The sequence below is a fragment of the Hyperolius riggenbachi genome, chromosome 1 (assembly GCF_040937935.1).
Source record: "Hyperolius riggenbachi isolate aHypRig1 chromosome 1, aHypRig1.pri, whole genome shotgun sequence".
NCBI classification, from domain to species: Eukaryota; Metazoa; Chordata; class Amphibia; order Anura; family Hyperoliidae; genus Hyperolius; species Hyperolius riggenbachi.
This window is the reverse complement of record NC_090646.1, coordinates 464,251,133-464,391,341: the sequence shown is the minus strand read 5'-3', so window position 1 is coordinate 464,391,341 and position 140,209 is coordinate 464,251,133. Positions and strand designations below refer to the sequence as shown.

Genomic DNA, 140,209 nt, shown 5'->3' with positions numbered 1-140,209 from the left:
CCACCATTATGCATCAGTAAGGGCCTAGTCTCAAAGGGAGAGGTTAAGATTTGTCATATGTTAGGGGCTAATGTTAAAGGACACCCTAAATAAGAAGGCTATGGAGGTTGCCATACATCCTTTAACCACTTAAGTCTATCTGGACGGATATATCCGTCCAGATAGACTGTGCAGCTGCCGCTGCCTGAGGCCCGCGCGCTCCCGCTGCCTGCCGTTACCCCTCCCCCCCCCCCCCCCATCAGTGAATGGGAATATAATTATCATTCACCGATCTAAGTTCCCCGCAAAAAAAACGACTCTTTCTAATCAGAGAGAGTGGTATTTCTGAAAAAAAAATTACAGCCTCCTTATAGTTCCTGGTAGCGTGATCGTACACTCCAGGACTTTTTTGACTGTGGCCATCTTGTGGCCAAATAGTAAACTACACCCACATACATTTTTTTACATTACAATACATTATTTTACATTTAAAATTATCTGTTTCCCTCCCACACCAAAAATTACCCAAATACATTTTTTAATAAAAAATAAATAAATCAAAAAAATTACAATAAAAAAAACAAACATAAATAGTTACCTAAGGGTCTGAACTTTTTAAATATACATGTCAAGAGAGTATCTTATTATATTTTTTAAAATTATAAGCTTGTAAATAGTGATGGACGCAAATTGAAAAAATGCACCTTTATTTCTAAATAAAATATCGGCGCCATAAATTGTGATAGGGACATAATTTAAACGGTGTAATAACCGGGACCAATGGGCAAATAAAATATATCAGTTTTAATTATGGTAACATATTAATTTTAAACTATAATGGCCAAAAACTGAGAAATAATGAATTTTTTTCCATTACTCAAAATGGATTTAGAAAAAAATAATTCTTAGCAAAATGTACCACCCAAAGAAAGCTTAAAGGAGTCATCAGGGAAAATGAATAAAATAAGTGCTACTTACCGGGGGCTTCCTCCAGCCCGAAGCTCCCAGCATGTCCCTCGCTGCAGCTCTCCCCGCAGCCATTCACCGCAGCTCGCTCCCGGTCCCCGGCGATGACTCCTTTAATTAGTGACGGAAAAAACAAGATATAGGTCAATTAATTGTGATAAGTTATTGGCGAATGAATGGGAGGTGAACTTTGCTTGGATGCATACGATTTGATTCGACACTGTAGGCTGAAGTGGTTAAAGAGGAACTCCCGCGAAAATTAAAAAATTTAAAACACATACAAATAAGAAGTACGTTTCTTCCTGAGTAAAATGAGCCATAAATTACTTATCTCCTATGTTGCTGGCATTTACAGTAAGTAGTAGAAATCTGACATTACCGACAGGTTTTGGGCTAGTCCATCTCTCCATAGGGGATTCTCCGCATGGCCTTTATTCTTTATAAAGACACTCCCTTAAAAATATTTATACAAAGAAACTGACCAGTCTCCCTGGTCACCGTACACTTTTTTGGCAGTTGGATGGAGCAACTGCCATTCACTAAGTGCATTTTGAAAATAAAGAAATCCCTGTGAACCCCCCATGAGGAGATGGGCTAGTCCAAAACCTGTCAGTTCTGTCAGATTTCTACTACCTACTGTAAGTGACAGCAACATAGGAGAAACGTAATTTATGGCTAATTTTACTCTGGAAGAAACTCACTTCTTAATTGTATATGTTTACATATATTACATATATATGTTTACATATATTTTAAGATTTTCGCAATGGGTGTGGCTGCGGCGGCAGCCCCAGGACCGCCTAACGCCAATTGGTGTCAAGTCCTGGGGCCGGCTACTGCAGGAAATCGTGCACAGGCTGCGCGCATATCCTGCTTGAGAGGCGGAGCTCCGCCTCGCCTTAAGCCGATCGCCAGGATTGCTCCACCCAAGTAACTACTTATTGACAGTATGACATGTAAATTAGGATATCAGCCGCATTGTTGGTCAGTGTGTACAGGACATTTGAACGACTTGTTGTTTGCACTTCAAGTCGTTCAAACGACCAGTTTAAATGACATTCAGGCATAAAGTTGGACATGCGTATGCACCATTAATCTTCCCTCTTAAAGAACATCTGAAGTGAGAGAAATATGGAGGCTGACATATTTATTTTCTAGTTAAACAATGCAAATTGCCTGGCTGTCCTGCTGATCCTCTGCCTCTAATGGTAGGCATACATCTAGCGATGATGGGCAGGTTCAACCAAGAGACAAATCTCTCTCTTATCAAATTTGATAAGAGAGAGATCTGTCAGCTGCCCATACGCCACAGGCCAATTCCCGATCGACGTGTAAAGTGTATAGATTACCTCTCCGCAGCCTCGATTGTCCCATGCTGGCTTCTAGGATTCTATCTCTCCACACACGCACGCCAAACATGGTTTCCTAGTAAGGACGCGCATGTGTGATGTTACACGCGCACCCTTACTAGGAAACCACGTGGGGTGTGCGTGTGGAGAGGAGAATGCGCCCGGAGCAGCGGAGGGACAAACAGATAAAGATCAGGGAGGTCCTTGGAGCCAACATTAAAAGCGGATCTGAGATGAAAAACTAACTAAATGAGAGCATGTATTTGTGTAATTGCATTCAATCACTGTTTGACATCTGATGAAGGAGTTTATCCGTAACATGTAATGTCTTGTTCCTTGAATACAGCAATTTAAATTGCAGCCAGTGGAGTGCCGTCTCTTTTTTCTGTTTCTCTATTGCCAAAAGTGCAGGTAAGCACCGGGAGGGAGGAACGGGAGGGAGGCCGCGGAAAGGTAACGTATACACTTTGCACAGGGGGAGGACATTGATATTACGGGAGACATCATCAGGGATTTCGGCACACCATTACTGCCACGCACCCAATCGAGCAACATCTTGCAGCATGCGCGATCGAGAATGTGACCAATTTTCGTCCCGAAATTGGTTGCATTGTCGGTTGGGCATGCACTTCATGGCACTGATTTTCATCCAATTCGATTATAATATTCGATTTGGATGATCAATCAGCCGCCAAGTTGCCTGATCTATGGCCACCTTAACACTTTTGGCAATAGAGAAACAGAAAAAAGAGACGGCACTCCACTGGCTGCAATTTAAATTGCTGTATTCAAGGAACAAGACATTACATGTTACGGATAAACTCCTTCATCAGATGTCAAACAGTGATTGAATGCAATTACACAAATACATGCTCTCATTTAGTTAGTATTTCATCTCGGATCTGCTTTAAATGTTGGCTCCAAGGACCTCCCTGATCTTTATCTGTCAGTCTTCTTGGTGCCTGACAAAAACCGGGTCACAAAACGGAAAACCAGTGTGAAGAAACGGACCACCAATCCAGAGTTCAATGAGAAGTAAGAGTGGGGGATTTCTCTAGAGGAAGCTGCCAAGAGGAAACTAGAAATATCTGTGAAAAACAGCGTCTTTCATGTCCTCTGGTTGAACTCGATGGACGTATGTCTTTTTTCAACCCAAATAACTAGGTATACTGCACACTTCCCCACCTCTTGTCCCCCCCCCCCCCCCCATTCCTTTAGATTGTAAGCTCACAAGGGCAGGGCTCTCTCACCCTTTTGTGTCTTGGAATTTGTTGTTCATTTCATAGCTTGCACTATGTTATACATTTTATTCATCATGTTACATCTGTCATTGTAATCACCAGTTCCGTATTTGATGTATATTATTATTATTATTATTTAGTATTTATATAGCACCGACATATTACGCAGCGCTGTACAGTGTATATATATATATCTTGTCACTAACTGTCCCTCAAAGGAGCTCACAATCTAATCCCTACCATTGCCATATGTCTATATTATGTAGTGTAAGTACTGTAGTCTAGGGCCAATTTTAGGGGGAGCTAATTAACTTATCCGTATGTTTTTGGAATGTGGGAGGAAACCGGAGTGCCCGGAGGAAACCCACGCAGACACGGAGAGAACATACAAACTCTTTGCAGATAGTGCCCTGGCTGGGATTCGAACCGGGAGCCAGCGCTGCAAGGCGAGAGAGCTAACCACTACGCCACCGTGCTGCCCGTATATCATTATGTATCCCTTGTTTGTTTTTCCTACTTTGGAGAGCGCCACCGAATATGTTGGCGCTTTATAAATCAATAATTATAATAATATACATCATCTGTGTAAGCAGACGTATGGTCTGTTTCCGCAGTTTTTATTTATAAATGCAGAAGAGATCAGCTCAGTGCAAATAATGTCATCAATGGGTCATCATGTTCGGAAAAGCTTTGTTTTCGGGTATCATTTGTAATTGCATATTCCTTTTATGTTTGCTGTTTAAATAGATGCATGTGGGGGCTGACTAAATAACAGTTCCGCTTCAAAACAGCACCTAATTGTCCCTCTCTCACTGCTTTTCTCATCTCATCACCAAAACATGTCTGTGTTCTGCCTGTAGCGTCTAATAATGTAAAGGGCTGGCTGTGCATAAATGTACTGAGAAGTTATAGATTGCTAACAGTGCCTTTTATTAAAAGAGAATTCCAGGATGTACTGGTTCCATAGTTCCACAGTTTTGTATTACAGCCAGCAGCACAAAGCTTGCGGCTGTAGTAGGTAGAGAAATATTAGAGATCTCTGCTGAGATATGATCTCATATTTATTGGGGAACTGTGGCAAGGTGGTCAGTACTGCCCATACAATTCTATGGGCCTGTTCACAGTACTGTGTTGTAACTGATAGCGTTATTCTAACTCGCTGCATGTAGGTTTTGTATTAAAGTTTATGTCCGGTCTCTTTTGCAGTTCACACTCATTATAATGCGTGCATTATGCAACTGACCACTGTGAATCCAGCCTAAGGCTACTTTCACACGGGGAGTGTTGCATTCTCTGGAAAAACAGGATCCCAATGCAACGGAGGGCAAATGTTATGCTTGCGGTGCGACACATACAGTGAAGCTTAAAGTACACAGAAGGTGTAGCAAAAGAGTGTTAGGCAGCACCCAACCATCCAAGAGCGTCCCAGGAACAGCAGTAAGGATTTGAAGAGAAGAGACCCAGCACCGTCTTCAGTAATTCAAGCTCTTTTATCTTTTATTTAGACATCAGGATACAGCAAATAGGGCAAGTAGCGATAACTTTTCGATAGGAGCTCCTCTCTTTATCAAGTCAATATGAGGATTGACGCTTCTGGGTTCTTTACGAGTATATTTTTACGTGTTTACGCATACTGTTTGCCGCATGCCTAATTTTTCTACATATTTACACGTATGTCATGCGTCTGACGTTTTTGACATTGGGCTGTCCCACTATTGCCATTTGTCGGTGTTTTGGCTACTGCTCGATGGGGATTGGAGCATCTTAGCAGGTGCAGTTCCCCATCAGGTCCTCTCTGCAAGGGGAGTGATCTTGAGACAGATTTTAAAGGGATTGGTCGGCAGCAGTGTGCCCTGATCATTTTTGATTGGCTCCTTTGTGGAGCTAACATTATATAAGGCTGCTTTGATTGTATTCAAAGGGCATGTTGGCTTGATAAAGAGAGGAGCTCCTCTCGAAACGTCATCTCTGCTTGCCCTATTAGCTGTATCCTGATGCCTTAATAAAAGAGCTTAAATTACTGAAGATGGTTCTGGGTCTCTTCTCTTCAAATCAGTACACAGAAAGTGTTAACGCGCATGTTATGTGGTAAGGCACTGCATGCATTGCGTTTTCAACAGATCAGTCACACTGCACTGCTAACACACCACTGTGTACATACCATTACAATATTATTGCACTGCATTAGCAATGCGTTTATGTTGTCTGACTCAACACACCAGTATGCAAGTAGCCTAAAGGTGCGTAATACACGCACTACAGCTGCCAACGACGGGTCCGTCAGACCCTCCCGCTGGGCGGACTTTCAGGCGACAGTACACACACGAAAGTCCGCGCAGCGGGAGGGTCTGACGGACCCGTCGTTGGCGGCCGTAGTGTGTGTGTACGCACCGTAACACTAACTGCTGTACTGTACACAGAAGGAGGTGTAGGGCAGCCTCCATGTAAATCCTCTACTAGCTTCTGCAAAAAGCCTATCAGAGTTATCCCTGGTAATGGAGTGCTCTGGTTTGCTGGCTATCATAAAAAAAGGCACATTGTATAATACGCTGTTTTGCCACAAATCCATCTTTTTCTTATCACTCTATCTCTGAGCAGGAGGAGGCAGAGCAGTGGGCAAAAATGAAAAAAACAAACAAAACATAGTTTAAAATATATGTGAATGAAAACACACAAACATCTGTTTAAAAATATCTGTCATTAAATCAGTAATCATTAAAGGAATACTGTAGGGGGGTCGGGGGAAAATGAGTTGAACTTACCCAGGACTTCTAATGGTCCCCCGCAGACGTCCTGTGCCAACACAGCCACTCACCGATGCTCTGACCCCGCCTCCGGTTCACTTCGGGAATTTCAGACTGCGCAGGCCCAGTATGGTCTGCGCCTGCGCAGTATGCTCTCGGTGACATCAGCGGGAGCGTGGACACGGCAACGCAGGCGCAGGGGTTTTAAGACTTTAAAGTCTAAAATTCCAGAAGTGAACCAGAGGCGGGGACGGAGCATCAGTGAGTGGCTGTGTTGGCACAGGATGTCTGCGGGGGACCATTAGAAGCCCTGGGTAAGTTCAACTCATTTTCCCCCGACCCCCCTACAGTATCCCTTTAAATAGATGTAGGTATGCACACCTTCAAAAAAAGGGCAAGTGAAACAAAACAAGAGGGTGCTTCAGTCGGTAAACCAGACCTGCTCAAGGTCTTACAAAATACATTATATACAAAGAATGACCGGCACACCAAGCTGTTGCGTTGCTTAAACGTTTTGTATTGAAACAAGAAAAGAATCAAATGTCACAAAAAATACAAACAATGGGCTATATACAGCGAAGTGAAGTCCAATGTGGTCACAATTTATGTACAGAACTGAACAACAAAGACATATACAACAGGTGGATCATCTACATCAAAATACAATCACTTCAGTTTGCTGGCAGCTGCCAGTAAAGGTAGCCATACACTGGTCGATGTGCCATTAGATCGACCAGCTGACAGATCCCTATCTGATCGAATCTGATCAGAGAGGGATCGTATGGCTGCCTTTACTGCAAACAGATTGTGAATCGATTTCAGCCTGAAACCGATTCACCATCTGCTGAGCTGCTCCTGCCGCCTGTCCCCCCCCCCCCCCCCCCCCCCGTATACATTACCTGATGCTGGCTCCCGGGCATCTTCTCTGCATTGCACGGCTCTGTTCCGGATCCATTACGGCGCTTCCTGTGTTACTCCGTGACCAGGAAGTTCAAATAGAGCGCCCTCTATTAGAACTTCCTGGTCACTGCAGTGACACAGGAAGCGCCGGGATGGATGGAGCCGGAACAGAGCTGTGCAGCACAGAGAAGACGCCCGGGAGCCAGCCTCAGGTAATGTATACCTGATCGGATCGGCCGCCACTAGCGACGCGCACTTTACTGGCGGGCGATCGAGGGTAATTTCCTGCACGGCGCGATCGACGGACCGATCCGATTCCGGGAGGGAATCGGATCGGCGGCTGCGTTTACCGCGAACGATTGGCAGCAGATTCGATCCCAGGATCGAATCTGCTGTCGAAACGGCCGGGAATCGAGCCAGTGTATGGCTACCTTAAGGATCAATGAGCAAACACCAGGTAGTTGCTAGGCAGGGTATACTACAGGATCTTCTCAAAAAATTAGCATATTGTGATAAAGTTCATTATTTTCTGTAATGTACTGATAAACATTAGACTTTCATATATTTTAGATTTATTACACACAACTGAAGTAGTTCAAGCCTTTTATTGTTTTAATATTGATGATTTTGGCATACAGCTCATAAAAACCCAAATTTCCTATCTCAAAAAAATTGCATATTTCATCTGACCAATAAAAGAAAAGTGTTTTTAAAACAAAAAAAGGCAACCTTCAAATAATTATGTTCAGTTATGCACTCAATACTTGGTTGGGAATCCTTTTGCAGAAATGACTGCTTCAATGCGGCGTGGCATGGAGGCAATCAGCCTGTGGCACTGCTCAGGTGTTATGGAGGCCCAGGATGCTTTGATAGCGGCCTTAAGCTCATCCAGAGTGTTGGGTCTTGCGTCTCTCAACTTTCTCTTCACAATATCCCACAGATTCTCTATGGGGTTCAGGTCAGGAGAGTTGGCAGGCCAATTGAGCACAGTAATACCATGGTCAGCAAACCATTTACCAGTGGTTTTGGCACTGTGAGCAGGTGCCAGCTTGTGCTGAAAAATGAAATCTTCATCTACATAAAGCTTTTCAGCAGATGGAAGCATGAAGTGCTCCAAAATTTCCTGATAGCTAGCTGCATTGACCCTGCCCTTGATAAAACACAGTGGACCAACACCAGCAGCTGACATGGTCCCCCAGACCATCACTGACTGTGGGTACTTGACACTGGACTTCAGGCATTTTGGCATTTCCCTCTCCCCAGTCTTCCTCCAGACTCTGGCACCTTGATTTCCGAATGACATGTAAAAGTTGCTTTCATCCGAAAAAAGTACTTTGGACCACTGAGCAACAGTCCAGTGCTGCTTCTCTGTAGCCCAGGTCAGACGCTTCTGCCGCTGTTTGTGGTTCAAAAGTGGGTTCATGCTTCCATCTGCTGAAAAGCTTTATGGAGATGAAGATTTCATTTTTCAGCATGACCAGGCACCTGCTCACAGTGCCAAAACCACTGGTAAATGGTTTACTGACCATGGTATTACTGTGCTCAATTGGCCTGCCAACTCTCCTGACCGGAACCCCATAGAGAATCTGTGGGATATTGTGAAGAGAAAGTTGAGAGACCAAGACCCAACACTCTGGATGAGCCTAAGGCCGCTATCGAAGCATCCTGGGCCTCCATAACACCTGAGCAGTGCCATAGGCTGATTGCCTCCATGCCACGCCGCATTAAAGCAGTCATTTCTGCAAAAGGATTCCCGACCAAGTATTGAGTGCATAACTGAACATAATTATTTGAAGGTTGACTTTTTTTGTTTTAAAAACACTTTTCTTTTATTGGTCGGATGAAATATGCTAATTTTTTGAGATAGGAAATTTGGGTTTTCATGAGCTGTATGCCAAAATCATCAATATTAAAACAATAAAAGGCTTGAACTACTTCAGTTGTGTGTATTTGAATCTAAAATATATGAAAGTCTAATGTTTATTAGTACATTACCGAAAATATTGAACTTTATCACAATATGCTAATTTTTTGAGAAGATCCTGTATAACTTGCTCTGGCAGCGTAATGCAATAGCAGAGTGAATGTAAGAAGCAATGTCCATAGTTACTCTGACAGCGCTGTTTCGTTATCTCTATCAAAGGGTAAGGAGAGAGTCCCCAGGTAGTGCGGCACAGTATATAAATTAAATCAGTAATGTACAGCACATACAGTATCCAACTATACTGTATCTATCTGTACTGTATACATACAACTCTGGAAAAAAATAAGAGATCAATGCAATTTATTTTTAAATCAGTATTTCAATGATTAAAGGTTGCCATAGACTCATTGATTTTTCTCATTTGATTCCTTGCAAATTTGATTCATCTGCTGGGAATCAATTACCCAAAATGCCAGAGCGATTGATTTTTGACTAAAAATCGATTGATCTGGCATTTTGGGTTATCCATTCCCAGCAGAGGTATAATCTGGACATGATTAAAAATTAAAACAGTAGGGGTCGGGGCAAGAACATTGGCAGATCTATGGCCTATAGCTTCGCACTGCGTCAAACAGTGCAACTCTGCAGTTCGATCAATTTCCAATAGATTCCCTGCTGGAATCTATTGGAAATTGATGTGGAGTGTATGGTAGGAATCGATTCCTTCTGATTCAATTATTTTCAGAAAGGACTTGATTGTTTTGGAACATTGGGTGGAAATCTATACGTGTATGGCCAGCTTAAGACAACCATTCCATGCATTGTGCATTAAATTCCTCTACAAGCACACCTCATTCTGCTCTATAAGGCACTGATTAGGCAACCATCCAGATCAAATCTTATCTAATGAGGAAAATTATAAAAATAAACCACTGCTGTAATCAACCCTCTCCTCTTGCAATGTGACTTGTTGGATGGCAAAATATAATAAATAGTGCTAGGAGTAGGTTTAAGGTAATTAGGAACTTGAAAAAGGACTATGGACCATGACAAAACCGGTGAAAAGAAAGGTTTTGAGTGAGGAAAAGAAAAGTGCAATCCTTGCTTTACTGGCACAAGGATACAGTGAGCATCAGGTTGCTTCTATCCTTACAGTTTTGAAGACAGCAGGCACTGGGGGTAACAAAGCTACAATCTAACAGAGGGCACAAAATAATCAGCACTGAGAGAAATGACAGCAAACTCATTCAAACGTCACTTGAGTACCATAGGACCTTCAAACACAGAAGCAAACTGAGATTGGGGTAAAGTGCACAGCAAGAACAGGTCGGAACAGTCTCCTACAGGCAGGACTCTAGTCATGCAAAACTAGGAAATGCCCTTCATTAGAAAGAAGAAAGGAAGAGTCAGGCTTAGGCTATGTTCACAGTGGGGCATTACAATGTAACAGAGGCAATATAACACGCAGTAACACGCTGCAATTGTAAGTCATTCAGAGTGCATCCGATGCTTTCCAACATACGCATAACTCGTGATGCGACTTTTCACCTCTGTTTCGCTGCAATGCAGCTCCCCAGTGTGAACACCTACGGTTTACTAGAGATCGCAAGATTTGGACCATAGGGTATTACAAGAAGGACATTACCCGATGAGTTCAGTCTTTAGCTTTGTCCAACATTTGGTCATCTTATGGTTAGGCAGAGACCTGAAAAAACCTACAACTGACAGTGTCTTGCACCAACTGTAAATTATGAGGGAGGGTCAGGAATGATCTGGGAGTGCTTCAGCAAGGCTAGAATCAAGCAGATGTGTCTTTTTGAAGGACGCATGACTCAAGCAAATCACATGCAAGGTTATCCTAGAAAAAAATCTGCTTCCTTCTACCACTCGCCTAACTACAATCCATGGGGCCCACAAGCAGAACTTTGATAGAGGCCCAATGTTTAGACCCCTATCCTTGCCTCCCTTTGGTGCCCTTCACAGCCTGGGGGCCCATCTTACAACGGTCATCAAACAAGTGTGGCCATCATGATATTCACACAAGTGCAGCCACAAAACCGCTTGATCTGCAGCATAGTCCCCTGTACCAGAGGAAGAGAAGGTTAGTAGTTGGGGCCCCTAAATGCTCTGGGCCCACCTGTGATCACAGGGGCTGCTCCCCTATTATTCAGCCTCTGCCTTCTGCTAGCCCTAGGTTCCTCAACTCAGAGGATTTGTTCTGTGTCAGGTGGAGGGGATACATTGGCCTTGATTCACAAAGCTGTGCTAACTGTTTAGCCCGGGAGTGCTAAACAGTTAGCACGTGAAGTGCCGCTCGTGGACTTTTGTGCGCGCAAAGTGCTGCGTTCAAGCGATCGCGGACATTTGCGCGCGATAACGCGGACTTTGCATGCACGCGATCACGCGGACTTTTGCACGCGATCGGCCGCAGATCGCGTTCAAAAATCCACGTGATCACGTGCATGCAAAGTGCGCGTTATCGCACGCAAATGTCCGCGATCGCAGCACTTTGCGCGCGCAAAGTCCGCGAGCGGCACTTCACGTGCTAACTGTTTAGCACGCCCGGGCTAAACAGTTAGCACGGCTTTGTGAATCAAGGCCCTTGTCTCCTTCTTGGGTTTATTGAAAATAAAACAAACCTAGCAATAAACAGATAATATTTAATGAACACCTAAAAGAAAGCTTGTTATGTTGACATAAGCAGAATGAAAGCAGAAGAGAGAATGTGGCAGCAGTAAACCCCAGCAATGCATTAGACAGCCATATTAGAAGCCTTCAGCCTAACACTATGCAAAAGTCTGCAATTCCAATACAAAATAAAGTGTACACAAGCTGAAGCTCAGGTACAAGATCACATACATACCTAAGAAGAGGGAAGACTCTGGATCCTATAGAGCAGTGATGGCTAACCTTGGCACTCCAGCAGTGGTGGAACTACAAGTCCCATGAGGCATTGCAATACTCTGACAGCTCTAAGCATAACACAGGGAGGTAAAGGTATGATGGGATTTGTAGTTTTGTCACAGCTGGAGTGCCAAGGTTAGCCATCACTGCTATAGAGGCTTCCCAGTGCATCCTCCGGTACCCCGTTGCCACTCGCAGATTCTCCAAAGGTTAGCAAAAAGGACTTGTATGTAATCTGATCAGGGATGCACTTCTCTTCAAGCATAAGCACGGCCATAATGCACTTGCACGAGTATGACACGCCTGCACACTAAGCTCAGCTGTGGCTGCACTCATGTCAGAAGAGGAGCGTGGTCAGCAGGAGGGTCCCATGCAGTGGCGGAGGACCAGAGGACAACGTGGGAAGTCTCTCCTAAGAAGGATTCAGAGGCTTCCCTCTAATTCCGTAAGGTGTGTGATTCTGAACATGACCTTCAGCTTGGGTTCTCTGTATAGGAAACCTGAGATGGGGCCACAACAAACGCCCATACATACCTGGGTCTTCCTTCAGCCCCTCTGCCTTATTGCTCCCATGCCGTCCTCTTCTGACTCCCCATTCACCGCAATTGGCCCCAGAAAGTTCACTGGTCCGGGACCAACTGCGGCCTGGCCATGCACGCTCCCATCACGTTCACATTGCCGGGAGCATTATGCACCTGCACAGTAGTACTGCACAGGTGCAGAATGCTTCCAGCGACGGGAGCAAGGCGGGGGAGCACGTCTGGCTGGACTGCAGCGACTGGCCCCAACTGGAGGATTTTCTGGGGCCAGCTGCGGGTAGTTGGGGAGTCAGAAGAGGACAGTGTGGGAGCAATCATGCCAGAGGGAGCTGAAGGAATCCCCTGTAATGTATGTTTTTTTGTTGTGGCTCCCTCTCAGGTACACTTTAAGAGGAAATACCAGCCACCACGGTGAGATTAGATAGACTGTAAAAGCAGCTGCAGAATGGACATTTGGATTTCTGTAAATTCAGCTTTTAGGTACACATTAATGCCGGGTGCACTACTTGCCTCACCATTCACATTAAAGCATAACTGTTTTTTTATGGTTTATAAAGCAACTATGTGACTAGTTGCTACAGGCAGCAACCTTTGTGTCTACTGTGGTAAATATTTATTTTATAGTGTTTTATGTGTACATGAAATTGTAGACTGAATTGCATCTCTCCAAAGAAATGTAACACTATGGGCATTGTGTGCGCACAGCCCAGAGCAAGAGCATTGTTCATGTTCATTGCAGGACTGGAATGCCACACTTAGAACAGTTAAGCAGTTGTTAATATAGCATGGTGTTTTGAAAGAACTTCTAATCTGGAAAATCACCTTCAGCTGTAGGTAAGGAAAGCATACAGGCTTGACGATTAATGTCTTCTTTCTGATATTTGTGAGAATTATTTTATCAATGTACATCTATACAGATCTTTGGAAGTTCTAGTCCAATGAGAAATATTCCCATTTTGCATGGCCCCAGTGAAGACGTAGGCAGTAGGCATATCTACTCTTATGGTATCTCAGGGATAGTGATGGTCAATTAGATGCAAATAATTCTGAGCTGATGCAGAATTATGCAAAGTTTTTATGCAAATTTATGCAACTTAAAAATAGACCAAAAGAATTCTGCAAATGATTTTCTCACCTCGAGTTGGCCAGTTTATAGTTTTACATTTCTAATTTTTTTGTTTGATTTTTTTGTTTACAAATATTTTGCTCTTTGATAGCCTGTTACTAACCTGCCCTAATTGTCTATTTTTGGTCAACATCATAACTTATGGTATTTTTATAAACTCCTAGGGGAAAATTAGTAAAATTAGTATTGGAATAGGTTAAGAAACAGAGAGATTAAAAGCAGTTTTGTTGATCATCCACTACAATCTGACACTATAAGTTAGTTAATGATGTGTATTCTGTTTCCCATAACTTCATATCTTGCTTTCAACTTGACTTCAAGATCCTGTTAAATGTCAAGTGAATTTAAATGGCAACACATTACGTTCAAGTTGTTTCTTGTATTGATTCAAAATATTACATTTACTAGAACAGAAGAGAGTGAACCATGAAAGGACTTACCCCTTTTAGAATGAGACACTGCCCAACCTTTGCGTTTAGAAGAAGTGGAGTTTTCAAAAGCTTTCTTGGCATCTGCCACTGACAAAATTTTCTCCTCTTCTAGTTCCCCCTGTCTGGATTTACTGCCTTGGGGAGAGAAGACAGCCTGAGTGCTTGGTCTCACTGAGAAAACCCCTTTATTCCTGTCTGAAGGGGAACTGGGAGTAGGTGTGTCTTGAGGTGGTTTTCCACCATCTGGGGGTCCAGCGTCCCACAGAGAAGCCTCCTCTCCAACATCATCATGGCTATATACAGTAGATTCGTCTGTGATGTCGCTGCTGGTAGAACTGATGCTGTCCTTGAACAAGGGATCAAGCTGATATATGCGCTTTGGGGGTGCACGACTCCCAGGAGTATTCTCCTTTTCATATACACGGTGGTTGAACTTGTGAGAGTTACTGAGTCTCTGGCAGCTGACCGGTGTCAGCTGAATACTAGTGCACACCATGCCATGCCTATAATAAGGACTGTTTAGTGCATCGTCTTGGCTGCTCAGCAGGTGGTCTGTACTTAGAGATTTCCCTAGATTTCCATGTAGAGACAGCCTGGTGACTTGCCTCTGCCCCTCACTGCTCTCTGAAGCTGAGCGGGTCAGTCTTCTGATGCTGCCCTGTAGGTAGGAGATGAGATTCTCACTCTCTGCCCTCCTGTACAGCTTCACTTTTCTCATTCGGTGTTCTCCTGTGTCGGATTTCTCAATATCTCTATGGAGTTTTGTAGACCTCTCACTGTTGGTCTGCTCCAGGCACCTGGGGAGGTCGTGACCTTCACTCCACAACGTGGACTCGTCTTCTTCCATCTTACACAGAATCACATTAAGATTTCTACCATGGTTGCCTACTGCCACTTTCTTACCCATCTTTACATCCATTGCTCCACCTTCTCGTTTAGCTACCGAGTCTCCAGGAAAGCCCCCGTTGTCCAGCACATCCCAACTGACACTCCTGTCCTCCACCTTCCATTTCCTTCTCTGGATGAACTCCTTGCTGGACATGTCCAGCGGTCTGGGTCCTGTCACTCTGGCATTCACAGTGTTGCCGCTCCTGTTGATCACACCTCTCCCCTCTATACAATGCTCTGACGGATCAAAGTCTTCCAAAGTTCCTCTGTCTGTCAGCTGACTGCAGGAGAGCAGCTGAAGTTCTCCCTCTTGGGATGCTGCTTGCGAGCGCCCAGGCAGAAGAGATGGTCCTCCTAAGTTTTTACTGTTGAAAACTTTTTCCGTTGCTCTTGATGCTGTCACAGGAACCCCTCTGAAATCCACCTCCTGCATTAGCATGCTCATGTCTGAGCAGTTATCAGCAGAGGATGATCGAATCGCATCCGCGCTACTGCTGTATATACAGAAGTCCTGATCTATCGCGTTTCCACTTGCCCAGAACACGAATATTCCTCTCTCCTCTTATTACAAGGAGCGTGTCTTCTTTTCCATTAAGATGTCACATACACTCTGCCTCTTGTTATTTATTTATGTCTGCGCAGAGTAGCCAGAAAGAGGGAGGCTTCTCTGTTTAAAAGTTGTAGAGTTCAGAGGTCTCGTTGAAACCTTTTTCTTTATTTCTTTGCTATCAGATTTATTTTCTTTACATTTTTTTTACGTTTACTTAATAAACATTACACTTTGGCAAGAAAAATTATTTACTAATAAAGAGGTCTCAGCAGTTGGAGGACCAGTGCCACCTAATATGGGGACATGAATCTGTAATGAGGATCTTCAGGTTTCCACCAGCTTTGGTTGAGTTCTAGCTGCTGTGTGAGTTCTGACGTGATATGTGAAGCATCAATGAGCACCGCTGTATTATAAGAGCTAAAAATATACTCCTGGCCTGGGCTAAACAAAAGGAAAGGACAACCCTGCCAGGACTGCCTCTTCCCTTATAACTTTTATTCACTTGCAAGAAGTCCCCTAATGCAAAGGATTGGGAGGGCTAGGGCAGTACAAATGGCCTTCCAAAAGTGGTTGTTTGCATGTCATCATCTCTAGCTCAAGTATGAAAAAATGCTTTTTGGGGGGGTCAATATAGATCTGTATGTTAGGGTGTGAGGCCGTGTGTTATAAAAAAAAATGCACATAAACAAATCAGAAAAAAGTATGTCTTGGAGTTCAGAAAATGTTTTCTTTGTCCTTTCTGATATCCTTGTATATTGCACACGGACATGTGTTGCAGAAATCAGCAACACAAGGCCCTAATGCCTGGTACACACCATGCAATTTCCCACCAGATCGACAGGTCAAATTGATAATTTGCGATAGGTCTGATCCAGTGGCATAGCTTAAGGTGCTCTGGGCTCCAGTGTGAGTTTAATGCTGGGGATACACGGTACGTTTCTGTACCATGTATCGACCAGCTGATCCGGCCAGCTGATAATATTCAGCTGGCCCGATCACGCAGCTCGACCTCCGCCCGCTCGATCCCCGCCGGCGGACAATGGCAGGGAATCGAGCGCTGATAAGGAAGCGCCGGCAGGGACAAGCGGCAATCGATCCGCGCGGACGAGCGGTGACGCGGCTGGGGTCGATCCGGCGGGATCCGTGTATTCCCACCTTTACATTGGAGACGCCCAAGCACTCTATACATAACAATTGATACAGCGCACCAAAACCTGCCAAGCAAGTTGGGGATGGGGAACAGCTTGTTGAAGGATTCGTCAATTTTGTACAGCAGGAGAAAATCGGCAGTGCTTTCAGACAGAGGCTGTACCCAAATTAGCTATATGCAAAGATGTGCAGAGCTCCACAATATGGACAATATTACACAACATGCATTCCAAACAGGTACAGAAAAGGAGGGTGTTAGCTTCAGTATAAATAATATGTGCACAAATTATTCCCTAGACTTACCCACGGCGATGACGGGCCCTCAGGGGGAAGACCTTCCGCAGGCCTAAAAAAAAAAACGTAATTTTATTAGTGCTGCTAATCATAAATGGTATACACATTTCTTCAAACAGACATCAAATAAGTGACAGAGCTCCAGGCTGCAAACTGAAATGTAAGCCAACAGGGGCACGCAGAGCCCCACAGGGGTTAAATACATGCCTTGAATGCAAATCAAATGCAAATTATGTACGAGTTGAATGCAGGTTGAACCACATGAATGCAGCGCAGAAGAAGCCAACCCGGAACCTAACCTGGTGAGGTCGGCATCTGTAGCGGAGGAGACCGGGAGCCACCGGAGCTGCAGCAAGGGCACAAGATGGCTGCCAGGGGCTGGAGGAAACCCCAGGTAAGTGAATTTTTTTTATTTGCCTGAATGTATCCTTTAATAATTACTATCATTCAAAGCATCTATAGAAGTGATCATTACAAGCACAAGACCAAGAAAGAGCTAAAACTGCAGTTGAGGGAGGGCCCAGGGGCCTAACAATAGACCCTGCAAGGGATGCAACCGCAGGGGGTCCCAGAAGCAGCAGGGGGCCCTGTGGGGGGAGAAGTTTATTTTCCCAGTCTTGAGAGACTGACAACTAAGGACACAGAGCAAAAGAACTTTCTGTTGTCTGTGCAATTGTTCTAATGAGTGCATCTGCTCAGTCATTAGAACATCATTCCCGATAAGGAATCATACAAAGTTTTGCAGACAAATACAGATCCTTCTCAAAAAATTAACATATTGTGATAAAGTTTATTATTTTCTGTAATGTACTGATAAACATTAGACTTTCATATATTTTAGATTCATTACACACAACTGAAGTAGTTCAAGCCTTTTATTGTTTTAATATTGATGATTTTTGCATACAGCTCATGAAAACCCAAAATTCCTATCTCAAAAAATTAGCATATCATGAAAAGGTTCTCTAAACGAGCTATTAACCTAATCATCTGAATCAACTAATTAACTCTAAACACCTGCAAAAGATTCCTGAGGCTTTTAAAACTCCCAGCCTGGTTCATTACTCAAAACCGCAATCATGGGTAAAACTGCCGACCTGACTGTGGTCCACAGCCATCATTGACACCCTCAAGCAAGAGGGTAAGACACAAAAAGAAATTTCTGAACGAATAGGCTGTTCCCAGAGTGCTGTATCAAGGCACTTCAGTGGGAAGTCTGTGGGAAGGAAAAAGTGTTTCAGAAAACGCTGCACAACGAGCTCATAAAAAAACCCAAAATTCCTATCTCAAAAAATTAGCATATTTCATCCGACCAATAAAAGAAAAGTGTTTTTAAAACAAAAAAAGTCAACCTTCAAATAATTATGTTCAGTTATGCACTCAATACTTGGTCGGGAATCCTTTTGCAGAAATGACTGCTCCAATGCAGCGTGGCATGGAGGCCCAGGATGATTCGATAGCGGCCTTAAGCTCATCCAGAGTGTTGGGTCTTGCGTCTCTCAACTTTCTCTTCACAATATCCCACAGATTCTCTATGGGGTTCAGGTCAGGAGAGTTGGCAGGCCAATTGAGCACAGTAATACCATGGTCAGTAAACCATTTACCAGTAGTTTTGGCACTGTGAGCAGGTGCCAGGTCACGCTGAAAAAATGAAATCTTCATCTCCATAAAGCTTTTCAGCAGATGGAAGCATGAAGTGCTCCAAAATCTCCTGATTGCTGGCTGCATTGACCTTGCCCTTGATAAAACACAGTGGACCAACACCAGCAGCTGACATGGCACCCTAGACCATCACTGACTGTGGGTACTTGACACTGGACTTCAGGCATTTTGGCATTTCCCTCTCCCCAGTCTTCCTCCAGACTCTGGCACCTCAATGTCCAAATGACATACAAAAGTTGCTTTCATCCGAAAAAAGTACTTTGGACCAATGAGCAACAGTCCAGTGCTGCTTCTCTGTACCCAGGTCAGGCGCTTCTGCCGCTGTTTCTGGTTCAAAAGTGGCTTGACCTGGGGAATGTGGCACCTGTAGCCCATTTCCTGCACACGCCTCTACACGGTGGCTCTGGATGTTTCTACCCCAGACTCAGTTCACTGCTTCCACAGGTCCCCCAAGGTCTGAAATTGGTCCTTCTCCACAATCTTCCTCAGGGTCCAGTCACCTCTTCTCGTTGTGCAGCGTTTTCTGCCACACTTTTTCCTTCCCACTGAGGTGCCTTGATACAGCACTCTGGGAACAGCCTATTCGTTCAGAAATTTCTTTTTGTGTCTTACCCTCTTGCTTGAGGGTGTCAATGATGGCTTCTGGACCGCAGTCAGGTCGGCAGTTTTACCCATGATTGCGGTTTTGAGTAATGAACCAGGCTGGGAGTTTTAAAAGCCTCAGGAATCTTTTGCAGGTGTTTAGAGTTAATTAGTTGATTCAGATGATTAGGTTAATAGCTCGTTTAGAGAACCTTTTCATGATATGCTAATTTTTTGAGATAGGAATTTTGGGTTTTCATGAGCTGTATGCAAAAATCATCAATATTAAAACAATAAAAGGCTTGAACTACTTCAGTTGTGTGTAATGAATCTAAAATATATGAAAGTCTAATGTTTATCAGTACATTACAGAAAATAATAAACTTTATCACAATATGCTAATTTTTTGAGAAGGACCTGAATTTGTAGACAGTCCCTAATCAGTGTAGCAGTCTGTTGTGTACAGCGCCCAGCCTCTCCACCCCCACCCCAAGTGCTGTGCACTGTAGTGATGCTAGTGGAGTCTGCAGAGCCAGTTCTGCTCCATCAGTGATGGACAGAGTGCGTGCAATATGCTGATGCTGGGAGCACACTCGTCTGTTGATTTTCTTTATGCGTTTTATGCACACCACGTGTTTCAATATGTGTAAAAATATGCACGTTTTATCACAGAAGCTAATGTTATCGATAGAGAAAATGCATGCAGTGCTTCACTGTCGTCAGTTTTTATCTGCATGTGGAAAACACATTCAAGTGTGCACTAGCCAATTGATTAATATTGGTTCTCAGTTTACCTGTGCATATAACGAAGGGGTGGGGGAGGGGCCCCATCCAAAGGTTTGCAGGGGGCCCAGTGATTTTTATTTACGCCCCTGGGAGGGCCCTATGGCCCAATGGCCCTGGTGCGATCGAGACCTCTGCAACCCCTATTGCTATTGGCTATTTTTCTGATCAATTTTCTGATCACTTCTGTACAAAATCAATCAGAAAAATGATTGGAAATCAGATCGGACCTGTCAGAGATAATCAATTTAGCCTGCCAATCTGATGGGAAATTGCATAGTATGTATGAGGCATTGGGCCTATGTTTCACTGTACGCTGAAAAACTGATGTGTTTTAACTGATCGGTGAAAGAGGTCATGGGGAAATTACCTTGCACATCAGTTGTCCGTTCAGTTCTGTAAGCAAATAACGCAGTGTAAAAGAAGCCTCCTTTCGCAATTTAACAGTTGCTGTCCATTATAACTGAACAGCCAACTGATGTGCAGCTCAGGCTTTTTATAATGCAGTGCTATGCAACCACTAATCAGTTAAAATGCATCATTTTTTCACAGTGTGAAAGAGGCCTTAGGCATGGGTCACACTTGTCTTTCAGTTTTCTATGCGCATTTTTCTGCACACCATATGCGTTTTTATGCTAAAAAAGCGCATGCATATTTTTACAGCAGCTACTGTAATTGATAGGGAAAACTGACAAAATGTGCAGAAATATTCGGCAGGATTTTCTGTTCTGCATGCAGAATCCACATTCAAGTGTGACCTGGCTGCATTGATTAACAATTAAGTTCTCAGTTTAAATTAGTTTTTGTGTGTGCAGAAACAGCACATGAAAATAGACAAGTGTGAGCGCAGTCTGGAGTTAAAAAGCATACCAGACCAAGATGTAGGAGCAGAGGACAGATTCAATCGTGGCAGTGTAGAAGCTCGTCAGAAGTTCCTGGGCCATGCTGAACTTCTTCAGTTGGCGGAGAAAAAATAGACTCTGCTGGCCCTTTTCTGGGTGGAGGTCATGTTGGCTTTCCAAGTCAGGTCTTTGGAAATTGTAGTGCCTAGGAGGCGTGCACAGGGGACGCTTACAACTTCCGTGCCATCAATACAGATTGGAGGTGAGCTGGGAGCGTGCCTTCTAAAGTCAACAATCAGCTCAACTTTTTTACAGTGTTGAGGACTAGGCCATTCTCCCTACACCACTGGCAAATTCTGTCAACCTGGTGGCGGTACTCCTGCTCATCATTCCCAGAGATTAAGCCCACTATTGTGGTATCATCAGCGAACTTGATAACTTTGACAGAGTTCGCCGAGGACCTGCAGTTGTTTGTATAAAGGTAGAACAGGAACGGCGACAGCACACATCCTTGAGGGGCCCCTGTGTTGGTGGTCCTTGGTTGCGAGGTGATAAGTGTCCAGCTTGACGGCCTGGGATCTGTTACTTAGGAAGTCCATGATCCACAGGCGTAGGGTGGGGTGGACCTTGAGGGTAGCAAGATTTCTTGAAGAATTTGGGGGCTGATGGTGTTAAACGCCAAACTAAAGTCAAGTAGGAGGATCCTAGCGTATGAGCCTGACCTATCTAGGTGATCATTGACAAGTACCAGGCAGATGTTTATGGCATCATCAGTGGATCTGTTCGTTCTGTATGCGAACTGAAATGGGTCCAGCAGGACCTCAGTGGATAGTTTCAGGAGTGGCAGGACCATGCTTTCAAAGGTCTTCACGATGACAGATGTGCGAGCCACTGGCCTGAAGTTGTTGAGGTCGGATACTCCCTGTTTTTTAGGGTCAGGGATGATAGTGGACCTCTTAAAGTCTTCTGTAGGTGGGCATCAGGTGGATGACCCAGTGGTCAGATGAGCTTAGCGCTGCCCACAGGGTGGCTTTGAATGCATCTTTAAGTACTATATAGCAATGGTCCAGAGCGTTAGCGTTCCTGGTTGGACAGGTGACGTGCTTATGGAAGCGCAGCAGTTCTTGACGGAGGTTGGCCCTGTTGAAGTCACCCAGTATGATGAACAGTGAGTCTGGGAGGGATGTCTCCCACTGCGTGATGGTATCGCTGAGCTCACACAGGGCCATTTTGATATCAGTGTCAGGTGGGATGTACACTCCAACAAGGACAAAGGAGGAAAATTCCCTGGGCGAATATGTCGGTCTGCAGCTTACAAGAAGTATTTCCCGTTCCAGGGAACATTTCTTGGCAAGTACGGAGGTGTTGGAGCACCAGGCGGAGCTGATGTACAAACAGATGCAACCCCCTTTACTTTTCCCGGAGAAGATGCTGTCACGGTCTGCACGGATGATATTGGTACCATTATTTGCTTTGAGGTTCCTTGTTTAGATCTCAGGGAGATTTCCAAATGCGCTGCTGCTGAGGAACCATGTCATAGAAGCTCTCCAGGCAGTGGAGGACTGCTCGGGTGCATCTGCAATGCCTGCTGCTGCTTATGTGCCTTCCAACTAATGCCATTGTAAACAATATGATTTTTACTTCGGAAGATATATTTCACAGGGCAACTGAAGGCAGTAAATCCACCACGTCAGCAACTCCAGTGCACCCGCCAGATGCTGTGGAGGTACAGGTATTTGGCAGGTGTCTGTCTCATACACATAGGAGTGTGGCCGCCACTCAGACAAGACATGAGATGGTTCTTTGCTGCCTTGTAACGGTACCACATGTCAAAGACTGGCATTTAGCTGCATAAAATCACAACCAAAAGATCCTCAGTGGACAGCAGATAGGAGGCTCAACTTTAATTTATCTGTGTGAAAGACCACTTACTACTAGGACTTTACTATATGCCGTGCTCTGCATTGCTAGTCCAGGATCTTCAGAAACTGGAATATTAGTTTTGGTTGAACTGATCTTTTAAAAATAAACCGGTATCTAAAGCTCAATAATATATTTACTATTAAAGCAAATCTGCAGCAATAAAAAAAAAAGGCAGATACGTATGGAGAGAAAAGGCTGTTGATTCTATTGAGGCTTCCTTGTGCTCTATCGGTGTTCTCATTCCCCGCTGTCCCCTGTGAAGTTACACCACCTGTGGGAGTCCTCAAAGGACTGAGAGAGCATTCATGTCCCCGAGTGCTTCCCAGAAAACAGGTCGCTCCATATTGCACACAGTACGGAGCAACCCGTCTTTAGGAGCACTTGGAAACACGAGTGCTCCTGAAGCCTTCCGGAGGTCCCTGCAGACGTATCCTACCAGTTGGTCAAATACATACAACAGGATTGACAGTGCTGGAACAAGGGGACCAAGCGGAGACATGAAAGGCTGAGTAGGATCCAGAACCTTCCCTCACCATAGCTTAGATGCTTCCCTTGCTTCAGTTTTACTTTAACCACTTGAGGACCCACCCTTTACCCCCCCCTTAAGGACCAGCGCTGTTTTAGGTGATCTGTGCTGGGTGGGCTCTGCAGCCCCCAGCACAGATCAAAGGGCACTCAGAGCGATCAGATCGCCCCCCTTTTTTCCCCACTAGGGGGATGATGTGCAGGGGGGGTCTGATCGCTCCTCCTGGCTGGCATTTTGCGGGGGGGGCACCTCAAAGCCCCCCTCCGCGGCGAAATCCTCCCCCTCCCTCTCCTACCTGCCACCCCCGGGAGATCTGGGCTGCACAGGACGCTATCCGTCCTGTGCAGCCAGTGACAGGACGTCCCCTGTCGCATGGCGGCGATCCCCGGCCGCTGATTGGCCGGGGATCGTCGGTCTGCCTTACGGCGCTGCTGCGCAGCAGCGCCGTACAAATGTAAACAAAGCGGATTATTTCCGCTTGTGTTTACATTTAGCCTGCGAGCCGCCATCGGCGGCCCGCAGGCTATTCACGGAGCCCCCCGCCGTGAATTGACAGGAAGCAGCCGCTCGTACGAGCGGCTGCTTCCTGATTAATTAGGCTGCAGCTGGCGACGCAATACTGCGTCGCTGGTCCTGCAGCTGCCACTTTGCCGACGCACGGTATAAGCGTGCGGTCGGCAAGTGGTTAAAGATGACATTCATTGTGCACTGAGGTGAAGCTTTATCCACATCACGCTTCTAATCGTGCAGATGAGTTAAATAAAGAAACCCTCAGCTTCACTTAACTGTTCTGCTGTCTAACCAACCGCCATCTGTTTAAAATCTGACTCATCAAATCTAGAGTCTGATGAAGAAGGGGTTACACTTGCTCATGAAAACCTTCCTTGCAGCCTTTCCTGGCACAGATAAATATTGACGCTGAAGCTTTAAAGTAGTTTTTAGCGTTCCACTGTCCCTCTTGTTAGAAGGGAGTGTGTTACCAGGAAAGTTCAGGGGCAGAAATCCCTCGCCTTACATGGTGAACTTATTCTTCTCTCTTCATTGTTTATTATTAATGGATTGAAAACTACAAAAGATTCTCAATTAAACCCTAACGTCCAAATCCCTGAAGAAACAGGGAAAGATGTAGTTCATACTTAACACATTTAATTATTATTTATAATTAGGAGAACTTGGTAAAAAGTATATTCGGTGCCGTGGTAGCTTTAAGCATCCTGAATAGAGTTGGGCCGAACCTCAGATTTTAGGTTCGCGAACCGGGTTCGCGAACTTTCGCGAAAGGTTCGGTTCGCGTTAAAGTTCGCGAACCGCAATAGACTTCAATGGGGATGCGAACTTTGAAAAAAAAATAAAATTATGCTGGCCACAAAAGTGATGGAAAAGATGTTTCAAGGGGTCTAACACCTGGAGGGGGGCATGGCGGAGTGGGATACACGCCAAAAGTCCCCGGGAAAAATCTGGATTTGACGCAAAGCAGCGTTTTAAGGGCAGAAATCATATTGAATGCTAAATGACAGGCCTAAAGTGCTTTAAAACATCTTGCATGTGTATACATCAATCAGGTAGTGTAATAAAGGTACTGCTTCACACTGACACACCAAACTGTTCACTGAACAGAACAGGTATACAGTGGCGGGTTCACTGAACAGAACAGGTATGCAGTGGCGGGTTCACAGTACAGGTATGCAGTGGTGGGTTCACAGAACAGGTATGCAGTGGTGGGTTCACAGAACAGGTATGCAGTGGTGGGTTCACAGAACAGGTATGCAGTGGTGGGTTCATAGAACAGGTATGCAGTGGTGGGTTTACAGTACAGGTATGCAGTGGTGGGTTCACAGAACAGGTATGCAGTGGTGGGTTCACAGAACAGGTATGCAGTGGTGGGTTCACAGTACAGGTATGCAGTGGTGGGTTCACAGTACAGGTATGCAGTGGTGGGTTCACAGTACAGGTATGCAGTGGTGGGTTCACAGAACAGGTATGCAGTGGTGGGTTCACAGAACAGGTATGCAGTGGTGGGTTCACAGAACAGGTATGCAGTGGTGGGTTCACAGTACAGGTATGCAGTGGTGGGTTCACAGAACAGGTATGCAGTGGTGGGTTCACAGAACAGGTATGCAGTGGTGGGTTCACAGAACAGGTATGCAGTGGTGGGTTCACAGTACAGGTATGCAGTGGTGGGTTCACAGAACAGGTATGCAGTGGTGGGTTCACAGAACAGGTATGCAGTGGTGGGTTCACAGTACAGGTATGCAGTGGTGGGTTCACAGAACAGGTATGCAGCCAGGGACAAGCTAAGCCTAACTAATCTTTCCCTATGAGAGAGAGTGTGCAGCAGCTCGCCCTACTCTCACTAATGCAGGCACACGAGTGACCGTAATGGTCGCCGCTGCCTGCCTTTTAGTAGGGGGGAGTGGCTCCAGGGGCTAGTGTAGCCTAATTGGCTACACTGGGCCTGCTGACTGTGATGTAGAGGGTCAAAGTTGACCCTCATGGTGCATTATGGGGCGAACCGAACTTCCGCAAAAGTTCGCCTGCGGGACGCGAACGCGAACCACGGAAGTTCGCATGGAACCGTTCGCAGGCGAACTGTTCGGCCCAACTCTAATCCTGAAATGTGGATAATTGAAAAGCAAATGTCCCTTTATACCTGCATATGGTTTATATGTCACGGAGTAAGGCCCAGTTTACACTAAGGGCCTGTTTCCACTACACGCAGATTCTGCATGCAGAAAACTGACTCCAATGAATGTCTACGGGCCTGTTTCCACTGAACGTGATTTTTCTGATGCAGTCTTCCCATAGGCATTCATTGGAGTCAGTTTTCTTCATGCAGAATCTGTGTGTAGTGGAAACAGGCCCTTAATCAGTTGCTCTCAGTTATAACTGAAAGAAAACAAATTTTCAAAGTAATGCCCATGTTTTCCAAATTCCAATGTCAAGTGTCTGTACCATTCAGGGCCGCCATCAGAAATTTTGGGGTCCCTCACACATCATCAGGCCTGGACCCCCCCCCCCCCCTCCCTGGGCTCACCCACTGGTTGCCGTGCCTGCCCACTAGCCACCCCACCCCGTGTCAGTGCGCTGCAGAGAAAAATGTGCATGGCTCCAACATTGAAGAAAACGGCATGCACAGTGTGATGCGGCAAAAAGTGGGCGTGACCATGGCATGTTGTGGGTGGAGCCAAATACTAGCAAAATACAGGTAGTCCCCGGTTAACAAATGAGATAGGGACTTGTAGGTCCGTTCTTATCCTTTATCCGTTCTCTTTTGTCCCCCTCTTTTCTTCCTGTGTCTCTTTTGTTCCCCCTCTGTCTCACCCCAGTTTGTGCCTCTTTTGTATCCCTCTGTGTGACCTCATGCTCCCGTCTCATCTCGTTTCTCCCTGTGCATCTTTTGTCCGCCTGTTACCCCTGTGCCTCTTGTATCCCCCTGTGTTACCTCTTGTCCCCTTCTGTCTCAGCTCGTCCCCCTGCCCTAGCCAGGTATAGGTGCCCCCAGTATAGGTATCCAGGCATAGGTGCCCCCAGTACAGGTAGCCCGGTATAGGTTCCCCCAGTATAAGTAGCCAACTATAGGTGGTGCCCCGGTATAGATAGCCTGGTATAGTTGCCCCCAGTATAGGTAGCCTGGTATGGGTGGTGCACCAGTATAGGTTAGCCAGGTACAGGTGCCCCCAGTATAGGTAGCAAGTTATAGGCGCCCCAATATAAGTAGTCAAGTAAAGGTGGTGCCCCAGTATAGGTAGCCAGGTACAGGTGGTGCCCTCAGTAATGGTAGCCAAGTATAGATGATGGCCCAGTATATGTAGCCTGTAGCCAGATATAGGTGGTGCCCCAGTATAGAAAGTCCGCTGTAGCGGGCTCACTCATTTGCTCCCCCCGTTCAAGCGCTGATGTCACTCTTCTCTCAGTGCTGTAATGTGGTGTGCTGGTTAGTGAGCCACAGGCCAGCAGCCAGCACATGCGGCCCTTCCAGCACTTTGGGGGGCCCGGTGCCCCCAGAAGCCCTGGGCCCCTCAATTGTACCCCCCTGATGGCTGCCCACCATTTATCATTTTTAGAGCGACAATGGGCTGAATGGAAGAAGACTCAGGAGGACTTTACTGTTAAAAAAGCAGGTGAGGTGAGAAGGAGAACCATGTCCTCAGATGAAAAACAATCCACCACTTAGATCACTCACCACCACTGTATATGCACTAGATTCTTAGCACCTTGACCAGGAACCAGCTAGCATGTGTACAATGCTTTACATGGCTGGAGCTGTTTGCTGAGGACAAGTGAACCACTAAAGTCAGAACTGCAAAGCAACAGAGCCTAGAGATGTTTACACTAGAGCCATATCCAGGTTTACAAGTGAGTAAAGCTGTTCATGCTACACAGCTTTTCACACAGACACACAGTGGCCCATATGCAATTATATTTTTCTCTTAAAGAGAACCCGAGGTGTGTTTAAAGAATGTTATCTGCATACAGAGGCTGGATCTGCCTATACAGCCCAGCCTCTGTTGCTATCCCAAACCCCACTAAGCTGCACTCTGCAATCCCTCATAAATCACAGCCGTGCTGTGCGGCTGTGTTTACATCTGTAGTGTCAGTCTCAGCTGCTCCCCCGCCTCCTGCATAGCTCCGGTCCCTGCCCCCGTCCCTTCCCTCCAATCAGCAGGGAGGGAAGGGATGCAGGCGGGGACTGGAGTTCTGCAGGAGGCGGGGAGAGCAGCAGACTGACACTATAGAGATAAACACAGCCAGCTCTGACAAGCTGTTTGTCAGCAGCGTGGCTGTGATTTATGAGGGATTGCAGAGTGCAGGGGGACCTTAGGGGGGTTTGGGATAGCAACAGAGGCTGGGCTGTATAGGCAGATCCAGCCTCTGTATGCAGATAATATTCTTCAAACCCACCTCGGGTTCTCTTTAAGTGATATTTTCAAACTTTTTAATAAAATGCAGTTTAAATCACCAGAAAACAAGAAAATACTGAAAATAGTTTTGATAGTACTTTTTCACCTACCTTTTTAATTGAAAAGTGTTGAAAAGTTATTCTAAATAAAAGATGAAAAATTATCTTCTAGGAGAAAACTCAGGAGAAAAGTGAATTGCATACGGGCCACAGTGTGGAAAAGGATAAGCAGCTCCTGAAAACGGCATTTGCAAACAAAAGGTTTGTGTGAAATGTTTTTGGTAATGAACTAATGCCTAGTTTTAGTTTGCAAAAGTGTTCAGACACAAGTTTTATGTTATCTACACAACACCATGCATTTTCCCATTGGATTGATGGGTCGAACATGTAATTTCTATCAACAGGATCGATTTCTCAGATCACTACTGCATAAAATTGATCCAGTTATTCATCGGGAGCAGATCTGACATGTGGGAAATTATCGATTCGACTAATCGATCTGACAGGAAATTGCATGGTGTGTACCTAGCATTACAGTCATTTCAGGAGTTTGCTATATGTATTCTATTTATATTTAGGAGTTCCGGATTCCGTCTCTCTTTTGTATACATTGGCTATCATTCATAAAGCATTTCCGCATACGGAAATGCTTAAAACAGCTGACTTTACCGACCACTCGGCAAGTTTGGCATTCATAAAGCCTCTTTCCGCATGAAAAGCTGACACTATCGAGCAGAGCGATAAATCACCGCCTTGTGCGGTGATTTTCGTAACAAATGTAACAAAATGTTAAGTCATAAAGATCACCGCAAGCGGTATGAGGTCGGGAAGTACCGCTCCCTCTGATGTGGCGATAACAATGTAAGTGAATGGAGACACAGACCTCCCAGGCAGCTGCAGTAGAGCAGAACACGGAGAAATGTATCAACTCCGCAGCTTCCTTTGCTTCCGCAAGCCTACCGCCTGCCTACCGCCAGCCTAGTTCGGGGAATCTCCACACTGCTATCACAACTGGATACATTTTTATGAATGAGCAGCCAGAAGTCTAAAATTCCGCCAGCTGTGTTTTCCCGCATAGATTTACTTTACCGACAACAGTTTTATGAATGATAGCCAATGTATTCTATTTATAAACTGCTCAAAAAAATAAAGGGAACAAAAAAAATTAAACATCCTAGATCTGAATGAATGAAATTGTACTGCTGGGGGGTCATACTTTCTGACCACCCAGCACAACAAGGCTAAGAGCTGGATAATGGAAGAGGTTACACAGGCTGCTCAGAGCAACTACAGCTCTGGGTTTCCGAAATCGCTACAAATAAGACGCAATGGCAGCGCAGTGCGATGTTGAGCTGCTCTTGCGATAGCAAGCATTCAGACAGATACAAAACAGGACTAAAGATTGGAGAGTAACTAGCAGCAACCGCAGCTCACAGTCACGTCCACAGAAGCAGAGCACACAGGCTAACAAAAGTCACCAGTAAGCATCCACCCAGGCAAGACTACAGGAAAGAACGTAACTGATAGAAACACAACTATGCTAGCTAAACACAGGATATCAACAGTTCGAGTACGTATATATCAGCGGCACTGATATATCACCGTAGCACGAATACAAGGAAAATAACAAACGCTGACTAGAATATGTATATATTGGGGATGAACCAATATATAACATAAGCAAGGGAGACTAGCTAGATCTGGAGCAATACAGCGAACTAAGCTAGGCAATACAAACAATACAAAATCTCTGCACTAGAAGGAGTACGTACAGTATATATGTCCCCATGGGAAATATATAATCGTAGCTCCACAAGATAACAACTAGAAAGTAGCAAGACAAGGAAATATTATTCACAGTATCAAAGGACCCAGTAACAGTTTAGACAGAGCTGAAACTATGACGAGCGAGGTCTAAAAGGGGAGGCAGACTTTTATGCTGGCATCAGCCAATGGATGCAAGCATGCAAATCTCCACACAGCTGAATGGTAATCATTCAATCCTGAGCCGGCTTGATTACCATCTGCTAGCTGAAAGACTATCATAACAAATGCATGCAGTATTATGCAAGAACATGCATGCAGGAAACCCAGGGCTATCTGGCTGCAGCTCAGCTGTAGTAAGCCATTGGTGGAAAGATGACAGCATCCCGAGCTGCCCAGACCTTCAGAGCAATTGCAAATGACAATTATGTGACTCGTTGCGAATGCACAACCGAATGCAGGCTGACAAGCCAGAACTGTCCGTTTGCGGCTCCACCGCAATGGACAGAACACGCCACAGGAGGAATCCTTACAGAAATATTATTATTCCCGGTAAATACACTGTTCTTTACATAGTTGAATGTGCTGACAACAAAATCACACAAAAAATTTCAATCGAAATCAAATTTATCAACCCATGGAGGTCTGGATTTGGAGTCACACTCAAAATTAAAGTGGGAAAAAAAACCTACAGGCTGATCCAACTTTGATGTAATGTCCTTACAAGACAAAATTAGGCTCAGTAGTGTGTGTGGCCTCCATATGCATGTATAACCTCCATACAATGCCTGGGCATGCTCCTGATGTGGTTGCAGATGGTCTCCTGAGGGATCTCCTCTGAGACCTGGACTAAAGCATCCACTGAATCCTGGACAGTCTGTGGTGCAACGTTGCGTTGGTAGATGGAGCGAGACATGATGTCCCAGATGTGCTCAATTAGATTCAGGTCTGGGGAACGGACAGGCTAGTCCATAACATCAATGCCTTCATCTTGCAGGAACTGCTGACACATTGAAGCCACATGAAGTCTAGCATTGACTTGCATTAAGAGGAACCCAGGGCCAACCACACCAGCATATGGTCTCACAAGGGGTCTGAGGATCTCATATCGTTACCTAGTGGCAGTCAGGCTTCCTCTAGATAGCACATGGAGGGCTGTGGAGCCCCCAAAAGAAATGCCACCCCACACCATTAATGACCCACTGCCAAACGGGTCATACAGGAGGATGTTGCAGCCAACAGAATGTTCTCCACGGCGTCTCCAGACTCCATCATTTCTGTCACATGTGCTCAGTGTGAACCTCTTTCATCTGTGAAGAGCGCAGGGCACCAGTGGCAAAATTGCCAATCTTGGTGTTCTCTGGGAACTGCCAAACGTCCTGCACTGTGTTGGGTTGTATGCACAACCCCCACTTGCGGACGTCAGGTCCTCATACCACCCTCACGGAGTGTGTTCCTGATCGTTTGATCAGACACATGCACATTTGTGGCTTGCTTGAGGTAATTTTGCAGGGCTCTGGCATTGCTCCTCCTGTTCCTCTTTGCACAAAGGTGGAGGTAACGGTCCTGCTGCTGGGTGGCTTCCCTTCTACGGTCTCCTTCATGTCTCCTGATGTACTGGCCTGTCTCCTGGTAGCGCCTCCATGCTCTGGATACTACACTGACAGACACAGCAAACCTTCTTGCCACAGCTAGCACTGATGTGCCATGCTGGATGAGCTGCACTACCTGAGCCACTGTGTAGGTTGTAGACTCCGTCTCATGCTACCACTAGAGTGAAAGCACCACTAGCATTCACAAGTGACCAAAACATCAGCCAGAAAACATAGGAACTGAGAAGTGGTCTGTGGTTGCCCCCTGCAGAACCACTCCTTTATTGGGGGAAGTCTTGCTAATTGTCTACTATTTCCACCTGTTGTCTATTCCATTTGAACAACAGCATGTGAATTTGATTGTCAATCATTGTTGCTACCTAAGTGGACAGTGATTACACAGAAGTGTGATTGACTTGGAGTTACATTGTGTTTAAGGCTCTTTCACAGACAACACGTGCAGGAGCCGGTTCCTGCACGCGTTGAATAGGCTGCGGTGTGTCGTCAGGAATCTGTGATGCGACGCTGAGTAGCGACAGTAGTAATTAATTAACCCGACAGAAAAATGCCAATTCCCGTCGATAAAATGCTCCTAGATGTGTCGTACCACAATGCATCGAAATGCAGCGTCGGGTGTGAAAGGTAAAATGAAAGTCTATGGACTTTGTACCTTGGTCAACGCAAAGTTTCGACTTTCTGTTGAAACGCTTAAAAAGAGCTCTAGTGTGAAAGAGCCTTAATGGCCCCTTTTCCATGAGCAGTTGATAGGCAGTGAAAAGCCTCTCAAACTCTCACAACTGCTTTCTGCTGCCTGGTAACTGCTTGCTAAGCACACAAGTGTTCCCTTTATTTTTTTGAGCAGTGTATTAATGAAACATGCTTAATTGCGAACATCAGTTTACTCAGGTGTTCTTTTCAGGCAATATCTGAAGGTACCTTGCAGGGTAGGTTATTAGATCCTGCTCTATTTCTAATGCAGACTTTGGGTGCCTTACTTGTTTCCGTCTGAAAATAATTTCAGAATGACTCAGTGATGTTGAAATCAGGAATCTGCGGAGGCCATACCATCTGTTGTTCATCTTTCTGGTACAAATAGTTCTTTATGATTTTGGCTGTGTTTGGTGTCATTGTCATGCTGCAGAATAAAGCTATGACCGATCAGACTTCATCATCTGTAATAATTGGGTCTAGTAAGATGTCATGGATGGGCCCAAACTCTGCCCCCACCAAAGCAGCATCTTCCCAATGATTGATAGTCACTAAGGAGGCCTGTCCTACGTGGGGGATGACAGATTGACCAGTCCCACCAATGTTCCTCATTGCTGTCCAGGACAGGTGAGGGACAACACAGCGGAGGGGGTAATGTAAAGGAGAAGCAGGCTGTCAGTGGTGCAGATTTCATTCTAATTCCTTTATTGCAAACATGAAGCATTATTGCAACAGGATTTTAGGCATTTCTTTATATCTGCATTTCTATGAAACTGTAATTATAAATAAAAATGTTTTCTAGTTTCCTTTACGAGTCCCTTTAATGGCAAAGGAATATGGTGAAACAAAAACACCTATAATCATCCACGGCAGGCAGAAGTAGTTTTGTACTAGAACGCCTTTAGATGCCCATGGTGTATGAATGTGGAAACACAAATACCTATAGACATCCACGGCAGCTTAAGAGTTAACAAAAAATATTAAAAAAACAATTCATAGCATTTTATTGTAAAACAGAGCTACTTCACAGTTTTGAAAAAAAAAAAGTCATACCTTGCATCTTTAATTGGTGGATGTTATCCAAAAGTTAAAGTGGCCATTCATCAGGCGACTTGGCGGCCGATCGACCGCCCAATTCGATTATTGTAATCGAATTGTATGAAAATCGGAGCCACCAAGTGCATCCCCGACCGACAAAGCGACCACTTTTGTAACGAAATTGGTTGCATGGTCGATCGCGCACGCTGCAAGATGTTGGGCCGGAGTTGGTTGGTCGGGTGCGCGGCGGTACGGTGGACGATTTTGGAACGAGCCACGAAACCGCCAGCCGCAATGTATAAATGTGCCCTCCAATGTGTGCATTTATACATTACCTGTCCAGTGTCCATCCATCTCGCCAGGTTCCGCATACACGCTAGCGGCGCATAGCATCTAACGTCAGGCACTTAGAGCCCAGCGAGATAGATGGACACTGTGTGGAGGCTGCTACAGGACAGGCAATGTATAAATGCACACACTGTGGGGGGCATTTATACATTGGGGGCAGCGGCGGTGTGAACACGGCGGGCTCAGCCATTTTCCTGAAGATTACATGCTGAAATCGGATGAGAATCACCTCTAGTATATGGGCAGCTTCTATAAGAGACAAAATAATCTCTAATCACATTCTAGGTCGAATCTGCCCATAATGGTCAGGTCTATGTGCACCTTTACACTGCTTGTACATCACGGAATACTTTTTGGAGCACAAACAATGCAAGGCTTTACATTCACCATATTCTGCAAATCTTCAGAAGTACATTCATATGCACAGAACAGTTGAGAAAAAAAAGCAGTAAATATATCTAGATGCATAGATCATTAAATTAGTTTGAGGCTGCAGACACTTTGCACACGCCTGAAAACTCAGTGACTGGAGTAATACACTGAGAAATGTTTGCTTACTTTTGGCCCCAGACTTGAGATGTGCATAGTAAACTCCAGCAAGCATTATGAATGTTGGGCACATAAGTGTGTGCTCTTTGCTTGGCTCATGCATGCTCATTCCTGTGGAGAAGGGCGGGAGCAGAGATGTAGGAAGTTCCTACTACAAGGTAATATAATGGTGATCAGCTGAAAAAGATGCATAAGGGGTGAGGCAGCCAATCAACACAGACTGATCACAGGAACGCTGCTGGTGCGGTGCAGTGCAGTGCAGTGGATTTTGTCTGAATGACCCCAACTACATGCATGAATATGCTTGCAGTAAAGCACACTTCTATGTACTGTATCATGCACAATGCAACTTTGCAACACTGTTGTGATCCCATTTTTCAAGATGTGCAACTACCCTAAAATATAGTACTTCATCAGCAAAAATGTTTGTCAACACCCAGACTCCCCTTCACATCATTAAAAGACCACTATCCCCTTGCGACCCGGAAGCAAATAAAATTAAAGGGACAGCTCATATCACCTCACTTACCACTTTTCTCCTTTCTGGGACATCCTTACTTCCTGCCCTGCTTGCAGAACCCTTCTGCATTTAATTGGTGGCGACAGAATAACCTTAACACAATATATAACCTAGTTACTGATAAGTCAGTCAAAACTTTTTCTGGTACTTATCCGTTAGCCGGGCGCATCCGGCAGGTGGCGCCAGTGCAGTTTCTAGGCTAAAATGCACCCAGGGCGAGGGTGTAAAAACTGCCCCCCCCCCCCCCGAGCAAGGTATGGGTGCCCGCAGTATAAGTTAGCCAGGTCTAGTTGCACTTAGTATAGGTCCCCCCAGTATAGGTAGCCAAGAATAGGTACCCCAGTATAGGTAGCCAGGCATAAGTGAGCCAGTATAGTTGCCCCCACTATAGGTTAGCCAGGTAGGTGCCTCCAGTATAGGTAGCCAGTATAGTTGCCCCCAGTATAGGTTAGATAGGCAGGCGCCCCCGGCATAAGTTAGATAGGTAGGTGTTAATGGGGTTTTAGAGAAACCTCAGCCTTGGCAATCCAATAGACAGCCAAGTGTTACCTCTCATCTAGTGTGTTTTTCAGGAGGCACAGCCCCTTATCTTGCACATTAAACGTGACTAAGTTGGCAAAGCCAGTGAGCACTGAACCTGCAAAATAAGATGTGCACAGTGTTGGCACTCTGCGCACTTTCAAGGATGATTGCTGCTTGTCCACTGTCACCCTCTAACAGATTTTATACATGAGCAATGATAAAGAGATGATAAACACTGCAGAAGCGGTTTACAATTTATAATGGTTATTGCAGCAAGACAGATAACCAGCATGGGCAACTTCCATATGGATCTTATCATTCAAGCTCAGTAAAAATTAAAAGATCGTGCTAAATAGAGGCTTTGTTGAAACCAGCTTATTTACAATACACTACAGCAATTTTTAACAATGGATTCAATTCCTCACCAACATCTCATCTCTAGCTACAGCCTAGAGTGGTGCTGTCCAACTTCATGGGCAGGGTGTGTGTCTAGCACCGGATTTTACAGCTGGAGGGGGCAGAGCATCAATGTCCTGGCTTCCAGGGCAGAGCCAAGTGCAAACAAAAGGTGGGCCTGCCAGAGCAGAGGGCCTGACACAGAAATAGTCCGGGCAAGTGAGTACGGCCCACCAGTTGGACTGCCCTGGCTTAGAGTAATGGCCCATACTCACGGGCTACTTTTCTTGCCTGTCGCTAGCACACGGGAGCGCGTGCGCGACAGTTCGGCGACAGCTCGTCGCCAAGTCCCCCTGCATACACACGCGGAAGTGGGACTAGGGATGCGACGGAAGCTGTCGCCGACGTTCCTACCCCTGCCGGAAACTCAATGCTCCGGCTATTAGGTTGCTGTCGCTAGTCCGCATACACACGTGGACTAGCGACAGTTGCGGCGGCAACTGTCGCCATGCAATTGACCACCGCCAATCGCCTGGCGACAGCAGCGACGGTTCAGGGTGCGCGCCTCATTCTCACGGGCGACCTGTCGCCGCAACACGCGCGCGCCACGTGGTTGCGGCGACAATTGTAGCCCGTGAGTATGGGCCATGAGGTACACATGAGAGGATGGCCAGGTGTCTTACCATGATTGACTGTCCTCTGTGCATTGTGTAGCCCAGCAGCTTTACAAACAGGAGCATTTGGCTGAAAACCTAATGACACCGTTTTTTGCTCTGTAGAGAGTGGATGGCTAATGAGCAATAAGCAGACACAGCTCATGGAAAAGACACTGAATTGAAGCAGCAGGCACTGTTCTATCTGGAGGGTTGTTTAAACATGACACCATTGTCCAACCTGACTATTAGTGAGCGGTTAGAGTCCTATAAGTGGGATATGAGACAATATAAGATTTCTTGCCATTCACGTAAATAATTCAATCAAGGTCAACACACTGAATAAAGAAGCCATATGTATTAGATATTTAATTATATTCAATATACTTTTATTGAATACACAATATTGATACCATGGGCTTGTAGTAGCTTTGAAAATAGGAATGTAGAAGCAATATAGAAGATTCTGTGATCTTTAGGCTTCAGAGCGGCGTATTGGAGTGTTATCGTAAAGTATTCCACTAAAGCTATAAGAGGTAGGCTATAATAAAAGTGATGTGTTCATATGTTTAGATACGGTTAGCCCTTTTTTCTTTTCTTTTTTTCTACAAAATGTAACAAAAATGTAACTGCACCTGAACTTAAATACAAAAAAAAAATGAGTACATTTGTTGGCAGCAACAATAAAAACAACCAATACAAAATCGCCTAACAAAATACACATTACTTGTTTTTCCCCAATTGTGAAAATTGCCATGGGCTTAAAAGTAACATTTAACCAGTCTTTTGAGAAGCCTTAAATCAAATTCTTTACTTCTGATGTGCAATAAAAGTAACGATGGCTAACTAAAGAAAACCAATAAAAGAATTCATCATGTTGTATTCGTCTCAGTCATGGATGAGTTAGTGGAATCCATCTGAGCTGATGTAGTTTCAGTTGTCCCTGATGATGACAGTGTGTCTGCGCACACACTGCGGTCTCTAAATGGGGAGTACTTATAGTCAGTCTTTGGGAAATTGTCTGGATCACACGACAAGTCATCACATGAAAAATTTAAACTTCCCAGTTTGGCCAGAGAGTGAGATCTCTTCAGTGGGGAAGAAAGCGTGAGACCTGCTAAACGCATGCGTGTTTCAATCTCCTGAGTCCTCTGTTTGACAAGTCCTGGCTTTCCACGCACACTGTGGATGCTGTCACTGCTGGAACTTCTGGTGAGATTGGAACTCATGGAAGAGGAGGTTGGTGTATAGCAAATTGTTTTCAGGAAGTCTTTTGTATAGCTACTCATCAGATCCATTTTGGAATAGGTAGGAGTAGATGTTTTCATAAAAACATCCTCCGATACTTCAGGCACTTCTAGTTTTTCCATGCTATCTTTTGGCGTTTCATCAGGCTTAGCAGAATCTGATTTTCTGTCGCCATCTTCATAACCAGAAAAATCTGTCTTGTCTACAGGGCTTTCTTTGATCACTGAAGAGCTGTCAGTCTTCAGACGTTCCAGTTCTTTGGTATGCTTCCTGACCAATCCAGCTTTCTGAAGCTGAATAATGGACTCTTGGTGCTGCATTAAATAGCTATGCATGCTAGCTTTTTCCAAGTCTTTGCTGCTAAATGAATACTTAAGGTCTTTAGCCAGCTTGGCATCTTTTTGACACACTGAGTCTTCACAAGACTCCACTGAATGATCAAAATGACCATCAGTTTTAGAATCCGCTTGTAAACTTGCGTCTTTACAAAATCTGTGGCCGTGCATCCTGTTCAGCACTGCTGAAGTCATGTGCTGCAGAAGAGCTGGCTGACTGCACACAGTGGGAGTCTCAGCGGAACTCAGCTGCTGGGGTTCCTCAAACGTATCAGATGTCATGGCAGGCGATGGGTACATACAGTCTGTGCATGATGGGTATGGCGGCTTCACTTTACTCAGGATTCCAAAAATGGCATCCTCCTGTAAAATTAAAGACTTTGATTAGAAACATGATTTTTAGATGTTTGGAAGTAGAAATTGAGACACAAAAGGAGGAAGATGTAACAAAAACAGAAGCATAAGAATTAAACACTATCAGGAATTTTGAGTCTAATATTGGTAAAGCATTTTCTTCCTGTAGGACTCAAATCATGAATAACCAACATGAGCTGCAACCACTTACAGTGTAGTCATTAAGCGTGTGCCAGCACATATGCACCACTATCTACGCTTGCCATTGTCTAGGGTTAATTGCTCTACCAGTGTTTTTTGGATGTGGGAAAAAACTGAAGTGCCTGAAGGAAACACATGTAAAAAGAACATACAAAGATCATACAGATAATGTCAAACTCAAGAATTTAAAGGGAACTTTATGGAGGCAGCCATATTTGTTTCCTTTTAAACAGTACAGGTAGCCATACACTGGTCGATTTGCCAGCAGATTCGACCAACAGATAGATCCCTCTCTGATCAAATCTGATCAGAGAGGGATCGTATGGCTGCCTTTACTGCAAACAGATTGTGAACCGATTTCAGCCTGAAACCGTTCACAATCTGTTGTGGTGGTGGTGCTGCCGCCGCTCCCCCCACCACCGCATACATTACCTGCTCCGCCGGCAAGACTGCCCCCGGTCACCGCTGCTCCGTCTTCGCTCTGGTCTCCAGGTCCGGCATGCTTTACTTCTTCCTGCCCGACAGGAAGTTTAAACAGTAGAGCGCCCTCTACTGTTTAAACTTCCTGCCGGGCAGGAGGAAGTAAAGCATGCCGGACCTGGAGACCAGAGCGGAGACGGAGCAGCGGTGAGCGCCGGCGGAGCAGGTAATGTATGCGGGCTCTTTTGCGTCGGTCGTCGGGCACTCGAACGCCGCTAGCGACGCGCTCCCTACCCGCGGGCGATCGACGGTAATTTTCCGCACGGAGCGATCGAAGGGATCGGACGAAATGGATCAAAATTCGGCGTGTAGCCGGAACGATGTGACAGCAGATTCGATCCCAGTGATCGAATCTGCTGTCGATCTGGCGGGAATCGGCCTAGTGTATGGCCAGCTTACCAGTTGGCTGGCAGCCCTGCTGATATATTTGACTGCATTAGTAACTAAATCACATACCTGAAACTAGCATGCAGCTAATCTTTAGATTTTTGTCAGAAACATCTAATCTGCATGCTTGTTTAGGGTCTATGGCTAAAAGTATTAGAATCAGAGGATCAGCAGGACAGTCAAGCAACTGGTATGGTTTAAAAGGAAATAAATATGGCATATACTGCTTATAAATATGCCAAACACCTCCATATACCGCTTACTCCAGGTTCCCTTTACCTGGAATACCAGTGCTGTGAGTCAACAGTGCTATTCACTATGTCCCTGTGCTGACTGTGAATACCAGATATATCCATGTTTTGGGGAAGAGAGCAAGCTGCTTCATTAAATCGTTATTCCACAATCTTACAAAAAATGTTTTGACCCACAAATATGGATCTCTGCTGTTACAGGTATGGCTTATGCAAGGATTAATATGGTAAATGCCAGTTTATGGTTTATGTCATAAATACATAGCTGGGCTTACAGGTTAAGACTGTAAAGTAAAACATACAAGTTTAGAAAGAATAAGAGTATAATAAAATATTATACACACTTATCTCACGTCCATAAAACTGCATGCGAAAACACGTAATTCTCACAACTAAGCGGGGCATGTTGGGTAGATTTTATTTTCTGGCTAGCACAGATCTTTGTGTTTTTTTGTTTGTTTTTTCTTTAACAAATATAGCAGAGACAAGTGATGCTTTCTCCTTAATTGGGCAGGTACAAAGCAAAAAAACAGAAAAGCATGAAGATGTGAAGTTATGACCAGAGGATTGTTCCACACAGAAACAAAGAAGATAGAGTCCAATACTAGTTTAACTCTAACGTAAAGGGGATTTCTACCTTTGCACAATATAATCCTAAATCATTTTCTGCTCCTGACTTTCATAGGTGATCAAGAAACCACAGATGCAGGTAGCCTGGGTGAACTGTTCCTGGAAAGTCAGTGCCAAAGTCTCATGCTGGATCCACACGGTGCGTTCGCGCACTCGATTTCCCACTCGATTCCCGTCGATTCGTTTATTTCCAACATGTCCGATTTTGAATTCGATGGATCGTTAGGTCGATTCGGATGCAAAGTATGCCAAATCGACCTAACGATCCATTGAAATCCAAATCGGACATTATTATTATTATTTAGTATTTACATAGCGCCAACATATTACGCAGCGCTGTACAGTGTGTATATATATATATATATATATATATATATATATCTCTATCTTGTCACTCACTAACTGTCCCTCAAAGGAGCTCACAATCTAATTCCTACCATTGCCATATGTCTATATTATGTAGTGTAAGAACTGTAGTCTAGGGCCAATTTTAGTGGGAGCCAATTAACTTATCTGTATGTTTTTGGAATGTGGGAGGAAACCGGAGTGCCCGGAGGAAACCCACGCAGACACGGAGAGAACATACAAACTCTTTGCAGATGTTGCCCTGGCTGGGATACGAACCAGGGACCCAGCACTGCAAGGCGAGAGAGCTAACCACTACGCCACCGTGCTGCCCACGGACATGTTGGAAATAAACGAATCGACGGGAATCGAGCGGGAAATCGAGTGCGCGAACGCACCGTGTGGATCCAGCATTAGTCAGGTCACCCGTTTCATTCATATCGCTAAGCAGCAAACAAATAAGAGGCGGCACACCACTGGCTTATGTTAATCTTGTATTGCAAAACAGAGCACATGTGTGTATACAAGATTAACACTGTAAGCCAGTGGTATGACCCCACTTGTTTATTCATTTGCTCCTGGCTTTGCCTGTTAATATGCATTGTGATACTAACCTTAGTCTGAGCAGCCCGTTTCATATTTCAGTATTTCCTGATCTACAGCTGCTAATTTACTGACCTGGGTCTACATAAAAATCACCCTAAGCACTTAGGCCCATATGTCTGATCACCTCTCCTTAAGGATTCTGATTAGTTTGAAATATGCACTGCAAAAGAGGGTGGTCGTCAACCTCAGCATACGACTTACCTATCCAGTCTTGGAAAAGAGAAGAAAGGAAATCCAAACGAGAACTGACAACACAATGCATAATTTCCATGAAAAACTGACACAAATCTGTGGGTTAAAGGTTAGACAGCTAACTGGACACCCAAACGTATTGCCACAACATTGTTGAAAGATGGAAATTCCGCTTAAAAAAACACCCTGAAATTAGAGCAATTTTTGAGTAAGCTACTGCTTCTTCCTGGTTCTATGGCCTGGTACAAATGAGAGGATCGAAGATCTCCTTTTGGCAAATGATCTTTCAGAATAATTTTCTGAACAGTAAGTCGGAAAGGAATGCCAACTAATGTATGCACACACATGCAAGATGATTTTGCTGTATGACCTTTAGTTCCCTTGAGGTTTGTTCAGTTTTTGGTTATATCATCCAGTCGTTTGCAGGAACGCGCCATGTTTTGTGCAACAACACTCAATATTGACAGACATCCAGTCATTTAACAGCCAAAATGTGTTGCCTTCGATTGGTTGATAGAAAAATGAATTCCAGATCAACGATCAATCTGATCATTGTAATTGGACCATGTATTGACTAGAGTGTACCAGTCCTAAGGCTGATCCTGTAACTAATACTTTTTGACTAAGAATTATTATTTAGTACTAGCTGAGGATCCGTCATTGCTTGGGTCTGTATTTGGCTCTTGTTAGGTCCAGCCACTTTTTCTAACCTTGACACACAGCCAGTCAATGACCAAGTTTGTGAGCTTTGGGTCCTTGGCATGGATAATGTGAGAACGGAAGCAGTGAAAATTTTAAATAAATCATACAAATCTAATAGGCCGTTTTTGGATCCGCCCCCTCTGAATTTGAAGCTCAGTCACCCAATTACCGACTGTACCAGGTTTGAGACCTCTGATATTAACAGTTTAACATTGGGAGCAATTGAAATATTCCCCTTAAAAATCAATAGGTGAATTTTGATTGACTGTTGTAGGCTCCACCCCCTTTACCAAATATTAATGGGAGTCCCCCAGTGACCAACCGTGCCAAGTTTTAGAACCCTGCCATTTCAAATTTTCCCATTTATATTTGTTGGTTGGCTCCGCCCACTTTTTTGTAACCGTGACACACAGTCACTCAATGACCATGTTAGTGAGCTTCGGGGTCCTTGGCCTCAATAATGTGAGAATCGAAGCAGTTTATCAATCAAACAAATGTCATCTGCTGTTTGTGGCTTAACCCCTTTTCTGAATTTGCACCCCAGTCATGCAATGACCGACTGTAGCAGGGTTGAGGATTCTGCCATTAACAGTGTAGGAATGGCAGCAGTTGAAATATTCCTCTTGAAAATCAATAGGTGAATTTTGATTAAATGTTGTCGGCTCCACCCCAGTGACCAACTGTGCCAAGTTTGAGAAATCTGCATTTAACAGTCTAAAGGTGGCCACACACGATACGATACAATAAAATTATTAACGATCTGATTTTCCGACAATTGGAAAGCTTTTTTTTTTTTTTATTCGAGCAAGAAATCCGATCAGATTTCCCGTTTTTATTCCATAAAAGTCAATTGGGAGTGGTGATCAATTTTTATGAAAAGTGAATGGTGGATGGTGGATAGATTCACCCAAGCAATTTTCTCAGAGTTTTCAATTATTTTTTTCCATAACTGGTGAAAAATTGAACATACTGTATGTGTGTGGTACATAAAAAATCTGACCAATCAGAATCAACCAAGTAAGAAACATTGATTGTAATTCTTGAATTGGAAAGATATTTAAACATTTGTATAGTGTGTGTCCACCTTAAAAATGGCTGCAGTTTACATTTTCTCCATTTAAAATGAATTGCTGAAATGTGATTGGCTGTTTTATGCTCTGTCCACTTTTCCAGAATTTCTTAACCCTGGTCACCAAGTGACCAACTGTGCCAAGTTTGGGGACTGACAGGCTGTTTTAGGTTCTGCCCAGGTAATCCCGTCAGAATCCCGGTCAGGAGCCACCCCGTGATTGCTGTGAGCCAGTCACAATGCAAGATAGGGAAAGGATGGCTCTGGTCTTAAAGGTGCCAGAGCCCTCCAGTCCAGAAATTAATAAGAGCTAAGATAAGCGTTAAACCTTAAACAGGTTTGGCTTCATGGAGGATGCAAAGCTCTAGCTGAAACAATATGAATGCTTGTAAAAAAAACTAACAAAAAAAACAAGACTCTTGCAAGGTTGCACATAAAACTTGGGTAATAATTTAAGTCCAGAAACAAACTGAAAGCCTTCAGAAGATGGTATTTCTGTATAAAATTTAAGCCACCAGCAAGAAAGTTACAGGTAGTTTTTGCAATTTTTTCTTGCCCATCTCCTTTGGGCACCATGCCATCTCTCCCCCCCCCCCCCCACAATAGTAACAAAACAAGTCTTTAGCTTACAGCAGGGGTATTTACCTGGGGGGCCGCAAGAGGCAGTCAGGATGAGGCTGGGCCGCATAAGGAATTTCACAATCGCGGCGCATCGCCGCCTCTGTCCGCCCCTCTCACTCTTCCTTCACAGAGGGGCGGGGAGAGGCAGCGATTGACGTCAGGAGGGGCAGAGCTGAAGCTGAAAGCTCTGCCCCTTCCAGGAAATGCCAGCGGATTGCCCCCCGGGCGATTTGGGGGCTCTGCAGCCCTCGTTTAGTGGCGGATTACTTGGGAGCACTGAAGCGAACTATAAGGAAGCTTTTGCCGGAAAGGGCCACAAAACATTGTATCGAGGGCCGCAAATGGCCCACGGGCCGCGAGTTTGAGACCCCTGGCTTACAGGCTAACAATGCATCTTTACAGTACTTGGCCACAGCAATCCCAGTAGACAGCAGCAATTCTGCTTGTACACACCTTTAGACTTGCAGATCAGATAGGCAGGGAACACAGGTGAATGCCAACTCTGTTGATGATGGATTGCAAAATAGAGTACATGAGTACTCCACGTTTTATATACGGTTTGCTGAAACTTTTTAGGTTCTATCACAATCACCTTTATCTATCACCTTTATTTTAGCACAATCACTGCACATAAGAACATACAAAGCCATTATAGCATAAAAAAGGGTCCTACCTCTGTGTCTTTTGGACAGCTTCTCTTGCTGCTGCCATTATAGAATTCTTTGCTAGCTCGCAGCTCTTCTCTGCTGCATCCTGTGGATACAATCTTTTTTTTCCTCTCATATTCTGCTGGCTTTAGTTCAGAGTTTTGTGGAGTTAAAGAGTGTTCAAAATCCAGCTTCTTCCTTACCTCCTGCGTCCTGAAACTGCCCTTCTCTTTGGCTTTTATTGTGCAATATGGCTCTGGAAAAGGGGACTCTTCTAGGAGGGCATCTTTCTCCAGATCTTGCACTTCAAGCAGCACATTTGGTGGGTCTGTTAATTTATGAGACTTTGTAAACTGCCTAAAGCATCTTTCCTCAGACAAAACTGGTTCCACCGCATCTTCATTGAATCCGTACCCAAAATCAGATTCTGGAAACATTACCTCTAAGTCAGTCTGAGGAATTCCTTGCTGCACATGCTGCCTCCACAGCTTGTTGTGTCTTTGTTTACTGAAAAAAATAAAAATAAAGTTAATGACTATTGTTCACAAGTATATAGGGTACCCATTTAAGTTATTTAGCCTAAGAACCAACATAACATTATGCAGTAGACCAAGAGGAATGTCTGCAATAAGCACTAGCATGCGCACACACACTTGAAAACAGAAGGTAATACCTTATGATTTACTCGTACATGTCTCCACCCCCTGAACATACATTTCGTATTATCAGTGTTCTATTTTGAACAAAGTAAATTAATCATACACAATTACACCCTATATTTTAACCACTTAAAGTGAACCAGAGCCGAAGCACCCTCATGTATTTTACCATATATATCAGTGGGAACATTAGAGAAAACACCTACCCTGCTTTCTGTTTTATTCTGCAATGCACAGCTTGCTTCTTATCAACCCTGATAAAATCCCTGACTGAGCATTCAGTCTGGCTTTGCTGTAATGACTCAGCTATAATGATTCCTGAGCAGAGCCAGCAGGGGGCAGGTTTTGGCTTGAAAAGACATGAGAGAAGACAGGGTGAGCTATAAATATTCCTGAGCAAAGTCAGACTGAATGCTCAGTCCAGGATTTTATCAGGGTTGATAAGAAGCAAGCTGTGCTGTGCAGAATGAAACAGAAAGCAGGGTAGGTGTTTTCTCAAATGTTCCCATTGATATATATATATGGTAAAATACATAAGGGTGCTTCCTCTCTTGTTCTCTTTAAGGACTGCAGTCATAAAACCCCTTACAGTGAACCTTTTCTTACTAAAGCATCATTTTTAGCTGCATTTTTAGCAAAGCTCCGCTCCATCAAAGAAAACAGCCCCGGCTTTTTATCCCTGATGCTGTGCAAAGCATGATGGGCTTTCCTATGTTGTTATTCACGTTGCTTAGCAACTGGGAAGAGTGATGAGGACACAGGACAGTTGGAACTGTGTCTCAGGCTCCCTGTCACCTCCTTTCAACCAGAAAGATGGCTGCCCTCATGAAATCAAACATTTGCCTGTTCTTTTAAAACAGGGTGGGTGAGATATTATATTACCTATCTATATTAATTAACATAACTAATGTAACTTAATGACAGTATGTTTGTTTAGGCTGGAATTCCTCTTTAAGGACTAGACACTTTTTTCCATTCAGATCGCTGCAGCTTTAACGGTTTATTGCTTGGTCATACGAGTACAATCTACCACCTAAATGAATTTTACCTCCTTTTCTTGTCACTAATACAGCTTTCTTTTGGTGCTATTTGATTGCTGCTGAGATTTTTAGTTTTTATTATATTCATCAAAAAAGACATGAATTTTGTCAAAAAAAATGTTATAGCGTTTACAAACTATGGTGCAAAAAGTGAATTTTCCCATTTTGAAGCATCTCATCTGTTTCATGAGGTGCTGAAATGCAAGGATAGTATAAATACCCCCCAAATGACCCCATTTTGGAAAGAAGACATCCCAAAGTATTCACTAAGAGGCAAGGTGAGTTCATTGAAGATTTCATTTTTTGTCACAAGTTAGCGGAAAATGACACTTTGTGACTAAAAAAAATAAAAAAAGTTTCCATTTCTGCTAACTTGCGACAAAAAAAAAAAAAAATGAAATCTGCCACGGACTCACCATGCCCCTCTCTGAATACTTTGGGGTGTTTACTTTCCAAAATGGGGTCATTTAAGGGGTGTTTACTGTCCTGGCATTTTGGGGGGTGCTAAATTGTAAGCAACCCTGTAAAGCCTAAAGGTGCTCATAGGATTTTGGGCCTCTTAGCGCACCTAGGCTGCAAAAAAGTGTCACACATGTGGTATCGCCGTACTCAGGAGAAATAGTATAATGTGTTTTGGGGTGTATTTTTACACATACCCATGCTGGGTGTGAGAAATATCTGGAAACCAAATGCCTCAAAATGACTGTTCAGGGGTATAAGCATCTGCAAATTTTGATGACAGGTGGTCTATGAGGGGCCGAATTTTTTGGAACCGGTCATAAGCAGGGTGGCCTCTTAGATGACAGGTTGTATTGGCACTGAAGTGCAGAAAGTGCAGGATGTTCTCAAATCGTGATCTGGACATGGCAGCAGAGAACATGGGCATGTGATGTATTGGGTGCGTAGACCAATAAGAACGCAATACATTCTTTTTGACTAGACCCATGTTAAGGAGAAGGCCCCAAAAAATGTTAAGTTCGGAAAATTGGAGTGGTTTCCACCGAAAAGGCTGGGCATGGTAGCTTCTTGGATTGGCGGTTGCGTATTGTGTGGCATAACGGTTGGTCTCAGCCACAATTAAAGGAGTTATCAGGCAAAAAAAAAAAAAAAAAAAAAAAAAAAAAAAAAAAAAAAAAAAAGAGTTTCACTTACCTGGGGCTTCTACCAGCCCCATGCAGCCATCCTGTGCCCTCATAGTCACCCACTGCTGCTCTGGTCCCCCTCCGTCAGCTCGTTTCGTTTTTGCCGACCTCGGGGTTGGCAGGCCGCATTGCGTACATTTTTACGCATTCCCGCTGGTGCAGGAACATTAACACATACATTTTTACACGTTAATGGTTCAATATGTAAAATTTTACACATTGAACCACTAACGCGTAAAATGTATATGTTAATGTTCTTGCACCAGCGGGAAGGCGTAAAAATGAACGCAATGAGGCCTGCTGACCCAGAGGTCGGCAAAAACTAAACGAGCTGACAGAGGGGGGCCAGAGCAGCAGTGAGTGACTACGAGGGCACAGGATGGCCCCAGGTAAATGAAACTTTTTTTTTTTGCCTGATAACTCCTTTAAGTCGTAGAGACCAGCAGTGATCAGAAAAAAAAAATCTGTCACTTGCGGTTGGGGGGGGGGGGGGGGGGGGGGAGGGGGGGGGGGGGGGAGGGTTTGGCCAGGTGATCAGAAGCCCGCAGGGAGCAGATTAGGGCCTGATCTGATGGATAGGAGTGCTAGGGTGTGAGACAGGTAGTGACAGGAGGTGATTGATGGATGTCTCAGGGGGTGATTAGAGGGGAGAATAGATGCAATCAATGCACTGGGGAGGTGATCGGAAGGGGGTCTGAGGGGGATCTGAGGGTTTGGCCGAGTGATCAGGAGCCCACACGGGGCAAATACGGGCCCGATCTGATGGATAGGTGTGTTAGGGGGTGACAGGTGGTGATTGATGGGTGTCTCAGGGTGTGATTAGAGGGGGAATAGATGCAAGCAATGCACTGGAGAGGTGATCAGGGGGCCTGAGGGTGATCTGAGGGTGTGGGCGGGTAACTGGGTGCCCGCAAAGGGCAGATTAGGGTCTGATCTGATGGGTAGCAGTGACAGGTGGTGACGGGGTGACGGGGTAATTAATAGGTGATCAGGGTGTGATTAGAGGGGAGAAGAGATGCAAGCAATGCACTGGCGAGGTGATCGGGGGGGGGGGGGGGTGTCTGAGGGTGATCCGAGGGTGTGGGCGGGTAAGTGGGTGCCCGCAAGGGGCAGATGAGGGGAGGATAGATTTATACAGTACACAGAAAGGGGGGGGTGTCTGGGGAGGATCTGAGGGTGGGGGGGGGGGGTGATCAGGAGCCCCCAGGGGGCAGTTTAGGACCTAATCTAAAATATAGCGTTGACAGATAGTGACAGGGAGTGATTGATGGGTGATTAGGGGGGTGATCGGTGTTATAAACTGTTCTTATCACCTTGCTTCGACACCATCGTCTCACAGACCGTGAGATCACTTGACTCTCCACACAGCAAACAGTAGATAGACTTTCTCAGGCTTCTTCAATGTTTACGTTATTTATTCAGGAAACAGGAATACAGATAGATACATACATCATATCCTAGCCATGCCAATCTTCATGTTGCATTACCAGCTCGTGATTAGACTCCCTGCTGGAGTCTATCAGGTACCTTCTTCCTAACTACGTTACACTAAACTACCTATGTACAGCATACATTATATCAGATTACAGAAAGGAAGAACATGCTTAGAAGTCGTCCCAGTCAGCCTTGCTAGCTAGTGCAGAAGGAAGAAGCAGAAGTAGAAGTGAGTTCTCCATCGCTCGCTCCAGATTTAATACCGACTAGGAAAGAGTTAAATATGACATCATCTTCGCCACCCCCTATATCAGTCTATTGGTGGACCCACTCGTGGTGTCATCATACACACCTACTTGATTAATAATCAATGAGGCGTTTGGCCTATATGCAGGACCGTGGATGTTTAGTAAACATGGCCAATGTTTTCTGTTCCTGTTGAGGTCAGAGTAGTCCGATGGCCTTCTTTTAGGAACATGTTCTCAGTATCTGCGTGTATCCTCTGCTACACGCAGACCCTGAGATGCCTCTGCCTGCATCACAAAACCTCTATTTATTTTAAAGACATACACTGCGGACAAGCCTTTTACATAAAACTCAGGCCAAGTAACTGAGGCCTACTTAAATTATAACAATCCCCCCTAAAACGGCTTGACCCGCAGATCCCAGCGTCTGAACCTCCCAGTACCTGGTTTCTTTTCTTTTATGTTTCACTCTTCGATGTTCGTGCTCACACAACTTCTCTGCTCTAGGCGATTACCCCTGGAAGAGAGAGAGCAAGACCTCTTGGTCTTCCTGTAACCAGGCTCTCTGGGGAGGCCCTACTTCTAAGTCCCTCTATACCACATGCTCAGCATTTGCGTCATTTCCGTATCACTCACAAACTTGCATGACCACAGAAAAGTGAAACTCGTTTGGTTGTTACTCAAGGGAGCAGTGCCAGGTGCCTTCTAAAAGAACGCCTTTATACAATCAGCTCCATCACAGGTACTACTAAACCTATACCCGTAACCCTGTATATCCCTTAATTTGAAAATATCGGTTCAGGAGATTGTTTATGAGGCACCAATCTCTGAACCAGGTTAATTTGTTTTACGTAATTTTAACACGCAACCTCACCTGGATAATGATGCCTAAAGTTGTCATCCCCATCCAGACGACCAGTGGGTGTAGAAAGAACTTTGGAACCGCAGAGGCCCAGTCCGAGTGTCCCTGGAACATCACCGGAACCTTTGTCCACCAGGTCAGACTGGAACTCACCTGCTCATTTTTGTATTCTACCTCGTGAAGATCACCTGTATCATGGTGAAATCGTACCTCTAGCTTAGTGTACTGTTTGTTTAACCTTTGTAACAAAATGTGGTCGTCTTGGATCAAAACCTGTTCCCCTTTGTCCCATGTCGTGTTCTCTTTCAGGACGGGAACTACCCGTGAAACTTTGCACTTTAGAGTTCTCTTAACAATTTGAGAAACAACGTCATCCAACCTGGATGACTGGATCCATATGGGATCTCCGCCCCCACAATATGTTCCCCTTGGAAACTCCCCCTTATCGGAACAATTATGAGAATATACCTTGAATGTATCATTAGAACTTATGTTAAAAAACCAAACCTTTCCTTCAGCCACCGGAACTATCGGTTGGGCTTCAGGGTGGATCTTTTGAATGGTAGCCTCGCATTCTGCGTTATTGAGCCTGCAGGCTTCTTCACTAAATTTTACTTGCCCCGGCCAACGCAGGTACTTCTGCAAGAATTGCCCGCATGAGGACAACTCTACTTGCTTCACCTCCCCGTCTAGCACCAAAAAAGGTTGACCTCTCAGGTCCTGGTGTGAGACACGGGTTGAGGTGGGAACCAAGGAAGTGGCGGTGCCTAAAGGAATCTTGCACCGTTTCCCTTTGTTCACCCAAACATCTCGAAGCTGCCATGCAAAAGATCCTTCTCCAGAAAAATTAATATATCTCCCCTTGTCCAATCTCAGTTGGACAGGATCTTTAAGCATCTCCCTGACAAAATATGCCCCCAACCATCCTGATTGGACCTCTTCCCCCCTTACGTCCTGAGGCACAATATGTACCTGAGGTCGGGAAGACAGTACTCTCTGCAATCTTTCAATTAAGAGTACCTCTTCACTTACCCAACTATCATGAGGATAAGCTGCTGCATATGGACTGTGTAATATCGTCCCCTGTTGTGACCTGTGTGGTGTGAATGGGGTTCCCTGTGTGGGCTTTCCCTCCCCCGGGACCGCTCTCCCCACCCTCTTTGTCACCTGGAAATGTGGCTTGATCTCTATTTTTACTTCTTGTTTCGAGAACCACCCACCCTCGGCTTTCCAGCCTTTACGTGTGTATAGTTGTTTCAGAGGCACTCTCTGCTGGTAGCTCCAGAGTGTGATGTTGTCCCCCTCGTCTCTCCGGCAGGAGAATTGACGCCTCCTGCTCGTTCCTCTCCAATCTGGAACCATCTCACTCTGCATAACCAAGACAAGGTACCCCTGAATCACACACTCCACCTTTTGCACGTACCCATTGTACTGCAATGTACCTTTTAACAAACCTTTGGATCGGTGCATCGATTCTGGGAGTGTGGTATTAAATAGCAGATTTACACTGCCATTCAATCCCCACTGCCCGCACACCTGACCCTTCAGACCTTTCACCCACATTGTGCCATGAAATTTGTTTTCTCCTGGCACAAGTGCTCTTTCCCTCCATCCCTGCTTGGTCCATCTGTGCCAATCAGAGGGAGGTGTGAAAGGATCAGTACCTTTGTCACCCAACATTAACATGCTTGGGCCTTGCATTCTCATTAACCCCTTATTATACATGAGAATGTCCTCTCTTCGTTCTCCTAGGACGGAATGGCAACCTAGGATCACCATCAGCACGGTACTCTTCATTATAAAAGCACCACCTTGGGAAAGAAAAACATTAGCAATTTGCACTATGCTTTGCTCAGACAGTTTTGTTAGTCTCTTTCCGATCTCCGAAATCTCGTGTTTTAGTCTCTTTCCAATTTCAGGAATCTCGTGTTTTAGTCTCTTTCCGATTTCAGGAATCTCGTGTTTTAGTCTCTTTCCGATTTCAGGAATCTCGTGTTCCTCCAAGCTTAGATCGGCATCTGGAACCTTTCGCTTATCCGACTGACATCTCCATCTTTGCTGCCAGCACTGCAGCTGTCTCAATTCCATATTGCCAAACACCTGAAATCGAAATACAAACAAATCAATTCTTATTAATGATTTGGGATTCGCCCTGCGGCTTGTACTCTTTACACTTTAAATTGATCAATATATACCGTAATTGATCTCGTTGCTTTATGGTTCTCATGAACTCTGTTTACTCTTATTGGTAGATTGGAGTTAAACTTCACCCCCCTACCTCAGTACTATCCTCAGTACTTACCTGTTTACAATATGCTCCCTCGGACTTCACCTATGGAAGCTCGCTTCACCTTTGGAAGCTCTCACCCCATTGCAGCTCACTCCACATCCCCCCTTATCTGTCCATGCGCGGCCGTCGCATGCACAGATTACGGATGCCACACCTGATGCTGCTTTGCAGGTGAGCCTGCAATGTTCTTACTCATTATCGCATTTACTTATCTAGAACTTCATCGCGATACCAGCTCTGCTAGAAGTTCTGTGTGTTGTACCCTCTGACCAATGTTTGCCGTGCCACCACCCCCAGACTTCACAAAAAAACGGCTGCCTCCCTGTAGGAAGGAGCACTTTGCACTTAAACTACACAGGGTGCAGGGCTAAGCATACCAGCGTCGCATGCCTGTATGCAGATCCCTGAATGCCCACATGGTAGGTAGTCACATGGCAAACAGCGTACTGATACACTGTCACTCTGTAAACGGCAATTCTATCATCTGTATAATTGCCCCATGAACTGCTGTCAGTCCTAGTTCATTGTGCTACAAATGATAGGAGCTGGAAAAAACATATTTAACCAATCAGTGGACGAAAAAAAACGCACAAAAAAACCGCTCCAGCCCAGCATAGACCTCCCAGTCCAGCTCTGGCTCTGTCCACGACAAAACCGGAAAAAACGTTACCGCTCTGCAACAGCGGCGACGGAAACCCGTATTGGTCAACTCCCTTTTTTCCACCTCCGGCACCCCCCCTGATTCGCTGTCCCCCCTTTTCTATTGGGAACTTATGCTGCACCACCCATTAAGGTGCCCCACTTACAGGAATAATCCTATAAGCAACTCAGTACAGACCCTTTCCTGATCTGCACTGTTACGTGTGTCCCTGCACCTAGCTGGGAAAAACATCTGATTCTGGCATTCCTCTCCATGGACCCAGGGAAAAGCTCAGGGGAAATACTTTGAGAACCGAGACACCCAGGAGAATGTCTCTGTATTTCTACCCCCCTTCCTTTCAGCTGCTCTGCCCGGAGCCGCGAGCACAGCCTGACGTGACGTGGATCCCCCAGCCCCTCCTCCCCCCCCTGCCATGACGTGTGGGGGCCATGACTCTCGGGGGCGGGCTCTCTCCACTGCCGCCATTTTGAGTCCTGGACTGCCAGCTAAGATGGCTGCTCCCATAGCAGCCTCTCGTTTCCTATATCTTAGGAGAAAGAACAAAATACACACAGAACAAACATTGTTATGCATAGTTACACACAGCATCGATACCTTTTACCGAGAGTCAGCCTTCCGCTACCTATCCTCTCTGGGATGCTTGCCAAACTTGAGACCAACCGCGTCACAGCTGCAATGCTAAATATTTTACATCCTAGCATCACCCAGGAACGTGGAACCCTCTCTCTCCTCACAAAACATCTGCAGTTTATCTCTGCCATAACTCAAACTTACTCAAGTTTAACTCTAAACCATATTAACAGCTAATACTGCTGAAACGCACAACAGACAAACTGGCTAAACAACATAACAGATACAGATATTTACAAGCATGCTAGCAGCTCTGACTGGAAATACGAGAAACTTGCAGAACATCTCACAAACAGAAAGACACTCGATTTCCTCTTCTATCCCCTCTCCCTCCCATCCAGTACTAACGGAAGCACCGCTGGCTTATCTCCTGCTGCGGGGGACCCCCCCCCCCCCCCCCCCCTGCTCTATCTGGACATTTTTCCCAGCCTCTGTAGAGACGGGGAGAGAAGAGAAGAGAAAAAAAAAAACCAATCGACTTCTTTCCAGCAAAAACATGCCTGAAACAAATGCAGAAATAACCACCACGTAAATATGCAACACAGGAAACTTGAATCCGAAGAAACCAAACAAAACACATAAACTCTGACAACCGCACCCTGCATTTACAAGATGCGAAGCCCGCAGCCTCCACGCTGCAATTAACACAGAATAAAACAACATAAATCAAACTTGCCTGAGCAGCAGATTCTTGGCCATACATCAGCATTCCCGCAACTTCACCTGCGAAACTTCCATGGACTCCGGAACTTTCTGAGCGTTTAATCACCGTCATCTCCGTCCCCACACTGGACTGGCTCAGTGGATCGACATCTCCTACAGCGAGTTGCGAGCTGGCCCCGGAGTGTCCCGTTCGACCCATATTTCGGCTGGTGACTACAGTGCACAATGTAGTCACAGTGTTACGTCCAAGAGTTTCGCCGCTGATTTCTCGAATCGCTGCCGTGTGCTTGGCTCCCACACACTCACACCAGCTTATCAGTATCAGCTTGATAAGCTTTACAGTCTATTCCGCTTGTTTTGCTGTGGAATATCTTGAAACCAATTTCTTCGGCCCGGCCCCGTCTGCCTATATTGCTAGGCAGGGAAGGATTTCAGCACCACTGTTATAAACTGTTCTTATCACCTTGCTTCGACACCATCGTCTCACAGACTGTGAGATCACTTGACTCTCCACACAGCAAACAGTAGATAGACTTTCTCAGGCTTCTTCAATGTTTACGTTATTTATTCAGGAAACAGGAATACAGATAGATACATACATCATATCCTAGCCATGCCAATCTTCATGTTGCATTACCAGCTCGTGATTAGACTCCCTGCTGGAGTCTATCAGGTACCTTCTTCCTAACTACGTTACACTAAACTACCTATGTACAGCATACATTATATCAGATTACAGAAAGGAAGAACATGCTTAGAAGTCGTCCCAGTCAGCCTTGCTAGCTAGTGCAGAAGGAAGAAGCAGAAGTAGAAGTGAGTTCTCCATCGCTCGCTCCAGATTTAATACCGACTAGGAAAGAGTTAAATATGACATCATCTTCGCCACCCCCTATATCAGTCTATTGGTGGACCCACTCGTGGTGTCATCATACACACCTACTTGATTAATAATCAATGAGGCGTTTGGCCTATATGCAGGACCGTGGATGTTTAGTAAACATGGCCAATGTTTTCTGTTCCTGTTGAGGTCAGAGTAGTCCGATGGCCTTCTTTTAGGAACATGTTCTCAGTATCTGCGTGTATCCTCTGCTACACGCAGACCCTGAGATGCCTCTGCCTGCATCACAAAACCTCTATTTATTTTAAAGACATACACTGCGGACAAGCCTTTTACATAAAACTCAGGCCAAGTAACTGAGGCCTACGTAAATTATAACAATCGGGTGCAAACAGTGGTCTGATGGGGTAATCGGGGGGGGGGGGGGTCTGAGGGGTGCTGTGGGCGATCAGGGGACAGGGGGGGGGGGGGGGGGGAGGATCAGTGTTTGTGTGTGCTTACTAGGGGGGCTGCCTCCTGCCGTGGTGGTCCCTCGATCACTGGGACCACCAGGGCAGGAGGCAGCCTGTATAATACGCTTTGTATACATTACAAAGGGTATTATACGCTTACTATGCGGCAGATCGGGGGTTAACAACCCGCTAATTGGCCGGCGGGTAGACGTAGCGGGTGGGCGGAGCCTAATGCCGACCCCTTGCAATTCGGTCCCCCAGGTACCAACGCCTATGGGCGTTACGCGATCCTGGGGGTGCCACTTTGCCGACGCCCATAGGTGGTGGGCGGTCGGCAAGTGGTTAAGATATAAGTGTGCATAACGTTTCAAGACAGGGGATAGGCAAGTGCATTATTTTTGTCTAATCCTGGCCCAACATAAACATCCTGGTGTGGTTATCTGTAACCAACCAGATTCCTTTCTTTGACAGCTGGGGAGAGGTTGCAGCACTTCCCAAGACATGCTGCATCTGAATGACTAACAGCATAGGTGTGCAGAGCCTAATTTATAGGCAAGATACACATCTTGCATTCAACACAGATGCACCAAATTAACATTAATGAAGGATGTTAACTTCCACAAAACTGTTTAAATGCAGAGTGTTTCGTATTGGGCCTTCTGCAGTGATGAGGTCATCCTTCTGGAAGGGACCTTAACCTCTAACTAAATTACCAAATAAGCATAGTGTGAACTAAGGCCCGGTTCACATTAGCGGCTGCTATCCGGAATCGCCGTGCCGGAGCCGTGCCGGAGCCGGACCGCATGCGGACCGGACGAAACGGACGCACGGCATAGCAATGAAAGTCTATGCGACCGTTCACATGCGTCCGTTTCGTCCGGACCGGAGCCGGACCGGATCCGGACTCCGGCGTCCGTTCCAACATGCGCTATTTTTTGGTCCGGCTGGTCCGGCTGACGTATCCGGACCGGAGCCGGAATGTTGCATCCGGCCAATGGAAACCAATGAGAACCGGAGAGCGCACAACACACTGGCTATAAAAACCGGATGTTGTACCACACTTCCTATGCTGACTCTATGGTATGGTGGCCATTTTGGATGGGGACCACATGGCACCAGCGTTCACAGAGTGGAGCAGCAGTGACTTCATGCTGGAGCTCTTTGGCAGCAATATGGAGCAGGATCTGTCTGATAGCGAGGGGGTGAGGCCCTACACATCAGAAGACCTCATCCTACAGGTGCAGCAGGTACCAGCCCTGTGGGACAAGGGGGATGCGGACCACAGCAACATCAAAAAATGCAGAGGCCTGTGGAAAAAAATTGCCAAGCTGTATGTGGAGGACTTTGAGCACTTGAGCAAGAGACAGCAAGGCACAAAGGGTATGTTGACTAGAAGTTTTTGGGGGGGGCTTGTGGTTTAAGCTTGTGATGTATTCCACTTTTGCTATGGATTTGTGTCACCCACGTGTTGCCCACCCACCCGTGGCCCACCCACCTGTTCCCCACCCACCTGTACCCCACCTGTGATGTATCCCACCCACCTGTACCCCACCTGTGATGTATCCCACCCACCTGTACCCCACCTGTGATGTATCCCACCCACCTGTACCCCACCTGTGATGTATCCCACCCACCTGTACCCCACCTGTGATGTATCCCACCCACCTGTACCCCACCTGTGATGTATCCCACCTGTGCTGTATCCCACCCACCTGTGATGTATCCCACCCACCTGTACCCCACCTGTGATGTATCCCACCCACCTGTACCCCACCTGTGATGTATCCCACCCACCTGTACCCCACCTGTGATGTATCCCACCCACCTGTACCCCACCTGTGATGTATCCCACCTGTGATGTATCCCACCCACCTGTACCCCACCTGTGATGTATCCCACCCACCTGTACCCCACCTGTGATGTATCCCACCCACCTGTACCCCACCTGTGATGTATCCCACCCACCTGTACCCCACCTGTGATGTATCCCACCCACCTGTACCCCACCTGTGATGTATCCCACCTGTGCTGTATCCCACCCACCTGTGATGTATCCCACCCACCTGTACCCCACCTGTGATGTATCCCACCCACCTGTACCCCACCTGTGATGTATCCCACCCACCTGTACCCCACCTGTGATGTATCCCACCCACCTGTACCCCACCTGTGATGTATCCCACCCACCTGTACCCCACCTGTGATGTACCCCACCTGTGCTGTATCCCACCCACCTGTGATGTATCCCACCCACCTGTACCCCACCTGTGATGTATCCCACCCACCTGTACCCCACCTGTGATGTATCCCACCCACCTGTACCCCACCTGTGATGTATCCCACCCACCTGTACCCCACCTGTGATGTATCCCACCCACCTGTACCCCACCTGTGATGTATCCCACCTGTGATGTATCCCACCCACCTGTACCCCACCTGTGATGTATCCCACCCACCTGTACCCCACCTGTGATGTATCTCACCCACCTGTACCCCACATGTGATGTATCCCACCCACCTGTACCCCACCTGTGATGTATCCCACCCACCTGTACCCCACCTGTGATGTATCCCACCCACCTGTACCCCACCTGTGATGTATCCCACCCACCTGTACCCCACCTGTCATGTATCCCACCCACCTGTACCCCACCTGTCATGTATCCCACCCACCTGTACCCCACCTGTGATGTACCCCACCTGTGCTGTATCCCACCCACCTGTGATGTATCCCACCCACCTGCGATGTACCCCACCTGTGCACATAAAACATACACAATGACCAATTATTAAACATCAATTTATTGTAAAAAATTAAGACATTTAAAATCACTTAAAAACTTGAAACTCCAAAATAAACACATTTCAACAAAACATATTAAAAACCAAACATTCACCCTCGTCCTGGTGGTGTGGTAAAATAAAGTCTCAGTTGGTCCCTGTTCCGCAGTGACACTACCCTTGGCCTGGTTGCATACCTCCGCAGGGGCATTAGTGGAAGCACATTCGGGGGTTCCGGAGTCTCTCTTTCCTCCTGCCGCACAAAGTTGTGGAGGATGCATGCTGCCTTCACCACGACAACTGCGTTGCCCGGTTTCAGCAGCATGGGCGTGTGGAACACCCTCCACTTTGACACCAGGATCCCGAAAGTGCACTCCACCATTCTCCTTGCACGGCTCAACCGAGCATTGAAGTGTAGCTGGCTGGCATCAAGTCCCCTGTCTGGGTACGGACGCATTACATGGTCGGACAGGGCGAAGGCCTCGTCCCCCACAAACACATAGGGGTAGGCCGGTGCCCTTGTCCCAGGCCAGGGTCTGTCACGGGGGAGACGCAGTCTGCCTTCCTCCATCAGCCGGCAAAGGGTCGTACGCTGGAAAATTCCAGAGTCATTGGAACTACCGTACGACCCCACATCCACGTACACAAACTTGTAGTCCGCATCTGCCACTGCCATTAGAACAATGCTGAAGTATTTTTTATAGTTGAAATAATGGCTGCCACTCCCCACGGGTTTCTGAATCCGGATGTGTTTCCCATCCAGTGCGCCAACACAATTAGGAAACTTGCACTCGGTCCAGAAGCCCTGGGCGATCTCCTCCCATTTCGTGGTGTCCGGCACAGGCATGTATCTGGCCCTCAGTCGCGTCCAAAGGATCCTCGAAGTCCTCACGACGATGCCTGCCACCGTGCTCTTCCCAATACGAAATGTGACATGTAGCGATGTATATGTTTGTCCAGTTGCGATGTACCTACAAGAGAAATAATCGAAATCAATTTTTCATGTCGTTACAGGAGAAAGGTTCAAGACAAGGTGGCGCAATATACGGGATGCATACGTGAAATGGCTACGGAAGAAAAAACTTGCCGAACGAAGTGGCAGTGGCGGGGGAAGGCGACAAAAAGACTACCAATTTGCCAAGCAATTGTCTTTCATCAATGCAAGCCTGGAACCTAGACTGTAAGTACCACTACTGTGGGCAGGAACTGAGAGCTCATTTACCATGACTTCGGCCATGTATTGCTATGGCCTCAATTCCCATGGCTAGCGAACTTTTCTCACAAGCTTTATCAAATGTTGGGTAGAAACGGTTGATAAAGTGTTTGCTAGTGTTTGCTAGCTCTGTGAATTGACGCCACATGCTGTTTGGCACACCAATAAATATTGTTTTTATCTACAGGACTGAAGACAATTTGGAGCAAGAGGAACCGACCCAGGAGGCACGGTTCAGCAGTGAGGAGAGCTTGGTGGATGATGACGTCGCCGATGTAACCTATTGCCCCGAGGAGAGGAGTAGGAGGAGGGAGTCCTTAATCCCAACTCTCTCCTTTGATGATGACTTGGCAGAAGAGAGCTTGGATGTTGAGGTTGCAGGACCGAGTGTGGAAGAAGCTGCACCTCCACAATCGACCGCTATGGAAGCTCCAGGGGAACAAGAACAAAGTGAGGAGCACCGAGAGACTGCAGCACAACCAGCGCGCAGGGCAACCCCGACACAGGCCAGAGGACGGGAAGATGCTGCCACACCACCAGTGAGGACCACCACACCAGTGAGGCGTCGAGGTACCCTCCCCCCAACAAGGAGAGAGACAGAGTCCGAGATGTCCGGGGCTGTCTCCGGACTTCTCGGGATTCTTCAGAGCCACCAAACTCTCATAACCCGGCAGTTGCAAGATGAGGACAGGGGCCATATCATGGAGCAGTACAAGTCCCACATCACTTCACTGCAATGTGAGCTCGACGCTGTACATGGGCACTACAGGGACGAGCTTAAAATGATTCATGAGATGCACAGAGGAGAAATCGACCAACTGCGTGCGCAGCATCATCAGTCGGTGGGCCAGCTGCAGAACATGATGCAGCAAATGCATCAACAAAGCAAGGAACTACTGAAATTGCAGGCACACCCGTGTTTTCACACTGTGATGTCTCTAATACCATATTTGGAAAAGGTGCCTTCCCAAAACCTGATGGCGTGCCATTCCAATTTGCTGGAGGTGATTAAACAGCACATGGACACGCCATTATTGCAACCACCAATTTTTAGACCCCCACAACCAACAGCGGTGCCCACCTGGCAATCATCACAGATGTACACCGGCTACAGAGGCAGTCAATATGGGCCACCGCTGTCAGGGTCCAGCTCATCCACGACCAGCACCCAAGAGAGTCCAGATTTCCAGGCAGCAACTCCCACCTTTTCTAGTAGTGGTGCCGATACAATTTGAAAAAAAAAGTCAAATTGTTCCTGGACATGCTCCTCTGAATACCTCCGATCCTCGGAGGAAGGATACCATCACAGGGCTTTTTAGCCCAACCTTTTCCCTGCCCCATCTCCTTCAACCAAGGTTCAGAGGTGTTCAGATGACCATGTCAGGGAACTTTTGGTTTTGCTGGACTTGAACTTTAGGGCCTGGTGTCCCCGAAAGACACTACCTGGGTCACAACCTTGTGCCTGTTGCACTGCACCTGTAGTCCTGCACCTGTGCCTTTGATTCCTCTTGTTCCTTACTTTGTTGTTCCTAATCACTTGCACAAGACCCTTGGAGCCATGGGTGAAGGACACCTTCACTGGTCGGTGAGAGGCCTAGCCTTTTCACTGACCTGTGTCCTTCATCCATGGCTCAGAGGGTCCTGTGCCAGTGGTTAGGTTTTAGAAGCACTAATAATTTAGGGCCTGGTGTCCCCGAAAGACACTACCTGGGTCACAACCTTGTGCCTGTTGCACTGCACCTGTAGTCCTGCACCTGTGCCTTTGATTCCTCTTGTTCCTTACTTTGTTGTTCCTAACCACTTGCACAAGACCCTTTGAACCATGGATGAAGGACACCTTGACTGGTCGGTGAGAGGCCTAGCCTTTTCACTGACCTGTGTCCTTCACCCATGGCTCAGAGGGTCCTGTGCCAGTGGTTAGGTTTTTAAAGCACTTCAATTTTAGGGCCTGGTGTCCCCGAAAGACACTACCTGGGTCACAACCTTGTGCCTGTTGCACTGCACCTGTAGTCCTGCTCCTCTGCCATCGGTTCCTCTTGCTCCTCACTTTGTTCTTGTTCCTAATCACTTGCACAAGACCCTTGAAACCATGGATGAAGGACACCTACACTGGTCGGTGAGAGGCCTAGCCTTTTCACTGACCTGTGTCCTTCATCCATGGCTCAGAGGGTCCTGTGCCAGTGGTTAGGTTTTTGAAGCACTAATAATTTAGGGCCTGGTGTCCCCGAAAGACACTACCTGTAGTCCTGCTCCTCTGCCATCGGTTCCTCTTGCTCCTCACTTTGTTCTTGTTCCTAATCACTTGCACAAGACCCTTGAAACCATGGATGAAGGACACCTACACTGGTCGGTGAGAGGCCTAGCCTTTTCACTGACCTGTGTCCTTCATCCATGGCTCAGAGGGACCTGTGCCAGTGGTTAGGTTTTTGAAGCACTAATAATTTAGGGCCTTTTGTCCCCAAAAGACACTACCTGTAGTCCTGCTCCTCTGCCATCGGTTCCTCTTGCTCCTCACTTTGTTCTTGTTCCTAATCACTTGCACAAGACCCTTGGAGCCATGGATGAAGGACACCTTGACTGGTCGGTGAGAGGCCTAGCCTTTTCACTGACCTGTGTCCTTCATCCATGGCTCAGAGGGTCCTGTGCCAGTGGTTAGGTTTTTGAAGCACTTCAATTTATTAGGGCCTGGTGTCCCCGAAAGACACTTGGGCAGCTATGCCCTGCAACTCTTCCAGCACAAAGTTGGTGGTTGGTGTTCCTTAAACCTGACCGGGCTATACCATAGATATGTTATTTTTTTGTCTTCCATGTTGGAAGAATGTTTCCATGTTGGAAAGTGGTTGTTTTTGCAATAAAAAAAATTTGTTTTTACATACCTCAGTGTGATGAGTAGTTGTTCTTGTGGTGTGACTGCTCTCCTGAACGTGGTATCCTTCTTCCTAAGGTCATCCTTCACCATCTCCAAAAGGGTATCAAACCTGTCAGGAGATGTAAAGGAAGAAGCTGTAAAGTATGTTGTGGGACAAGGTGTTGGGTGGAGGATGGGGGAGGTGTGTTTACAGAGGTTTGGGAGTGTTGTGGAGGGTGGGGGTGTAGTGTATAGCTAGGTATACAGGGGTGTGGGGGTCAGGGTGGTGTGTTTAGCTAGGTATACAGGGATGAGGTGTTGTGGGGGTGAGGGTGGGGTGTTTAGGAATGGTGGGGGTTGGTGTATTTAGGCCTATATACTTACAGGGGAATAGACATCCGAGTGTAGCTGTAGAACTTCTGTGGGTGTCGTCTGAGGTCCCGGTAGAGGGCCTGGAACTCTCCCTTCCTCTGCCTCCTGGCTAGTAGAGGGTGCACCCACCATCTCCTGCGAGGAGCACGCCTTCTCCCCACATAGTAGTAGGTAAACAACAGGAAGGAGAGAATTCCCAGGTAATAAGCGTAAAAAAATGACTGGATCCATGGTCCCAACTGCTGTCTCTGTATCCAAGGATGGTCTCCACACGTCCAGCTGTCTCCAACAATGACCCCAGAGCTTCTGCTGACCTCCCAGAACCCCAGGTATTTATACAGGTTGTTATCTCTTTAAGAATCCGGATCCGGACCGCAACCGTGTTCATACCGCACGGAAACCGTATGCAAACGGACCGGATCCGGACCGGATCCGGACAGGAACCGTACGGTTCAGGTCCGATCCGGCTCCGGTGCGGTCCGGACATCCGGTGCGGTTTTTGCAAAACCGCAAGTGTGAACGGGGCCTTAGGAGCGGCTGGCCATAAAATGGTTTACACACCTTATGGCTAGCTGCGCCCATTTGATATTTCAGTATTGCATTCCGTTTTTATGCGGACTTTAGGACTATAGTGCATAGTTTAGCATCTGTTTTGAATTCAAGGTGTATATTTGTCTCTAGGGGGCCTTGCATGCCTCTGTTGGCAGTCATTTCAGATGCAGCCTGGTTTTAGGATGCGCTACCATCTCTCCTCTGAACTTCCTTTCTTTGAAAAAAAAAAAATCATGCAAATTTGAACTTTTATCCAAAGACCAATGTCAAACCCAAGACCTGAAGTCTGAAATATAGATCTGCTTAGTTTAACTAAGTTATCTGAGTGAACCTTGAATTTATGATCCCTTTCAGTGGGGCTGTAGAGTCGATAAGTCGCAGAAACAGTTGAGTACCTGGAGTCAGAGTGAGTGGTTTCATATTCTAACGAGTCAGTCAGTTCATTTTTCTATCAATTCCATAGCCCTGCTAGGGCTGTGGAGTTGGAGCAGTTTTTTTTTTTGCTGCAGTACCTGGAGTCAGAGGTCTCATAAACTAAGGAGTCCGAGTTGGATGGTCTCTGTACAGACTCCACAGCCCTGCCTTTCAGGCCAGGTCAGCCATGCCTAGGCATGTGTGAAATTCACACAAGGCCTTGTCTATTGTTGTAAATAACAATCATGCTCCATGCAACATTTTGATGTCCAGTTGTATTTAATATACCTCAAATACATTTATATATATTAACAAAAAAAAATCTATTGCCCTACTGATGTCCTAATGTTTATACGTAGTGCTCTCTAAGATTTTATTCAGTACAAAGGACTCCCTACCTCCACCCATTAGGGCAGCCCCCTCCTTCGACATCTTCAAGAAGGCCCTCAAAACTCACCTTTTCACTCTGGCCTACCACCCCTCACAAGTGCTCTAAACCCGCAGCTGAACTCTGGTCCCCTACCTTTTGTGCCCCTACCTCTCCCTCTAGATTGTAAGCCTTTGGGCAGGGTCCTCCTCCTTTTGTGTCCTACCTGATCATGCACCTCCATTACTGTGTACCCATGCTATGCATTTGAGTGAACCTAACTTGCCTAATCTCCATGCTCCCCTCCAGTGACTGACTAAGTATTACCTTGTACTCATACTGTGCTGCGTGGTCTGTTTTTTCTTGTATTCCTGTATTGTCGTATTGCTGTATGTCACCTGTATTGTCATATTGTCTGTAACCTAAACTAATGTCCAGCACTGCGTAATATGTTGGCGCTTTATAAATACAATAAATAAATAAGGGATCCAGCGTCTGAAGAAAGTATATAAGAAGACAAAGCATACTCTTTGAGCCTTTTAAAAGTTAGCCAATAAATGTTATCATCCTGACTTATGTCATTTCCTGACATAACTGACAGCAAGCTAATGGCTAAGATGGTGCAATCCCTTGCACAAATGTATTTAGTGGTCATTATCTGCATATAACTCACCAGTAAATGTTGCCAATGTGATTGTTATGATAAAGAAAGGCCTCAATGTATTTGTCCGTTTTAGGTGCTTAATTTTGATCCCTGTCAGACTCTTCACTGTTGTCCCAGATTTCAAAGATACTTCCCTAAATCCCTGTTTAGTAGAGATGGTCAATAAGATGCAAAATTTTCTATCTAGCATGCAAATTATATGCAGCATGGAGGGAGGTCAAAACCAGCTAAAGCTGTATTGAACTGGCCCAATTCCAAGCAGCGTGCATTGTGCACTAGATAGGCATGCAAGGCACAAAAAGTAGCATCTCATTGATCATCTCTAAAGTTCACGCTTTAAACCTGAAGAAGCACATATAAAAATACATACAATTCTGTGTTCTATACAGCACATTGCTATGCCCGGCAATGCATTTCCGAATACATTTTCCAAGTGTGCATTAGCATGTTTTTTTGCTAAAGAAAACATTTTAGCTGCAACTTCAAAAAGACATGAACTAATATGCATGCAACCAGACACTATATGCTGTACACCTTCATGCTTTAGGCACTGACTTCCTCTGCCATATACTGTACAAAAAATGCACACTGCTGTGTAATAACACATTACACAACACACTGCAAAGGGGGGGGGGGGGGAGAGGTGTGTGTGTGTGTGTGTGTGTGTGTGTGTGTGTGTGTGTGTGTGTGTGTGTGTGTGTGTGTGTGTGTGTGTGTGTGAGAGTGTGTGTGAGTGTGTGTGTGTGTGTGAGTGTGTGAGTGTGTGAGTGTGTGAGTGTGTGAGTGTGTGTGTGTGTGTGTGTGTGTGTGTGTGTGTGTGTGTGTGTGTGTGTGTGTGTGTGTGTGTGTGTGTGTGAGATAGAGAGAGAGAGAGAGAGTGTGTGTGTGTGTGTGTGTGTGTGTGTGTGTGTGTGTGTGTGTGTGTGTGTGTGTGTGTGTGTGTGTGTGTGTGTGTGTGTGTGTGTGTGTGTGTGTGTGTGTCATCATTGCATAGACTGAGCCACTAGTGCCATTCATTTAAAGAAAAAAAAACTGCAATAAAAAAATCAATTAGAAGGTAATATAGTAGTTCCGTCCCATCCATGAAACCTCTTAAATGGTTTTCCACAGCCATATTTGAAGAAACTACTTATAAAGACAACTCTATAGACTCAGCTAACTACGGATGTCCTGTCATAATCATGCTGAGTGTGAGGGTTTCTCCCACTATCATCATTAGCAGAAGTAAAGCACCCCGCAACCGAGAGGGATATGGCGGCTGACATAGTACAACAATGCAGATTGCCTGGCTGTTCTGCTGTTCCTGTGACTCTAATATGTATAGCAATAGACCCTGAACAAGCATGCAGATCAGGTGCTCTGACTGAAGTCTGACTAGATTATCTGCATGCTTGTTTCAGGTGTGTGATTCAGACACTACTGCAGGCAAAGATCAGCAGGACTGCCAGGCAACTGGTACTGTTTATCAGAAATAAATATGGCAGACTCCATGTACTGTACTGTAGAGCTCAGTTCAGGTGCACATTAACCACTTGAGGACCCACCCTTTACCCCCCCTTAAGGACCAGCGCTGTTTTAGCTGATCTGTGCTGGGTGGGCTGTGCAGCCCCCAGCACAGATCAGGGTGCAGGCAGAGCGACCAGATCGCCCCCCTTTTTACCCCACTAGGGGGATGATGTGCTGGGGGGGTCTGATCGCTCCTGCCTTGCCTGGGTGTTTGGGGGGGGGGGGGCACCTCAAAGCCCCCCTCCGCGGCGAAATTCCCCCCCTCCCTCTCATACCTTGCCCCTCTAGCAATCTGGGCTGCACAGGACGCTATCCGTCCTGTGCAGCCAGTGACAGGCTGTCCCCTTTCACATGGCGGCGATCCCCGGCCGCTGATTGGCCGGGGATCGCCGATCTGCCTTACGGCGCTGCTGCGCAGCAGCGCCGTACAATGTAAACAAAGCAGATTATTTCCGCTTGTGTTTACATTTAGCCTGCGAGCCGCGATCGGCGGCCGGCAGGCTATTCACGGAGCCCCCCGCCGTGAATTGACAGGAAGCAGCCGCTCGCGCGAGCGGCTGCTTCCTGATTAAAGAGAATCTGTATTGTTAAAATCGCACAAAAGTAAACATACCAGTGCATTAGGGGACATCTCCTATTACCCTCTGTCACAATTTCGCTGCTAACCGCCGCATTAAAAGTGGTTAACCACTTGACAACTGAGGGGTTTTCCCCTTAAAAACCAGAGCATTTTTCACTCCTCCCAGGCAGTCATCATTCATTTATTTATTAGGCAATATGATTGGTTATTGGGGACTGGGGTCCCCAAAACCAATCATTGGACTGTGGAGCTGGTGTGCACGTGCGGGGGCGCGCAATCGCGCGCTGCACCTTTGTTTACAACTGTTGTTATGAATGAAGACTGCCTCAAGCAGAGGCAGTCTCCATTCATTTATTTGTCATGTGGTATGATTGGTTATTGGGGACTGGGGTCCCCAATAACCAATCATTGGACTGCAGGGGCTGTGCGGGTGGGTGTGTGCACGCGTAATCGCGTGATCGCGCGCACACGGACACAATAACAATGTGCCGGCGGTTTGTTATGAAGACTGCTTCTCTTTGAAGCAGCCTTCATACATCAATCGGGGACTCTAATTGGATTTAGGAACACTCGTTCCTAATGTCCAATTAGTCAACTGCTGTGCGGGCTGGCTAGAGTGTGCGAGCGTGTTGCCCCGCCCACTCCCGGCATGTAAACAGAAACATACGCCTTTCTCCTTCCCTGGGGGAGAAGCAGTGCGCAGAGGGACGGAGAAATTTAGCACTGCGGAGGTAAAGTGGTTAAAAACAGTTTTAAAAAGTTTGTTTATAAACAAACAAAATGGCCACCAAAACAGGAAGTAGGTTGATGTACAGTATGTCCACACATAGAAAATACATCCATACACAATCAGGCTGTATACAGCCTTCCTTTTTAATCTCAAGAGATCATTTGTGTGTTTCTTTCCCCCTGCAGCTATCTTCCACTGAAGTGTCAGGCTGTTTCTTCCTGCAGAGTGCAGACAGCTGTGCCTGTATGTAATTCCTCAGTATGTGAAAGCCCAGCCAGCTCAGAGGAGGATTTATCCAGCTTGTAAAAGATAATAGAGCAGAGACAAGCTGTACTAATCTAAATAACACACAGGCAGTGTGCAGAGAGGGGCCTGGAGGGGGGAGATGCATCACAGAACCACAACACAGAAGAACTTGGCAGCCTTCCAGACACAGGCCGACAAGTCTGACAGGAGAGAGATAAGTTGATTTATTACAGAGATGGTGATAGTAGAACGTGCTGCAGTAAGCCAAAACACATTAGAATAGATTTTGGAACTTGTAGGATGGAAGAAAACCGGATGAAATTGTTGTTACGGAGTCTCTTTAATTAGCCTGCAGCCGGCGACGCAGAACTGTGTCGCTGGTCCTGCAGCTGCCACTTTGCCGACGCGCGGTATGAGTGTGCGGTCGGCAAGTGGTTAAAAGCCCAGTGTCTGGAATGACTTAATTTAGGTGTACGTATGAATTGGCCGCCAGGAGACTTGGGCGCAGGATACAGCCGGTATATGGCTTATCCTGCTACTGCACAAGTTCCCGGCTGCATAAATATTATTCCCCCTCCACAACCACGTGGATGGCGGTAGTGTATGATATCATTTGGCTTGCAGCTATTGCTGGAAGCCGAATTATAGTGTTTTAAGAGCAACTTCAGCTCTGTCTTCTGACAGTGCTGAAGTTACTCACAGCCGTAATTCCTATTGTAGGCAAGACTCCGCTCAAAACCTCTATGCAGGAAAACGGGCTGCTCATACCCACAAGTCCATATAGCGAAGATGAAATCCGCACTTTGTTGGTTGAAAAAATTCCTTTATTTCATCAGATACGAATCAATCCAAAAACACCACATGCTGGTGTTTTTGGATTGATTTGTATCTGATGAAATAAAGGAATTTTTTCAACCGACAAAGTGCGGATTTCACCTTCACTACGTAATTTTTATTACGGTCTGCGGTGGCGCCAGCTGTGCCCAAATCTCCTGTGCTGTTATTACAGTGCTTGTAATTTAGAGCACTCCCTATAAGGTATAACAAGATTCTGACATAAGAAAAAAAGTTACCTGGCATCCAGGATCCCCTCATATTCTGAAAGCTGTCGCATGAAACCAGCATTTGGTCTGGTTACAGCGCGTTTCTGTTTCACATAATTGTATGCTTTTTCCATGGACCATCCATATTCTTTCATGGCATAAGCAATGACTGTAGAAGCTGAGCGGCTCACTCCCATTTTGCAGTGCACCAGACATTTGGAATTATTTTTCCTGTTGGAACAGTAACCAAACAGAATCAATACACTACTTCCATGTTTCTTGTGGCACTACCAGACTAAATTCATGTGCAAGAACAAAGCGGAAATCAACAAAAGAAAACAGCACATGCTATTACTGCCTATAGAAAGATATCTGTCATTTCACATGGAAAGAAAAAAAAAAAATCACAAAAATGCAGAAATGTTTTCCGATAGAATTGGACTAGGACAAGAAAGAAGATTAATATACTGAATTAATGTAAAAGGAACTAAAACAGAAGTAAATCCATTTCTCCCCAACAAGTCAGTCTGTTCTCTCAAACTGGGGTAATTTTAACCGCTTCCGTACCAGCAGTTTCAGGCCCCTTAAGGTCCAGAGACTGCTGGCTTTAAAGAAAAACACTTACAGACGTTACGCCGCACTGACCCGCCGCAACTGTCAGTCGCTGTAGCCCCATTGCTCTGCCGTCCCCATGACAGCAGAGCTCCCTGAGCCGGTCAGGAGCCAGATTCATTGGCTCCTGGCCCTGTCATCAATGTGAGCCAATGTGTTCAGCTCACACTGATCGTGGAGTCAGGAGCCAATTAAATCGGCTTCTCACCGGCTCAGGGAGCTCTGCTGTTATACAGACGGCAGAGCGAGGGGGCTGTAGCAGCGAGATCGGCAGTAGTGTGCAGCTGGGAGGACTGAAATCTATACCCTGGCAGAGATAACAGGTTCAAAACAGAGGGTAGATTTTCAATTAGCGCGGTCCGGAAGCAATTAAGGTGCACATACATCTAGCGATGATGGGCAGATCAACCATAAAACAGATATCTCTCTGATCAAATCTGAAATAAAGCCATAATGCTAACACTTATGTAAAAATGCACAGAGCTGAAGATATTCCAAATATAAGAGCACTGTACTGAAAATGGTGAGTTACATCCTCCATCCTTGCCACAAATCTGAGGTTGCATTGATAGGCTGGATGAATCAGGATATGTAAATAGGCATCCTGTAAATCCAGGGTTACTATGAATTCTTCTTGGTAAATCAGATTCTGTACTGAAAAAAATGCTTTCCATTCTGAAGTGTTTGCCTATTCGATTCAGCTGTTTTAAATTCAGAATCAACCTGGATTTCCCTGGACTCTGACAATCACTTTTTGTTGATTTTTTTTTTATTGCCAATTATATCTCTGGGTCTGTAGAAAGACCTGTTACCACAAACCTGGGGAGAAGTGATGTTGCTAACTATGTTGTTTCCTGTGGCTACCAGATCTAGAAAAGGATTTAGAGTAATCTACTTCCAACGCTCCGCAAATGGAAGGAGCCCCCCCCCCCCCCCCCAGATCTTTACCAAGCAACAGAACAGCAGCTCTCCTTCAAACTTCAATGTAAGTAGCTTTTGTTTTGATGACACATCCCCCTCCCACATTTTCAACCATACAGCTCTTCTGGCTGAATTTACTAAGGCTATAGTTTTTGCTGTCACCTGTAAAGATTCTGTGGCTGCTTCCTCTAAAAAAGAAAAAGCACCACATTTTACCAAGCACACATTACAACACCAGGACTTCTCAGGACTTTTAGCAGGACGTTCAGAGCTTGTCTGGAAAACAGAGCCAAACAACTCATTGCTTATTAGAGAAACAGCCACTATCAGTCATTCTCCTAAACATGTCTACAGCAGATCTCTACCTGCTCAGAAGAGTCAGTGCTGTTTAGCGTCCCTTGTCTACCTGCGGGGGAGATCTGTGTCTGCTCCATCTTCACCTGACGGCATCCTGGGCAGATGGGATGAGCGGGTGGAACGCCAAATCATCTTTCGCTATAAGCTGCCCTGTCCTGACTGGCGCAGGGTCGCCACGTGACCCTGGAAGATGCCAGCGGCTCTCACACTGTTAACCATGCAGCCGAAGCACGGACACTCCCCCCGCTGTCCCAGTTTGCGCAGCCTGAATGCAGGGAGGATGGAAGTAGCTCACATTCAGCTAACAGGTGGCTTTTATAGGGTGCAGTTAATTTTGATTGGTTGTTGTGTTTCCTTAGGAGGGAACCAGCTAACTGTCATGTGTAAGCCATCCTGAAGGATGAGAAAAAAAAAATGATGATCAATTTAAAACAATAGCCAATTTTATAAGGGTTAGCCTGCTTCCTGTGTTTGCTACCAATAATTATTGTTAATGGTGTGAATTGGCATATTTATTAAATGTTCATCAGCATGATAATTGGCAATATGGACCACTTACAGAGTACATATATTGTCTACAAAATACTACCTAATATGTATAAATAGGTGCAAATGGGGTAAAGGAGGCGTTGCACTTGCACACAGAAATAAGTATCCCACAAGGATGAGCCAATACTCACTTTGCTTTGTTAATGAAGTTATATGCCTCATTCCAGTGAGACAGCAGGTCAGTAGTCTCCTCATCATATACACGAATGTTGTGATAGGCAAATAGGCCTGGAAAGAAATTGTCTATCTCCCTGGTCACATTCAGTATGTAGCCAACTCTGAAATATAAAAAGTCAGGGGAACAAAATCAGTCAATATGCAACCATTAACCACTTGAAGACTGTGGCCTTTACCCCCCTTAAGGACCAGACCATTTTTTTTCATTCAGACCACTGCAGCTTTCACGGTTTATTGCTCGCTCATACAACCTACCACCTAAATTAATTTTGGCTCCCTTTCTTGTCACTAATAAATCTTTCTTTTGGTGCTATTTGATTGCTGCTGCGATTTTTACTTTTTATTATATTCATCAAAAAAGACATGAATTGTCAAAAAAAATGATTTTTTTAACTTTCTGCACTGACATTTTTTCAAATAAAGTAAAATTTCTGTATACATGCAGCACGAAAAATGTGGACAAACATGTTTTTGATAAAAAAAAAAAAAAAACATTCAGCCTATATTTATTGGTTTGGGTAAAAGTTATAGCGTTTACAAACTATGGTGCAAAAAGTGAATTTTCCCATTTTCAAGCATCTCTGACTATTCTGACCACCTGTCATGTTTCATGAGGGGCTAAAATTCCAGGATAGTATAAATACCCCCCAAATGACCCCATTTTGGAAAGAAGACATCCCAAAGTATTCACTGAGAGGCATAGTGAGTTCATAGAAGATATTTTTTGTCATAAGTTAGCGGAAAATGACACTTTGTGACAACAAAAAAAAGTTTCCATTTCTTCTAACTTGCGATAAAAAAAAAATGAAATCTGCCACGGACTCACCATGCCCCTCTCTGAATACCTTGAAGTGTCTACTTTCCAAAATGGGGTAATTTGTGGGGTATGTTTACTGTCCTGACATTTTGGGGGGTGCTAAATTGTAAGCACCCCTGTAAAGCCTAAAGGTGCTCATTGGACTTTAGACCCCTTATCGTAGTTAGGCTGCAAAAAAAGTGCCACACGTGGTATTGCCGTACTCAGTAGAAGTAGTAGAATGTGTTTTGGGGTGTATTTTTACACATACCGATGCTGGGTGGGAGAAATCTCTCTGTAAATGACAATTGTTTGATTTTTTTTTACACACAATTGTCCATTTACAGAGATCTTTCTCCCACTCAGCATGGGTAGGTGTAAAAATACACCCCAAAACACATTATACTACTTCTCCTGAGTACGGCGATACCACATGTGTGGCACTTTTTTGCACCCTAACTGCGCTAAGGGGCCCAAAGTCCAATGAGTACCTTTAGGATTTCACAGGTCATTTTGCGACATTTGGTTTCAAGACTACTCCTCACGGTTTAGGGCCCCTAAAATGCCAGGGCAGTATAGGAACCCCACTAATGACCCCATTTTAGAAAGAAGACACCCCAAGGTATTCCGTTAGGAGAATGGTGAGTTCATAGAAGATTTTATTTTTTTGCGCCACCGCCGTACTCAGGAGAAGTAGTATAATGTGTTTGGGGTGTATTTTTACACATACCCATGCTGTGTGGGAGAAAGATCTCTGTAAATGACAATTGTTTGATTTTTTTACACACAATTGTCCATTTACAGAGAGATTTCTCCCACCCAGCATGGGTATGTGTAAAAATACACCCCAAAACACATTATACTACTTTTCCTGAGTACGGCGGTACCACATGTGACACTTTTTTGCAGCCTAGGTGTGCTAAGGAGCCCAACGTCCTATTCACAGGTCATTTTGAGGCATTTGTTTTCTAGACTACCCCTCACGGTTTAGGGCCCCTAAAATGCCAGGGCAGTATAGGAACCCCACAAGTGACCCCATTTTAGAAAGAAGACACCCCAAGGTATTCCGTTAGGTGTATGGCGAGTTCATAGAAGATTTTATTTTTTGTCACAAGTTAGTGAAAAATGACACTTTGTGAAAAAAAAACAATAAAAATCAATTTCCGCCAACTTGACAAAAAATAAAATCTTCTATGAACTCGTCATACACCTAACAGAATACCTTGGGGTGTCTTTTTTGTAAAATGGGGTCACTTGTGGGGTTCCTATACCGCCCTGGCATTTTACGGGCCCAAAACCGTGAGTAGTCTGGAAACCAAATGTCTCAAAATGACTGTTCAGGGGTATAAGCATCTGCAAATTTTGATGACAGGTGGTCTATGAGGGGGCGAATTTTGTGGAACCGGTCATAAGCAGGGTGGCCTTTTAGATGAAAGGTTGTATTGGGCCTGATCTGATGGATAGGAGTGCTAGGGGGGTGACAGGAGGTGATTGATGGGTGTCTCAGGAGGTGGTTAGAGGGGAAAATAGATGCAATCAATGCACGGGAGGTGATCGGAAGGGGGTCTGAGGGGGATCTAAGGGTTTGGCCGAGTGATCAGGAGCCCACACGGGGCAAATTAGGGCCTGATCTGATGGGTAGGTGTGCTAGGGGGTGACAGGAGGTGATTGATGGGTGTCTCAAGGTGTGATTAGAGGGGGGAATAGATTCAAGCAATGCACTGGCGAGGTGATCAGGGCTGGGGTCTGAGGGCGTTCTGAGGGTGTGGGCGGGTGATTGAGTGCCCTAGGGGCAGATAATCCGATAGGTAGCAGTGACAGGGGTTGATTGATGGGTAATTAGTGGGTGTTTAGGGTAGAGAACAGATGTAAACACTGCACTTGGGAGGTGATCTGACGTCGGATCTGCGGGCGATCTATTGGTGTGGGTGGGTGATCAGATTGCCCGCAAGGGGCAGGTTAGGGGCTGATTGATGGGTGGCAGTGACAGGGGGCGATTGATGGGTGGCAGTGACAGGGGGTGATTGATGGGTGATTGACGGGTGATTGACAGGTGATCAGTGGGTTATTACAGAAAAGATGTAAATATTGCACTGGCGAATTGATAAGGGGGGGGTCTGAGGGCAATCTGAGCGTGTAGGCGGGTGATTGGGTGCACGCAAGGGGCAGATTAGGGTCTGATCTGATCGGTAACAGTGACAGGTGGTGATAGGGGGTGATTGATGGGTAATTAGTGGGTGTTTAGGGTAGAGAACAGATGTAAACACTGCACTTGGGAGGTGATCTGACGTCGGATCTGCGGGCGATCTATTGGTGTGGGTGGGTGATCAGATTGCCCGCAAGGGGCAGGTTAGGGGCTGATTGATGGGTGGCAGTGACAGGGGCTGATTGATGGGTGATTGACAGGTGATCAGGGGGATAGATGCATACAGTACACAGGGGGGGGGGGGGTCTGGGGAGAATCTGAGGGGTGGTGGTGATCAGGAGGGAGCAGGGAGCAGGGGGCAGTTTAGGGCATAAAAAAAAATTGCGTTGACAGATAGTGACAGGGAGTGATTGATGGGTGATTAGGGGGGTGATTGGGTGCAAACAGTGGTCAGGGTCTGAGGGGTGCTGTGGGCGATCGGGGGGCAGGGGAGGGGAAATCAGTGTGCTTGGGTGCAGACTAGGGTGGCTGCCGCCTGCCCTGGTGGTCCCTCGGACACTGGGACCACCAGGGCAGGAGGCAGCCTGTTTAATACACTTTGTATACATTACGAAGTGTATTATACACTTTGTATGCGGCGATCCGGGTGCTAGTAACCTGCCGGCGCTTCCGAACGGCCGGCGGGTTACAGCGCGAAGGGGGCGGAGCCAGTCCCTGGCAGAGGAACGCGTCACGAATGACGCGATCGCTCCGCCCATGCCCGTACAAGGACCGCCGCCTCTCGTACATGCGGCGGTCCTTGCAGGATCCACTTTCCGGCCTCCCATGTGCAGTGGGCGGTCGTTAAGTGGTTAAAGCACAACTTGAGGCTGCCATATGCATTTCATTTTAAGCAATACTGGCTGTCCTGCTGATCCTCTGCCTCTAATACTTTTAGGCATAGACCCTGAACAAGCATGCAGCAGATCAGGTGTTTCTGACATTAAAGTCAGATCTGAGTAGATTAGCTGCATGCTTGTTTCTGGTCTGATTCAGACACTACTACAGCCAAATGGACTAGGAGGGCTGCCAGGCAACGGTTACTATTTCACTTGTCCTACTTACTTAACAGATGTATTGTACTGTCCACATTTGATTTCAGCGAATCTTATATAGTAAATAAAGAGAATTCTGTTCCTGCCATTTTGATTCCCTCTGACTGAAGCCAATCCTGATGTCATTTCCTCCCTTACTTTTATTCCCTTGTCTACACTGTCATAGCTAGCTTGCTTTGTAAACACATGAGACTATAGTAATATATTGTATTTTAGCTTCACACTGAACTGCACTCTGCAAATCAGTGAGGTGCAGGAATGTGGGAGGGGAGATGAAAAGCTTCCTTATCAGCAATGTACCAAATAGAGCCAGGCTGACAGAGATAAGCTTTATTTCAGCAGAAACATTTCTGAATAGATTGGAGTACTTGCAAGGCAGGGTGAGGTTCCAGGCTACATAACAAACAAAGCAGGGGGTAAGTGGAATTTGATTTTGTGGCCGACAATCCCTCTTTAAAAGGAAATAAATCTGGCAGCCTCCATATACTTTTCACTTCAGCTGCCCTTTAAGTAGGAAATGATCACAGCGTTGCATTTCACAATTTGAAGAGATGGGGATAAGAAAGTTACCCATACAACTGCAGATTGAATGCAGATTAAACTGTGAGGGATTTCTTTTTAGTAGCCCTAAAGCAGCACTCCACGATGTGACACTGGATCAGGTATTCAGTAGTGATTACCTGTATTTTTGTAATTTATGTCTTTTACATTTTTTTGTCCTTCAAAATATATTAGCAACACAAGTTTTAAAGTATACCTGTCCTGAAGCAAAGCTGCCTTGGATAGTGTTCATGCTGGATCCACACACTGCTGTGCATTGTCCGTTCCCCCCCCCCCCCCCCCTCCTCCTGGTCTCATTAATCACTCCTTGAAAAGTCTGACTTCAATGTCTTATTGTCAGACAGGAAGGACAAGCTTGTTGTGGTGTGCTCTCCTATCACCATCCCATTCCCTCCTCTGTCTCCTACCATTCACTCCCTAACAGAAGACGGGAATGGTAAAACATTATGAGACCAATGCTGCTTAGACAATAAAAACAGTAATTGTGATTGTTGGCTTTTAAACAAAAAATATGACCGTGGTATTCTGGTAAAGTCCTGTTTTGGATTAGGACTGTAGATACAATAGTTCAAACATCTCATCAGTTTATAATCCATTCAGGTTTACTTTAATGACCTATGCGAATATCAAGACTGAAAAGCCAGCAAATGGAAACTCTCGCTGGAACATGTGCAGCTATAACAGAAGAACGTTAATGTCCCAAGTGGTTCCAACAGGTCAATATTGCAGGACTGTCCAGATCCACAAAAAACATTCATTATATCTATGGCCATCTCTACGCCTCTTCCAATAATTGCTATACCGTATTAATGGGCGGCTGCCATAGGACTATGAGTTTGGTATGATGGAAGACACATTTATTTAACAGGCACATTGGCTTGTATATGCTTGTGCGTATAGGATGAACGTCTCTTTCCAGGTTCACTTAGTAGGGGTGGTTAGAGCAAACCTACCAAACAAGGCACATAAAATGAATCCCATGGGATACAATCAGACTCAGGACATCCAGTAAATGTCTGTAGGTCATCTCTATGGAAACGCAATAAAGTACAGCTTATCGCAGACTTGTATCAGATTTAAAGTGGTCACATGATGAATTTGCCAGTTTGTCAATGCAGAAAATGTAAACATAATATGATTCTCTTCCGATCTACTGTAGGACTACAGGCTTGTGCATCTTTCCATTCTACAGGCATCCTTTTATTTATCGGAAACCCTATATTCAGGAATTACCTAATATTTGATTAACAATCATTTCACAGCTGTAGCAAAGAAAACAACTGCCTCTCTTTAGACATAATAGTTTAATGATCCATCCAATCAGGTATCATGATGGAATCCCCTAGTATTGATTTCTGCTACAGTAGGGGGAGTAGCTTCTGGCAGAAATTGTTAATATCAATCACTGTGACTGATACATTTCAATAATGCTAAGATGGGATGATTGGATTTATAGTTCCCATTTCACAAATTGTGTTATTTGCAAGCAATACAAAGACCAGTGAAATCTCAGTAGAACATGAACCATGATCACTGCCAGCAAACAAAACACACGTTACCCTGTCTGGTTGAGTTCCTCCAGATTTGACGCATTCCATTCAGATCCCTAAAAGTTGCAGAAGAAAAATATAAAAGGAAAATTCAATATAAGGCAAAAATCTTTAGCTTAAACACTATCCTATATAGTACTAAATAAAGATGGGTGGGCTACATTACTGATTACAAAATCCTATCCTTATCCAGAATACCCTACACCATGTAGATAATGTATGTGGAGTCAAAAGCCTGGTGCTGGATAAGAGTTAAAAAGTCATTTATGTATGGTATATCCGGATTATAATACCTAAAATCACCTTGACTTTCAATTCTTCTGGATACCTGAACTACTTTTCAAGCATAAACAAACAGGAATTATTTTGCGTAGGTTTAGCTGTAAAGTGGAACTTTAAAAGTGATATATAACTTTCGCTGTTAGGGGTCTAATTACCGTATATACTCGCAAATATGCCGATCCGTATATAAGCCGAAGTACACACTTTTCCTTCAGAAACCAGGAAAAAGTGATTGACTCACGTATAAGCCCCCTCCCCAGTATAACCCTTTCCACAGCAGCCAGATGTGCCCCCAGTACATGTCAGCTCCTCTCCCCATAGGCAGATGTGCTCCAAGGAGGATAAAGCTGTGTCTCAAGACGCCACACAGGAAGAATCCCTGATCACTGCACCACTGAAAGGTTGCTGGCATGCGCTGCTCCACATGTCGGGGGACACAGGTAGTCTTGAACAGCGCACTATGCACACCATGTTGCAGGGGATGGGGGACATGGAACCAGTAGTAGGGAGCCAGATGTCAAGAGCAGGATTACTAGTGCATGATCCTTATGCTCCAATGCCAGTAACAAAACCTGCTCCACCATCCGTTCTTCTCCACTGACTCGCATATAAGCCGAGGGGGGTAACTTTTTTTAAACTTCACCAGCATTTTTTAAATACTGTATATACTCGTGTATAAGCCTAATTTTTTAGCACAACAAATGTGCTGAAAAATTACGCTTATACAGGCGCATATACAGTATTTAAAAAATGCTGGTGAAGTTAAAAAAAAAAAAAAAAAAAAAAAAAGTACAAAACATAAGGCTATAGGTTTTGTGCTTGATAAAGCTCTTCAGATCCAAATCCAAAACAGATTTAAGCAATAATATTATATTTACAGTACATTTATTGCTATTTGCAATTGGGGGTGGGGTGGGATTCATTACATGTCAGTCCCACATGTCATGAACTGTGGAATGTGTTTGATTGCTGCATCTGGATCTATTAGGATAAAGTAAGATATATCTAAAATTAGTCAGCAGACACTACTGATGAATATAATGTAAAATATACATATGCTAATATTAGCAATCCCACAACAAAGGGGTTACAGTCAGCTCAACACCATGTGATCTATTTCTAAAAATGCCTGGGAGAAGAAGGAAGGGGGCAGGAGGAGAAAGGGGGGCAGCAAATGAGGGAAAAGAAAATCTGCTGTAATGTATCTCTAAAGGACTTGTAAACCCAGCTTTCACAGACTGCTAAGCTGACCTGCTTTGTCAATATGGTGGGAGAGACTGGGCTGGGAATTCTACACCAATAGCTCTGCCCAAGATGCCAATCAAGTCAGAATAGCAGAAAGACACACCCCTGATATCGCTGCACTTTTAAACCAGCAGGACATAAAGTGCTATTACGCTTATGTTAGTACAGGTAGTCCCCAATTAACTAACAAGATAGGGACTGTAGGTTTGTTCTTAACCTGAATCTGTTCTTAAAGTGGACCCAAATTAAAAATACAAGATTTCAGAAATAAGATCTATTTTCTAAATTATAATAATAAATAGCAGCCTTTTTTCAGCTGCATGATGACAAATATAAAATATTTTACATTTATTGGAGAAACTCCTCCCTTCCTTTCATATTGCCGGGACAGAATCAGGCAAACTGGTGGAGTAGATGGTGTCCAGCAAAGGATGAATTGCTAATGGCTGCCACCTGTATAACCCTAGTTATGAAAAGAGAAGGGTGAAAAACATGCATTGAAATGCTCATAGGCTTGAAGGAGTGTTTATTTATCTTTGTATGTGTCACAGTGGTGCAACTAAATATTTTGAATTAAAAAAATGGTTGTTTGGGTCCGCTTTAAGTTGGAACACTGTGCCAACTCTGTCCCCTGTACCTCTTCTTTGCCCCCCTGTGCCTCCAGTGCCGTTCAGGTTTGTTCTTAACCTGAATCTGTTCTTAAGTTGGAACACTGTGCCATCTCTGTCCCCTGTACCTCTTCTTTGCCCCCCTGTGCCTCCAGTGCCCACCCCCGTGTCACATCTGCCCTCTGTACCTGCTTATACAAGTTTAAAAGCCATTTTTTCTTTGAATTTTTGAAAAAAAAATTCTCAAAAACTACAAGTTCAATAAAAAAAAAATGTTTTGACTTGTTCCCATGGAAACACAGAATTCATGCCGTTCATATTGGCGGGTCGTTCGTAAGTCGGGCGTTCGTAAGTTGAGCACTACCTTCTCAAGTGTATTGATGTATCAAAACTTTAAACTTTAGGCCATTTTCAATGCAATGCATGGAGTTCTGTTTCAGTGTTTAAAGATACCCCAAGGAGTTCCCATTTCTTTAGGATTATGGATGAATGGCATAGTGATCACCATGGTATCACTCCTTTTTTGTCTTCACACCTCATTTTTCAAGCACAAAACAATACTAATAATTAATCAGCAAGTTAACATGCATAACTGGGCAATTGTGCCTGATTGTCATGAATAAAACACCAGGTTGTTGCAGACTAGGAGATCTGAACAACAATTCTATATACAGTAAGAGCAAATTCGGTGCAGTTGTGTGATCTTGCATTACTGCTATTTCTACTTATAAACAGATAACTGTGAAGGTGCCGGGAAGCCTCCACTGACGTTATCAGAGGTGTGTGACTTACTCTCTCTTGGCACAAGTTCTCCTGTGATGGTGGAAACTCATCAGCTGGGCAACTGCAAGCAGTACAAAAATTGCTGACTTGAAGTGAACCATTTCTGTAGCATGGGCCTTCTTTACCTGATGTCAGCTGTCTAGACTGTTAAGAATATCGGAAGCATTCCTGGAGATATATTACTTTTACCCACTGCTAGGCAACACAAGGCTAAATTAATTTAATTTTGGACATGGGGGTGGGAAGGGTGGGGGTGGGTACTGGCTATAACAGAAAATATGACCGCCTGCTCTACATAAAAATATTTTGTTATCAGGAAGAGCTTTTTATTTTTTTTTTTTAAATCAAAATCCTGATATTCCAGGATAATTTTTAGCTGTGCATGGGGAAACCATCGTGTAACCATAGCAACCCACCTAGTGGAGAGAAAGGGAGAAAAAGGGAAAACGGAAACATCCTGTAAAGAGCAATGCTTGGCCGAGTGTTCCCAGCTATGCCATGAAAAGTGTAGCCTTATGTTCAAGGTGTTAGCTTATCAAGATGGAACCATTTACAGCTGAACAAGGTGTGTTTTTTTTAACAATAAAGCACTTTGTTATTAACGACTGGAGGGAACCCAAGAGCTTGACGTCATTACCCAATCCAGGCATGTCATCTCATGTAATGAACCAAAAACAAAAAGGAAAAATGGAAAACAAAAAATTTATTATAAACTACACTCAGACTTTCCAAAAAGCATGAAAGAAGAGGATTGTGGCTATTGTGAGGTGTAGCTATTGTTTCTAAAAGCAGAGGATGTGCCTACAGCCGCCACTCACCAAGCCTTCCATGAAGACTCTTCTAATCTGAAACCGCACACTGGGGAAAGGGCTGCAATTCACCCTCTTTCCAGAGCAGTCCAAGAAAGATGTGGGGCAATAGGGAAAAGAGCTAGAGTCTCCCGGCTGTAAGTGGGTCTAGGGTAAGGCCTTAATGTTGGCAGTGAATACACTATAAGGTGGAAAGAGGGATGTTGGGGATTCAGCCAAAAAACTTAAATTACACACGCTGTGATGCACATGTTTTCAGCCAGTAGGTAACACCTGGTGGACATAAATGTGATCCTGTCAACTCACCATTCTAAACACAACTTGCAATCTGCTAACACTTGTTTGTTGCTTTTTCAAGCTCCGGTAGGTTTCCTACATAGGTCATTTCTTTACACACTAAAGGGTTATCTCTGTCTCTAAACTCCCACTAGAGGAGCACAAGTAAAATAAGCCAAACGTCAGCACAGCCACCATTCACAGTTGTCTATTATGGTAGACAATGAAAAAATGAATCATTGACATAACATTCTAACTATTGAGGGGACACTTCAAGTCATGAAACCTCAGTACTACAAGCAGCTGCTTGAAGAAACACCATACTATCTTGTGTAAAGGCCCCGGTCACTTTCCTCCTTCATTGCTGCAAATCATTAACAGACACACCTTTGCTAGTTTTCTGCAAAATCTTAATCATCTGAATCTGAATTAAAGAAAAACATTTCTTTGTTACAGCCGATACAAATCCTGCAATACAACTGCAGTGTCTACTTCCTGCATTCATGGATGCAGACATAGGGTTAACCTCCTGTGTTTACAAATTAGCTGATCTGCCAGGCAGTCAGCTGACAAAGCTAAGAGATCAAATTACAGTTGTGATTAGTTACAGATAAGGTGGAAGTAGACAGGCTAAACTCTCTCTCAATACATACAGGGTGCATTTCTCTATATTTTCCTCTTCTCCTGTGCAAGAGTAAGGTCCAATTTACAAATAGTGTAGCTTGTGTAGTATGCTTTTTACCCCAGTGAGAAACGATCACTTTTATCAAAGCGCTGTTACTCAGGGGATGTAGCGTGTATGGCTACTTATGGCTTCTTATTGTGTCACAGTGACTGAATGATCTCCTCACAGTCACAGCAGTGTGTCATGCCTCAGAAAATGAATGCACTGAGCCACTCCCAGATATGTGGAAATGAATTAATCACTGGAAATGTGCTAAGACTTGTAAAGACTAATTGATACAATGGAAATCAATGTGTGTCAGTGAAGACCAGAGTTCATTAAGCAGATATTAGGAAATGGTTTAGAGAATTTCAATTACCAATACATGAGGGAACTAATAACGATCATCTGCACAGGCAGCATTTCAATTGCCATGTCACAGAGGAACTTTTCAAGGCTGAACCATATGATTAGATAACCCAGACAAACGCGCTGAAAAAGTGTCCCTAACCAGCCGCAAGACTACAATATGATAAATCAAAGATCACATCTGTGCTATGCCTCTGCAGTGACAATCATTCAGAACAGGCAGGAATGCACTTATGTATACATACCAAGTAAAGGTAATCAAAGATAAGAGAAGCTTTATCCATTTGTCCTAGAATCAGCAGCATCTCATTGTCTATGTATTCTTTATACTCTTTCAAGTTGCAGCTCAGCTTCTTCTCCAGCTCATTTCGGATCTAAGCAAAAGATAAGGGCTCAGGAGACCGCTCACATAAAAGGACAAACAATTCAGAGGAACACGGGAACTTGGAAAGACGCTTTCATGTACTCACTTCTTTACAAGTCACGTTTTCCAAGTCTTTACTCATCATGATGCTTCTCAGTGTCGACTTGATAATCCATTCCGTCCGCTCACCTTCGCTTGGCCTATGCAGAAAGAAATGTAGGGCGATGGTGAAAGTGAAACGCTCTGGAAGTGGATTAAAGCATAACAGTATATTGCTGGCAACATCTATAGGATATCCATCAAACCTTATATAAACTAATATGAAGGTACAGCTCAAGTACAACATTTTGTTCTTAGCACGTTTCAGCATTTAAGTCCAAAAGAGCTGTTTGACTTCATATATTGCCCATACCTGCAGATAGAAGTGATGGAGGTCTGTGTCAAGTTAGCTGTTATTCAGTATAAGCCAATGAGTATCCCAATCTACTGTAGTTTTAGCCTATCCATACATATTCTTTACACAGCACCAATGAATGTAGACAAAGCCCCAGACCAGTGCATACGCTACAAGGGATCCCTGTCTCAATATTTAGGCTACATCTTCATGCTTTATTCACATTAAAGTAATTACAGATAACACCGATATTTTCAACTACAGAACATTTAAATGTATTTTGTGTCCCCATACCTGTCCTACAAAACTACCCATTTGTTCCACCTCCCTCATCGTCCCCAACCTCCCTCCCCTCTCACCTGCATACATAATACCAGACTTCTAAAGACAGATAAGCATACTGGTGTCCTAATAGTATGTTATAGCTTGACATGTCCAAGCTGATGGTACCACTGGACATCTTTCAACTGATAAGAGAAATCAACATGATTTAACTGTCACCTGCTGCACTAATTTCCATTGGATGGCCACTGTTATCTATCCATGGCATTGCTTGTTGCAGAAGCACAGAGAAACAAGCACATATGTATATATATTTAATCAGCCACAAAATAAAAACTACTCTTAGGCAAAGACAATCGGTTATCTTGTTACAATGGTACCTGTCCAAGGGTGAGATACAGTAGAGGACAGGGCAAGTTCTTGAAAGTTACATTATGTGTTGAAAGCGGAAGAATGAGCAAGTGTATGGTTCTGTGCAACTTCAACATGGACCAAATTGTAACGAATAGATGATCGAATCAGCACACTCTAAGGGCTGATTCACACTACAAGAGCTTTTTAAACGCCAGAGATTTTAAAAGCTCTTGCTAGTGCAATCCTATGGGGGATTTTTACAAAATCACATCGCTCCAGTGTGAACACTTACATAGCATAACATTAGCAAGAGCTTTTAAATTCACAAGAGCTTAGAAATGCACTTGTAGTGTGAACAAGCCCTAAAAGGGCTGATGTCTTGTGGGGTGTCCACCCTATGCAGTGGTTAGTACCCATTAATAGACCATCGGGTCCAAACCACAGAAGAACTACTGTAGCGCAAATTGCTGAAAACTTGTGGAAAAACACATATTGCATCTATTAATCTCTGTAGCTGTGTAGCCATAGACCAGAGTCCCCACGTTGACCCCGACCAGACTATCAGAATTGGATAATGGAGTAATGGAACAGGCGAGCTCATCTAAAATAATTATGTTTTTCTTGGCCAGCATGCAAATTCCCTATATCTTAATTCATGGAGTGTCTCCTCAATGCACTGGAAAAACGAGTCCAACCCATGGAGACCTCACCTAAAATCTTAGAGGACATCACGTCTTCTGCTAACATCTTAGAGGCCGAAACCAGACACCACCTGAGGTCCTGTGGAATTTTCTCAACTGTCTTAAAGAGGCACTTAAAGAGGAACTCCAGTGAAAATAATGTAGTAAAAAAAGTGCTTCATTTTTTACCTTAATTCTGTATAAATGATTTAGTCAGTGTTTGCTCATTGTAAAATCTTTCCTCTCCCCGATTTACATTCTGACATTTATTACATGGTGACATTTTTACTGTGGGCAGGTTATGTAGCTGCTCCTAGCTGTTTTGGCTGTTAGAGACAGCTGTAAACAGCTAATTCCTGTCTGTGAACATTGTTACATTGTGGCAGTTTGCCCAGAGTACCGCGGTACTCAGAGCTTCTTGTGGGAGGTGTTTCAGCACAAAATCAGTCATACAGCGCCCCCTGATGGTCTGTTTGTGAAAAGCATATTTCTCATGTAAAAGGGGGCATCAACTACTGATTGGGATAAAGTTCAATTCTAGGTTGGAGTTTCTCTTTAAAGAGACACTGAAGCGGAAAAAAAATGATATAGTGAATTGGTTGTGTACTATGAATAATTACTAGAAGATTAGCAGCAAAGAAAATATTCTCATACTTTTATTTTCAGGTATATAGTGTTTTTTCTAACATTGCATCATTCTATAATATGTGCAGATTACACAACACTCAGCAATCAAAATGAGTCTTTCAGAGCAGTCTGTGAAGTAATGACCTCTCCTCTAGCAGAGAAAAAGTAAACAGTTTACTTACAGTTGAGTTAATAAAAGTCAGACAGTCAACAGCCCTCTCCACAATTAACTTAGTCGGAGAGCTTAATGGCTTGTTTGCATAGAGATAACAACTGGAGTTTCTCAACTCTTCAGGTAGCCATACACTGGTCGATTTGCCATTAGATCGACCAGCTGACAGATCCCTATCTGATCGAATCTGATCAGAGAGGCATCGTATGGCTGCCTTTACTGCAAACAGATTGTGAATCGATTTCAGCCTGAAACCGATCACAATCTGTTGAGCTGCTCCTTCCGCCTGTGCCCCCCCCGTACACATTACCTGAAGCTGGCTCCCGGGCGTCTTCTCCACGCTGCACCGCACCGCTCTGTTCCGGCTCCATCCCAGCGCTTCCTGTGTCACTCCGTGACCAGGAAGTTCAAATAGAGCGCCCTCTATTTGAACTTCCTGGTCACTGCAGTGACACAGGAAGCGCCGGGATGGAGCCGGAACAGAGCGGTGCAGCGCGGAGAAGACGCCCGGGAGCCAGCGTCAGGTAATGTATACCTGATCGGATTGGCCGCCGCTAGCGATGCGCACCCTACCCGCAGGCGATCGAGGGTAATTTCCCGCACGGCGCGATCGACGGACCGATCCGATTTCGGGAGGAAATCGGATCGGTGGGTGCGTTTAGCGCGAACGATTGGCAGCAGCTTCGATCCCAGGATCGAATCTGCTGTCGAAACGGCTGCGAATCGGGCCAGTGTATGGCCACCTTTCCTGTACTGGAAACAATTAGACTGATGTATCTGATCTTAATGTTTTATTTCTTAGCTGTACTACACATACAAATCATAATATCATATTTTTTTTCCGCTTCAGTGTCTCTTTAAGTCTCCTAAAAAAAATGAGTTTTACTCACCTGGTGCTTTCCTCAGCCACCTGCAGCCGATCAATGCCCTCGACGTGTCTTTGCGATGCTCCCGTCTCCGCCGGCGACCACTTCCGGTTTCGCCCGTCAGGACCCGACAGGCATGGGAACGCGAGTGATTATTCGCGTTCCCAGCCACAATATCGCCCCCTATACTGCTATTGCGGCAAGAAAAAAAACTCATTTTTTTTAGCAGACTTAAGGTTCACTTTAATGCCATGTGCTCCTTTATGTCCTAGAGCAGTGTTTCTCAACATTATTATAGTATGGTCCTCCTTATTAATGACTGCGTTGGCCAAGTACCCCTTATTGTGAGGAAATTCATCTCAAGTAGCCCTTGACAGATATACATTTGTTAGGATTTCTCCATGATTATATATACATGCTTTTCAATCCTCTCTTGGTGATTAGAATGAGCCTGAGGCACAGCGGTCAAAGGTGCGTTATCATTAATGCTCATGGTTATGTCACATCAGCCAAAAATGTAATACTTACCTCAGTAAAGGGAAGCCTCTGGATGATCCAGAGGTTCCTCTGATCCTCCTGAATCCCCCAGCCACTGCTCAACAGGAATCTTTTCTTCTTTGTGGCCTCGCTGCTGCGCAGTAGCATAGAACTCATGTATGGAGGAAAAAGCCGTGCATAAGTGGCTCTGTGTAACTATGCAGGCGTGAGCTGTACTTGCTCCTGTGCAGTGCGGCTGCTCTCAAATATGGATGGAAGCCTGACCATGACAGCATACATCCAACAAGTCCTTGTTGAATATGTTTGGAGGGTCCCATGGCTGGATCAGTGGGGTCAAGGAGGATGGGGAAGCCTCTGGACTACCAAGATGCTTCCCACTACTGAGGTAAGTAGTTCATTTTAATGCTTTTTTTGCTGCAGGTACACGCCAGAGATATGACTGTTCACTTGCTGCCCAATACACCCTCCCTCACTTCTGTAACAAGATAATGATTTACTTCTGCGATCATTGGTCTAAATGATGTGGCTAATTGTTATAGGGAAGCAGGGTAAATTATATACATACAGGAAAGCAAGGTAAAAACCATTTGTCCTTCCTTGTGGCTCTAAGGTCCTGCATATAAATGCCAATAAGAACACTAACCGTATGGTTTTTGTGTGTTGTCCCCATGTTTGCACGTGTGCGGCTTCTTCTAAGTATTATTATTATTATTATTTAGTATTTATATAGCGCCGACATATTACGCAGCGCTGTACAGTATATATATATATATATATATATATATATATATATATATATATATATATATATATATATATATATATATATATATCTTGTCACTAACTGTCCCTCAAAGGAGCTCACAATCTTATCCCTACCATTGCCATATGTCTATATTATGTAGTGTAAGTACTGTAGTCTAGGGCCAATTTTTTTAGGGGGAGCCAATAAACTTATCCGTATGTTTTTGGATAGTCCGTTTTGGTTTTTTTTGCAATCCAAAAACATAAGTTAGGATGATATTCAACTTTTAAACAATCAACCGGAGCGTCTACATGTGCTTACGGTATATTCTTTATTTTATGTCTGCAAAATATTTGTATAAAACATGGTTCACACTACTTAAAATTCTAAAAACAAACGTGACCACTTGAGCTTACATCATCTTCACCCACTGTCCCTATGATAGTAAACATGTGGCTGCCAATTGTGTGAAGGGAGTATAATAAGTTAGGATGATCTGATCAAACTGAAAACTCTGTATGTGAATCTCACATGTGGAAATCTGAGCTCTAGAGACAAGTGCAAATTTGAATAGCTCCATGTACTTAGTCAAATGTTATATATGCTAGAGCTATGTAAATACTGGAAATGCGCAGAAAGTGTTTTATGCCAATATTTATAGACATGAGCATACTAACTTCTCTGTGAAGAGGGTAGGGGAGTCCGGGCGGGTGGACTCCAGGTCTTGCATGGTGTTCCACTCATTGATGCAGCTCTGCTCAGAGCTGATACAGCTCTCGTAGTATGAAGCCCACACAAGAGCCAGCCCTCCAGGGAAGTAGTTGTAGCGCCGGGCAACCTCACAGGTCTTGTGCAGGACCTGAAGTGCAGACCTATTACAGATCACAAAGACAAGACTTGAATGGGCAATCACTACCCCAACGGCATCAAAACATAAATAAAACAATATTACAGAACATCATCGAAAAGCACCATTTTGTGTGTCACTCCTTGTTATGTAGCCGAATCATATCAGGATAATTTACTTATATCTATAGAAAGTAACTTCTACTGTTCAGCAGCCTTGTAGGGCTCAGCTTAAATAATTCACTTATCAGAATGACAAACAGAATGTGGCTGATTGTCGCTAGAAAATCAGAATGAAACAATTTCAGTATACCTTTGGGGTTTCGTGTGAATTTGTCACTGTGCCAAGCACCTCCTTTTATGTTCAAGATATCTTGAAGTGATGGCAATTGAATACAATTAGAATGAATACAACATTTCAGTGATATTACCTTTTCAGTAGCACTATCCCTTCCCTTCTCTATAACATTATAAGGAAGTGCTGAAACATTGATCGGGTACACAGCAGCAGTGTATAATTGTAAAATGAATGCTTTACATACTGTTAACTATTAACCATTACTATACAGTCTGTTTTGATTGTTGAATGGCCTATTCACTTGGGCAACTTTCCAGTAATATACAGGTGTACAATTGTTATAGTAGGTAGAATGGTGGGTACAATGGCAGGGTCCCCCTCAGCCCCTGTGTGTCCTTGATCTTGTGATCCCCCACCAATGACACCTTTCCCATGGTCTAACTGAGACTTGAATTACTGGGTCTCTGTAAAATGGGATGATCATTTATCTTATACTGCATTTGCGTGCATAACCTTGTGCTATGTTGTATATTGCATAACTGTGTGCTACCTTTCCGTCTGGCCACCCCTGTTAACATTGTATCTATCCCCATTTATTGTCCAGCGCTGGGTAATATGTTGGCGCTTTATAAATACAATGAACAATAATAATTATATATTTTAGGTATATCTGGTATGTACAGTAAAAAAGCCATTTTTTCTCCATTATCTACAATTACTTCTCAGTCACTGGGCTTTTAGGCTGTGTTCCCACTTAAAGGGACACTTAAGTCAAACAAAAAAAATGAGTTTTACTCAACTGGGGCTTCCAATAGCCCACTGCAGCTGTCTGGTGCCCTCGCCATCTCCCTCCGATCCTCCTGGCCCCGCCGGCAGCCACTTCCTGTTTCGGTGACAGGAGCTGACAGGCTGGGGACGCGAGTGATTCTTCACGTTCCTGGCCACAATAGTGCCATCTATGCTGCTAGAGCACATATCATATACCATATAGCAGCATAGAGGGTGCTAATGTGTCTGGGAACGCGAAGAATCACTCGCGTCCCCAGCCTGTCAGCTCCTGTCACTGAAACAGGAAGTGGCTGCCGGCGGGGCCAGGAGGATCGGAGGAAGATGGCGAGGGCACCGGACAGCTGCAGTGGGCTATTGGAAGCCCCAGGTGAGTAAAACTCATTTTTTTTGTTTGACTTAAGTGTCCCTTTAAGTTGAGAATGAATATTTTTTGCCCGTTCTCCGCTCATCGCTAAACTGACAGTGAATGGCTGTATAAATAGGAGCTGTTCACACTTGTCACTCTGCAGTGGATCTGTGGGTTCCGTGGCAGTAAGCGGGCCATACTTCTGTGCCGTCTGCGATAATCCCAGACAGGCGGAATCGTTCACCATATAGCATACCCCGGGCTACACCGTCTGTTACTGCTGGCCAAAGTGATTAGGCGCAAGTGGGAACACAGCCTTACTGTGCATTACTGAACAACCATGTTTCAGTACAGATATATATATATATATATATATATATATATATATATATATATATATGCTACTTTTGCTTATTATATCCTCTAAACAAGAGAACAGCTGAACTGCACGGGAATGTTGCTAAATAGGATTTGGCCACTGTGTGTGTCCATCTGTAGCATTTCCCTGAAGGAAACCTAGAGAGGAATGTGCTGAGGAACCTGGAACAAAAAACAAAGGAGTATATCTTTGCTAAGGTACCCAAAAACATTACTTGAATCAGGCAATCATCTTCTCTCAGTTGGTGCCCGCACAAGCAGTAGTTTTAAAGCACACCTCAAGCGAGAACGAGATGGAGATTGCCATATTTGTTTCCTTTTAAACAATACCAGTTGCCTGGCAGTCCTGCTAATCTTTCTGCCATCTGTAGCGTCTGAATCACCCACCTGAAACAAGCATGGTGCAAATCCAATTAAACTTCAGTCAGAAATATCTGATCTGCAAACTTGTGTATATGGCTAAAGCCTGGTACACACGCTCAAATAATGTTGCCCAATAGGTATTGGGACTCAATCCCTTGGGCAACATTGCAGGGCTGATACTGTGCAGACGCCTTCAGTTCTAAATATGGGGGAGGAGGCGTAGAGGAGCAGGAGTGATGTCACGTGGAGGGCAGGGTCGCAAATGGGGAGAACAATGCTCTCGGCCAATGCTTGGCTCGAGTGATCTTCCGGGATGGATCGCTAGCTGAGAGGGGTAGGGGGCTGCTGTAAACACGCTGGATTCTTGGCATAGGTGCTCGTTATTGGCCGCGCCGACCGAGTTTAATCTGGCGTGTGCATCAGCACAACAGCCAGGCAACTTGTATTGTTTAAAATGGAATAGGCATGTCAGCCTCCATATCGCTGTCACTTCAGGTGTCCTTTAAGGCAATTATAATAATTTTGAGTGAAACCAACTGCAAATGATCCAAGTGCCATAAGATTGCACCCCCGCCCCCTCCTCCCAATGTGTGAGCAGTATTTGTGCATGGTTCCCAATGCCCTCTCAATAGATTACAGCAGGGGTGTTTCACTGAGCTCAGCTGACCCATCTGTTGATGATGTGTCACTCAATACATTACAGAAGAGCCTTCAAATATGAACTACACAGTAATGGCACCTCTACACTCACTCTCAAGTAGGTGAGTGTACAGGAAGTCACTCTCAAAGGTCAATGGCAACTCTTTACATTATCTCTCTTGTGAGAAATGAGGTAACAATGACAACATCTAGACTAACACAATCTAACATAAGCACACACATCAATATGACACAGTTTAAACGGATACTCCAACGCTTACTTACCACATGGCTTGTACTGATACGGGTTTAAATACATGGATTCTTCCAGCAGTGTGAACACTGAACCCTCTAAACAGAGAGAGAAAGTAAAGGAAGATTAGAAGTTAAAAAGCAGCAACTTATTTGCTATGTAATGAGTGAAATTGTGAAGCTAACAGACTATGCAACCACTCTTACAACCGTCTTAGGCCAGAAACCCACTAGGAGCGATTTTCTGAGCGTTTTGAAAACTCTTGCTCATGTAATGCTATGGGTGTGATCCCACTTGAGTGATGTGATTTTATAAAAATCCCCCATAGCATTGCATTAGCAAGAGATTTTTCAAAACACTAACGATTAGGAATCGCTCCTAGTGGGTTTCTAGCCTTACACCCTGTCAGCTGATACACCTTACATATTATACATAAGCTTGTTGAGCTGCCCACAGACATGAAAAGGCAGCTTACAACATAACCAATGAATCGTTCAGTTATGGGAATGGTCAATCAGATGCTACATTTTCAGACTGGCATGTAAATTTATTGCAAACTGCATGCAAATTGAAATTGGATCTATCAAACACACTCCGTGCAGATTAAGGTTGGCCCAATTCCAAGATGCATAGAATTAACATCATATTTGCATACAAATAGCCTCTCACTGAGGCTATAATCATACTCAGATGACTGAGGCCCCATTCACAGTTGTGCGTTGCGGTCTAACAGCTGCTTCCTAATGCAGTTTACCACACCACAATGCACCACCTATGTGTTGTTCCCAGAGCAGCGGGAGCGTTGCCTTATAAGGGAATGCAGAATAATAAAAAGCACTGTATGCGTTGCTGCATAACACTTGCATTAAGGGTTACAGTGAAGCATACTTTTCATTGAATTACATGCAATGCGATGCAGCGCACAGGTAACATGTGGTGCTGGTTTCCCGATTTGTTGCGTTCCTGCTGTTACAGGGGATGCAACGGTCACAGTGAACATGGACTTGCGTTTTCATACAAGTCAAATTACAAACACACACACACAATATACAGGTGGTCAATATCTTGCTTGCATGCTAGCATACTCTCAAATATATTGGCAACCCCATAAGTCAGCCTATAGTTAGGTCATCCTTTAAGTTTATTATTGTGCATAGTCTTAATAGTCTACTACAAGAGAAAAGGGCACAATTCAGAATGAGGTTACGAATGTTTCAGGCTGTACACAAGCAAAGCACTGTATGGAATTACTATGCCACCCACAATAAATAAGCTATAGCCATAACTGACAGACAAAACCCATTTAGAGGACTATGTCCATAACCCATAACCGTTCAAAGTCATTACAAAATCGAAATAAATAGAAATATACAAAAACATAATGTGACAAAAAAAGAAAAATCGTACCCATCTCCATCAAGGCGTATGGTGGTGTCACTCCATAAGTGCAGAACCATTCCAATAGTGCAGCTTTTACTAGAAAAAAAAAACAGAGTGGTTGATGTGGATATATATCTGTACAATACTGTAGAATAAGGTTACACTTCAACAAAATCTTATTTCAAACGTTAAAAATAATTAATGCTAGTTCACAGCGCTCCGTTGTAGAATAATTCTGCATATCAACTTCCTGTCCATAAAATTCTATGGGCCTGGTTACAGTACTGCATTTTAACGGATTGTGTTATTCTAACTCGCTGCATGCAGGCTTTGTAATAAAGTCTATTTCCAGTCTCCGTTGCAGTTCACATTCAGTATAACGCGCACCACTGTGAATTCAGCGTTACACTTTCAGTATATTGGGCTCTATTCACAAAAATTTTCATAAATGACTTATTTATTACCTAATTGATAAAAATAACCTTTCAGCACATTTACAAGCAAAATAATCACTCAAAGTAAGTTGTTCCTGACTAACTTCATTTCAATATTACTTTTCTTACCTTCATTATATTATATTTTTGCTCTTTGGGAACTTAAAATATAACATGTAGAAGGTGAAAACAGAGGAAAATGGGTGAAAAAGCTTTGTGAATCATGACCATTGTTCCAACAGGATAGGAGTGGCTCTGATGGTGCATATCAAGTGCAATGTGGATGGGGACCAATTTAATACTAACATGCAAACCTTGCAAAATAACCACATAGCTAGAAAACTGTTTTACTTTGTCAGTTTTAAAGATAAAAAATGGTCAATGAGATGCAAATAATTCTGGCCTGCATGGAAAACTGATTCTAAAAGTCAAATTGGCCCAATTGCAAAGTGCATAAAATTTGCATTACATTTGTGTCCATCCAGTCCAGAATCATTTGCATACCATAGCACTGCTGTGTGCAGTAACTGAGCAGATGAATCCCTTCAATGAGAAAGTGATACATTGCTGTAACTGCTGATGAACTGCTAGACTTCCTGAGAATGGATATTAATTTAAAGGATACCTTCCATATAAAGTATGGAAACTTCCCCCTTTGTTTTTGGGTCTGGAACAATAGGATGGAATAGGATGTAAGATAGCAATACATGGGTCTTTCGTCTTTAACCTCTTGCCGACCGCCTAACGCCGGATGGTGGCGGCAGAGAGGCTCTGTTGTTCCTCCGCGACTCCATATGACGTCATCTTGTGAGAAATGAGATTTGACGGGAGCTCGCATGAGCGCGAGCTCCCGTCAGTAAACACAGCGGGCCCCAGTGATCAGCCTGCCATCGCCGCTAGCAGGCTGTTTATTTAAGGAAAAATCCATTTAAATATTTATATAGTGCTGACATCTTACGTAGCGCTGCACAGAGTATAGTGTTATCACTTAACTGTCCCTCAAAGGTCCTCACAATCTAATCCCTTTTTTTTTTTAATTTCATTTTTTTTTATTAATTTAAAAAGAACTAAAACTAGCAGCAGCAGCAGCAATCGCATACCACCATAAGAAAGCTCTATTTGTGAGAAGAAAAGGGGGTAAAATTCATTTAGGTGCTAAGTTGTATGACTGAGCAATAAACCGTTAAAGTTGTGAAGTGCTGAATTGTAAAAAAAAAATGGCCTGGTCACTAGGGGGTATAAACCTCTGGTCCTTAAGCGGTTAAAGAAAACCCGAGGTGGGGATTTAAAGTAAAAAAAAAAAATACAATGCTACCTGATCCAGGGGGCTGGCCAGATCAGGTAGCCGCAATCCCCGCAGCTCCTGTGGTCTGCAATAGTTTCGATTCTGTGACCCCCTTGGGGTTACGCAGCTGGAAGCTCCGCTCTGTGTGTCTCACACAAAACTGAGTGCAGGGAGGTGGGGGGCAGCCAGGGAGAGACAGAGCTGTCCAATGGTAACAGTGAGTGTTTAGCAGGGAGTGCTTCTCCGCTCCTACCCCCTCAAGATGTCGACATACTGCATGTCAGCAATTTTGGGGGTTGATAGCACAGTGCTGGGGGGAGCAGAGAGTGGCGCAGGGAAAGGTGGTGGGACACAGAGGCATGTCCTGCAGCAGGGAACATGCCCAAGTTAGGTTCTTGGTGTATGTGCCTTTATCACCTTAATGAGTCATCATATGTCCTGCTTGGAAAGCAACACTGTCCTCTTGGAGGTCATACTGTCAAAAGGATTTACGGCTATGAGAAGGTATATATTCTGGAGTGCAGGTGCCAATTCCATGACTGGTATAAGTTGCTATGGGCAGAGCTGTTTAGAAGGGGGTCTGGAGTTTGTACTTGCACAATTTGACACAAGATTTCAAGCGAAGGTTACAAAAAGAAGGATAAAACTAGGATACAACTGTATTCTGCATGGAGTGCAATGCTCACCTTTCATTATCGGTGAAATCTACACCTAGCAGGATATTCTCTTCTGTGTCCTGCCGTCCATTACTGTAGACCACCACCATGTAACGTACACGATCCGACCAGCTGCTCTCCAGTCGGACAGCCTTAAATAAACAAGGGTTTATGTTATACAAATTTCAAAAATGGCTGCTTAAAGGCTAAAATCATAGCTAAACCACAAGGAAAGAGCAGGACCTTAGTTGTAAAAGGAATTTACAAATGATGGACCATTCATCAGATTCATACAAACATAAAAGCAGATTTTTACAATGTTTAATATACAGTCATTGGATGTATGCTAAATACCTCACAAGAGAAGGCATGTTTTGTTGAGAGAATTTGCAGCAAGGGAAAAAAAAGGCTAGATAAGGAAAAATCCCCACACAATTCTGATTCCTTATATTTCCAATACATGTCTCAGTGTGGTATTATCACAATAAAAGTCTATACTGTAGATGCTAGTCAGTTTCTACATCATCACTTGATTAAGAATGTACCGGTATGTTTTCATCATCATTACAAAGATTCCATTTATCATGGCTTCTACAGCATATAGTGTGGTGACAGTGACTGCCTATCTGTTGGACTGTCACTAGACTGTAAGTAGGAATGTTTAATCATTTCCCTATTTTCAGAATATACGGTAAGATGCTCGGGAATAAAAGACGCACCTAGGTTTTGTGCTCCCTGCGCACAACATTTACCATATATTAGGTATATAAGGCATACCCACTTTTTCCCCCCAGTTTTGGGGAATCAAAAGAGAAACCTATATGCAGAAAAATACAGGATATCACAAGACCGTGACATTTGTACACATGCTAGATAATTCATACATGGGATGACTATTTGGGCCATCTCAGACAAGAATCTAACACATGTCTAGCTGCCCAATTAATTTTTTTTAGCAATCTGTTGTGGTAAATTACTAGATAACAAACAAGCGTATTGTGTCCCTTGCTGTCCTGAGCTTCCAAATGCTGCTGGTTTGCCCATTAACCCTCCTCTCCCTCCAAAGAGTAGCACACAGAACAGTCAATTGCCAGTTGTGAAGGGTGACCATAATCTGATGTGTGTAAGGCCCGGTTCACACTTGCGGTTGTCTGCCAAACGGACCGGATGACCTGGCCGGATCCGGATCGGAACCGTACGGTTCTGATCCGGATCCGATCCGGATCCGGTCAGGTTGCATCAGGTGTTCATCAGGATGCGATCCGGATCCGTTTGGCAAAAGTTAAGTACAAACCAAATAAAATGTTGAGGTCTGGGAGGTCAGCAGAAGGGGGACCTGTGGAATCAGGCCCTCTGCTGTTTAGCACTCACCTCCACCTCAGACATGCTGCCAACATCTCCAGCTCGTGTAAAGTCACTGCTGCTCCACTCCAAAATGCTTGCCCATGTGTCCCCATCCAAAATCGCCGCAACAATCCGCATAGGAAGTGGGGTAGAACATCCGGATTTTTAGCCAGTGTGTTGTGCGCTCTCCGGTTCTCATTGCTTTGTATTGGCCGGATGGTGCAGTCCGGCTCCGCCCCGGATACGGCTGCCGGAGGAGCCGGACCCAAAAATAGCGCATGTTGGAACGGACGCCGGAGTCCGGATCCGGCCCGGATCCGGTCCGGCAGAACGGACGCATAGGCTTTCATTGCCATGCCGTGCGTCCGTTCCGTCCGTTCTGCAAGCGGTCCGGCTCCGGCACGGCGATTCCGGACGGCCACTGCTAATGTGAACCGGGCCTAATAGGCATAAGTATTTCTCTACTGTTCTTTCATTAGATCAGGGTTGTAATTCTGTTGTAGCTGGTGTTGGGCAAGCAAACCACATTCTCAATAATGGTTCCCTAGTCACATTAAGATAACATCAAGCTAAACAGAAATAAGTCTGGTGAAGTTAAGACACTAAGTAATTCCAGTGTGGGAGTTTTAGTGGTGCTATACCTAAAGTGAAAGGCTTACATCCTTACAGAACCTCTACCCCAAAGTGCACAGTCAGAACTGCATAGTGCAAAGACACAGCAGCAATATCCACAAGAAAAGGTCACTCTACCAAGCTCAAGTGTTCAAACGTCACCCACCTTGTAGGCCTATGGATAGACCCTCGTGCCGGTGCCCACCTCCTGCAGGTACACCACTCCTGCACAAATGTAGTACAAATAACACAAATGGAGACGGCACACAAATGGCTTCAGCAAACAGCTGTATTGAGAAGCACACCTGAGGAAAGGCTCCGCCCGAAACATGTTGTGTGTGTGCCTCTACATGCTTCTCAATATCACTCTACTAAGGTCTGAAAAGAATAGGTTACAATTTTCACAGTTTAATTTATAGTAAAAGGGGGAAATGATGCGATAAACCAAGAAATATGATGGGTTATAAGAGTCAATGCTTGGGTACAAAAAGAGACTTAACGAAAGAGAGGGAAGCTTCAGGATCCTATTTAGGCTTCCCTCAGGGCTCTTTCACACTAGGGCTTTTTCACACTAGAGCCCTTTTCCTGCGGTTTAACGCAAAGTCCGTTAACCAAGGTAAAATGAAAGTCCACAGACTTTCATTTTACCTTTCACACCTGACGCTGCGTTCGGTGTGTTGCGGTTCAACGCACCCAGGAATAATGAACCGCCGCTTTCACGTGTAGTTCAATTAATAGCTACCGCCGCTGACTGCGTCGCACCGCAGCATCCCGAGGATACGCCACAGGCCATTCAATGCGTGCAGGAGAAAGACTCCTGCACGCGTTGTCTAATGTGAAAAAGCCCTCCGTGTTCTGCTGTCCTCCTTTGCTGAGCGTGGCTCCCTAGAAAATTGGCAACAATGCACTGTCAGCAATGTTATTAGGACTGTGCACCTCCCTGCCATCAGTGTAGCTGTGCAGTAGTCACGTGAGTAGACACATGCATGCGCAGTAAGCTGGAGCACAAGCGGCTGGGTGCTACTGCACATGTGTGGCCATGCTGATGGCAGAGGAGGTGCGTGACCACGACATGGAGTGGCGGCAGCACTCATGAGTGGGAGGACAGAGGACACTGAGGGAAGCCTCAAGATCCGGAGGCTTCTTAGACTCCGGCTTCAGATCCAACAGCAGCATGGTGGTGTAGTAAGTAGCACTAGTGGATAGCGGTGTTTTGATAAAACATTGGGATACATTTTTATGAAAATTGAATGGTGTATGGTAGATTGTCAATTTATTGCTTTATAGATCCAAGCAAATTTTTCAGAATTTTCAATCATTTTGTTCCATAATTCAGAAAATACAAATTAAACATGTGTGTTCTACATTGGTCAGATTTGTCAAATATTACAATAAATCAGAAAAATTGATCATAATTCTCCAAGACAAAATAAAGGTAGCCATAGATCAAGCGATTCTGATTCAATCCACAAAGTGATCGACTTTATTGGCCAATCGACTTCAGTATGGTTGATTGAAAGTCGATCAACTAGTGACCCACACAATACAAGTGATATCCTATGCAATTCACCTTCTCTAATCGGTCTGAACGATTTTGTCTCCATGTTCTGAATGCAAAAATCGATTCAGAATCGAAGTATACAGTAGCCGATTCTTGTGCGATTGACCGATATCTTGCATCCTACTCGATCGACTAAGCTGGTTAATTTATCATATCAGACACTTTTCATAGTTTGGGCATACACAATTCTCTCTCAATTCGATAAAATGATCTAATGAAAATGGTTGATCCTACAGCCAAATCGCTAGATGTAAGGCCACCTTCACACAGGGAAAGCGATCCCATACAGACTTACTAGTTTGATGCGATCTTCTGAGCGGAGAAGATTTATCATCACCTGGAGATGTTGAGGCAGATCTCCTGTAATACAAAAACAAAAAAACAGTTAAAGTGAGTCTGACGGGAAAATAAACTGATAAGGTTACCCAGTGTATCCATAGAGCTAATCCAAATTATGACCTCCATGGAGACTCAATTATATTTTGGTTTTGAAGATGTGTACACACACGCATAGACGCACACGCAGAGACACAAAACTGTCACCTGCAGCAATTGGCATAGTATCATTAGGGATGCAGCTGAGTTGTCTTGTACAGTTCAATGCAGAGAGGAAAAGAGGTGATGTTGCAATGCACATTGGTGCGGCTTCTAGCAGAAGGGGAACAATGCACTGGTTTGATCCTGAAGAATAAAAATGCTATAGTTGCCTCACATTTTATGCAATAGTTTTGTTCACCCCACTGAAATAAAGCTGAAAGTCTGCACATTAACTGCATCAGAGTTGTTTCATTGAAAATTCATTGTGGTAATGTACAGAACCAAAATTAGAAAAAAAAAAAAAGTTGTCTCTGTCCAAATATTTACGAACCTAACTGTATATCTTGGGCACCTTTTTTAGGCAATTTTTTTAAACTTTTTTACAACCCCCTTTAAGACCACTGTGGAACAAAACAAGACATACATGTGCACACCCGTAGAATTCAAGCAACTTATTTATGTATTAACCACTTAAGGACCAGGGCTGTATTGGCTGATCTGTGCTGCGTGGGCTCTCCAGCCCGCAGCACAGATCAGGATTGTGGCAGGGCGATCAGACTTCCCCCCCCCCCCCTTTTTCCCCACTAGGGGGATGTCCTGCTGGGGGGTCTGATCGCCGCAGCTCTGTGTGGCCGAGCGGGGGCCCTCCGCTCTGTGTGGCCCTCCGCAGCGATATTCCTCCCTCCCTCTCGCTATGGACGGCACAGGTCGGCGATCCGCCCTGTACCGCCTCTGATAGGCTTCAGAGGCCGGGGATCGCCAATCTTCTTTACGGCGCTGTTGAGACAGCAGCGCCATATGATGTAAACACAGGGGATTTCTTCCCCGCGTGTTTACATTTCGCCTGCGAGCCACGATCGGAGGCTCGCAGGCTGTTCACGGAGACACCCTCCGTGAACTGACATGGAACGGCCGCTCCATGGAAACAACCACTTCAACCTGCCGACGCCTATCGGCGTTAGGCGGTCGTTAAGTGGTTTAAAAGCACATATTCCATTAAGGGCTAGTTCACACCAAGAACGCTTTTCAAAGTGCCAGCGCTTTGAAAAGTGCTTGGCTACTGTGAGGGTGTTCCCACAGCAGTGTTGTGATTTTTAATTTAATCGCAAACGTGCTGCATGTAGAATTTTTTGGGAGCAATTCACAATTCATTCAAAAATCACTCTGAAAATTGCTGTCAAAAATCACTTCGCAAAATCGCTAAACGCTAGCAATACAGTTTGCGATTTTGGTGTGAACCAGGCCTCATAGAGGTAAAAAAATATGAATTTTGCTCAGATTCAAGTCTTTTACTTTCCCCAACTCAGTCCTCCAATGTGAGTGCCTGTACTCACCTGTACTGTTATACAGTACATTGAGGCTTCATCAGGGGAGCATAAAGTGCAGTAGTGCTAAGGTGCTATACAACTAATAAGATGCATTTGCTGCGGTGGTGATGGGCGTTTGATAGCATTCTATTTGTGAGGAGCAGAGGGAACCCATCCCCTATAAATACCTAGATCTTGGGCCAAATTAAGACATTCCATACTAGATTCCCCCTCCTTTTTTATCAAATAAAAATTATCATGTATATAGGCAATAGATTGATTCTTCCTTTTAGATAAATGAATAATAAAAGTTATTTTATTAATGATTATCCACTGATGTTAGCATAGAATGTGTGTTTCTTGCATTCATGTGGGGGTTTGGACCATCTATTGTGAAATCTGGAAGTCAAAGCTTCTATTAAGAGGAGGGGTAATACCCTGGGGTGCAAAGCAAATAAGAATCTATCAAATTTCTTGAAAGCATATTTTGTCTCATCTGACAGTTCACTTTAAAGAGGCAGGAAATATGTTCTTCAGCTGACAAGAGAAATATATATGTAAAAAAAAAAAAAAAAGTTGGCAGGTGTGCACAGAACATAGAAATCAGTCTTAATGTACCAGCCATACAGGCTGTAATAGGAGAGCAGGCATCTTCACTGAATGACAGCCCTACATGTTAAAGTTCACACAAATACTACGTCATCTTCCCCTGAGGTCAGCTGGAAGTTACAGAGACCTTGCAGTAGGCTACATTCTCAAGCATTTGTCACATTTTGAGGCTGGCTTGTGATCTGCCCCAAGGAATCAAACATAATTAGCTGCAAAGCCAATAACTATCCTGTATCCCTCAGAAAGCTGCTGACCTTACGGCCACCCCGTACCGGCATTCTTGTGCAAGTGCAGAAGGCTCCTTTGTCCATGGTAGCTGTTCCCCTGCTGCAGGAAGAGCGCAGCTCCCTTCACCATGAAAAAACTGTCGCTCAAGCTGAAATGAAGAATACAGGAAGATGTAAGATACAGTCTGACTAATCAACAGTTGAATATCACAGTAATCCAAGAGGATACAAAAAAAAAAAAGCAACAAAAGTAAGAAGACTGTAGCAGTGTTGTAACTACGTGACTACATAAAAGATTGAAAACCTAAAAAATATTTCTTAAAGGGAAACGTATGATATAATGAATTGTATGTGTAGTATAGAACATTAGTAGCAGAAAACAGTCTCATGTTTTCAGTACGGGAAGAGTTAAGAAACTTCAGGTATCTATGGAAAAGAGCTTCTCTGATCTTTTTCGACCCAACTTGGATCAGATACAGTCCTTTTTTTCTGAAGCACTTAAAGGTTATATCCGAGGAGTAAAAAATAAAAAAATTACTTACCTGAGGCTTCCTCCAGCCCCAGTCAGCCATCCTGTGCCCTCGCCGCACCTCCGCCGGTGGCCCGGGGTCCCCTCAGATGCAAGATATCGACCTCAGCAGGTCGGCATCTACTGCATCTGCGTGAGAGCCACTTGTGGTGGTCCTGACGTCATCTCCAGTCTCCTGTGCAGTAGATGTTGACCTGCTGAGGTCAGCATTTTGCACCGGAGGAGACCCCGGCCACCAGTGGGAAGCGGAGGTGCAGCGAAGGCACGGGACAGCTGAGGGGGCTGGAGGAAGCCCCGGTAAGTAGATTTTTTTTTAACTCCTCGGACATTCCCTTTAAACAAAGAAACAGTGAAACAGCTTCAGACAAGGTTTTCCTGAAGCGGAGTTCAAAGGGTCTTTAGCTTTGCTCTGTTTCATAGTTTAAAATTCGGAGTGTAGTTTGTAAACTGCAAATATGACACAATGATGCAGTGTTATTGTAAAAAAAAAAAAAAAACTAACTGAAAATAAAAATATGAGATTCTTTTTTTTTGCTACGAATGTTCTATTAATTATCTGTACCACACATAAAATCATTATATCATACTTTTTTTGCTTTAGTGTCAGAGTAAAGAGTATCACCCTTTTTATGCTCAGCAGCAAGAAAGACAAATACAGAATACTAAAGTAAGCAAGTAACATCTGCATGAAATAAAGTCAGAACATAAATGGAAGACTGACGGTAAAAGCTACTTAAACACTACAATTTTTATGACAGTCCTATCATTTAAATTATAACATATTATTGTATAATTGATCTCCACAGCAGCTAAGAACAATGAGGGAAGTCGGGGATAGAAGAAGGCAGACAGAAAAGTAAGACCTACACTGAATGGAGACTGCTGTCCATGAGTCCGGCATTGCTGCTCTCAGAGGCACAGCAGCGTGGCACAGTCACATGCATCTCTGCTGCACCTGTGACACCAGCCATGGCTTGTCTCAGACCTCTCCTATCCTGCAGGCTGCACTTCACCACTGTCAGACATCCAGAACAGAATGTAGAAAGATTCTGCCATTGGAAGTTTCACAACAGCCTTGGATTTCAGAAAGGAAGGACTTTGTTCAGCACCCTCTTGCAAACATCCATCCTTCGTAATAGGAGAGATGACTTCATGTTTGTGTAACTCATTTAGATGGAGGCATTATTAGGTCACTGGAGGGACGGTAATATTCATCAGTATCATATGGCAGGAAGAATAAGCTGCTAGTAAGCAGTACAAAGAGCTGTGTCATGACAGGTCACTTCTATAGCCTTTACTATAGCCAAAGAGACATGAAACATGTGCAGAAATATTAGATTTGTTCCTTTATATATTGGCAGAACACTATGAAAAAAAGCTTAATTTATATATACAGTCCACAAAGGTCTACAGAGGAGACAGAAGAGATTGAAGCTGTAAAGCACAATATAATTCGATTCTGTTGTAATCACAGTGCAGCAACTGCAGCTAATCACTTTTGTTACTGCAGTACAGGGTGATAAATAGTTGCAGATATTCCCAGAAGAAGCAATTGGGGTCACCAAGTTGCATTTTCAAATAGTGCTCAATCCACTTTCATAAACATTTGGTTCCAAGCAGCTGGGTCATATACATTTCTTATTTTCTGTGATTCTCTTTTAAGTGGGTCAGCTCCTTATGACTGGCGTACAGCTGATGTTTTCCCAATATTCAAGAAAGGTAAAAAAAAATCAGAGCCAGGAAACTATAGACCTGTAAACCTAACATCAGTTATGTGTAAATTATTTGAAGGTATCCTAAGGTATGCTATATAAATTGATGTACTATAGAATAATGTTATTTCAGTTAGACAGCATGGATTTACTAAAGACAGGTCTCCTGTCTCACCAACATGCTCAGCTTTTATGAAGTGGTGAATGAAAATTTAGATCTCGGGAAGCTATAGATGTAGTGTACTTGCACTTTGCAAAGGCTTTTGACACTTCCCCACAATAACCTGGTGCAGAAGCTGAGGATACAGGGACAAGTAGAAAATGTGTGTATGTGAATAGAGAACTGGTTAAGGGATAAAAATCAAAGAGTGGTGGTAAACAGATCATACTCAAAAAGGGAAACTGTTAGCAGTGCAGTACCGCAGTGATCAGTACATGGTCCAATTCTTTTCAATTTATTTATTAATGATCTAGTTGATGGAATACAGGGTAATATAGCCATCTTTGCAGATGATACAAAATTATTCTGAAATTATCAACACTAAGACAGATAGTGACATAGCAACAGGATCTTGACAAAATGGTCATATGGGCAGGCACGTGGCAGATGAAATTTAATGTTGATAAATTAAAAGTCATGCACCTTGGACGAACCAATGGTAGATCATCGTATAAAATAAATGGCATACAGTTGGGAACATCAGACTTGGACAAGGACTTAGGAATACTGGTTGATAACAAGTTAGGCAATCATATACAATACCAAGCAGCGGTAGCTAAAGCAAATAAAGTTCTGGGATGCATAAAAAGGGAAATAATATCTTATACAATAACATTTCTATAGCGCTTTTCTCCCATAGGACTCAAAGCGCTTAGACTCTCTCAGATTCAGTAATTGGTAGTAGGATGAAGTATTCACACAACAAAAGTTATATTTCTGCAAATGCCAAACTGAACAGGTGGGTTTTCAGTCTGGATTTAAACACGTCCAGGGATGGAGCTGTCCTGATCTGTTGAGGTAAGGAGTTCCAAAATGTAGGGGCAGCATGACAGAAGGCTCTGGGACCAAAAGTTTCCAAGTGGACTCTGGGTATGACTAGATTATTAGAACGTGTGGATCTGAGAATGCGGGGATTGCTACGCAGCTGCAACATTTCTTTCATGTATCCAGGGCCCAGATTATTCAGGGATTTAAATGTCAGTAGGCCGATCTTGAATAGGACCCTCCATTCTATAGGTAGCCAGTGAAGGGAGTGCAGGACTGGCGTTATGTGGCAGTGACGGGGTTTGTTGGTTGGTTGGTTAGCAGTCTGGCAGCAGTATTCTGTATCAGCTGTTGGCGGTATAAGACTTTTTTTGGAAGGCCAGTGTAGAGAACATTGCAGTAGTCCAGTCGGGAGGTAATGAAGGCATGAACTAAAGTTGGTAGATCTGCTGGGGGGATGAGGTGCTTGATTTTTGCAATGTTCTTCAGGTGAAAATAGGATGATTTCACCACAGCAGAGATGTGAGTTCTGAAGTTTAAATCCCCATCAATTAGAACTCCCAGGCTACGCACATGATCAGAGCTGCATAGATCCGTGCCTCCTATTCCCAGTGGTGAAGACTGCAAGTTAAGTTGTTTTGTTGTCATGCGCTGCCCTCCGATCAGAAGGACCTCAGTTTTGTTAGCAGGCGTTTATAGTTAGAGTTGGGTCTGTCACACCAGGCTTGAAAGAAAGATATAGTTGGGTGTCGTCCGCATAGCAGTGGTATGTCAGGCCATGTTTTTGGATTAGTTTTCCAAGCGGTAACATGTAAATCGTGAAAAGCAGGGGAGAGAGGATTGAGCCCTGAGGCACCCCATACTTAAGTGGTATAGGAGTGGACAGGAAGGGCCCCATAGGACACTTTTTGGGCTCTGCCACTCAAGGAGGATTGGAACCACTGAAGAACTATGCCATCAATGCCGCAGTATTCCTGTAGCCTTGAGATGCTAGTATACTACTCCCTCTGTATAAATCACTTGTGAGGCCACATCTGGACTGTGGAATACAGTTTTTGGCACAGCACTATATAGAAAGGACATTGCCCACCAGGAATGGGTAGAAAGATGGGCAACTAAATTAATCAGAGGGATGGAAGATCTCACTTACCAAGAAAGGTTGGACAAACTGGACTTATTTAACTTAGAAAAAAGGCGACTGAGAGGTGACCTGCTTAACATGTATAAATACATCAGAGGGCAATACAAAAGCTTGGCAGATATTAGTTAATACCCGGAAGAGTTGATCAAGGGATTTAGCTGACTGTCATCTGGATTCAGGTAAGAATTTTTCCTTTTAAAGAGACACTGTAACATCAAAAATATCCCCTGGGGGGTACTCGCCTCGGGTGGGGGAAGCCTCAGGATCCTAATGAGGCTTCCCACGCCGTCCTCTGTCCCACGGGGGTCTCGCTGCAGCCCTCCGAACAGTCAGCGACAGACCCGACTGTCAATTCAATATTTACATTTGCTGGCTCCAGCGGGGGCGCTGTGGCTGCTTTTGCCTCCGAAGTAGACGGAAATGCAACTATGTAAATCCCACTATGTACACAACACTTTTCAGAAGCAAATACAACAACCAAAAACAATCTACTCCTGCCTGCTTACTTTTCAGGAAGCAGGATGAGCTTTTCCAGCGAAAAGAAGATGAGCATTGAGCTTTGATTAGACCTGATAAAGCTTTTGCACGAAGATGCAGAAACATTAGTTCAAGTATATTATGTACACAGTGTACAGACTGCTGAGGTACCCATACATACACACTAATATCCCTTTCGGATCAGAGACAGATCAAATCCTTCCAGACTCAACACATCAATTCTCAATAGACTTCAGCAGGAAATCTACTGAGAAACAATCAAACTACAGGATTGCACTGTTTGATGCAGTGCTGGGCTATGGCTTATCAATCAGCTACTGTTCCTGCCTGCCCTTGATCAATGATCATTTTCCATCCTGTCCGATCGATACTAAACTCAAAAGGACTTCCGATCCACTAGACATGTTGTCCAGTAGATTCCCAGCTGATTTTATCAGAGTTATCGAATCTGTATGGAATCGATCAGGAAATCAATGTGTGCATGACCAGCTTTAGGCTATCTTTTATGATAGAGACGTGTGTGTGTGTGTGTGTGTGTGTGTGTGTGTGTGTGTGTGTGTGTGTGTGTGTACCTACTGGGGTTATATGCCAGTATTTTTAAATGGGGTGAACACAGTAATGCAGGTATATTGCATTCGTTATCACAGCCTCATTTTACAGCATTTTCAAGTACACATTTTAGGAAGGAGCACACTAACAATTTAACCGCTTTGGGGGGCGGTCATAGTTAAAACTATGCTGCACTTGACACTGCTTAAAAAGAAACTCTGACTAAGAATTGAACTTTATCTCAATCAGTAGCTGATACCCCCTTTTACATGAGAAATATATTCCTTTTCACAAACAGACCATCAGGGGGCGCTGTATGACTGATATTGTGGTGAAACCCCTCCCACAAGAAACTGAGGACCATGGTACTCCTGGCAGTTTCCTGTCTGTGAACCTTGTTGCATTGTGGAAAATAGCTGTTTACAGCTGTTTCCAACTGCCAAAAAAGCATGCAGCAGCTACATCACCTGCCAACAGTAAAAATGTCACCATGTAATAAATGTCAGAATGTAAATCAAGGATTTAAAAGATTTTACAATGGGCAAACACTGACTAAATCATTTATACATAATTATTGTAAAAATTAAGCACTTTTTTTATTACACTATTTTCACTGGAGTTCCTCTTTAAGCCTGATGCAGCGTAGTTTAAACTACATCAGCTCCCATGCACGGGACATGATATAGCGTCCCTGCTGCCACAGAGTGATCACAAAGCAAAAAAGGAAAAAAAAATTATCTGGTCCTTAAAGGATACCTTAAACAATATCAACAGCAGCATTTATACTTACCTGGTGCTTCCTCCAGTACCCTGTGGACCATGGGCTCCACTGCTGTCCTCCCGAGCGGCTCCAATCCTCCGCTGGCTGGCCAGGTCTCTTTCTTCAGTCGTCCCAGTCACATTGTACTGTGCATATGCAGTACGGTCACTCACGCGCCCCCATCGGGCTCCTGCCGCTGGGAGGGTTCTGTGCCTGCGCAGTACTGCTCCACTGTCCACAGGGGGCTGGAGGAAGCCCAGTAAGTATAAATGCTGAAATCAATTTTGTCTCTGGTACACTTTAAGCAACCAGAAATGAGTTGAACTTGCAGTAGGTCTTGCAAGAACCCATTATGTTCAATGGGAAGCTAACAGGATGTACCATATGGCGTAAGTGCTCACAAACACAAAACGGAAAAAAAAACATCGGGTTCTAGACTTTGAAATGGATACATCTGGCTAATTGCTATTATTAGCAAGCTTTAAATGCTGACAACGCAGTACACAAGACCACTCCATCTACAAACAGCTTTCTCAAGAGACAAGGGACACAGGAGACAGGTGAGAGCAGCATGACTGACAAACCTTGCAGTGCAGGATTTCAGGTCCACTTTCCAGACAGGAACTGCATAGAGTGCCATATGTGCTCCTTGCATTTGCATGGAGATACTGAAAACATCCTGAAAACATACTGCATAACTTTCCCACAAAACCAGACCCACAATATGAGCCTAGCTTACTGTGGGGAATAGGGACTGATCTACAGCTTATAGAAAGTACTGCACAATATGCTGATGAAAATGCAAGTTTACAAAATGAGCAATTTACAGAGGTTATTAGTTCCTATTAATTCCACGCACCGTTGTCCATTATGGAATTTGTCTGGTTGTTTTCTATAGTGAACAGGCGCTAAGGACACAGTTTTGTACCATCAAGCTATATTGAACTGCATCTTTTACATAAACACTATTCAGGATTCCATTCATTAATACTAAGATATGCTCATTTACTAAACCATTTAAAAGGAGTATAAATTATATGAAAACTTACAGAATCCCTGTAGTAGTACAAGTGCCCTCCTGAAATCGCAGCCTTGGGAACAGTACAGTCCTCTTGGGGTCTGCTAACAAGAGAGTGCACTGCCTCTAGGCACAGAAGCAGCTGACCTTTCCCTGCCTACAGTCCTCTCACTAACACATTGCCAGTGAAGAAGATGGAGGCGTGCAGAAGAAGGGACCACACAACATCATATTCTTCTGCAAGGCTTTGGGCTAAGTAAAATAATAATATTCAGCAAAATACAGACACAAACTAGCATCTAGGAAATATGCATTTTAGATTTTAAATACATGTATTTATTATTGTTGAAGAATACATAGTGATCTTATTTGGTTTGAAAACAGCCTTAAAAAGGAACTCCACTGAAAATAATGTAATAAAAAAGTGCTTCATTTTTACAATAATTATGTATACCGTAAATGATTTAGTCAGTGTTTGCCCATTGTAAAAGCGTTTAAATCCCAGATTTACATTCTGACATTTATCACATGGTGACATCTTTACTGCTGGCAGGTGATGTAGCTGCTGCTTGCTATTTTGGCAGTTGTAAACAGCCACTTCCCACAATGCAACAAGGTTCACAGACAGGAAACTGCCAGGACCATGGTCCTCAGAGTTTGTTGTGGGAGGGGTTTCACCACAATATCAGCCATACAGAGCCCCCTGATGATCCATTTGTGAAAAGGAATAGATTTCTCATGTAAAAGGGGTATCAGCTACTGATTGGGATGAAGTTCAATTCTTGGTCACGGTTTCTCTATAAGGTGGACACTAATGGTCCAATTTCTAGCGAAACATCATTCGAGCGATTAGAAATTCTGATCGGATTGGTTGTAAATAATCTGTTGATGGGCACAAACAATTACAAACGATTATAAAAACGTCCGATGGGATCGTCGAACCAAAATTTGGATTTTTTTGTTGGTTGTGAGAGATAGGAAGCAAATATTGGTTCGTTGATGGTGTAGTGAAAGATTTTACTCCTGATCATAACATCTGATCGCTCAAACAATTTTTCGCTAGAAATTGGACCGTTAGTGGCTACCTTTAGGACACACAGTATATTGGACACATTGTTACAGAGTATCCCAGGCATCTACAGCTTTAGCATGCACACTACATAAGACACACTGTTACAGAGTATCCCTTCTACAGCCTTAGGATACACACTACATATGACACATTGTTATGGAGTATGCCCTCTACAGCCTTAGGATACACACTACATATGACACATTGTCCCCTGGTGGTGCTTAAAGCGGATCCGAGATGAAAAACTAACTATAACAAGTAACTTGTCTATATATCTTAGCTAAAGTTTAGATAGTTTACACAGCAAATCTAGCTGCAAACAGCTTTAATAGAATAAGAATATTTCTTCCTGGGATACAATGACAGCAGACATGTTGTTTGTAAACATTACACAGAGGCAGGCTTATCTGCATCTTGAGCAAAGAAAACTAATCCCCCCTCCTCCTCCCTCCTCCCCTCTGCCTCTGAAATCTCTGGCTAGTAATACCTCCCCCTCCTCCTGCCCAGACTGAGCACCCATGAGCCCTTGCTACTGTCTGAAAGTGCCTTGGCTCTCTGAAAACCTGTGGGAGTGTTTTATTTAGTTTATAAGGAATTAGAGCATTAAAACAAAAACAAAAAAGTATTTGGCTTGAGGAATGCCCTATAAACAATAGGAAAGGAACACAATTATGCAATGAGTAAAAGTTCGTCTCGGATCCACTTTAACCCTAACTACCGCTCCTGGTGGTGCCTACCGTAACTCTAACCAGCCCCATGGTGGTGCCTAACTCTAACCAGCCCCATGGTGGTGCCTAACCCTAACCACTTCCCCCGGTGGTGCCTAACATTAACCACCCCCCTGGTGGTGCCTAACTCTAAAGACCTCCCTGGGGGTGCCTAACCCTAAGCACTCACCTGGTGGTTCCTTACCCTAACCACCCACCCGTACAAACACCATTACACACACAGAAATGAGAACATATTTGATAATGTAAAATCTGTACATACAAACAATATGACAAAAACTATAATGTAGCAAGTTTCTAAAACAATAACATATTTCAAAAACTTAAATGTTCTAATGTTAAAGATGTTAACGATATTAATCGGGCATCGGTAAATGCATTAGTCTATGGCGGCGCCCTTTTCGTCCACTAGCCGCCGCCATTACATATGACACATTGTTACAGAGTGTCCCATCTAAGTACAGCTCTCCTGCTACAGTGCAGATTATCCTCGGCAAGCACAAGTGTGTCTAGCAAGTCTAGCAAGTATAGCTGGGTGATGAAGTGCTTTACAACCCCTATCCCTCCACCTTCCCTTCAGTTTGTCTCTAGTATTATAACAAGTGCTTCAGTCCAGTGTCTGTCCTCTTCATAATTTCATCCCTAGAACCAGATCTACAACACAATTTTTGGGCAATGTTTTTGAGGCAAATAATCGTTTTGATGATATCACTCAACATTGCTAAATTAAAATTAATTAATCAAAATTCATTGACAGGTGGCCACACACAGCGATCGTTCATATTGAACAACCATCATGACGGATCACAACTGCAACATTCACTAGTTACGTTACGCTTATGTGACTGGTAAATATGCATCAGGGAATGATTGTCGTTGGTGCGGTATACCCAATGCATCTTCACATGGGTATTTAGCTTAAAGGAGAACTTTAGAAAGAGGTATATAGAGGCTGCCATATTGATTTCCTTTTAGGCAATACCAGTTACCTGGCAGCCCTGCTCAGCTATCTGCCTGCAGAATCACACCAGAAACAAGCATGCAGCTAAAAATGTCAGAAACACCCGATATGCTGCATGCTTGTTCAGGGGCTATGGCTAAAAGGATTAGAGGCAGAGGATAAGCAGGACAGCCAGGTAACTGGTATTGCTTAAAAGGAAATAAATATGGCAGCCTCCATATACCTCTTACTACAGTTCTCCTTTAAAGGGGGAGGGTTTTGACCTAGCCAAGTACATAGAATACAGCTCAGTTGCTTATACTGCCATCAGAGTTCCAGTTTCTTGTTGTAAGCATTGCATTTTCAGTGCAGAGGGATGATTTGTTTGCAAGTAAACTAGCCACACCCCCTCAGCACCCGTTTTTCACTAACCACCAAGCAGGATGACCCTTGCTTGTGTATTGACCTCCATGGCAGATTCCAGTAACAGAATACCAGTAACAGGCCCCAGCAAGTAAGCCCAGGCATTACTACCTTTTCTTTCATTCTGGTGCTGCAGCTCATAGCTTTGCTGCTATCTGTCCTGTGCTCCTCCTCATTTTACCCAAATCCAGTCACTGAGGAAGTACACTTGCATGTTTCCAGTGATTGATTACTTGGCAAAGGATGAGGGACAAAGGAACAGACCAAGCAGGATGGGGAGTATGTACTGCTCAGGGAGTGCAGCAGCAGTACAGTGCATAGCCTCCAATCGCTGAGCCCTCTCCCATTTAGTTGTGGAAGCGATTGCTGTACAAACGTGGAAGTGATATCCAAAACAATCAGAAACAATGGTTTCATGCGACATACATTGCAATGTATAGGCCTTTAGACACACAAAGAACTATATTTGGCTACAATACACATCTGCGGTGACAAGTTGCTACAACTGTATCATAATTGCTAGCAGATGCATTTGATAATAAGATTAGTAGCAAATGATACTCAATTGCAAGTCTCGTATTATGACACAACCTTCACAAGTGCCAAGATCAGTGCAATTACTAATCATGAAGCTGGTCCAGATGTTGTCTAATAGAGGCCATACATGGGTCAATATTTACAGCAGATTCTATCAGTCTGCATAGTATTGATGGGAGGGCGGTAAGACTGATTCTCAATTATATTTCCGCTGAGATAAGACTGAGTACCAAGTACAGCAAGTACATTTGTCACTACTATCAGATAGACTTATGATAGAGGAGTGATTCATTGCCTGCCGAACTGGGTCATTATTCAATCATGTATGGCTAAATATATACTGTGGGCCTCCTTACAGAGGGAGAGACTGCAGTGATTAGTCATCTGAATCTGTTGAATGGCGACATTAAATAAGAAGGCTCTCACCTTGCTGCCTTTACTAGAGTACATTGGAAGCAAGCTGGTGAGGATGCTGGCAGAAGTGTCGGCCTGCTGTGTCAGGAGCTGTCTGAATAATAGGGCTGGCTGGACAGCATTATAGAAATCTTGGAGAGGTAGCCTAGTTTACATACAGTAAACCGTTTTTTAACCCGGTGCTCGGTTGCTTTCTGGGAGTTTTACCTATTCACTTTCATACTATTTTGAAGAGGTGTGACTCAAAGTCCACAGCTATTTTCAGCAATAGAAAAAAAAATCTGAAGCATACAACACATCTAAAACAGTGCGATTACCACAATCCATCTATTTTTATGTTCTCAGACGTCACTAACAAGATACGTTTATATTAATGGAAATAATAAGGCTGCCTAGACTTCAGCAAGCGTACTTTGAAATATAAATGGAACACTGTATAGCTCAGGTTGACCCTTGTTCTCCTACTCCCCCCAGCTCCCACGTTTGCATCGATTTCTTTCAGGTAACCCCACATCCTAAAATATACAGATAGGTTAAATGGTTCCACCCAAAAAATTTGGCCTAAGACTTCAATAGGAACAGAAAACAATGACAAACTATATAGAAGGAATTAGATTGTAAACTCTTCTGAGGGACACTTAGTGACATGACTATATTGATGACGTACTGCAAAAGAGGTCAGCACTATATACAGTATATACACAATGATAATAAATCATTTTTATTACATTAAACGTCCTGCATGAAAGAAGATGGAAAATTGTTGAGGTTGAGTTCAGATTACAAGGAGCAGACAGCTCTCTTTTTAAGAGTACCTGCAGCCCCTCAATAATAGTTTTAATAACAGTGTAAAAAGGCTAGGCCTTCACACAGACCTTATTATCATTTCTTGTTGAGGTAACCTAATTCACCAGGACAGAGGAGACTCTTGAAAAACTAATTAATTCCCCATCTGGCCACAGAAGTGTACTGTAGTTACTGTGTATATAAAAAGGGCACCATTACCTATAACTCAGCGGTTCATTTAAGTGTTCTCAATATAATGCTGTACAGGAGTACAGAGCACACAATCTAAGATAAATACTGCTTCATGTGAGACTTTGGTCTTATACAAGCATATGTAAAGAAAACCCACCAATGGCCACACCTGCAGGTAGTTACATCACCACTGCACACTGCATGTAAGCAAATGTGATGAGAAGATGTCCCTGCACAAAAAGGCACACATGCTGCTATGTTCTGCATTGTTTTATTTAACACTGATATAGGATTTATTATCCTATCAGTAAACATTAATCCTTGCAACCCCCTTTTATTCTTATAGGATTCATGGCAGTAATATATATTATAAATGAGCTTATATTTAGCCTCTTCAGGCGGTTACGTTCCCTATGCGTCACACTTAAAGACATGAATCAGCAGATTATGCTAACAAAAGTCACACAAAAAGCCTCTCTTCTAGTAATGAGAAATGAGGCTCTTTGTCCCTCTGGCTGACTCAGCCGTTGTGACTGACCTTTTGGGGAGGAAGCACAAAGGAGAAAGCAGCAGCAGAAGAAGACCCCACTGTGTGTGTGGTGGGGGAGTCACAGAAAGCCAAAAAGTTAGCAACTTTAACCGGTTACTGGCTAGCTCTGAAATATTCCTTTCTCAAGTCTCAGACATTGCACTGCGTTGCTTTCCATGTGGCTATTAGAAAATTATTTCCGTTATCTCCTAGTATAGTGATATTTTTATGAACACAATGGATCCTCTCTCCTTGTATGATACAGATTCTTATTTCTGTACAAATTGAACTAAGATATTCCCCAATACCACCAGTTGCTTGACACTTAGGGCTCATTCACACCTAAGCGATTGTGATTCCCGCTAATCCCTAAAGCGCTAGCGCTTTGTTACCCTATGGCAGTGTTCTCACTGCCGCAACTGGTGCCGATTGCGGGCGTTTTGCGATTAGTGCCAATCGCAAGCACGTTACCTGCAGCATTTTCTGGGTGATTTAGCAGCGATCGCAGTACAGCGCTTATAAAGTACTGACCGCAATAGCTCTGAATTCGCGGAAGTATACAGTGATTTTTACCAGGCTAATCACAGTAAAATCACTAGAGCAAAACGCTAGCGCTAAGGCTAATTGAGGGGGAAGCCAATTATCTGTATTTTTTTTTTTATATAAGATTCAGGGCCTTTTTTTATAAAAAAAAATTAAATAAAAACCAGACCACCAAATGAAAGCTCTATTTGTGAGAAGAAAAGTGGGTAAAATTAATTTGGGTGTTGTATGACCGAGCAATAAAAGTTGTGAAGTGCTGAATTGTAAAAAATGGCCTGGTCATTAGGGAGGTATAAACTTCTGGTCCTCAAGTGGTTAAGGGCTGGTTCACACTGCAAGAGCTTTTTCTAAGTGCTTGCGATTTTAAAGGGGAACTGAAGAGAGAGGTATATGGAGGCTGCCATGTTTATTTCCTTTTAAGCAATACCAGTTGCCTGGCAGCCCTGCTGATCCTCTGCCTCTAATGCTATTAGCCATAGCCCCTGAACAAGCATGCAGCAGATCAGGTGTTTCAGACTTTAAAGTCAGATCTGACAAGACTAGCTGCATGCTTGCTTCTGGTGATATTCAGATACTACTGCAGAGAAATAGACCAGCAGGGCTGCCAGGCAACTGGTATTGATTAAAAGGAAATAAATATGGCAGCCTCCGCATCCCTCTTACTTCAGTTCCCCTTTAAAAGGTCTTGCTCATGCAATGCTACGCGTGTGATCTCATTTGAACGATATGATTTTTATAAAAATCCCCCATAGCATTGCATTAGCAAGAGCTTAAAAAGCGCTTACAGAGTGAACCAGGCCAAAATGAGTGGGTGCAATAGGCACAGTAAAAGTCCATATGCTACATAATCATATCATAATTGGCCTAACATGTTTTGTGTCTTAGCAAATGCAGCTTCTTCAGAGGCAAAAAAGTTGAAGTATCAGAAAATTGTGACATAAGTTGGTTAGAAACATAGTATGTGGAACAGCATTGTTTGCCAGGTAGTATTAGGTAGTGATTAGTATGAATAGTCAGCGGTGGCTGCTGGGCCAGCCGCTTAAAAGTTATAGCAGGTTGTATGGGTAAGCATCCTCACATGAGTTGCTACCAAATAGTGTACAGCTGAGTGGTGGGTGATCCTGCTTGCAGTGACTGCGTAGCTGGAGTGAGCTGATGCATAAGAACTCTCACTGTGCCTGTTGCATCTGGTCATTTAAACAAATAGTAATTAAAAGCTAAGCTTTGTAACATTGACTGCTGATTACGGGTCCTTAAACACTCACCTTGTTTTTTGTTTATTTATACTCACATTATTATTATTATTTATTGTATTTATAAAGCGCCAACATATTACCCAGCGCTGAACAATAAATATATACAATGATACAAGGATGACATACATAGGGTTATACACATAGAACAAAGTTATACATGCAAATTGTACAAAATACATGATCATGCAATATGGGCTGGTTAGGTAGGCGCAGTAATACAAGTACAGGCTGTCATAGGACAGGAGCACATGATCCTGTAGATTACACTAGGGAGTGGAGGACCCTGCCAGAGGCTTACAATCTAAAGGGAGGAGTGGAAACACTAGGTGGGGCTGTTAAATATTCCTTAGAGAGTTACTGTGTGGTAGGAGGTGGGTAGGCCATCATAAAGAGATGGGTTTTGAGGGCTTGCTTGAATTTGTCGAAAGAGGGAGCAAGTCTGATGGGTGGTGGAAGGGCATTCCAGAGGGTGTGGGCAGCTCTTGAGAAATCCTGCAGGCGGGCATGGGAGTGTGAAATGCGTGGGCTGGTGAGGCGAAGGTCGTTGGAGGAACGGAGGGGGCGACCTGGTGTATACCTGTGAACAAGCTCCGAGATGTAGGTAGGGCAGGTTTTGTGCACAAATTTATACGCCAGGCATAGAATCTTGAAACTTATCCTGAAACGGATAGGGAGCCAGTGCAGGGATTCACAAAGAGGAGATGTGGATGCAGAGCGGTGCGAAGAATGGATGAGTCTTGCAGCCGCGTTCATCACTGATTGAAGGGGGGCAGTGCGTTTCAGGGGGAGGCCAGAAAGGAGGGAGTTACAGTAATCAAGGCGGGAGATGATGAGGGCATGGATGAGCAGTTTGGTCGTGTCCAGGGTTAAGAAGGGGCGGATCTTGGAGATATTACGGAGGTGGAAATTGCAGGCTCTGGTGATGTTTTGGATGTGTGGGATGAAGGAGAGGTCAGAGTCCAAGGTGACACCCAGACAGCGGGCCTGGGAGGTAGGGAGAATGGTTGTGTTGTCGATTGTGAGGTGGAAATCTGGGAGGGGTGCAGCAGCATGGGGTGGAAAGATCAGGAGCTCAGTTTTGTCTAGGTTAAGCTTTAGGAACCTAGCTGACATCCAGGAGGAAATTGCTGAGAGACACGAGGAGACCTTGTTTATGGTGGTGGATGAGAGATCGGGGGTATGGAGGTAAATCTGAGCGTCATCTGCATAAAAGTGGTAATTGAAGCCCAGGGAGGAGATAAGCTTGCCAATTGAGGAAGTGTATATGGAGAAAAGAAGGGGGCCTAGAACAGAGCCCTGGGGGACCCCAACTGAGAGGGGGGCAGGGGTTGAGGAGGAGCCATTGAAGGAAGTGGTGAAGGAGCGATTGGATAGGTAGGAGGCGATCCAGGCCAAGGCAAGACCATGGATGCCCATGGACTGTAGTGATTGGAGGAGGAGGGAGTGGTCAACAGTGTCAAATGCTGCAGAGAGGTCAAGGAGGAGCAGGATGGAATAACTGCCTTTGGCCATGGCAAGGGTAAGGTCGTTGACCACCTTGGCGAGGGCTGTTTCAGTTGAGTGTGCAGGTCGGAATCCAGACTGTAGGGGGTCAAGTAGGGTATTGGTGTTGATGTGTTGGGTAATGCGTTGGTGGACTAGGCCTTCGAGGAGTTTAGAAGCATAGGGAAGGAGGGAGATTGGGCGGTAGTTTGAGGGTAGGGATGGGTCGAGTGAGGGTTTTTTCAGCAGGAGAAGTACAGTGGCCTGTTTGAACGCTTTGGGGAAGATGCCTGTGGAAAGGGAGAGATTGAACAAGGAGGTGAGGACTGGGGCCAGGTCAGGGAAGTGGGGACGAAGAGTATTCACGGGTACCGGATCACAGGGGGAGGATGTGGGGGGGGGGGGGGGGGAGCCACTAGCAGCAGGCTGACTTAATCAATGGTGGCAGGAGCAAAAGAGGTGAGGAGTGGATGAGACAGGGGAGCAGCTGGGAGGGAAGGCAAGGGGACAACCTGAGAGGCGTTGGGAAGGGAGGGATGGAGGAGGGAAATTTCATTGCGTATTGTTGCAATTTTAGTGGAGAAGTGGTTGGCAAAGTCGTTGGCTGAGAGGGAGGAGCTGGGAGGGGGAGGAGTGGGGTTGAGGAGGGAATTGAAGGTAGCAAAAAGCTGTCGAGGGTTGGAAGCTTGGGTTCCAATCAGTGCTGCAAAGTACCTTTGTTTAGCCTCAGAGAGGGCAGTGTGGAAGAGTAACAGTTTGGCCTTGTAATCTAGGAAGTCAGAATTGAGATGTGATTTCCACCATTTCCGTTCGGCTGCTCGAGTTTCTTTCCTAAGGTTACGTGTGTGGGTGTTGTGCCAGGGTTGGGGGGCTTGTTAGGGCGGAAGATTGAGGGGGCAGCTTGATTTAAAGCAGATGAGAGGGCAAGGTTATATTGTGCAGCCGCTTTATTGGGGCATGTTAAGGTGGGTAGGTGGGAGGAGAGGGAGAGAAGGGGACTTGCTAGGACATTTGGGCTGAGATTATGTAGGTCTCTCTGCCATCAACCAGGCTGAGGGGTGGGGAGAGAAGTTGTTGGTGGGGAGATGGTGAAGGTGAGGAGGTGATGGTCAGAGATAGGGAAAGGTGTGATGTCCAGGTTGCTGAGGGAGGTGGACTTTGAGAATATGAGGTCAAGAGTATGACCAGCGCGGTGGGTGGTGGAATTTGTGTGCTGAGAGAGACCAAGGGAATTGGTGAGGGAGAGTAGCTGCTTGGCAGCAGTGGAGATAGGCTCATCGATGGGTAAGTTGAAATCCCCGAGTATGATGGTGGGGAGGTCAGATGACAGGATGTGGGGGAGCCAGGAGGCCAGGTTGTCCAGGAAGAGTGAAGTTGGAGCAGATGGGGGGTGATATAGGACCGCAATGATGGCTGGGAGAGGTTGGTACAGGCGGATTACATGGGCCTCAAAGGATGAGAAGTGCAGGGAAGGGGGCGGTGATAGGACCCGGAAGGTGCAGGATGCGGAAAGAAGCAGGCCCACTCCTTCTCCAGACCTGTTGTCAGGTCTGGGGGTGTGACTGAGATGCAGTCCCCCATAGGAGAGAGCAGCGGCTGCAGTACAGTCAGAGGGGGTGAGCCATGTCTCTGTGAGGGCGAGGAAGGTGAGGGATTTGGACATTAACAAGCTAACCAATTCATATTATCTCCATATGCTCATTCCCACCAAAACATCACAAAAAAAATTATAGAAAAATGTATGCATTTTTATGTGAAATTGTGTGAATTTGTGATTCTGTGCATTAGCCGTTTTAGTTATTTGCATTGAACCATCCACAGCCAGGACAATTTGCATTGTTTAAAATTAAATAAATATATCAGCCTCCATATCCCTCTCACTTTAGATTCCTTCAACTATGACGTTTTCACAATTTGCCCCCCCCCCCCCCCCCCCCCACACACACACACACACACACACACACACACACACACACACACACACACACATCACTACACCCCTTTCTCTGGACATCATTATACATGCAACCTGTGCTTCACTAATGGCTAGCTCCTCTCAATCACCATAGCCACCTTCTACTCCCACACTGTAGGATTTTTTATGTACTGCTGCACTTCCTCCCCAAATCAGGTCAACAATCTTCATCTTTGGCTAGGTCCAAATGTATCCTAAAAAAATATTAAAGCAAGCTTATAAGTAGCTTATAAATATATCCTAGACCATTTTAGCCATTTACTGAACTAACACTGCTTCTAACAGATTTCTAACTTCACCATAGCTTACCGACTCCCCATGTCCACCCCCTTTACACTGCAAACTTGTATGGACAGCAGGATCAGAGAGACCTCAGGACGCCGTTTAAGTTTCTCAGTTGAGTTTTGCTGAGATTTCTCCAATACCAATATTCAAACCTTACATGAGGGGGGAAAAAATGGGCAGAAGAGGTAAAAAAAAAAAACTTGGAAACTGCCCGTACACCTTATAAAAGAAAATAACTATACACAGGCAAAGGGTTGGTTAACACTACATAATATATTTGTGATTTTTTTTTTTTTTAAACATGTTCTTCAAGTGATCTAAATGTTGCAGGTACCTGAAGCCTACTCTAGCATTAGGGACTGAGGAAACTATTTTTATCTGCAGGGGTATGTCAGCAGCTATCTGCCTTCTGTACCTCTCTCCCAGAGTACTGGCTAGCCAAAGGAAAGCACAAGAATGATGAAAGAACATTCTGACAGGGACTGGACTGCTGAGTAGTCTCATTGCTTGTAGATGGGACATTTGTGTCCTGTCACAGAGACAGTACAGAGTGTAGCCATCCAGTCTGTGAAAGCCATGTATGCTCTCTCTGCAGCAGATCACAGAGAGCAGGAGAAATGACTGCTCCAGTAGACAGTAATGCCCCACACTGCAATGAGAACATGCTTCAGCATTAGCTCCCACATTGTTCTTCTCTGTGCTTCTTCATCTAGTCATGCAGAAGGCAGCTAATGTCTTCTTTTCTGTTGTTTTAATATCACTCAAAGACCATGTTTCTTTTCAAAATAAAAAATATATACAAATATACTTGCTTTCTTCTAGCTCTCGCACATCACATTTGCAGATCACATCAAAAACAAAAAAGTACTAACAAAAAGTAAGGATGGGTATTGTAGCTCTAATTCATGCAGCTCCATACTAAGAGAAGCTATGGTTATAACACACTGTGGTAATGACATTGAAACATTCATTTGTAGCATAACTTTATTATTGCACATTTACATAGTGCCAACACCGTCCACAGCGCTTTACATAGTATGTATAGGGATTTCACTAACTGTGTCTCAGAGGAGCTCACAATCTAATCTGTATGTTTTGGGGATTGGGGAAGAAACAAGAGTAACTGAAGAAAGCCCAAACTCATAACTGTGGCGATTGTCAGATTATCATTGCCATGGGTCCATAGGGAGATTGTTTCACAAGGGCATATAGAAATAACGATCCAAATGTAAAACAAAGGACTGGCAAGCACTCGGACACAATTGCAATGGTCAAATCACAGTATAGCTGCAAACAGTACTGGCCTCAGCGGTAAACAACCTGCTCTGGACTAGGCAGACAGTCCATAAAGTAAGCAGAGTTTAGAAAAGTCTGGCACTGTTTAATTCCAGTGAAATGCGTTGTGGGAACACAGGCTGTGCAAAACAAAGCATATATAATCTCTTTGCTTACTTTAAGAATAAAGATCATTTGATCAAGTGGAAGTCAGTAACTCACAATTATTATTTAGTATTTTATATAGCACTGACATCTTCTGTAGCGCTGTACAGAGTATACAGTCTTGTCACTATCATACATTAGGTGTCAATGACACAGAAAAGCCAGAGCACAGACATAAGATGCAGCAAGGAGGGTGTATAGCCACTGCCTTGAAAAAGTGGTCCTGGCAACCATGAACTTGGTGACAGAATAAACCTGCATATTATGTTTGCCCCTAAATATGTTGGACTTTTAACTATTTCTCTAGAATGATGCATGAAAGACAACAGTCAGTGTAATAGCTGGAAAGGGGTTAACTTTAATTCAAACACATTGGCAGTTGTCCCCCGTGTCACCCAAACCTGCTGTCTGTACCCAATGACTTCATGGTGAGCCAGAATTGCAAGGATGAAAAGGAATCAAAAAGTCCTCTTACTAGAAAAGAAAAAGTATGCCAAAAATGAATTTAAATAACTTGTTTTATGAAGGCAAATTTATATTTGTCATCTAATGTAGCACTGTCTTCCCTTTTCTCAAGCATGTTCATTGTTGTATGATTATGCATTTATTCTCATGACCTAGGTAAGAAACTATCCAGTATGACAAATATATACGATTATGGGAATCAGAAAGGGTTAATACTTTTAATTAAAGTAAATACAAATTAAATTAACCCTTTAATTTAAAAGTAATTTAGCTTAAAAAAAATGATCATAATAAACGTAATGTAAAGTCTGAGAACTGTATCAGATAGATGGAATTCTCCATAACCATAAAAACATCTGGAATGTTGGTCAAAAGAAATGCCACAAATGAGGGTTCTGATCACCAGTTGCGTCCAGAGGATTTTGCAAGGACGATTTCTGTCTTGTAAGTTGCAGGACATTTTGTTAACCAAGATATCCGTTCCACAATGATATTGTCTACCATCTCTGTATTATGCAGTTATGTCTATATTTTTATGTACCCATGTTTGTTCCCTACCATGTGCACACATTAGGTGGTTCTCAGTCGATAGCGGTTAACTCTGCCAATAATCTAGCGTATGAACAGCAGCCCCCAATCCATCCCCCTGGATGCATCAGTGAGTGATCGGCTGGGGGTTAAACTTGGCTGAGCACTAATGAAGGGCATTATTCTCCAGACTCATCAGCCAGATCTGTGCCACTCTATTGGCCCTCCTCTTCCCTCCACAGCAACAGAAGGCATTGGTAACCTGCAGGTTAGCTACACGCCTACACAGCCTCAGCCCCGCACTGTTGCGCAAGGTATAGCGGCCTGATCGCTCCTGAGCGACACTACATACGTGTGCACAAGGATTTATTCCGTACAGCGACATGGAAGAGGATTGTACTATATAATGTAGAACAATAATAATAATAATGTGCAATTAAATGAACCTAGCCTGCTACCATAAAGTAATTCCTTTTGTTATTTGTATGCTGAAAAGCACACTGCCAATCAACTTGTAGCTTTGTTTTAACTCACTGTCCCCATCTTGTGGCATTAACTTTAACTGCAATGTAGAGAAAAGAGAACATTCAATATAGCACTGTGGAGAGTAGAATACAGTAGAATATTTTTATAGTAAACTCCAAGGGGCCTGGCCAAATAGTTTCCTATATACGTTTACTATATCAATATTGATCATACATTGTATATTCATACAGGACTCCAAATATAATCCATGCCACAGTCATATGTTCATCATAGTCTAGGGCAGTGATGGCTAACCTTGGCACTCCAGCTGTGACAAAACTACAAATCCCATCATGCCTCTGCCTCCCCGAGTTATGCTTAGAGCTGTCAGAGTATTGCAATGCCTCATGGGACTTGTAGTTCCACCACAACTGGAGTGCCAAGGTTAGCCACCACTGGTCTAGGGCCTATTTTAGAGGGGAGCCAATTAACTTATCTATATGTAATTTGGATGTGGGAGGAAACCACAGTGCCTAGAGGAAACCCACGCAGACATGGGGAGAACATAAAACTCAATGCAGATAGACAATACTGTCTTTTAAAAAATGGTGATGTGATCACTTTCAAGTATGCAAAAGTGAGACCCATAAAGCAACACCTTAGGGCAATAGATGGACCCATACACATCATGCCACTGTATCCAGCACAGTAAAAGGCAAATCTAATGCGCAAATTGCAGAGTAACCCACAGTAAGTGGCTAACTGTAGTTATATTAGCTATCTTTGGGAAGGTTGCACCTTGTAATACTTAGTAGGATAACTCTAACCAGCCTGTAAAAAATGCCTTACTAATTTGATTAGTGATGTGAACAATCCGTGGCACTAGACTACAATACTATAGGAACATCCTGATTGTTTAACTATGTGATAAGATGTTCTAAGGGCCCGTTTCCACTATTGCGGTGCGGAATCGCCGCATATCACCGCAGACACCACATGCGATTTCGCATAGGCAGGGTATATGCGATTTTAACCATGCCACTGCCTGTGTCAATTTACATTACTTTCAATGCGAAATCGCGGGAAAAAACGCATGCGATTTCTCTATTAAATACATTGCCTGCGATTCGCCTGCATTCCACACGCAGGCGAATTCTGCAGGGTCTATCGTGCAGAAAAATCCTGCACAGAAAAACGCAAATGAAAACTGACAAGTGGAAACAGTCCCATCCACTTGTATTGCTTATGCGAATCCGCATGCGTTGTCTGCATGCGGATTCGCGCTAGTGGAAACGGGCCCTAATGGTTCCAGTATAAAAGAAAAGAACACAATTTAACAAAGCTCACCTTAGGTTCGTTTTCCGATCATCATCATTCCCAAAATCCTGCCAAGAAAAGCATGAAAGATTGAATACGTTGGATTACACAAGTTATAATGCAGATAAATGTAATACACCTTCAGGGTTAGTAATTCTCCATTTTAGTTATCAAGCTTTGCTTCAGAAATAAGCACATCTCACCATTCACAACTAAAAACGGAAGCAGTGAACATTGACAGTCTCACTGGAATTATTATGTCCGCTGTCATAAGTTAACCTTTCATTAAAGGAAACCTAAAGCGAGACTTCCATATTTACTTCCTTTTAAGCAATGCCAGACTATACTGTGGATCTCTTTGGCTGCAATAGTGTCTGAAATACACACCTGAAACAAGCATGCAGCAAATCCAGTCAGAGCACCTGATCAGCATGCTTGTTCAGGGTCTGTGGCTGATAGCCAGGCAATATGCATTATTTAAAAGGAAATAAATATGGCAGCCTCCATATCCCCCTCGATTTAGGTTCCCTTTAAGTGTTTAAATTCAACCCAAAGCATCTTTGACAGGATCACCTTTGAAAGACACGTCCAGCTTTGTTTTGGAGACAACAGCAGCACTAAGTTTGAACTGTATGTACAGTAATATTGTTACCATGGTTTTCCTTCCTTTCTCCCTGCAATCTACAGGCTCTTTCACACTAGACGCATTTGAATGTGCTTTTAAATACCTATATCCTATTGACTTTAATCGAATTATTCAGACCTACACGTTGCCTTTCCATGCGCTGCATATGTTCAATATCCCTATTCATAGCTATAAATAAGAATGAAACACACAAACGTGAAGAAGTGCATATGTACACAAAAGTACATGCAATACAAATGCTTATCAGTTTTTGGCAAACAATACTTTAAAGGGAACCCGAGAATTATGCTGGGTACACATTATGAGATTTTCTGGCCGATTTACTGTGAGATCGATTATTTCCAACATGTCCGATTTGCTTTCCGATCCATTGCCGAGCATTTTCTGATCGATTTCCCTTCACTTTAATAGGAAATCGATCAGAAAATGCTCAGTGATCGATCGGAAAGCAAATCAGACATGTTGGAAATAATCAATCTGACAGTAAATCGGCCAGAAAAATCTCATAGTGTGTACCCAGCATTATGGAAGCTGAGATATTTCTTTCCTTTTAAACAATGCACATTGCCTGGCTGTCCTGCTTATCCTCTGCCTCTAATACTTTTAGGCAGAGACTCTGAACAAGCATCCAGCAGATCAGGTATTTGACAATTTTTGGCAGATCTGACAAGATTAGCTACATGCTTTTTTTTTGGGTGTGTGGTTAAGGCACTGATTCCAGAATGATCAGCAGGACTGCCAGGTAGCTGGTATTGTTTAAAAGGAAATAAATATGTATAATAAATTGTATCGCAATATTAAATTCATTAGAGCAGTTGCCATGGAAACAGTTTGTGCACTGTAGCCCCATCCCCATTGCACGTGCGCAAAACTATAAAGGACCAAAGCCGGACAGTCTGGCACAGAATCGGAATGTGTTATATCTGCTAATGTGTAGGGATGCAAGGTGATAAACCAGGTAAATGATCACATGTTGATTCTTTACTTGATTTAACACAAATCTAACAATGCACAACTAGCAAAGCTGCCCATACACTGTAAATATTGAATCTATTCGCTGACTCATTAAAAAAAGAAGATCTGTACAAAACAGAAAATGACCTCCATAGCCTGGTACACACAACCAACACTGATTGGCCAGTTTGCCGCCTCCATGTAGTGTGAGAGCTTATCTACACAATCTGTTCCTAGTACTGTATTCAAAATCTGTTGGCCCTCATACTACATGGAGGTGGTAAAATCAGCCAATGACTGGATGTGTGTATGCAACCTTGAGAATCAGAAAAGAAAAAAAAAAAAAGAAAAGAAAAAAAGAGCGCACTCAGGACTTAAGAAATGGGACCAGCAAAAAATAAAAACTATCTGCCTAATACTGTGTAGGTTGTCATTGTGCCACCAAAACATCTCTGAACCGTCCCACCATGCCCTCCACAAGACTTCTGAAGGTACCCTGTGGTGTAATTTGCATGGTAGGAGATTCTACGGATTGGACTTGTTTTTCCAATAAAACCCAAAGATGGTCGGGCAGATTGCGGTTTGGCAGTATTAGAGGGCAAAAGGAAACCTAATTCTTCAGACCAAGTCACCTTCTTTCGCACAGTATAGATCAGACACTCACTGTGTCCTGCTGTCACTTTTGTGGATGGAGAGAGGTCACTCAAGTCTGGCCTGTGATGATGCAGTGCTATAGGCAGCAAACTGCAGTACAATGTGTTACACAATACCTTTTTTCATGGCCAGCATTAAAGAACAACTAAAGTGAGAGGTATATGGTGGCTGCCATATTTATTTATTTATTTATAAGCAATACTAGTTGCCTGGCTATCCTGCTGATCTTCCACTACTTTTAGCCATGGACCTTGAACAAGCATGCAGCAGATCAGGTGTTGCTGACAAGATCTGACAAGATTAGCCGCATGCTTGTATCTGCTGTTATTCATCCACTACTGCAGTCAAATACACCAGCAGGGCTGCCATGTAACTGATATCGCATAAAAGGAAATAAATATGGCAGCCTCTGTATTCTGCTTACAACAGTTGTCTTTTAAAGGAATACTGTAGGGGGGGTCGGGGGAAAATGAGTTGAACTTACCCAGGGCTTCTAATGGTCCCCCACAGACATCCTGTGGCCACGCAGCCACTCACCGATGCTCCAGCCCCGCCTCTGGTTCACTTCTGGAATTTCAGACTTGAAAGTCTGAAAACCACTGCGCCTGCGTTGCCATGTCCTCGCTCCTGCTGATGTCACCAGGAGCGTACTGTGCAGGCACAGACCATACAACTCATTTTCCCCCGACCCCCCTACAGAATTCCTTTAACTTAATATTATATCCTTACCTTCCAGGGGTTTTATGGAAGAGCTCACTGTTGTTTCTCCCACCTCTCACACAAACATAAGAGACACAAACTCCCTCTTCACACTCTTGGAGCAATTAACTAGTTACTAGAGAACAATTTCTGTCTCTAAACAGTGAAAGACAAGAACATATATATATACACAAATGATGAGGACTCTCTCAGTCATCTAGGATATGACCCAAGTTGCTGATGCTTAACCTTTGGCTATTTCCTCAGAACTAAGCTCCCTGCCATCTGGATACTATGTACAGTGAACCAAAGCTCCAACATGTTTACAATACTACATTTCCATTGAGAATACAGATGAAACAATTACATGCAATTACACTCATCTGGGGTGGTTGTGGCCGAGAGTGCAGACATGATCTAACCCCCCTAGAGGCATAGCAGCAGCGGACTGAAACTCCATAAATACAACCAGTATCACGAGTGTCTTCTTAGACAGTATTAAGATTTTATTGTGACAATACAAAAGCATAAAACCACCTTCCCCCCTTAAAACTGACTACCGAGCCTCACCGCTCATTGACCACTAGCTGCCAAAAGCCTTTATGTGATCTGCTTGTGCACAGCGGTGAAGTGTGTTTTCATACATGTATGTTCATCCCAATCAGTAGCCGATACCCCCTTTCCCTGAAGAAATGTTCACCTTATCACAAATAGATCATCAGGGACAGCTGTATGGCTGATACTGTGGTAAACCCCTCCCACAGTGTGAGGTCAGGGCCATGGCCCCAACAGTTTGCTGTCTGTGGACCATGTTGCATTTTAGGAAAGAACAGCTTTTTCCAACTGCCAAGCAAGCAGTTTTTCCCTCTGTGCACAGAACGCTTTAAATATCACTTAGTTCAAACTAAATTCATTTAATTTTCTATACATACAGCACAAAATCCCATACAAAGACTTTCCTTCCTGTTGACAAAAGTGTTGGTGTGTAGTTTACTGTGAGGTACTGTACTATTTAAAGGTGGCCATACACTTATAGATTTGCAGCAGATTCAACCATAAGATAGATTTCGATCAGATGCCTGTCAAGTTGAATCTGAGAGGAATTTATCTGATGTGTGCCACACACTAGGAACAGATTTCTAATATATTTCAGAATTAAATCTATTGAAAATCAATCTAAATGCATTATTGGACCATAAGATCCAATGCAACTCTATGGGCCAGCGATCTGCTGCCAGCAACAGATTGACCTAGATCTTCCATCCTGTCAGATAGATCAAATCCATCGAAATCGGCCATTCTATAGAATCAATCGAAACGATTAATGGCTGAAATCGACCAGTGTATGGGGCCCTTAAAGGAGTTGTCAGGCAATATTTAATAAAATACCGGTAAACGCTACTTACCGGGGGCTTCCTCCAGCCCCAAGCTCCCAGGACCTCCCTCGCCGCAGCTCTGCCCGCAGCCGTTTGCCAGAGCTCCGACCCGGTCCCCGGCGATGACGTCAGAGCGACCTGGAGGTCGCTCTGTACTGCGCCTGTGCGGTCGGCGCTGTCAATCACCGCCACGTGGGCCGGAGCGGACCGCGCAGGCGCAGTAGTAGTGGGGGTCAATCTTACCTGTCTGACGTATTCTTCGGTCGTCCCTCGGCGCCTCCCACGATGCGCTCCACGCGTGTCACGTAAGTAAAAACACTTCCTCCTTCAACCCGGAAGGAGGAAACGTTTGTAATCACGTGACCGCCACTTGGATCGCATCGTGGGAGGCGCCGAGGGACGACCAAAGAAGACGTCAGACAGGTAAGATTGACCCCGCTGCCCACCCCGCACAGGTTTACTGGGAGATATCCGGATAGTAACTATCCGGGTATCTCTCGGTTCTGGATTTGAGCAGACCAGGTTCCCACTGATTCTGAGGGACCTGGAATTCTTATGTTTGCCAACCATTCTCCATTAGGACAATTATGTTATCAGATTCTGCCATCTTGCAATAATTCATTTAATACAGTAGCAATAAATCTTATGTTTTACTTTGTATACCTGCAAGCAGAGCATAAAGCTACCTTCAAAACCAAGTGGTATAACTAGTTATAGGCCCAAGTTTCACTATCCTCAACATACACAATAAATACTGTACTCAATAAATCAACAATAATAATACATGCACATCTAGTACTAATAAAAACTATCAACGTATTTCAAAGAAAAAGGTTGAGGTGGCAAACGGCGTATCAAATTTGTGTAAATGAAACATCTAAAATGGGAACTCTCTGTACAAGATAGATTGTGTCTGATGCTCTAAATCTGTGGTCTTTAAACTAAGGCCCACGGGCTGAATGCAGCCCCCTGAGGCTTTTTCACCGGCCCCCCACTCTCAAAATGTATTACTTATAGATGTGGTCCACTGTATCTTTGAATATTGGCAGCCTGCATACAGAATAGCAGTGCTGGCACCGCCCATCCCCATAGTAAGTGCAGATCGTATACGCCCTGCAACACAGCAATTGCAGATAGTATGCCCTAGTGATGAGTGTAAATGCCAATATTCTTTTCCCATGGATTTTCATGAAAATAATGTTAAATTCCATTTCTGAGTGAAAATTCCAGTGAAAATATGTATTGTAAATGTTCACAGCAAAAATATAGTTTTTTTGCTGTGAAAATTGTTGCAGTTAAAATATAATTTTTCTGCGTTGAAGTAGAAATATCGGGTTTTTATGCATTTTTGCTGTAAAAATACCGATTTTTTGCAGAAACCGCAAAAATACAATCCTTTTTTCATAAAAATTGCTTGACATTAAAAAAAGCATTTTCGATGTGAAAATGACTGACGGAAATTTGCAAGTAACACTGTTAAAGTGGTATTGTCACAATAAAAATCAAATTTCAACAGCAACTGGTCTGAGTGTATTAAGTGATAAAGATGCTAATCCTGCATTCAAAACTTGCAAAACTTTTTCTGCTGTTATGGTTTGGAGTTATCACATACTTTAAGAGCACTGGCCCTAGTGCCAAACAGTGCCAAAAAGTTGAATGCTGGGAGTTCTTTTTATCTATAATATATTCCTCCTCTTCCATTTATTTCCCTGCCTAGTTGATCACTTGTGTTTACAAGCAAGGCTGAGGTGACTCAGTGATTGAATGTGTAAATAAATAAATAAAAAAGACTCTGAGAGGAGGGCAGCTAATGAATACACAATGAGCAAGAGAAGGGAGGGGGGAAAACAAGAGTCAGGGAGGATATGATGTCAGCATTAGCTTGGCAAGATGGCCACTGCCTAGAAAAGGATTTTCTGCTTTTACTTTGTAAAATTCACAGGAATCAGTACGTGGATAGCACAATACATCTGTTATGTAAGTAGAAGTAGTATTTATCTACTTATATATGTGTTTTTTATTTCTAGGTTAGCATGGGTGTCGCTTGTTCTTTAACAGGTAACAGTTTATACTACCAAGGCTCAATGTAATGTTTTCTACATCATTTCACGTATACTCTGGCCCTTCAGCAGTCTGAAGTATGTTAACGCAGCTCTAGACCAAAAAAGTTTGGGGACCCCTGCTCTAAATGGTAGTAAAGATGCCGTGCACTGCAATTTTTACCGGTACTAATAATGGGGGATGAGCACCAGCCCTTAATCTTATAGTGTTATGCGCACTGCTATGGTAACGCACATTATCATAGCAACGCACTAATGGGTTGACAGGCAGTGCCCCCCAACATTTGTATGGATAAAATTGCAGTGCATGGTGACTTTACTGCCATTTATGCATCAAGGCCACTGCTACATGTGAAAATCAAGACTTCTTACAATTATGCATCCAAGTAATTGATAGTAACCACAACACCAAGCTCCAAGATGCATGTGTGTGTGTGTAGGACAGCCCTATGTCACACCTATAGTAAATATAGATTAACGGACACACAGACTGATTCAGCACTGCAATGCATTTGGTGTGACACAATCTACACAGAAATCTGTGTCTGCCGTGCACTGAGCAAGAAAACCTACAAGCGGTGTTCAGCTGTAACCACGCCATACTCCATGCCTATGCATGTTACAGCACTCAGCCTTAGAGGTGGTTAGCAAAGTATGTGCTACCATCTGTGCCTGAGAACAAGACCTTACACGTATTCATAGGATTCCACACTGAATATAGAGGTTTGCCTGGCTTAGTTCTACATACTAGACACTGTAGCTTCTTTTCAGAATCCAATGAAGCCCAGTCAGGCAACTATTAAAATCACACAACTTGAAACAAGTCAAAAGCTCAACTCCAGGCTGATGTACAAAACACCATTTAATACAGTTATCAATAAAGAATGTATTTAGTTACACTGAGTAGAAGTATCTGAATTTGTTTTTGTAGAGCCTTACCATAAACCATTCACTTATAATGGGGGTAGGAGGAGACTGTGGGGGATATTTATCAACACATTACCGACAGTTTTTTTTCTTAATCTGTGTTAACCAGCAGGGAGAACAGTTCTGCATGATAATAAGAAAAATCCTAAATCCTAGGTAATAGTGGCAAATTAGCGTGGACTTCTAGAGCTGCACTACAGTTAAAGGGAACCTGTACTGAGTAAAATTATTTAAAATAAACACATGAGGTAACTTCAAATGAACATTACATAGTTACATTGCCATCAGTTTCTTTCAGAAGCTCACCATTTTCTTCTGACAAGGATTCCTTCCAGTTCTGACAACATTTTGTCAGAACTGAAATATATCAGATGCTGTCAGTTATAGCTGAGAGGACAACTGATGTGCCAGGTAATGTCCATGTTTCCCTATGGCTCAAGTGGGCGATGTTACAGTTTAACAGTGTGCTGACCAGAAAGCTGTTATGGGGTAATGGCCATTTTCAAAATGGAGGAAGGAGAATTCCCTTGATCACAGTGGACAAACAGGACGCGGGAAAGGAGAAAGAGATTGAGGAGTAGACTACACCGGAGGTAAGTATGACGTGTGTATGTTTAATTTGACTTTTCATTTTCAGTTCAGGTTTTCTTTAAGAAAAGTGCAAATCCATCCCTAAACTGGTGCAGATTAAGAAGTGCTTGATAGCAGTTCTACAGATGTAGATTTGCAGGCTAAACATGATTGCAGAGTGCAGGCTAGAGATGATATGTGATGTGCTCCTCCCTCCTACTGAATTTCTCCTCAGAGCCTGCTGCTATCAATACGGCAGGTGTGTTGGTTACCTCAGCAACCGCAATTCCTCTAACACACTGCACTGTCTGAGAGACTCCTCCTAGCTCCCCATATTTTACAACAGTTTTAGAAGGAATCTGCACTATTTAGTGATTTCTTAGGCTGTCTGAGACATCTCTGCACGTATTTCTAAAAACCTACTAAAATTTTGTCTCACACACTTTTGATAAATGTCCCCCTGTGATTCTCTCAGGTGTGTACACAAGCTATAGTGAACTCACCCTGGCCGAGAACCGTGTACTGGTGTCCTTCAAGTTTTGTTTTTAGAACCCAAATGTTGGTTCCTTAACCCATTAACAGCTTCAAAGAAAACTTTTTGTTTGAGGGTAGGAACATACTAGGCAGAAACGCTAGCATTGCGGAAAACGCACATAATGTAAGTCAATGGGCTGCATGATAAAATGCATATCTTTGCGTTCTGCAATGTGCGTTTTTAAAAATGCTAATCTTACTGCATATTTTTCCAAAATGCACATAATGAAAGTCAAGGGTGATGCAGAGGTATTGCTTTTTTGTGCGGTTTTTATGTGGTTTTTTTAATGCTTTTTCTGAAATCCAAGTTTGTTGATGTATTTCCAATTCCTGTTGACTTACTAGTGATTTGCATAAAACGTATAAAAAAAAAAAGACAAAAAAAAACCCATGTGCGATTTATATATGCAAACCACAAGCGCATTAAAACACACGCAAAATGCAAGAAAAACGCATGTGCGGGAAAAAAAAGCAACACACAAACGCACAAAAAACGCACGGAAAACGCACAAATGCATATGCTGCAAAACGCTACCTTTCCTTGCACTGCCTAGTGTGTTCCTACTCTTAAAGCTGCTGGTACATTCTGAACCTCTGTTGGGATATCTCATTTGGTTGCCTAGTGCAGCCAAAAACAAGTGGGTTCCAGGGAGTAGTTATATTTACCTGTTCCGGACAGCTTCTTCTCTTCCTTCCTTCAGCAACTCTGAACATGTCTTCTGGGTCCCAATCACATCGGATCACATGATCAGGATCCAGGAGGCTGTCAGCGTTACAGCACCACCCGGTGGTGGATGAGAGACTTCCATCACCCCACTTCCACCACCAGGTGGCACTGTAACCCTGACATGGTCTCTTGGATCCCGATCACGTCATATCATGTGACGGGAAATGAGAAGACATGTAGGGATTGCATCGCCAACACAGAGGAGGAAGAAGAGCCAATCCAGCCGTCAGGACAGGTAGCTATGGAACTCCCTGCTGCCCACTCTGCATGCCCTGCCAGACTGGGGAAGGCACACTTCCACAGGGGTAGAAAAATTTGGCCCTGCAAACCTGACTTTACCATTTCCCTCCTTAACACTCTCATCGGAAATCTGTTCTCATAGACAAAGCTTCTTCACTCTGCTATAGCAAAGAAAAGTGTCTGTACAGCACTCGTCCATGAACAGGCGAGGCCGCACTGCACTGGACGTCTCACACCTGGGCAGTAGCAAGGACGTGGCTTAAAAACTGTTAAAACTGTCTTGGCCACAAGAGGTGCAATTCTAGAGTGAGTGTTTGGCAGCAAAAATGTTTCTCCTCATTCTTCAAGTATATCCATACAGTAAGGCCCCGTTCACATCTGAGGGATTAGTACTAGTGCTATTTTACCCTATAGCAGTGATCTCACTGCTGCGATTGTCGCCGATTGTGGGCTTTTGCAATTAGAGCCAATCGCAAAGCACGTTACATGCAGCATTTTTTGCCGCGATTCTGGAGCGATTGCGGTACAGTGCTTATTAAAGCACTGATCGCGATTGTTCTGAATCGCGGAAGTGTCCAGTGATTTTACCGCGTTAATCACTGTAAAATCACTTGCGCTAAGCGCTAGCGTTTTGGGTTTTTCAGATGTGTACAGAGCCTCAGAGTCAGTCTATCTGTAACTGAATGCTATAAACTGCAGTAATACATTACCGTACATTATCGTAATTTCACAAGGAGAAGGGATTCTCACATACATGGGGATACTGGATCTACATACATGGCAGATGGAGTAACCATTGGTATCAGAAGAAAAGTATATATATATATTCATGGGAGGATCCGTGGGAGAAAATGGAGGAGGTCAAAAGCATCCTGCACAGGGAGTCTCTTGCACGTACCTTATCACTAATAGCCACTGACGTGTGCTCCGCATGAAGGGTAGGAAGGAAGTGTACCATGAATATTATACAACAAGAAACAGGCACGGGCACCCTCCGTCATTCAGCTTTCAATTGTGCAATTTATTCGTGCAATATATGACAACATGTTGACATCACCTGGTATTCATGGCGATAGCTGTGCGGGGTGGAGGTGGGTGTTCAGGGCTGCAAATGGATCGGCGATGGCCGTTTCGCGTCCACTAGGACACGCTGCGTTCCAAAAAATGGGGCCTGGCTACGCATAATAGGTCGCACCTATTATGCGTAGCCAGGCCCCACATGTGTACCAAGATCCGGATGCGTCCAGCTTGGGTCGACCAATCTACTCCGAGCACTGGCACTGACGCGCAACCGGAAGGGGCGGGCCTATCCCCGTCTTATACCGGAAGCGTATCGATCGCCATTTTTTTGGAACGTAGCGTGACTAAGCGTCCTGGTGGACGCGAAATGGCCGTCGCCGATCCATTTGCAGCCCTGAACACCCACCTCCACCCCGCACAGCTATCGCCATGAATACCAGGTGATGTCAACATGTTGTCATATATTGCACGAATAAATTGCACAATTGAAAGCTGAATGACGGAAGATGGAGTAACCATTCCCATATTACTAACAGCTGAAAGCAAACAAGGCAATATTCACACTAAAAATATGCAGAGCTACCAAGCAGTAATCAAAAGGTTCACCTAATGTTTTATGTCCCCCCACTCGGTGCCTGTGCAGCTATACTTTACCTGCCGTCATCTGCGCTGAATGTCCTCATACTTCCACATTCACACCCCACGTGGTTCCCAGCTTTATAGCACGAGGGTGCATGTGTGGCATCACACAGGCCCCCCCACATGCTATATTGCTGTAGTCACATGGGGCCCAAAGGTGGAAATAGGGGACGGACACAGCGACTGACACCAGACAGGTAAAGTATTAATGCACGGGCACTGAGGGAGATATGAAACATAAAATGTTCTATTTTTCAGATAACAGTCATAAATAACTTGTATATACAGTAATAGCAGTGCTTAGTCCACTAATATGAAATAATAAACCATTCGAAAACCAGTTACTTGTGCTGCTGCCATAAAGCAATCACCATATTCCTGAAATAAAGAAATACATTTCTGACAGTGTACACAGGAATCTTTCATATACAATAAATAACATAATAAGGCCTGATGTGTAGTTGTGTCACTATTAGGGATGGTCAACTAGATGCAAATAATTATATGTTGATGCATGTTTATGAACTCAATTATTTGCAAGTCACTAATGCGACATCCCCTTGTGCTATTATGCACACTGACATTCACTTATTTTACTATTTTAGAACATTACAAAATATTAATAATTTTATATGAACTGCAATTTGAAAGTACATTTGAATGGTAAAACAAACTAACTGTTGCCAGCTCCCATAGCAATTCTACATGATTTTCAAACTACTTTTGCTTATTAAATCAATGTGATATATTGCTAAATTTGGGGCAAAAAAAACTCATGATATAATGAATTGTATGTGTAGTACGGGTAATTCATAGAGCATTAGAACATTAGTAGCAAAGAAAAGAGTCATTTTTATTTTCAGTTACCGATATATACCGTAGTTTTCTTTTTAAATAAGATTAAACCTTAAGCAAGTAACAGTGAGAGACAGTTTGAGAAAGAGCACTACTCCCTGACTAAATTAGTCTGAGAGCTCAGAGAAGCTCTCTTGCATAGATAACAACTGAAGTTTCTTAACTCTGTACTGGAAACAATATGAGACTCGTAACCGTGATACTAATGTTCTATTTCTTAGCTGTACTACACATACAATTCATTATATCATAAGTTTATTTTCACTTCAGATTCCCTTTAAGTCATGCAGTGGTACTATACTCTCCATAGGCACTCCCTGCATAGTTGTTAACCCACTGAGAATGTTGTGTTTAAAACACCTTTGATGATATAGTGCTGCGCAGGTGTAGTACGCTCCCAGTGGCAGAGTGTGTGCATGCGCACTACACCTGACTGGCTCAAGTACCTGGGCCCATAGCAGAAGATACAGGTGGGGGAGGAGCACAGCGAGGGACTGATTAACCTGAAGGGGGCTGGAGAAACCCCCAGGTATGTATCAAACTTGAAATTCATCTGTCTCAGGTTTACTTTGTTACACAGTAGTACTATACTCTACATATGCACCCCCCACAGAGCTGCAGGGAATCCACTGAGAGAATGTTGTGCACAATGAACTCAGAGGTGTTGTCTATCACCCATAAACCTGGTTCAGATTGTACATGGAGAATGTGTAATAGGGCCTGATCCATGTTCATAATGTGCATGAAGAATGTGTAATAGAGGAAGAATCTCCTCATTCCCCTGCAGAGTACCTGCTCATCACTCTTACATGTACCCACAGTTACATTGCCTAGGGCTTGATAGATGTTACTTGTTCCTGTCTGTACCTTCTACAAGTACTCTTACCAAGGACTAGTTTTAGTCTATGTCTAAAAGTATTAGAGGCAGAAGATCCGCCGGATATCCAGGTAACTGGTATTGTTTAAAAGGGAATAAATATGGCAGCCTCCATATCCACCTCACTTCAGTTGTCTTTTAAAATTCCTAAACGTTGGCAGTTAAGAAATGCATTTCATGTTACATACTTTTAATCAACAAGATTGTAATATGCAAATTAGAGGAGTCGGAGTCGAGGAGTGGGTGGAATCCTAACATGAGGAGTCGGAGTCAGTGGCTTTTTGTACTGACTCCATATCCCTCTCATTACAGTTGTCCTTTAAATACAGCTGAATTGCAGCAGTAGTAACACCACACTTGTCACACAGTGGTGTTAGAGGACCTCAACATGTCGAGTCTGAACACGGCTGCAGCCCTGCACAGATCTGACTACATGGGGATGGGGGGACTGCCTGTCTAGCGATGGTACCAAGCACTAGCAAGCACCCAGCTGGTGCAGGAGAGCAGCTTCACCTAGGCCTAATCGATGTTCTTTGTTCCTGTCTGAAACCTCTACATATCATTATACTTTTTCTTTATCAGCTATAAAAAAGGCAGTGGCCTTTTTCTGCAAGGGGACAGAGCTACACCCAGAACCTGGTCGATAAATAAATATTTATTGTGGAAAAGGGAGTATCAACTAATGACTGGGTGCTTGTTGTTTTTTTTAGGGGACCCAGCAGGAAATCTTATAGGGAGTACTCCAATCACAGTACCTTCTTACAGCACAAAGTATTGTGATTGGCCAAATAGTGCGGGCGTAGTTTTACAACTTATTTGAAACCTTGCAGTTTGAGAGGGTGCTGTCCACCCAATCACATTAGCTGAACTTCCTCATGAGGTTTAATTCTGGGTCCCCCCTAAAGTAGACTAGCACCACTGATTGGAATAAAGGTAACCTGAAGCAAGAGTTATATGGAGGCTGCCATTGTTTATTTGAAACAATACCAATTGCCTGGCTATCCTACTGATCCTCTGCCGTTAAAGGGAAGGAACACACTAGGCAGAATCGCATTAAGGTGTCTCCATAGCACATAGTGGAACCACATATGCGATTCTGCCTAGTTTGTTCCTACCCAAAACTTTTAGCCATAGACCCTGGACAAGCATGCAGCAGATCAGGTATCAGTCTAACATATTCTATTTACACCTTCTCCCTTCTTGGCATTGACATTATCAGATGTAAACATTTCAACAAAACTCAAAGTCCCTCTTTAGGGCTGGTTCACACGGGCGTCTGCTGAGCTTTTGCTTGGCATTGCGTTCAAACGCCAGCGTTTAAAAGCCAGCGTTTAAAAGCTAGCTTTTGAAGGCTTTTGAAAAGCGTTCAAGGCTAGCAGTTCTGGTCTCTGCTATTGTTTCCTCGCGTTTACTGCCTCTGAAAGCAGCATGTTGCTTTTGAGACTAGACGCAACGCTGGGATCTACTGCCAGGCTTTCATGAAAGCCTGCAAAAGCCAGCTCTAAACGCTCCCATTCACTTGCATGGGATGGCAGTAGATCCCAAAAAACGCTGCGTCTGAAACGCTGCGTTAAACGCCACAAAAACGCCCGTCTGAACCAGCCCTTAAGTAGTCTATGTGATGTGACTAAAGTAATATACACAGACCTCTGGCTTTTCAACACTAGTTTACTTTACGGACCCAGCAGGAAACCTCATAAGGAAATTCTGCTAACATGATTGGGTGGACGGCACCCTCTAGGACTGCTACGTTTCCCATAGGTTGTAGTAAACTGCACCCACACCATTTGGCCAACCACAACGCTGCTGTAGAGGGTGCTGTGATTTGAGAACTGTTTACAGAGGTTTCTTGCTGCGTCCCCTAAACTAGACTAGTAACTTCCTCTTCTCTTACCCTCTCTCCTTCCATAGAACATGGATCTGTATGACAGATGTGGTGAAAATGTTTGCAACTTTATAATAATTTTGCAATCATTTACTTATAGCTATCAGAAAGTGCAATCTAACCATTGATTTGAATGTATTTGTATCAGAAAATCCAACCCAACCTAACCCTATTATCACACATAACCCTAATCTACTGGACAACTAATACCCACCTGGAGGGAATAAAGACCCCCCCAGGGAACTAAACACAGTTGCAAATAATGACAGCTGGGAAATGTGAAAGAAGGTGCGCATGCGCAGTTAAGCACAGTCCATTCAAGTTGCAAAACATTACAGGTTGCAATATTTTTCATTACACCAGGATAGACTGCCAGGCAGGTTGTTGGTCAAAAGATCAGGTTCAATCTGTTAGCCAATAATAAATATGTGTGCAAATTTTAATACTGCTAGTCAGATAAGTGGATATCATACTTGACTGTGTGCACTTTACCCAGAATTTGGAACTGGTCATTTTTTACCACTACCATTCCAGTTTATGATCTGGCATTGTACTATTATCTGCATTGTGTTGTGTATCTTATTGCTATTACCTGTATTGTTGTATCTATGGTCTGTTACCTGTATTGTTCTGTCAACCCTGTTATCATTGTCTGTAATCCTATTTATTGTACAGCGCTGCGTAATATGTTGGCGCTATATAAATCTAATAAATAATAATAATAATAATAATAATAATAAAAAATTTCAACAAAACATGAAAAACAAGAGAATGGCTGTGTTCTGGCCAGAAGAAGATCCCATTCAGAGAACGATCCAATGTAATGCCACTGAAGTTTTAATAAAGTTATTTCATTAATTATTTATAAAAGAGCTACACAAGACTCCCTGCAGCAAGCCAGCAATAACAGTGCACACATGTACACATGACAGTGCCCAGCCTGATGTGTGTGAGCTGCAATGGAAGCCCAGGCCTAAGCAGGCAGCCTCTCCTGAGCAGCCGGCCGGCTGGTGGGAGGCAGCAGGAGAGGGAGGGGGTGGCCGGTCTCACCTCGCTGGTGCTGGCTGACGAGGCAGCGCTGGGCGTCGGGGATCGCTGCAGGGTCACCAAGGCCATGGCTGCTGGCGAGGATCGCTCCGGGGCTGAGTGCGGGGGCTGCTGGGTGCTGCTGTCACCTCACATGCAGGTGGCCCGTCCTCTAGTGCAGCAGCGCGTCCTCCGCCATCCCCTCCTCCGTGCTGCACTAGTGTTCTAGCAGCGCTCCCTGCTGTCAGGCGAGCCGGGGGTCCCGCTGCTCCCAGCCAGGCTGCTGCTCTCTGTGTCCCTGCTGCACTGCCCGACTCCCATCAGGAGGATGCTCTGCGCTCTCCTCCCCGGGCTCCTCCTCCCGGGCAGCGAACAGCCACATACGGTCAGCAGTCACTGGTGGTCTGACAGTATGTACAGGGGTCCCCATTACTGAACCAGGCCACCTTCCGACTGGGAAAATTATTTACTGTACAAAACTGGCAATCCGACCTGCTGTAAGCATGCTAAACAGAATATAGGGTTATGCTGAGCTGTGACTATACACTACAAGTAGATATCTCTGAAATAAGCAGTATTTATTGCCAGTAGATGTGGAAATGAATAAGCCCCTTTTACACTTGCATTGAAAACCTGCATTGTGTTACCCTGTTTTACCGCATGGTAACGCAACGGGCACGGCAATGGGGCTTTGAACATGCTTCACGTTGCGCT

General features: G+C 44.2%; 2 protein-coding genes across 3 annotated transcripts in view; both read right to left on the bottom strand.

The window, feature by feature from the left end:
* Window positions 1-14,228, bottom strand: part of CORO1C (coronin 1C) — a 124,177-nt gene extending 109,949 nt beyond the window's left edge. Inside the window, exon 1 of the mRNA XM_068239603.1 lies at window positions 14,113-14,228. The gene's annotated coding sequence lies outside the window, so the exon portion shown is untranslated. The remainder of the gene's footprint in view (window positions 1-14,112) is intronic.
* Window positions 14,229-36,659: 22,431 nt separating this feature from the next.
* On the bottom strand, window positions 36,660-139,831 carry SSH1 (slingshot protein phosphatase 1). 2 transcript variants are annotated; one of them, XM_068239583.1, is made up of 15 exons: window positions 139,520-139,831; window positions 123,837-123,874; window positions 101,283-101,386; window positions 98,853-98,917; window positions 95,071-95,192; window positions 92,693-92,761; window positions 91,318-91,383; window positions 88,051-88,245; window positions 82,862-82,955; window positions 82,637-82,765; window positions 77,365-77,411; window positions 71,163-71,309; window positions 68,623-68,823; window positions 44,387-44,867; window positions 36,660-38,238 (listed from the first exon to the last, which is right to left on the bottom strand). In XM_068239583.1, exons 1-15 carry the CDS (start codon window positions 139,583-139,585, stop codon window positions 37,165-37,167), a joined length of 2,898 nt encoding a protein of 965 aa, XP_068095684.1. In that variant the 5' UTR covers window positions 139,586-139,831; the 3' UTR covers window positions 36,660-37,164. The 2 variants fall into 2 exon arrangements, with proteins under 2 accessions (XP_068095684.1, XP_068095693.1); XM_068239592.1 differs by lacking the exons at window positions 123,837-123,874; window positions 139,520-139,831 and having other exon boundaries at window positions 101,265-101,295.
* Between the last annotated feature and the right edge of the window lie 378 nt (window positions 139,832-140,209).

Coding starts and splice junctions, on each gene's coding strand:
- SSH1 (XM_068239583.1), bottom strand. CDS start 139,585: ATGGCCTTGGTGACCCTGCAGCGATCCCCGACGCCCAGCGCTGCCTCG. Junction 98,918..101,282: donor GCACTTGCACAAGAATGCCG/GTACGGGGTGGC, acceptor TTTGTATTACAG/GAGATCTGCCTCAACATCTC. Junction 38,239..44,386: donor GCTGTCCAAAAGACACAGAG/GTAGGACCCTTT, acceptor TTAATTTTACAG/GAGGATGCCATTTTTGGAAT.